Consider the following 138,874-nt stretch of genomic DNA (forward strand, 5'->3'; position numbering starts at 1 on the left):
GAAAAAGTCACACCATTCTACCCCTGTAACAGCCATCTGCATTTGAAGTTGGTAATAATAATTGTCATTCTTTTTTAAATGTAAAGCATCATCTGTTCGCTTAAGACATTTCACATCACTCAGGGCTTCACAGCTTGGGCACTTGATTTCTAGCAGACCATATGGTGGATTCCTTGATGGGCAGTACACCTTTCTATCCGGGGTTGCTGCCATCCAGTGACAATAGGGACTAATGATCACACCAGATGGATACAAATTGACACCATCATCCATAACCTATATTAAAAAAAATTAACAAGATTACAATTCTCTCCTTCCAATGTAACTACATTTCAACTTCCAGCAAATGTTATACATATATGATATAATATGATAAAAGCTTTTTGTAGTTCATTAATAATTATTCTACCACAGTTATTGACGAGATCAAAGAAATGCCGCGGACATTATTCTCCAATAAATACGAACGTCATCAAAAAATTATCAGATCAGAAACACGTCAAACCTGTACAGTTGAAACAAATATTTCAATGTAAAATCTAATACTTATTTAGACCATATCGATGTGTCGTCTTACGCAGTCTAAATAGTGTGTATTGCCTGAAACAGCTGATAAATATCCCTTTTATAGCCAAGTTGGGCTGTTCCATGGACCTCCCCACAACATTTACACTCCGTGATTTTACAGATGAAATAGACAAATGATTTTGTCATTTTACATTCATAAAGATTATTCGATATATGTTACAAACAAATTTATAAATAATTAAAGGATATTTTTAATCCAACGAAAGTTGAAACCGCCTGCATTTTATGCAATCGATACACAAGTAAACAAACATATTGACTCTGGTGTTAAATGGAACAGCAAAATTTCGACATGGTGACCTAATTCGTTTCTCTATAGAGAAAATGATCAGCCGTGTTATAGAGCTGTTAGTAGAATAGAAATAAAGTCCTTGTTGTTGTGAATGATGCAGGATAACCTCCTCGGTCTCGAAATGTTGTCTGAAATATAAAAGCCTCGGCTAACGCCTCAGCTTTTATATTTCAGACATTTCTCGACCTCGGAGGTTATCCTGCAACATTAACAATAACACGGACTTTATTTCTTAATTAAATAACTTTCATATACAGTGTACCTTGCTATATTTTTGTGCAGCAGTGCTTTCAAATTCTAAGCCTCGTTTCATTGCTGCTGTTTGTACATGACGAACTGTCATCAGCCTTTCTGCAAGCTTACTTCCATCTTCAAGAAATAAAAATCAAATAATTTTAAATAGACTGCCGATTTACATACTGTAGTACAAAAATGTTTCAAAAGTAATATGAATTTAAAATTTAAGAAATCATTTGAACTTATTTTTTCTTTATAATGTACACTACTTCTTTAAAAGACATTTTCTCATGTGCACAAATCCATATTATTTAATTAATAGTAACAGTTCAGTAAATCTTATATAGGTGTTCCATATATGAAAGGGATTGATTCAAAGATATTGTAATTAAGATAAGAATTAGAAGTGCCTAATTTCTAAAAATACCTGCTCGTCTCTTTGCGATTTCCCCTGCTGAAGATGCTGTGATCCTTGATTGCCGCAGTTTATGCCACTTTGGATCCCTGGATTGGTCCCTTGTACTCTGTTCAATTTCTAAACTTTCTTTCTCTGTTATTTTAAGCGATTCAAATTTCTTTAACTGTTGGTCATTTAACACAAAAGGAATGTGGTTTTCCATCACATTTTTTAGTGGTAAATTTGGAAAGTCATTACTATCATACAAATTAATGACATAGTCTGTGGACAATTTACGTTGATAACTCAGAACAGATCCTCTTGGAAATTTACCAAAGTCAGTTTGAACAAAATGTTGTGATTCACTTTTCATGCTTATATTCAAAGTGCTAAAAAGGAGTTGAGATCCCTTAGTGGTGTCTGTAAATGACTGTGCATCAAAAGTGTCATCAGCTGATGATAAGGGATTGTACAACGTTGACTTGATTCCTTTTGTTGTACGGTATGGATTAGAGCGGTCATAACCTTGCACCACGATGTTGTCTACTTTATCCCCGCGCAGCTTTTCTCCCCTTGGAACGTGCCAGGTTTGAGGTAGTGAAGTTTTCGCAATATCGACTGGAATGTACTTTATATCTAACTGTTTGTAGTTTGCGATTTGATACAAGAGTGCCGTGACATGCCCACAGTTCCCGCTTTTCCCTATGACACAAGAGCAACTGGCCTCTACTATATCACTGTCCTGGAACATAACTTTTACATCATGTGGACTTTCACTTTTTTTCTGGGACCTGTAACATTTTGCTTGGACAAAGCTACCAACTGTGTCTGCATAAACTGCAAATAAAATAAAAAAAATGATAGAAAATAAAAAATAAAATAAAAATCAATAAAAAAATTTGCTAGTTCATCGAACCAAACTATATGTGCTTAATTCAGGACAGGATCTCCCCTTTCCCCCTTACAGACCTGTGGGCCTTTTTCTACTTTCTCATAATTTATCTTCTGATATCATCAATATGAAAAATTACTTACAACAATCCTTTTTTCTTTTTTTATAAAAATGTTTACTCCCCCCTTCCCCTGTGTCCTCAAACACTAATCCGAGATTCCTCTGACTCTAACCCCTGCTTTTATATTTTGACATGTGCACACTGTGACATGTGTCCCCTGCACATGTCAAAATATAAAAGCAGGGGTTAGAGTCAGAGGAATCTTGGATTACTCAAACACCTGTGTCATGCAAAGCACTACAATATGACATATTTAACTTGTTAATGTGAAAATCTATTAGTGAACACATATATATACATTTGTTTATAAGGGGCACTTATTATCATTAAAATGTTAAAGATAAATGTAATTTCAGGGCAATGATTTTACTGTTCACAAAACTTCGGAGTATATATTGAACTGTTGAACTTACCACGCATAGAATGCACGTATTGTTCCGAGTAGTATTTGAATCCTTTGGACATTTGTTGAGGTCCAGATGAAACTGATGCAGATTTAATATATTTTTCGACGTAAGCAAATGTAATGTGCGGCAATATTGTTAAATCTCGCACGCTGTTTACACTGCTACTGGAGGCCGCCATTGCAGCTTGCCTAGTTTAGCCTTGTTTTCGCATACGTCATGAATATTTATTAGATAATTTTAAGACTCGTCTATAGAACTTTTATTTTGTGAGTTTGGCGTAATTTCGTCACACAAAACTAACTGGTAGCGTCAAAGATCCACTGAAACAAAGTTACCAAGCAATTGTAATGTACTTCATTTATGTCATTATGACCATGAAATATTATAAAAGACTTTGTCACAATGAAGGTTCTCGTTTCTTCATTAATTCAAAGGTTAGGGATGGAAAAGCACCATGATATGAGTTATCGGAACCAAATATGATTTAGCGGTACCCGCTATGTGTAAGGCTTCCAAGACTACCTATGTTCTTGAAATATACCAAACACGAATTTGAATTAAAGCATGACTTAGACCTGTTATTATAATATGAGTATTCCTAGTTATGCCCCCTTTGTAAAGTGTTGCACATGTTAATCAGCCAGAAGACCAAAGTTTTTTGATACACTATATTAAATGCTTGCACGACTCCTATTGATTTTGACAACAAAAAACCGAAGTTCAAGTGCCAGACAACACTGAGATAAGAACTGTTGTCTTTCAATATTTTAGGCCCTAAATAAATGGTCAAAATTTGGATGCTTTTCCCCCTTTTTTGTTGCTGTATGGTGAAAAAAAAGCAAATTCCAGTATTTGAAAAAAAAAAAAATGTGCCAAAAAGTTAGAGAAAAGCCCCGAAACTCCACCCCATCCCCCGAACTAGGATTTTAGAGCTTAGACAGCTTACTAGTTTTATTTTATTTTTTACTTGTCAACCTTTGTTCGGAGGCTGACCTCCAACTTTGAAAAACGTTGTTACGGACCTGATTTTGAGAATCCTTTGTGATTGGTACAAAGTACAAAGTATACACTGGTGCATAATCCTCCATAGATGCCCCCTTATCGTATTGAGGTCATAAGGTCAAGGGTATGTTACTAACATAAAATTAACTTAGTCACATGCATTGAAATAAAAAAAAAGAAATAAGGTAGAAACCCCCACTACCCTAACAAAAAATACTATAGTTTACTATAGTGATAACTTTGACACTTTGATTTACTATAGTGATAACTTTGAAAACTTTGATTATACCCCCACTTTCTAAAGAAAGTTCGGGTATATTGTTGTTACTCATGTCTGTCCGTCCGTCCGTCTGTCACACTCTTCTTTCTCAAACTCCTCTTACATTTTACACAGTAGCCTAATCATCTTTTGGGAGGTGGTTGGTGGTGTCATGTAGATGTGCAGTAAGGTTTCGGAATTTTCATGTTCACCCTGGGGGTCAAATGGGGGTCGAAAAATGACGTTTTTTATGCAAAAAGCCCATGGTTCCCTGGACTCCTCCTACATTTTACACAGTAGCCTAATCATCTTTTGGGAGATGGTTGGTGGTGTCATGTACATGTAGATGTGCAGTAAGGTTTCGGATTTTTCATTTTCACCCTGGGGGTCGAAAAATGACGTTTTTTATGCAAAAAGCCCCTGGTTCCCAGAACTCCTCTTACATTTTACACAGTAGCCTAATCATCTTTTGGGAGATGGTTGGTTGTGTCCTGTAGATGTGCAGTAAGGTTTCGGAATTTTCATTTTCACCCTAGGGGTCAAATGGGGGTCGAAAAAAGATGTTTTTTTTTGTTTGCAAAAAGCCCCTAGTTCCCAGAACTCCTCTTACATTTTATACAGTAGCCTAATCATCTTTTGGGAGATGGTTGGTGGTATCCTGTAGATGTGCAGTAAGGTTTTGGAATTTTCATTTTCACCCTGGGGGTCAAATGGGGGTCGAAAAATTACGTTTTTTATGAAGAAAGCCCCTGGTTCCCAGAACTCCTCTTACATTTTACACAGTAGTCTAATCATCTTTTGGGAGATGGTTGGTGGTGTCCTATAGATGTGCAGTAAGGTTTCGGAATTTTTATTTTTCCCCTGGGGGTCAAATTTAAAAAAAATATTTAACATGTTTAAACACCCTAGTTCCTAGAACTTCCCTTATATTTTATGCACTAGCCGTAAATCATGATCATTTGGAAGATGATTGATTTTGTCCTGTGGATATGTAAAATGGTTTTAAAATTTGCATTTCCATGTGGATAGCAAATAGGGGCAGGAAAAAAAAATGGCCCCTCCCTAACCCATGGGGTCATGATTTGTACAAACTTGAATCTACTTTTCTTGGGAATGTTTCCATATTAATCATGCTTTTGTTGTTCTTAAAAAGAAGAATTTTGAAGATTTTTTTTCCTTTTATTCCTATATAAAACTTTGATCCCTTGTTGTGGCCTGACCTTATCCTCGTAGGTCATGATTTGAAAACTAGAAATATGTCCATAGGACATAAATGCCCCGCCGAATGTATATTACTAATGCAACATGAAAATTTGTATGAGTGTATGAAGTTTGATGAGAATATCTTCAACAGTTTCTTTAAAACTGAAACTAAAATCTAAAAAAAAAATGGATATAGATGATAAATTCTCACAAAATTATGTTTAAGTGCATGCTAACATAAAAATATCTTAGATTGTTTCTTTAAAACTAAGCAAAATACAAATTAAAGAGAGGGGAGGTCAAGGTCACAGGAAAGTGCAAGGTGAAAAGTTTTTGATGCAGTTGAATAGCTCTCACTAATACATATCAGCATATTAGGTTTGATAAAAATATCTTGAATGATTTATTTAAAATTGAGCTTAACACTTATTTGAGAAAGGAGAGGTCAAGGTCAAAGGAAAGGTTGAGGTCAAAATGCTGATGCAGTTGAAAAAGTTATATATCAGTATGTATTTACTATTAGCATATGAAGTTCGATAAAATTATCATAAATGGTTTATTTAGGTACTTGGGTCTTGGTTTATAAATATGTATGTGCCTTATTGATATGTAAAAACTGTACTTTACTTTCTTTACTTTACATATCAATAAGGTACATACACATTTATAAACCAAGACCCAGGTACCTGTGGAAAAAATAGTTTTAACTCCCTATGAATAGGCCGAGCACTTGATAAAAGACTGTATTCAGAAAAAAACCCTGAAATGTATTAATTAAAGCACAAAAATTTACAGCTTCAATTGTATTTGAACAATATCTTATTTATCAATTTTCTCTTTTCATGTAAGCAAGTTTATTACGAAGTACAACTTGTATTTCGGGTTCGTTGCCACGGGTTCGTTGCCACGATGCTCTCAGTAAGAAATATATACAAATTTTACCGATAAATTTATTAGGAAAACCTACTACATATATGTAATAGTCTTTCGATATATAAATATATTCACAACTTATAGTGTTATCAATGATTTACCATTATTTGAATGACCATTCACACAAAAGCTTTTTTTTATGTTCATGCAGCTGTAATCTCCTCGTTTTTCTTTTTAACATCGGGCTCGATGCTATATGATGTTCTAGAAGCTTCCGTCAATATTAAGATCGGCGAATTTCGAAAATAATTTGCACATTTCCCTTTTTAATTGGTTTTCACAACTTATTTCTTTTATATCATTTAAATCAAGTTTTGATTGAATAATTCAGTAATGACGTTTTATGAAATAAATAAATGATTGCTTGTTGTCAGTTTCATTAAAAATTGCCAGTAACTTAGATCCGCCAACCGGAAACGCCACCGTACTCACGTTTTTGCTATTTCATGGCTGTTTATAGAAAATGAAAGTAGACTTTCAATTTAATGTACGATACTTACAATGGGAGTGAAATCTAAATATAGTTTACGGACATCATCTTGTATATATTGTATTGTTAGAGGAGTAATTAAGAACTCTGGTGCACCCCTTTCGGAGTTTATTTGCAAAATTTATTAGTTTATAAGTATAGATTGTTTCAAATATGCACACCCTATCATATGTCATTCAAAAGTAATCACCAAAGTTAAAATTTTTGAAAATTAGGTAAAAAATCAAGGTCAAGAGGTAAAAAAATCATAGCATGCTTGGAAACATCTTGTTACAGGTAATGTACATGTCAAATATGAAAGTCCTATCTCTTCTCAATCAAAAGTTATAAGGAAATATAACATTTTTGAAAAGTAGGTTAAACTTCAAGGTCAATGTCACAGAGTCAAAAGTCATGATATATTTAGAAAGGTCTTGTTACAGGTATTAAATATACATGTATAATATGAATGCCCTATCTTTTCTCTTTCAAAATGATCAATTTAAAATAATGTTGAATTTTTTGAAAAGTAGGTCAAACTTCAAGGTCATGAGTTCAAAATTCATAGTATGTTTAGAAAGTTCTTGTAGGTAATGTACATGTGAAATATGAAAGCCCTATCTCTTATTATTCAGAAGTTATGACCAAGGTTAAATTTATTGTGACAGACGGACAGACTGACAGACAAATGAGATTAAATGTCCCCTAGGTCTCTTTTGCGAAAACGGATGACATTAATACCCTTGCTGTTCATGAGAAGAAGATTTATTATGGAAAAAATCCCATGCATTTTTCTATGTAAATCATTTGATCCCCATATTTGGCCCCACCCTACCCCAGTGGGTCATAATTTTAACAAACTTGAAGCTACACTAAGTCTATGTAAAGAAAGTTTCAACTTTTTGGGCCCAGTCAGTGGTTCTTGATAAGACTTGTTTAAAATGATACCACCAAATTTTCACTAATTCTTGATTATCCCCCCTTGAAAGAGGTCTGACCCTTCACTTGAACAAACTTGAATCCCCTTTACCCGAAGACGCTTTGTGGCAGGGTTGGTTGAAATTGGCCCAGCGGTTCTAGTGAAGAAGACAAAAATGTGAAAAGTTTACAGGCGGAGAAATGGATGACAAACAAAATATGATCAGAAAACCAGAAAAACGCAAGTGAGCTAAAAACTGATGATCACAAGTACTTGGAGAGTTACAGTATTTGAAAAGGAGTTTTTTTCATGCATTGTTTTCAGAAGCTGAAAAGGTATGACTTTTATCCATGTTGAAAAAACTTACATTTCAGAAAACAGTATGATTAAAAATAGTTAATCAAGGTGCTTTGAGTAGCAAAATAAGCTAAACTGTTATAGCTAATTCAACCACAGAGCTTAGTCAATTTTAAAATGCACAACCTTTTCAACTCTTAATCATTCTTGAAATATTTATATCATCATTTCTGATTCAAGGGAGAACTAGAGATATATGACCAGAAGTATATCCGTTGACTAATAAACATGTGCATGTATATTGTGTTTTTTAAGTCATTAATGTTTGTTTGTTGTTAAATGTCCCTCTCAGGAATTTTTCACTCATATGGAGACACCAGCACTTAAAAATAATGAAGACGTACAAGTCGGATTTGAGGTTAACATTCAATTTAGGAGTTTTCAACAATAAAGACGTAAAGAGATAACTCCTTCCCCTTGCCCCTTCCCCTTCCCAGACCCTTGTTTGTTCTTATATGAAAACTAGTCTAATACTTTAGTTTGACATAAAAAAAATGTGAATATATACAAATAGTTTAATGGTCCATCTCTTTGAATGATTTTCATTCCTAATTCTAGGAGGGTACATGGGTTGACCCAAATTCATGAATGAAATGTCAAGTAATCTTATCATTGATGCACTTTTATTTAATTTGATGTAGTCATATTATGAACATTTCCAGTTCATTAAGAGAGTGGGGATGACCTCCAGGGGTTCATAACCTTTAACCATTAGATGTACGTAACATATTAACACAAGAAACAAAATTATATAGTCAAATGTATAGTCAAATGGAAAAGTTTTCTACTATTTAGGAGTCACATGATCATTTGTCATTTCAGGGACAGGGAGCAGCTAGGGAGATTGGAACCCCCCCCCCCCCTGGAATTTGCAGTTATTTAAATAGGACTAAATACTGATTTACAGAAGCAAATAAAAAAATGACTTTGGATGCCCTCCCCCTTTAATAACATGGACCCCACCATCATTGTTTTAATTTTGTTTGTTCGTTTGTTTGATTTTGTTTTTGCTCCTCAGGAAATTCTGGGCTGGAATTTTTTTTGACTGAGGAGTGGAACCCCCAAACCCAACCCCCCCCCCCCCCCCCCGACCCCCCCGGAAAAAAATTCTGGATCTGTGCCTGTAACTGAATGTAATGTCGATAACGGGAGATAACTCTTCAGAATGCGAAATTCGTCTATTGTGGCATCCGATGATCCACTCTCTACCATCGGCTCATACATTCAGTGTCTGAGAGAGAAACGAACGACAACTGCATAGGAGATTGCAAATGATATTTGATCCTTTTTAAACTTTAACCTAACCATTTGCATTTCGGTTTATTTTACCCCAATCTATACTTAAACTTGTACTTACCGACTGTCATAGGTCCTGTCAACTTCATGAATATATTCCAATTAAAACACAAAATGAATTAATTTCCACCGATATACATGTTACACTGCACCATGTGCAATCTAAAAATGATAATGGTAAAACTAGTACTAGTACTGGTAGGGTGACGCAAGCCCAATGTGATGTAGAAATTTTCAAAAAGGTGTTCACATACATGTACAGTACAAGAACAAATTTTAAATTCTCATAACAAACGATGTTTTAACATAACTTTGCCATCTAGGCCTATTTCCAAAAACAGGCAAATTGTGTTTGTGTGTGTGTGTTGGGGGGGGGGGGGGGAGACAAAATTGATTGGGTATGGCTTTTCAAGGAGGTTTTTGCCTAATCAAATACTAAAAAAAGTTTGCACATTTTGATAAATTCATCAAAAACGCTTTGTACTAAAATAATATTATTTGTTGTTGAGAAAATAAATTTAAAAAGTTCCAATTATGGGCCAAAAATTTATATCCCCCCTCCCCTTTTATCAAAACCTAATTTACATCATTAATTAAATTCTGTTATTTCAGACTGGTAATGAATTATAAGTATAAGAAATGCGTAGAAGAGGTTCATGGGTCACATGGTCACCTGAGCATTTTATGCTCGATTTGACGAATACGTGTACTGTGTAAATTATAGAATTATTTGGACTTTTTCCTTGGTAAGCCCAATATGAAGGAGTGTGCATTTAGAGGCAAACACCTTAGTGCGGGTATTACTGTCTCATGACAGCGTCTAGTTTACTATAGTGATCACTATGACACTATAGTGATCACTATGAAAACTTTGATTTACTATAGTGATCACTATGAAAACTTAGACTTATTGTGGTGAAAACTTTGATTTACTATTATAGTTAACTATAGTAAACTATAGTTAACTATAGTATTTTTTCTTGTTAGGGTATCCACATCCAAGGGCCCTTATACAACTGTGCACTTACCCTGCAAGTTCACGCCTTGTTTTAGGTTTCATTACATTTAAAGTTTACTTCAGTTGCTTAATAAATTTAAATGAATTCAAATTCAACACGTTTTGTTAAATATGTTTTTATTTTGTAGAGCTCCATCTATTGGCGAGAAGTAGTTGAGGAAGAATACCGTCCATTGAAAGAATGTAACTCACGCCTAATATATGTACTTCCACTACAAAATTAAAAAAAGAGGAAAAACTGCTCTTATTATCTCCATATATTTCATTGTAATAATGCATGAACCTGTACGCAACAATGAAATAAGAGTTTAGTGAATTTCATTGTAATACTTTATTATACAGGAAAATTGTTTTCTTTGGATCTTCAGAGGAACGATCTCTGGAGATCTTTACAAACTAGTAGGCTGATACTCCTGGAAGGCAGAGAGTAAATGTGCGTGGATGGGATTTCCTTTCCACTTTGCATCATTCTGAAATAATGATGTATAAAAACAGATATTCACTTACAACAGTAAATAAAAAGTGTAAAATTTGGGTATTTGAGACTGAGGTGAATAACATCCGTATTTAACAAAAAATACCAGCATAATAAGCTAGCATCATTGATAGTAGACTGATTTTGAGTGCCTGAAGAGATCCAAAATTCTATGCTATAAGTTAAAAACTATCATATGGAAATCAGGTGCACTTTCTGTGTTCATTTCCAGCAGGTATCATGGAGTGCCAGTCTCTCCCATTTTTTTTTTTCAAACATAACATTTTTCTTTTGAAAATATTTACCGAGAGCCTGGTTGCCCCCTTTTATGTTGATTAAGTGTACTTAAATCACAGTATAAGTAATTTGGCAAGGTATTAAGAAAATGTGGTTTTTGAAAGGAAGTTCGAACCCCCCCCCCCCCCCCAACACACACATAAAAAGATTTTCGAATTTGGGCAATTCTCTTTTTATTATTTGGTCGTCAAAGTTTTTTATGCCCCCGGACCGAAAGATTCAGGGGTATATTGTTTTTGTCCTGTCTGCCTGTTTGTCTGACTGTCTGTTGTCAACTTTAACCTAGCCCATAACTATTGCGCTGTCAAGGGTAAGGCTTTAATATTTGACATGAATGTTCATTATGACAAGACCTTTCCATTGGTACAGAAATTTTTGATCTCAACTGTGACCTTTGACCTACATTTGAAAAACTTTAACATTGGCCGTAACCATTGTACTGTAGTCTACGTCCCATTCCAGAATTGTGTTACCATCGGGGGCATAGTGTTTCACAAACACATCTTGTTCAGAAAAGTTGTCAAGTCAACTTCTCCCCCCCCCCCCCCCCAACCACCACCACTTTCGAAGGCGGTACTACGTGCCTGATCAGCCCTGGTAGCTGAATTAACTAAAACTTGTTCACGATTGAAGTAATAAATTCACTTACTTTGAAAACGTTTGAATCTTAAGACATTGCCGTAGGTCCCCCCCCCCCTTCCAATAAATTTGGATATATAGTATACTACAGAAAACATAGCTACATGAACTTTAAGCGTGGTGTGTCCCCTCAATACTAACTTCTGGGGATATTTTTTTGTTCAAGGGATTTTTTGAGTGGTAGTGCACCCCCTCCCCCCCCCGCTGAAAACCCTGGAAATGTTTGGTGCCCCTTCCCCCCGCCCAAACTGAAATAACCTCCTACGGGTTTGTATTACACCGGTTATCTATCTGTCTTTAAGGACATTCGGGATACACCAAATACAGAACTGTAGTTGCTTTTTTGATGAATTCAACTTGACGAAACAAACTTGGCCTTCTAGGTATGAGCCGATTTGAACATACACTTGTACGTAGTCGTAACATTAAGGTCAATAAAAAATGAAAGAAAAAGTGAGCAAGCTCACATACCCCACGCTCCCCCAAAACTCGACAATGCAACACGTAATGAATGCACAGTGCATTGTAAATACACAGTATAATTCAAAAAGGGACATTACTTGCAAAACATCATTACATCAAAACTTCTTGCATATAAGGACATTCAAATCTTTGTATGTTACAAATTTAATTGGGCTGAAGCTTCTAGATAAATAATGGAATCAAAATTTCTTGGTAATATACAAATCTATATATTATGTCTGAAATACCTACAAAGTTTCAGGAAATTCAGTGCAGGAGTTATGCTGACAAACTGTTATTTAAATTCCCCATTGATTTCGATTTGTTAATGAGTGTAAGTCCATGTCCAACACATGACAATTTATACATTAAAATAATTGATGGAAACAAAATTATGATGTAGTCATATGAATATGTTTATATACTGTACTTATGAAATTATTTACGACAAAGCACCAATTTGGGGAGGGGGGAGGTGAGAACTATCCAAAATTTTGTGTGTGTGTGTTAAATCATTAAATATTTTGATCTCAAAATCAATAGGGGTCTTTTAAGGTTATAAAATATTTCACATAAAATTTCATTACAAAAGCTGATTCCAGTGGATTTCCTTTTTACCTAGCTAGTTTCTTCAATAATAGGCAAAACTCTTAGGGCCAAAATAACGGAATCGGAATTTCCTGGTAATATGCACATCTACACACTGTGTACTAAATATCTGCAAAGTTTGACTAAATTCAGTACAGCGGTTTATGAGGAGTTACGCTGACAAACTGTTCATCTCTATATTCAAGATCTGGCATAAAATCTAAGTTGAAAAGTGTATAAATCCCCAGAAAAAATAAAGGAATCGGAATTTCCTGGTAATATGCATATCTACACATTGTGTCCTAAATATCTGCAAAGTTTGACGAAATTCAGTGCAGCGGTTTATGAGGAGTTACGCTGACAAACTGTTCATCTCTATATTCAAGATATGGCCAAAAATCTAAGTTGAAAGTGCCGAAATTTCCAGAAAAAATAAAGGAATCGGAATTTCCTGGTAATATGCACATCTACACATTGTGTCCTAAATATCTGCATAGTTTGACGAAATTCTGTGCTGCGGTTTATGAGGAGTTGCGCTGACAAAAAAAAAAACAGGACTGACGGACTGACTGACTGACGGACGGGACAAAAACATTATACCCCATGCAACTTGTTGCGTGGGGTATAATAACCCTTTGCGATTTGGTTGTCAAGACCCCTAAATTAAGATATTTTAAGCGGTCAACTTTTGTTCCTGCAATAAATGGCCAGCGTGAATAAAATTGTCACTAAACACGTTTGTAAATTATTATACCATGTATACTGTTTATGAATTAAATCTAAACCTCGCGCTAAATCATATTTGGTTCCGATAACTCATGGGCTTTTCCATCCCTAGCTTTCGATTCAATGAAGAAAGGAGAACCTATATTATGTCTAACTCTTTTTTAATTTTTCATGGTCATGACATAAATACATCACAATCGCTTGGTAACTTTGTTTCAGTGGTTCTTAGACGCGACCGGTTAGTGACGAAACTCACGGAATAAATGTTCTAGCGTCTTTCCAACACCACGTTCATTCCAAACAGTTCAGGATGGGGCAATAACTTAATAAAAGGGGTCGAATCACATTCTATGTTTTGTAAAAAAAAAAATGGTCAAAATACATTACCTCCGAAGCGAATGCAAAAGGTCCCTCCAACGCATATCCGGAAGTCCCGATAACGAAATCCTTTTCATATCATTTGAATACGAGTTAGAGCGATTGGTGGCCATGTATAGATTTTGTAGAAAATGAATGTGGAGTATTTTCGATTGAATTATTTACTATTAACAGGAATAAAATTTATCCAAAATATAAATAAATTCATTAATTATGATTGCAAGTTTTACAAGAAATACTAAAAATATTTCTAAGAAATATTTATTCAAAAACATCTACATGTACATGATAAGAAAAAGTCTCTGTGTCCTTCAATTCGACATTTGGATATACATGTATCGACGACGTTTTTATCAGTTAACAATAATCATTTTCATTCCTACGTAGATTCAATAATCAATTGAACTCGAAATAAAAGACACCACAGAGTCTGACACAACTGCTTCATATTTGGATGTACATTGATGGAAAAATAAAAACTAAACGTTTTGATGAGCATGAGGACTTCAACTTTTTATGGTTAATTTCTTTTATTTATTTAGCAATATAAAATTATTTCGCGCATATGGAATTTAAGTCACCCAGTAGATTCTATTTTCAAGAGGATATTCTAAATGCAAACAATCTCTAAAATGAGACAGGCTATCGACAAATAAGGTGATGATAAAAGGATATCAATAAACTCGTTTAAAGTCAACATTTCGCAATTTTTATGATCGATACAAATACCTTGTTTGAAAATACAACCTATCGTTAGGTCGAATGTTGACTGACGTCTTATATACAAATTGTAAGACCATTATTTTCACAATGAAATGTCTACGATTTTTTCCGTTTACCCGATAATGGCAAGGGACCTTCGGTGGTCGTGACCGGTAGAAAGGGGTTTTGTCACTCCTCCATGGAATCTGATTCGATGCACCTCTGTTCTCAGAGGGTCATGTTTGTTCTGCTTGCAATTTGTATTGTTTAGTTGGACTTCTGATCAGCTTGGTGTAGGATTTACTATACACTACTATAAATCTTTATTTCTTAGGATTTTCATAAAGTTTTGGAATTCATTATACATGTACATGTATGTTATAGGTACATTGTCACAATTTGGCTTTATTTTATTATGCTGGTTATGTTGTGCCATAATTTGTTCTCACCTTGTAGACGATACAGTATCTTGTCACAGCTGTCAGACCAGATTTTTAGCTCTACAAGTAAGACACTAAAAGAGCTTATGCAATAGTAATGTGTCCGTCCATTTAGTTGTCAGTTTGTCTGTAAACAGTTTTTCAAAACGCTACTCTTCCTACATTTTTGGTTCAATTTCAATAAGACTTTATATACAAGTACACCATATTAAGATGCATAACACTGTATGTCGGTTTTTCGATTTCGGCGAACGATGTTGCCATGGATACTAGAAATAGAAATTTCTGCAAAATATATTTAAATCAATACTCTTCCTACAGTTTTGGTCCCATTTCAATAAGACTTGGAACACAAATAGACTACTGGTATACTAACATACATAATAATGTATTATAATATCAATCTCGACTTCGACGAATGGTGTTGCAATGGTTAATAAAAACTGAAATTTCTTTGTTTATTTTGTTAAATGGATTTTTAGCAGTTTTTATATGTGCCATTTCATTAGTTTATTAAGTCTTATTTCTACCAGATAAATTAGCCCATATTTTAAAGTACTCCGCGTGAACGCGTTTATTACCAACCCATACTTTTAAATAATGTGTAATTACAGGTGACCAGTTTTTAAAAAAATAAGTTTTGGTATTAAAGGGCGAACCCGGTTCTTTTTGTTTTTGTTCAAGCCTCGGTCAGAGTTATATGGGTAGATTTTAATGTGAACAGCAGTTAACAACTGATGATACCGTTTTTTAAAACAAGATAAGGTCACGCTGATGAACAATATCCATTTTTGTAAATTTAAAGGTGGTTGTAACTATCCAGGAAATGATAAATCATCTGTAGTTTATAACAAGAGGCCCAAGGACCTTAACACTCACATGAGAATAATGCAACAATTAAGAAGATCCATAGAGTATAAAATAAACTGATAGATAAAGCATTGTTGCCCAAAAGCAAGAGAAAAAGCAACGAAATAATTAGTCTAGTATTCATTAACAACTCATAAAGTAAGTTCTAATTTGTCCCCCATTTATCATTATTACCATGCAGACTATTAACAAAATCTTTGTGCATCAGTACTATTTTACCACTATATCATCACCTATCACATTGGCCTCTCTTGGTCTTTGAAGAACATTTAATAAGATAAATTATAATTATTTGTCTCATTTTTATTTATCTATTATGCATGTTTTGTTGATTTTAACAAAGCCTTCGATACAGTTGATCGAACTTCTATGTTATACAAACTATACCAAAAGGGCATAGGTGGGAAATTTTACAATTTTATAAAAAATATGTGCTCGAACACTAAATATTGCTGTAAAGATGAATCTTGCTATAGTGAACCATTTATAGCTACACGCGGGGTTAAACAAGGAGATAATCTTTCCGCAACACCTTTTAATATACTGTGGTTTCATCAATTTTCGTTGGCATCAATTTTCGTGTATTTTGTAAAACAGACGTTTTCGAGGATACGTAATTTCGTGCACAAAAGCATTGCCTATACAAATGAATAACATATTTCGTAAATCAATGAACATTTAATTTCGTGGACCTACCCAACAGCGAAATCCTCGAAAATTGGTGCTCAACGAATATTGATGAAACCACAGTATTTATTGATGACTTCTACTTGCAGTTAGTTAATTATAACACAAGCCCACAAGAAGGTCTCCAAACCTCTATAGACTGTCTCTCAGAATATTGCATGAAATCAAAATTAACTGTTAACCTTGATAAAAGTAAGGCAATGATTTTCTCAAATAGGTAAATTGACACAGTTCTACATTGTTTTTATTATTAAAAATTATTCAAAAATTCATCTTGAACATGAATATAACTATCTGGGAATTATTTTTACTTGTAATGGTAAACTCAAGTATGCAGCTGAACATCTAGCTGATCGTGCAAGAAAAGCTTTTTATGCAATGAAACACTCTTTACCTTTCAAAATAACTTATCTGTAAAAACTCTTTTAAAGCTATGCTCTTCTCTTATTGGATTTCCGAATTTAATATTAATATAAACAATTGTGATCAACTACCTTTTGAAAAGATACAGCATTTCATATTTAAAGACATTTTGGGTGTACAGAAAATTTAGCCATTAAATATGAGCTAGGAACACTCCCCATTTGTTGCAAAGCTTTTATCTCTACGTTTAAATATTACAAGAGACTAAAAAATCATAATGATAAAAATGGAATCAGAAATCAAATTCTTATTGCTACTTTCTTAGAAGATGACAACCTATATAATAATGGTGTGAAGGAAAATTGGCAGGGCCAGATTGATAAATTAAAAAAGAAACTTAAACTTCCATCATTAGATATTGCTGATAGTACATTTAGCAGCTGTTTGAAAAATTTCTATATAAAAAACGTCAATTTGCAATTTCAGAACATTGAATTCTCCAAATGTGGTAAATTATTATTTTACAGTCAAATTAGAAAGATTTATGAATTACAAGATGACTTGAAATTTCCAATTAATAAAGCTGTACGTTCTAAATTAAAAAAAATGAGAATTTCTGCACACCCTTTAGAAATTGAAACAGGCATTCAAAGCTTGTAGCCCAAAAGAATCTCGACCAGTTTATGTCACTTTTGTAAAACTGTTGTAGAAAATGAAATATATTTCATATATGACTGTCCTATATGTAAAGATTTACGGTACGAAAAAAGTATTATCCTTTGAACATCTGTAATTTAAATGACAACATGTTGAAGGAAAATCATTGTAAAGTATTTTGTAATCCTGACAATGCAGTTCATTCTAGAAGGCTATGTGAATTTTGAATTTCGTTCTAAACTTATTTAATACATTAACATTATATAATCAATTCATCTCTGTTCATATTATACTGGTTGCCAAATGATCACCGGTATGTATAAACTTAAAATTTTACTTTGTAGTTGACTTCACTGATTTGTACACTTATGTATGTAGTTTAGTATGTGTTTTAGTAATCTGATAACACATTGTTCTTATAATTCTGTATGTAACATGGTTGTATGCCTACATGGTTGGTGAATCAATGAAATATATGGCGATAACGAACAGAATTCAAGCTCGAAAGTCCATAAAACAATACAAAATAGTAGCAGAGCAAACACGGACCTCTAAACATTAGAGGTGGGACCAGGTGCCATGGAGGAGTGAGCATCCCCTGCCGACCGGTCACACCCGCCTTGTGCTCCTTGTCATGATCGGGAAATAACGGAAAAATCCGTCGACAATTCAGTGTGTAAATAATGGCCTAACAATTCGTATGAAAAACTTCAGTCAGCATTTGATTCAATGGTAAATTGTATTTGCTGACAAGGTCATTGTATCGACCATAGAACTTGTAGAATTAAATCCAAGTTCATCTAAAATACATTTAATATAATGAGCCTTACAAACAAAAACAATGTTGTTACCTGCTTTGTCAGCAGGGACCAGTACGTACTGATCATGTAATCTATCTAATTCTTTTTTGACTTATGGATTATTGAATACAGAAGGATAGATGGTTTTCATATTGCCTCTCAATCTTTTAATGCGCGATTTTAACATACATCTGATACATTTAATCCATTCTGACAAAGTGCCAAGGTCTTCTTTTTCATAAATTAAACTGAAATTGATTATTATAAATAGACCCCCCCCCCCCCGAGAAACACTAGATCCCCTGACCTGGGACCACAAGTTTCAAAAATTTTGTAAGAAGCACCTTTGCTTATCATAACTATGCACTGTGTTTATCTGCTCAATACTATGGAGCAGACAGGATTATTTAATAAAATTAATGTTTTTTCACTATATTTTCAACAGAGCCCCACCCTTATACCAGAACATCTGTCCCAGGGGTCATTCTGGAAGAGGCACTCTTGCTCATCATAGCTATACACTTTGTTTCTTTGCTTTAATTTATTACCAGGAACATAAAAGAATACTTTCAAAGATATTATTCTTTTTCACTATATAATCATTTAAATCTCCCCCCTTTCACCCGAACCTCTGACCCTGGGGCCATGAATTTCACAATTTTGGAAAAAACATCCTTGCTTATCATAACAATGCACTTATATTGTATAAATAATACCCAGGAGCAGAGAAGAATTTCAAAGAATTAATACATTTTCACAATATAATCAACAGAGCCCTGCCCTAACACCAGGACCCCTGATGCAGGGCCATGAAATTCACAATTTCAGAAGAGGCATCCTTGCTAATCATTACTATACTTAATTTGTTTGTTTAATACACAAAAACAGAAAAGAAGATTTTCAAAGAAATAATGCACTCTCACTATATAATCTTATTAGCCCCACCCTAGCACCAGAGCCCCTGACCCTGGGGCTATGAAATTTTAAATTTTGGTAGAGGTCTCAATGCTTATCACAATCATGCCAACAGTTTGACTTCTTGATTTCCGGGAGTAAAGAAGAAGATTTTAAAAGATTTTATTGATTTTGGTAGTTTTAGCCCCACCCCTCAGGCTCCAGAATTTTTGTTCCCCCTTTCCCATAGATGCTGTTTGGCAAAATTGGTTCAGCGGTTTTGAAGAAGTTGAAAATGTTCAAATGTTAACACATAACGCACGAGAGTGACTCAGGTGACCTAAAAATAGGCATTTCTACTGCACCGATTAATCGACGGAACTCTTTAAACTTGCAATAAACACTTACATTTCATCATCAAAAATGATAAATACATGTGTACGCAAATTCTGTGTCCTTTCCTTCATTAAATCAATGTATCCTCGCTTTGAATTTTAAACCAAAAAGGCGGTTCAACTTTCATTTTAGTATCAAGAATCTTGTCATTATGCCGCCGTAATCAAGGATTCGGGGGCATATAGTATTTGCTTTGTCCCTCTGTCTGTCTTTCTGTTTGTTCGCATAAACGTTAATCTTGCCCATCACATTTGATTGGTTGGATCTATGGCTTTCATATTCCTTGTGACAATTCCTTTCTTTGAGTACCAACACCTTGACCATAACTTTTGAAATATTGGAGCTAGGGCTTTCATACTTCACATATTACGTATTTCTTGTGACACTTGTGGGTACTTAAATTTTGACCCTTTGAGTTTGACCTACTTTAGAAAAACTTTAATCTTCGATTCACCAAAACTTTGGAACGACTATGGCTAGGGCTATTATATTTCACAGGTGTACATAACAAGACTTCCATTGGAAACCATTTATTTTGACCCTTTGACCTTGAAATTTGACCTACTTTTGAAACACTATTACCTTGACCATAACTTTTGAATGGTTGGTGCTAAGGCTTCCATACATGTACCTGTATTTCACATGTGTATTCCTTGTGACAAGACCTTCCCTTGAGTACCATTTATTTTAACCTTAAGCTTGGACTTTGAGCTTGACTTACTTTAGAAAAATTTTAACCTTTAACTTTTGAACAGTTGATGCTAGGGCTTTCATATTCCACAGGTGTAATTGTGACAAGACCTTTCATTGGATCCCAACATTTTTTTTTTATTTCTTGACCTTGGCCTTGGAGTTTAACTTTTGCAATGAGTTGCCATACGGAGGCATCACTGTTTCACAAACACATCTTGTTTCTGCAGAAGATATTTAAAATTCAAACAATTGGCGGAAGAAATTTATCCGAAAACGTTAGGAAATGAAAATTTGCAAATTTTTGTATTTTCTCTCTGTAAACCTTCATGAAATGTGCCGCCATTATATCTGTAATATGGCCGATATGTAAATGACCAAAGACTGTTTATATCTGAACTGTACCCGAAAGACGGTAACTTTTTGGGCCAACACCTTTGGTCTCACCACTAAACAAAAATTTGCTGATGGTGGTTATCTACGTACGGTAAAGTAAAACAAAGTCTAGTTCTAGTCGCGTATATTGATATATTCGTCTGTGTTATTTTACTGTTATCCTTTTTGGTTATCTGTATGCATGAGTGCTGTTGGTGTGTATGTTGTTTGTGCAGGTGTTATTTGCATTTTTGGAGCACGACAATAAAGTTATTTTGGCACATGCTCTTTGTCTTGTTTTGGTTGCATCGGAAATCTATCAATATATCCCAGCAACATCTACAAACAATACAAATCTGTGAACAGAGAACAAAACACTGGAAATTGAAGGAGGAGTAAGCATTCCTTGTCGCTTGGTCACACCCGCCGTAAGCCCCATGTATTAATCAGGTAAACAGAATATTCCCTAGTAAAATTTAGTATAAAACAAAGGCCTAACAATTGGAAAAAATACATCAGTTAAAATTCGACCAATTGGTAGGTTTTATTTGCTATCAAGGTCATTATAACGACCATAGAATTTAAGATGTGCTGACTTTAAACGAGGCTGTTGAAATTGCTGTAATATCAACTTATCTTTATGCAGCCTACTTCGGTTTAAAAAATTATCCTTAGAACATGCTCTTGAGAATCGAATAAGATGTTCGACGTCAAAACCATAAGCAGGTGATAGCGGAATATTACTTTATAAAAGAAGGAAAATTGACGATGGAAAAGCTAGGATCATCTCGTTTTTCATAGAATTTAGTTAGTTGACCCTTATCAACTATAGTCACTAATACATCCAAGTATGAAACAAATGTGGTAGACTCTGTGGTGTCTTTTATTTCGAGTTCACTGGGATACACACTGGTGGAGCGGGGGGGGGGGGTCCCCTTTTCCCTTTTTGTGGCCAAACATAAACATAAGAATTATAAATTAAGTTTTACATCTGGGATGTTGCATTGATTTTACCTAGAATATAGCTACAATTAGTCAAAAACAATTCCAAGAAACTTCTATAGCCTGAGAGCTTTTGGGGGCTTCGCCCCAGTGTGCCCACACCCCGATCCCAAACTGCTCGCCCTCACCGTTTTCAAGAATCCTGGATCCGCCACTGATACACCAAGTCGACATATAAATGGAAGAAACTATTGCTTAATTCAAACTACATGTACATTTATGTTGATGCACCGCTGAAGACAAATTTTCTATTTGATTGACAAAATTCATTTTATTGACTTCATATTTAGATCATACTTTTACCTAAATCAGGTATTGAAAATGAAAACAGTCACAGGCTTAAATTCATATTATATGTCATATATGTACCAGCCCGAGTGGCTACACATATCGGCCCAAGAGCTGATATGCGGTCCAAGGGTTGATTTGACATATGTTATGGATTTTAGGATGTAGTATTCTAGTTATCATATATATCTGTGACTGCATATATTTTGTTTGTTTTTTCTCATTTCAAAGTCATCTAAGAATTTAAAATACAACTTAACTTTATTGAAGGTAAATAAAGCAATTTGCAGGTCATTAAAATAAACAAATATTTATTACATGAATTGTGATGCATATATCTATCAATAAAATGAAGTAATTTAATTTTATACAATTACTGACTTTTGATAAGGCCGAGGTTGACCAATAACTGACCAGGCACATGGGCTGGCTCTCGGTGTATAATAATTATTTATTTAAAAAATTATATACGGTAATACTAAAACAACACAAGGGAAGACGCGATTTTGGACCCCTTTCACCTCTGTTTTCAACCTCTGTTTTCATTATATTTTCCCGTATTTTACTGAGTCACCGCCTCCGGTCTGTCAAGTAATGATTCATCTAAGACATAATGCTTGAATTTTCCCCTTGGAGCCTCTTTAATACACATTTCAGACTAATAATTATAATAATAAACGCGCTCTTTAGGTACATGTATCACACCGGTAATCGACCAATGAAAATAAACTTAAAATGAACTGATCAGAAAAGCTCACTTGAGCTTTCAGCTCAGGTGAGCTAAAAAGGCATATTTCAACAAAATATGTCATTTTATGAACTTTCTGTGTGAAAGCACATATTTTTAAAGTTTGAAGTAGGGTTGACATTAATTTATACAGACTTCTATGTAAAATACTTATTGTCTAATAATATGTCATGTTTTACCCTCAAAACTCCAAATTATGACTTTCAAAGTAGGATTATGCATCTGACATGTAGAAAGAAGTTAGAAAATGTTTTTTTTATTTTTTTATTTTAGATGACTTTAAACTCTGTGCACCACCTGACCGCAGTCAATTATAGTGTCTACAGACTTTGCCGTAAAAGTACTTTAGGCTGATTTTTTCAAGAATAGACTTATTCTGGGTTTGCTAATGAGTTTTCAACAAAAGCGACAACTGCGATAAAATGTGAAGAAGTAAAACATGTTTTCACAAAGTGTTCAATTTTACAGAGACTGGATTTACTTTCATTTTATTCACCTTAAGTGATTCATTTATTACTGGAGTGGAGGAATAGAAATAATGAAATGAGTTAAATATGTCTAATAAAAGTAATGCACAAATAAAATTTATTAAGAATTTTTCAAAAATAAGAAGCTTATGACCAAAAAATGCATAAATACTATCAGGGCATGAGAGTGAATACTTATTCTGAGTGCTAACCATGTAGTACACATATAGTACAGAAAGTCACTTAGCACCATGGTATGCCTGTTATGGTTCTCTAGACTTTTCCATGCTTTCGCAGCTGACATTCATGATTTTTCAATTTGCCGGAGAATGTTTTTTGTCATTTTACCACTTTTATGTAGGTGTTGACCCTCTCTTTTAAATTACATGTAAGTCTCAGTCAGGATGCTTATTTTAGCATGATTTGTTAAGCGCATTAATGTACTGAAATATTAATAAATTACAAATTAAAGTGATGAAGAAATTTGACATATTTACACAATCAAAATATCAGAATAACCATAATTCAGCTAATAAAGAGCCCTTTTGTTCTTTTGTCACTTCCTATAAATTTTATCAGCAGTTTTTGTACACCCTCCCACCCCCAAGAATCATGATGGATGGCCTGATATTAGTCTCTTTGTTGCTTTTTTCACATTTAAAAGTGTTAAAACCCATAAAAATGTTTAAGGTTTATATTTTTAAAATTAAATGTTGAATTTTTATGTAAATTTGGTGAAACAAAAAGCTGTAATCTTGAATTAATCATGCAAATTCATCAAACACTTTTGAAATTCCTGAGTAATTCAATGAAAAGAAGATAATTATGCATGTTCAATTGGAATTTCATGGCTAAATTGTGTCTGCAGAGAAAGCCAGTTACATAAATCACAACAATAAATTACATATGAATTGTTTTCCACATTTTCTTATCATCAAAGCAAGTTTAATGGAGTATCAGAGCTGTCCAGAACCTCCCCAGATGCTGATATCATTTGCACTGCCCTGTGTTACAACACAGCTTTTAGATAAACTTCTGCATAGCAGGTTGTAGACAAGTACCTAGGCTTCATTTGGAACATAAATTGACCTGATGCAGATTTTATTATCAGCCTAATATTTAACAATTTCTGTAAATTCTGTCATTCTTAGGAGGGTAAAATGTAATTTTGTTATGTAATAATTGCATAATGGTCTCAGACTTGTGAATTATTATTTGTTTGTTGTGAAGAACAATGCATATACTCTACACGGATACACAATTGGTTGCCAGGCTTAGTCTATTAAGGATGAAATTTTGCTTCAAAATATGCACAAAAAACTTCTGTCAGAGTGCTCTGTGTGTATTCTTGACTGCTCTGGAGTAAGGGAGATAAATGCATCATATCTCCAGCAATAATGGGAATTAGATCCCCAGACTTTAGGATGTTGATGACAGTTATTTAAGAAATATCAGGTGCAAAGATGAAGAAAATCTGACATCTTCAAAGGTCCTTCAAGGTATCACACCGGTAATTGACCAATGAAAATGAACTTAGTCAATTGTAGTTCCATACACAATAAAGAAATTTTTTTTTTTATTATGAGAAATTTTATTTTTTCCCTTATTCTATTTTTACATTTTTGGTATCTGTGCTTAAGATATTTTATGTACTTTGTAAAATATTAAAGGTTTTTGACAGGAACTATTTCTTTCGGGGCATAGGAGGCCACTTCCTGGGTTGCACACAGGATGTTTATAAACACATTGAATACACGTGGTTTTGAGGGTATTCCTGTTTGCGAAGGAAAAAATCAGAAAATGCCGGGTACGTACCCTATTTTTTGGTGTCAGCTGATGTGACTGGTAACGTTTAACACCTCCTGCTAAATATTTTTTCATGAATTCGAATATCTGATTTTTAATGATTTTTTATTCTTTATAGAATTATATAGTGAAAACAATTACCGGTGTGATACCTTGAGGGCAGTTGATGGAGACAGAAAGCGAAAGTAACCTCGGCGTTTTACATTCGAATACGGAATTAAAACGCGTTTTTTTTTTTCCAAATTTATAATTTGCACCTGTTTTAAGTAGTAGAAAAACCCCGAGATTTTCGAATGTGCGAAGAAGGGGTCGATTTTGGCGTCCTCCCTTGTGTTGTTTTAGTATTATCGTATATGATTTTTTAACAGATAATTATTACACGCCGGGAGTTAATCCCTGTGGACCAGGTCCATATAGTCACGAGCCGACCTCAACATAGGTCAAAATTGTTTTATTAAGCAATTGGAAATTTTTACCAGATTTTTGACACTTACGATCTTGTCTCCAACAAATATAAACACGCAAAATATTTGTAGTGTAGTACGACTGTTACCCCAAGAGGGGAATTCTCATATAATCTGCTTCTGGGACAGTTGGGTCGGGATGACTGCCACTTGTAAGTGTCTGTTTAATTTACCAGCAACACATAGAGACAAAGATAACAAAGATTTGATGGATGTTTATTTACAATGAATAAACATGAGAAACTGGTACATCCAGATACATAAAATACTCAAAATAATGAACAAAAATTGGTTTGATTGATATTGAAATTTTGAGGCAGTTTATTTGAGTAGCTTGGGAAATACAGATTTTTTTTAAAAAACTTTATTTAATCTACATAAGAAATGCAAATGGGACTCGAAAATTCCTAATATTTGGATTCACTATGGTGCCTAATGTATAGAAGATAAATTTTGGAGAAAAAATCAGTTTGTTTTTTGGATAGTACCCTCAAAATTGAAACCAAAATTGGCATGACTGTTTAAAACTGAAGAACAATATTATAAAACAATTAATACTGAATCATTTACTAATGAAGGAGTTTTATCTCTTTGGTACCGGCATGTGCCATGTTTATTCACAACGACATATATGGTTTAAACGCGCAATTTGATTGATCGAAAAAATGTTAGGAAATCAATGGTTAATCATGAGGGAAAACCTGAATAAACCTACCGAAATTTCGTTTGATGTCAACCTCAGGAAAGAGAGTCTAGAACACTGGGAGAGAATCAAAATTTCTGATTATTTACTAATTTGCATTTTTGCCCACCAATCTGATACGTGATATAGGTTTTCGGACCAGACTTGAATAGACGTATTTATTACTAAGTATATGATAAATGAAATTTTAAGATGGGTAGGTAATAACTGTGTACACAAGCATAATAAAGATACTGTTCTGAATTTTCTCCTTCGCTGGTCATTGTAGTATTACACTGGTGCTGCAGAGTTTTCTTTTTTGCAAATTCTTTTGATTCCTTTCATAATTGTCCACATTGATGAAAGAATTGAAACGATCTGAAAATATAAACAATACTAGAATCACTTCTACATTTTCACTGCCTCCATTACATTTAATTTTAAAAGAAGGAGATAAATAAATTATGTGGTTTCTCATATAGACAGAAACACTGTAAACAATATTTCTCAATTGTTGCTTATATATATATATATATATATATATATATATATATATATATATGTGTGTGTGTGTGTGTGTGTGTGTGTGTGTGTGTGTGTGTGTGTGTACAGGCAACTCTCGATACCTCGAAGTCCGCGGGACCGAGGAAAAACTTCGAGAGATCAAGAGTTCGAGTTTTCAAGAGTCCATAATTTTCCGGGTTTACCGACAGGTTTTAAAATTAGTCTTACAGGATGTAATGATTTTCATGCAGTGCTAACCTTTTACACGTGGTTTTTATAAAACAACGATATTTTTTCGAAATTCAGATGAATATTTCATTACACTGAGTAAAGCAAAAAACGTATATCGTCATTTCATGTCTATTTATTTACTCTTTGTAATACGGACATCATACTACGCATTCGTTACAGGAAAACAACATTTTTCAGTGTCGTACATAGTTAGTTTATTTAAAACCCAATAGCAGAGAAGATTTTCAAAGAATTAATTTTACTATATAATCAATACAGCCCCGCCCTAACACCTGAACCCCTGACCCAGAGGCCAAGAAATTCATAATTTCTGAAAAGGCAGCCATGTTCACCATAGCTATGTTCTTAAAAAGTTTATTTAATACCTAGGAGCAGAGAAGATTTTCAATGAATTAATGCATTTTCACTATATAATCAATAGAGCCCCGCCCTAAAATAGCTCATCAAAGCTATGTTCTTAGTTAGTTTATTAAATACCAGGAGCAGAGAAAAAGATTTTCAAATAATTAATGCACTTTCACTATATAATCAATATAACCCCGCCCTAACACCGGAACCCTGACCCTGGGGACATGAAATTCACAATTTTGGAAGAGACACTCTTGCTCATCATAACTATGTACTTAGTTTATTTCATACCCAGGAGCAGAGAAGATTTTCAAAGAAATATTGCACTATCACTATATGATCTATTAAGCCCCACCCTAGCCAAGAATCCCTAACTCTGGGGCCATGAATTTCACAATTTTGGTAGAAGGGTCAATGCTTATTACAATCATGCCAGCAGTTTGACTACTTTATGTCCAGGAGTAAAGAAGATTTTTAAAGATTGCATTTATTTTGGTGGTTTTAGCCCCACCCCTCTGGCCCCAGGGGGGCAGGGACCATGAAATTCACAATTTTTGTTTCCCTTCACCCATAGATATTATATGCCAAATTTGGTTGAAATTGGTTGAGCGGTTTCAGAGAAGAAGCTAAAAATGTTGAAATGTTAACGCACATCGCACGACGACAGACAAAAACGGATAGCAATAGTTCACCTGAGTGACTCAGGTGACCTAATAATTAAAGAACTGCGAACGATAGTATTGTTCTCCCGCCTACCTCCAAGTCAATTTTCAAAAGTTAACACATTTGAATAACTATTCATATTTATACAGATATTAATATAAATTTTCATAAAACATTACTCGGTCCTTCGGATGAGACCGTATAAACCGAGGTCCCGTGTCGCAGTAAGTGCTGGCACGAAAAAGATCCCTCACTGCTCAATGGCCCTGAGTGCCGAGTATAGGTCAAAATTTGCAGCTCTCCACCGGCAAGTGGTGGCGTCTCCATACGAGTGAAAAATTCTCGAGAGAGACGTTAAACAATAAAAACAAACAAACATAAAACATTATTACTTCTTTTGGTGAACGAAGAGAGATAACTCTATAATTTTGGTAAAACTTGTGTTTTTCACTATAGAAATCAACGGAAAACGGAAAATATTTTTAAAACATCTCCCCCCCCCTCCCCCCGTGAAAGAAAAATTCCTTTTTACATGTAATATGGCCTGTCATTTCACAAATTCATACCAAAGCTTTCTGGGTTTCACGGGGGGGGGGGAGGGGGGGGGTTGCATGTTTACAGACAAACAAGAGGCCCATGGGCCACATCGCTCACCTGAGCACATTGGCTAAGCAAAAGCACAAATGGGTTCAGTATTAAAAAGATTACGCGGGGGTGAGGTGGAGGAGGAGGGTGGGTGGGGGGAGTTGTATTTTAAACTACCTGATGATGCTTCCATGTCAACATAACAAATGGCTTTGTTGTACTTGAGAAGATTTTAACAACATTTTCCCATATATTCCTTTGTAAAAATTTGATCCCCCATTGTGGCTTCTCCCTATCCCAGGCGTCATCATTTGAACAAACTTGAATCTACACTACCTGAGGGTGCTTCCATATCAAAATGACTGATCATGGCTTTGCAGTTCAGAAGAGTAAATTTTCCCATATATTTCTATGTAAAACTTTGATCCTCCATTGTGGCGCCACCCTACCCCCGGGGGTCATGATTTGAACAAAATAGAATCTACACTACCTGAGGATGCTTCCATATAAATATGACTAATCAGGTCTTTGCTGTTCCTAAAAAGAAGATTTTTCCTATATATTTCTATGTAAAACTTTGATATTCCACTGTGGCCCCGCCCTACCCCCAGGGGTCATGATTTGAACAAACTTGAATCTACACTACCTGAAGATGCTTCCTTATAAATATGACTCATTATGGCTTTGCTGTTCTTGAAAAGAAGATTTTTAAAGATTTTTCCTTTATATTTCTATGTAAAACTTTGATCCTCCACTGTGGCCCCGCCCTACCCCCGGAGGTCATGATTTGAACAAATTTGAATCTACACTACCTGAGGATGCTTCCATATGAGTTTCATCTTTCCTGGCCCTGTGGTTCTTGAGAAGAAGATTTTTAAAAGATGCTATTAATTTTTCACTAATTCTTTATTATCTCCCCTTGAAAAAGGGCGTGGCCCTTCATTTGAACAAATTTGAATCCCCTTTACCCAAGGAAACATTGTGGCAAGTTAGGTTGAAATTGGCCCAGTGGTTCTTGACAAGAAGTCGAAAATGTTAAAAGTTTACAGACAGACAGACAGACGGACGCCGGACAAAAAGTGATCAGAAAAGCTCACTTGAGCCTTCGGCTCAGGTGAGCTAAAAACTACAAAAATGCTTAATTTTTTCACCAATGTCAAAGGAGTTTACAACTAAAACATTATATTTTTTCAATGATAGATGCTTAATTTTATATGCGTAAAACATAAGAAAAGATTTAAGGAACATTTTTTCTCAAGAATATTTTAAAATGTGGTGATGCTTTCAAGCCCGATTTCAATGGAAAATATCGCCTACCCCCCTTATGGGGTAAATAACTATTTAAAACTGGTATTAAAATTATCAGTCAATTACCATTGAACTGTTCTCTGCATTCAATAAAGACTAAATTCAAAACCCATAGTTGGTCTCTATTGCTCTATTTTGATCTTTGAAAAAATGTTAGTAGGGTTGGATGTTGGGGTGTATAGTGGCATTTGCATGAACGTTGTGTATTTTATCCTCTGTCCCTGTCCAGATCCCGAAAATGTCATCAACGTACTTCAGGTAAAAAAGGTTGTTTTGTACATTTTTCAAAAAAGGAATGTGTTTCCCTTCTCCCATATAAATACAGGCGTAGTTCCGTTCAAGATTTGACCCAATAGCAGTGCCTCCAGTATAAATTAAGTACTTGTTCTAAACATTTAAAAACTAATATTATCCAGGACAGCATCCATCATTTCCAATATACAGTTGGTTTCAACTTCCTTTTATTTGGGTTCATTTAAAATCTTTTTATGACCTCTTTTCCCTTTTTTTTTTGGTATACATAGATGCAGTGCTTTAACATCCATACAGAACAAGATGGAATTGGCAATAGTTGATTTATGTTAAAGAGTTTCTTTAAGAAATCAGTTGTATTCTGCATATCTATTAGCGTCTTCAAGCTGCCATTCGACATGCTCAGCTAACTTTTATCACCGGTGTTGACGACCATTTGCTATAGTTCTTAATGGATGGTTCTCTTTATGTATTTTTGGATTAGTTTGTAATTACTTGAAGATATTTCTACTGGTAGAAGGTAGTATCGTAAATCAGACTAGATGGATCTTCTTCCATGCATATTATTGACTAGCTCTTTGATTTTATCTGTTTTCGTTACAGTTTATCCTTTGTCTGCTTGTCTAATGATGATATTTGATCATCATTCAGCACTCTCAGAGCGTTCTCTTCTAAGTTATATATACTTAACGTTACCAAGCAAAACAAAACGGTTCAAATGTTTGTACACCTGAAGACGGATTATTAAATCCAGAGAGCGCTTGTGTTGAATGAAATTAGGGAAAGTGTGCATTTTCTTTTATTATGATTATTTTTACAGTGACCAACTAGGATAATTTTTAAAAGCGTGGCTTTCGATGGTGATGAAATCCCCGATTGATTGATTATTATTGTTTAACGCCGAGTCGGAAATCCTCGACTGCTCTACACTATACGGTCATTGATAATGGAAGTGATAAACAGCTATTTGATTACACTTTTAATCGGAAGATCGTTACCGATTGTACAGATATTATTTTCTAATTTTACAGCTCCATATCTAAAACAGCTGCCCTAAGTGAAGAAATATAGAAAGCATAGAAATTCACAATACATATATATTTTACTTATATTCCCGTGGATGATAATATGATCGTACATACCACAAGAACAGCTGTTGCACCCCCTTCGTAAATAATGTTGCGAATTAATTCTTTCCTTAATTCTTTCAGTCGTTGAAATTTCTCCTGAACCTTTTGAATGCATCCCTATTGGAAATATTTTTCAAAAGATTATTTCTTGTATACACATCATACATGTACCTATCGCCTGCGTGGCGCAGTGGTTAGGGTGTTTGCTCTAGAGTCGTGGTGTAAGGAGTTGATCCTTACTTTGCGGGCTTGAATTCACTGCGGGTCGTGGAGATCGGTCCTTCGGATGAGACCGTACAAACCGAGGTCCCGTGTTGCAGTAGGTGCTGGCACGAAAAAGATCCCCACTCCTATGATCCTGAATGCCGAGTATAGGTTAACTTTTGCAGTCCTCTACTACATGTGGTTGCGTCTCCATATCAATGAAAAATTCTCGACAGGGACGTTAAACAACAAACATATCCTCCCTTGTCACTTATCAGCATTCCTGTCTTAATATTTTCTCTTTTGGAAAATTATATAAAAGAGTTAGGAAAAGCCATTATCCAATTAATTCTAAAAATGACGGAGACGTTTTAGGCAAAGTATTTGTGTGAAATCAATGGCCTTAATTTAAGACATAATTATGCAGATGTACGGAATACAATTGTGGAAGTATATGAAACAAGCTAACTCAAAGAATTTGTGCACCCCCCCCCCCCCCCGCTTAAAATAAAAAAAGAAGAGGGTGGAAGAGCTAAAAAAAAAAAAATTGCAGATGGAGAAAAAAAGGTCCACCTTGACCTTTCAGCTTTTGGCCTTAAAGTCAGAATGAATCTTTTTAAAGTTAAAGAAATTCATGACCAAAAGTTTCATTGCAAAAGCTTATAGAAAAACTAAAATTATTAATTGAAAACTGTATATGCAATGTGTATTTCTGACCTTGACCTTTGGACCTAAATATCAAAACGAGTTTTTGAGGCCACGGGGGAGTTGTGATATAAAATTTCATTGCAAAATCTCAGTCTTATTAAGATATAGTTTGGAAAAAAGTGCTACACTCATGTATGAATTCATGACTTCTGATCTTTTGACCTCAAAATAGATAGGGTTCTTCTTTCTGCAATAGGGAGTTGTTATATAAAATTTCATCGAAGAGAGCTCAAAGAAAACTAGTTTTCATCTGGAAAATATTATTTGCAATGTATGACTTTCGAATTTTTAACCTCAAAATAAAACGGGCTCTTTTATTGGCAAAAGGGAGTTGTGATATATAATTTGATTGAAAAAGCTCAAAGACTTTTAAGATATCATCCGGAAACTAAATTATTACACACAAACAGAATATATGAATTTTTACCTTGACCCTGACCTTTTAACCTCAACATCAATAGGGGTCTTCTTTATGTCATAGGGAGTTTTATATTGAACTTTACTGAGTAAAGCTCAAAGAAATCTCAAAGAAAACTAAAGTTATCATCTGGAAAAAGTTATTAGTAAGACTTTTTGACTTTGACCTTGTGACCTCAAAATCAAAAGAGATCTTTTAGGTTACATGTATATGAAGTTTTGATAAAAAATATATCAAAAAAATCAAAGACATAGATATTGCCCGGAAACAAAGTGTTACACACGAACAGAATGTATGAATTTATGACCTAGACCACTGACCTTTTGACCTCAAAACCAATAGAAGTCTTCTTTATGTCACAGGGAGCTTTATCGAAGAAAGCGCAAAAAAAACTTAGTTGTCATCTGGGAAATGTTATTTGTAATGTCTGAATTTTTACCTTGACCTTTGACCTCAAAATAAAAAAAAAGTTTTCTTTAGGCCATAAGAAGTTCTGATATGAAATTTCATTGCAAAAGCTCAAAGACTTCTAAAGATATATATTGCCAGGAAACAAAAGTGTTACAAACAAAATATTTATGACCAGACCTTGACTTTGACCTTTAAATCAATAGTTTTTTTGACCAAAGTTAGTTTTAGATAATATTTCATCGCAAAAGCTCAAAGGCTTCTTAAGATATCGTCTTTGTTATACACAGACAGAATGTATGAAATTATGATCGTGATCTTTAATTGACCTCAAAATCAATAGGGGTCTTTAGACCAAAGGGTGTTGTTACATTAAATTTCATTGCAAGGCTTCTTGAGATATCGCCCGGAAACAAGTGTACACACAAATAGAATGCATGGAATTATGACCTTGACCTTTGACCTCACAATCAATGAGGGTCTTCTTTAGGCCATAGGGAGATATGATATAAAATTTCATTTCATAAGCTTCTTGAGATATCGTTTGGAAACGAAAGTGGTACAAACAGACAGAATGTATGAAATATTACCTTGACCTTTGGACCTCAAAATCAATAGGGATCTTCTTCAGGTCATAGGAAGTTGTTATAAAATTTCATTGCAAAGGCTTCTTGATGTATCGTCAGAAAACGAAAGTGTTACACATAGACAGACATGCAGACAGATAAACGGACGGACAGACACACCCATATTAATATCCCCTACTTTCAATGATTGTATGTTGTTTAACGTCCCTTTCGAGAATTTTTCACTCATATGGAGACGCCATCACTTGCCGGTGGAGAGCTGCAAATTCTGTTCTATACTCGGCACTTACGGCCATTGAGCAGTGAAGGATCTTTTTCTTGCCAGCACCTACTGCGACACGGGACCTCGGTTTATACGGTTTCATCCGAAGGGCCGGTCTCCACGTGGGATCAATTTCAATGAAAACAGGTGACAAAAAGCAAACCAGAAAAAAAGCAAAATTTCTCTGTATTCGTGGTCAAATGTAATTGAAATTTCATTAAAATATTTATATACTTGCAATATGTTCTTAGTAATTATAAAAACATGTATTACCTAGTATTGTTTAGGTAGAACAGAAATGATATACAGTAATATTGTAAATACTGAAATAACTAACAACATTTGAGATAAATCTAACCTTAGTTAATTGTTTTCATATTGTACATTGTTCTGATGTCGCGTGGCGCAGGGGTTGAGCGTCTGCTCTAGAGTCGCGGAGTAAGGAGTTGATCCTTACGTCGGGGGTTCGAATCCCACTGTGGAACGTAGCTGCAGAACTGTAGCTCTCTGCTTGAGAAAATTCGGACAGACAAAGCAGAGAGCTACAGATCCAAGCGTCGTAAAAACCTTCGATTTACGCCGCCGATTTTTTGTCGCTCGCTTCGGCTATTATGTCTTGTATTTAATGCTTTCCCATGCTTTAAAAGTGGTATCCAATAATTATCCATATATTTTACTCCTATTCCTGATACTTTATTTACCTTTCAACGGTTTCAAACAGCCCTTTATGGTTTTGAAATGTCGGTTTAAAAAATTCCCATTCCGATGTCCATGTTATTGGGGGTTGTGCGAAAAGAAGTAATTCAAAGAATATATACTTGTCAAGAAAATGTAAATAAAAATTTCAGGAAGTTTAAATATTATGTATATTGTCTATGAAGATTAGAATACAACATGTATTAGAATACAATATGTAAAAAAGAAATAAATAAAACTCGGGCGTGTTGTTTCAGGAGGACACCAACGTCGACGTCGGAATGCATTTTTTAAACTGATATTACGGCCGTCTGGAACTGTTGAAAAGTATTAAGTAAATAAAGTGTCAGGAGTAGGAGTAAAATGTATGGATAATTATTGGATACCACTTTTAAAGCAGGGGAAAGCATTAAATACATATAATAACCCAAAGCGAGCGACAAAAAAGCGGCGGCGTAAATCGAAGGTTATTACGACGCTTGGATCTGCAGCTCTCTGCTTTGTCTGTCCGAATTTTCTCAAGCAGAGAGCTACAGTTTTGCAGCTATGTGGAACGTGGAGACCGGTCCTTCGGATGAGACCGTATAAACCGAAGTCCCGTGTCGCAGAGATGTTGGAACGAAAAAGATCCCTCATTGCTCAATGGCCCCGAGTGCCGAGTATAGGTCAAATTTTGCAGCTTTCCACCGGCAAGATTTGGTGTCTCCATATCAGTGAAAAATTCTCGAGAGGGACAAAAAAAAATCATTGTTCTGATAATCTTACTCATAATATTTCAACAAGAAAATAATGCATATTCGAAATACCTTAAGCTGAATAGCAATTAAGTTACCAGTGTAAATTATTGTCATAAAATATTAAGTAAGTTTCCTTACCATTTCATAATATGAATCACTACTAACAGATGCATGGCAATTACTTCTTGCTGAATCATAGTCTTCTATCGTGGAGTATTTACAGCATGTCTTTGGAATCTGAGAATTGGTCTGTTGACAGGATCCTGATGTAGTACACCACGGAGTAGTATCAAAGTCGTTTGTTGTACCAGACACAATGTCAACTCCACAACATTGATGCTAAATGTAAACAAAAAATGATTTCTTTTTTTTTTAAAGAGAATGCTGGAGTCAAATTAAATATATCTAAATGCATATCAGTGTTTTAGCCACTAAATTTGGACTGAAGCCATATATATATATATATATATATATATATATATATATATATATATATATATATATATATTATATATATATATATATATATATATATATAAGGGATGTCAACGAGTACCCGGTTAACCGGGTACTCGATCGGACGTCCGAGTATCGAATACTAAAATGGTATTCGGTTACTCGGAATTGAATTTTTTTTTTTTTATTTCAATATACATATTTTTCTCAAAAATAATCAAAAAATAACTTAAAACTGCATACGGTCATGTACACCTGTAAATCACCCGTTACCGCCTGTGTTTATATACGGTAATTAGTAATCGCTGTGGTCTGTAATTTTTGGATGGCTTCAATGATTGCTTTCAGTGATCATCGATTAAGTATGGTCTATTATCTTCAAATCATTTTTAAATTTATTTAGTTAATATATGGCAGCTAAATCGGACATGCATAGAAATGCCGCTACCCACTTCAAAAGCGAAGAAATATTTAGAAATAATTAAAGATTCAAAAAAATGTTGAAAGTCAGATTGTTTAGTAAGTTTATACGGGGGAAACAATCAACTTAGACTAGCGATCCCAACAACGTCCGTTCCTTCCCTTTCGCTAGTCTAATCATCACAAACCTGCGTAAAAGATTGTTCTCCTTTTGCGTTCCTAAACAAGAACTATAAACCATTTGTAATTTTTGATGTATTTATTGTGTCTTTTGGGATTAATTGATAAAAAAATTTAGTACCAAAAATCAATCCCATTGGACCCGATGTTTATATGTATACATTTATTAACGTGATAAAAACAGCTTTGGGTTTAACAGAGCTTAACGTGGCTCAAAAAAATTAACACACTTGTATTTACAGTTTTACATGTACCGAGTACCCGGGTACGCGATCGGAAAAACGTCCAAGTAACCGATTATGAAAATTGACCAATTTTACATCCCTAATATATATATATATATATATATATATATATATATATATATATATATAAAGGAACTTGATGAATTTTTTTCAAGGAAAAATGTCAAATATGTCTTTTACTCAAAAAGTTAAGTTTTGCTTTAATGGCCTTTGTCCAGAAATACTGAAAATAACACACTCATTTATTAAAACATGTCTTATACCTAGAAATGATTGCATTACATAATTATTATACAAATGGTGGTATGATTTATAATGTATAGCCTCACATTCTATACTAGAATATTGTTTATTTGTGTATGAACAATTGATGATTCTTAAAATGTGTTGTGCCTTTGCCAATTATTGTAATTGTGTTTATTGTGTTTGCGCCCATAAATATTTGTATATATATATATATATATATATATATATATATATATATATATATATATAGTTCATTCAAGATATCGGTGAATAGATAAAAAACGAAAGGGACAGGACAACATTTTGAAAGGTTAAATTCTCTCCGACATAAAAACTTGGTTAGAATTTGTGAATTACGAAACATACTAACTTTGCCTAGTCTTTTATGTTTTGTTACTAATAATAGTGAACACTAGAATTCACCAAGAATCTTGTGAGGATATATTAATTTTGCTCATACTGATCAACACCTAGCTGGTTGATTTATTGATTGTTGTTTTACATGTACGTCCCATTCGAGAATTTTTCACTCATATAGAGACGTCACCATATACCGGTGAAGGGCTTCAAATTTTGAACTTTTCTCGGCACTCAGAGCCATTGTGCAGTGAGGGATTTTTATCGTGCCAACACCTGCCGTGACACGGGGCCTCGGTTTTTAAGGTCTCATCCGAAGGACCCGCAACTTTCACTTTAAAGTGCCGAGCGCATGGCGAAGGAACAGTTGCTATCCATCTTTTATCGACTTAGGTCAGTCGCGGCCGAGATTCGGACTCACGACCTCTCGATCACGGAGCGAGCGCTCTACCGACTGAGTTACCGTGAACGGTTTGAGCTGGTTGAAATAAATTATAAATTAAATTGCCACGCTTCACTGCATAGTAAAATGCTCTACCTAATATAATCATGTGTATGTAAATCTTGCTATTGCTTGTAAAATATTTCGCATTCACTTCATTAACAGCTTTATAGAGGGTTCGCAAAAAGACCCAAAATAGTGCATTAAGTCCACTCATCCACTTTCAAAGGTTTTTTTTCCCCACAATGGTACTCCTCCCACAGTTTTGGTCCGATTTCTGTATAAGTAAACTACGGCGCACTAAGATACTATAATACTAAATATTGGTTTTGATTAACGGTGTTGCCATGGTTATTAAAAATGGAATTTTCTCTGACATTCTTTCAAGCTACCTTTCCTACCGTGTTGATATGATTCCAATAAAACTTTTGACACATGTAAATTATACTCAAACACAGAGCTCTGTATACACGTATCAGTTTCTGAATTGAATGATTGGCATTGCCATGGTCATTAAAAATAGAAATTTCAAAGATCCCCCCCTTCTACAGTTTTAATCCGATTTCAATAAAACTTGGTCCAAAAGTAAATTACACTAAGATAAATGATATTGTTTATCGGTTTTTAACTCTAACAAATGGTTTTGCCATGGATATATACTAAGAATGATAATTTCTTACTGAAACTCTTACAAAAGACTACTCCTACTACAGTCTTTTTCCAAATGCAAATTTTACACTAAAAGAGACTAAATTAAGGATCGTTATTTTATTTATACTGTTGTCATAGTTTAGTCTAAGTGCCACTTTTCACTACCTTTGTTGGGTAAAAACCAGAAGAGCTACAGACTCGCTAGAGACTTATTTCGCTAGAGACTTCAGACTGAGTAATTACCATCGAAAAATTGATGAAAGGGAGATAACTTCCGACCAAAATTTTCAAAGATGTAAAAATATGACGGATTATATCAGGATACCCCATCCCTGAAAATTACAAATAAATCAATCCAACCATCTTTGAGAAATGGTCTGCAAAAGATTTGTAAAAATTAAAGTGAAAAAGAATAAAATATGGGTCTTCCATTTGAGATGAAGATATTATAATGCCGTACTAATTTAATACACAAGTAGACTTTACCAAGATGCATGTTTTTTTTAACATGGTTGCCATGATTACTAAAAATAAAATGATTATTCTCTATAAGGCCGTTTTGCAGCCTTCAGTGACTTCAAAAAGTATTGTTTCCCTTAAAAACTGCATGAATCGGTATGCTAATGTTCCATTTTGATGAGTAATGTTGATTGGTTAATGATACAATAGTATTTGTTATGATATAGGGTGACAAAGTAAAGTACTATCGGTCCGTATTAGCATAAGAGTAATGGGAAAACTCAAGAGGTTGGGTGTGTTAAGTAACTCCTATATGCCTCCAATATGCCCAGGAGCAGAGAAGATTTTCAAAGAAAAAATGCATTTTTACTATTTAACACAGCCCTACCCTAACGCCAGAACCCATGTCCCAGAGTCATGAAATATACAAATTTGGAAGAGGTACCCTCATCATCATAACTATGCAATTAGTTGAAGATTTTCAAAGAATTCACACATTTTCACTATATTATCAATAGACCCCCCCCCCTCTCAGAGAAACAACAGAACCCCTTGGACCATAAGTTTTAAAAATTTTGTAAAAACATCCTTGCCCATCATAACTAAACACTTGTTTCTTTGCTTTATAACAAGGAGTAGAAAAAAATATTTTGAAAGAAATTATGATTTGATTTTTCACTATATAATCAGTAGAGCCCCCATCTCTTTCACCAGAACCCCTGACCCTGGGGCCATGAATTTCACAATTTTGGAAGAGGCATTCTTGCTTATTATAACCATGCACTTCCTTTGTTTAAATAATACCCAGGAACAGAGAAGATTTTCAAAGAATTGATGCATTTTCACTATAGAATTAATAGAGCCCCGCCCTAACACCAGTACCCCGATCCAGGGGCCATGAAATTCACAATTTCTGCATGAAGAGGCACTTTTGTTCATCATAACTATGTTCTTAGTTATTTTCTTTAATACCCATGAGCAGAAAAGAAGATTTTCAAAGAAATAATGCATTTTTACTAAATTATAAATAGAGAACCTCCCCCCTTTCACCAGAACCCCTGACCCAGGGGCCATGAAATTCATAATTTTGGAAGAGACACTCTTGCTCATCATAACTATATACTTAGTTATTTTATTTAATACTCAGGAGCAGAGAAGAAGATTTTCAAAGAATTAATGCATTTTCACTATATAATCAATAGAGCCCCGCCCTAACACCAGAACCCCTGACCAAGGGGCCATGAAATTCATAATTTTTGGATGAGGCACTCTTGCTCATCATAACTATGTACTTAGTTAGTTTATTTAATACCTAGGAGCAGAGAAGAAGATTTTCAAAGAAGTAATGCACTTTTGCTATATGATCTATATAGCCCCACCCTAGCCCCAGAACCCCTAACCCTGGGGCCATGAATTTTATGGAGGGTAATGGTGTTCAAAAATCCAGACATTAAGTTTGTAAATCCATACTTGTAATCGTATTAGTTTCATAGTCTACACATGTAAGTAGTTAATTCCGACATCCCAGCATGTAGTTCCGAAGACTTTGTTTTTGTTTGTTTTTTGTTTAACTTCCCTCTCGAGAATTTTTCACTCTTATGGAAACGCCACCACTTGCCGGTGGAGAGCTACAAATTTTGACCTATACTTGGCACTTAGGGCCATTGAGCAGTGAGGGATCTTTTTCTTGCCAGCACCTACTGCGACAAGGGACCTCGGTTTATACGGTATCATCCGAAGGACCGGTCTCCACGTCCCACAGTGGGATTCGAACCCGCGACGTAAGGATCAACTCTTTACTTCGCGACCCAAGAGCGAACGCTCTTACCACTGCGCCATGCGGGTGACGTGTTGACTTTGAGTTTTTACTATGAATATGTGTATTTTTGATGTTGTAAATTTTAGTGAAAAGTTAAAGATATCCAAATGTCGCCTCCCACGAAGGAGGAGTTTTGGCAGTTTATTTTTTTTTTTTTTTGCTCGTCAATTTTTTGGGGGCCCCTCCTTTCCATAAATATTGATACGGATCTGCAGGTGCATCTACTGAGTGTTTTTTTTTTTTTGTTTTTTTTTTAAATATGATATTATTGCAGTTACATTAGTTCTTAATAAACTGGGGCACTGATCACAGTAGCCTAATGGTTGGGCGCTAGCTTCGTAGGTCATGGGAAGGTCAGAGTTCGCTTGTCCTAAGTTCTTAGTTCCGGACGGCCAAATGTAAGACCTTTAACATACGTGTTGGTAGTGACTATTCCTTCGGCATTGAAAGTCAAATTGAATGATTTTTTGGTTGAGACGTTAAAAACCGAAGTCCCTCTAGATCCGCGCAAGCCATTTATAAGCGGATATGATTCATGTCACATCGTCAAATAAAATATAATTAAGAGAATAAAATAAAATTGGAACACATAAACAAAAATTTAGAATTAAAATTATATAAGAAATTAAAATAAAAATATTAATATAAAATTGGAAGTTAAAAAAATGAAATAAAATCTAAATAACTTATTTCAGTTGGAAAAAGAAGTTAGAATAAATGAAATTGTGGCCATGATACCCCTCCATAGTTTCTCATTACCAAAATTCGACGATCATGTAGGTTTCATTCAGAGCGCGGAAATATAAATTCCGGAAAACAAAGTTAACAACATCAAAAATACACATATTCATAGTATAAACTCAAAGTCAACACAGTTGTATGTTCGGAACTACATGCTGGGATGTCGTAATTACCTACTTACATATCTAGACTATGAAACTGATACGATTACAAGTTTGGATTTACAAACTTACAAGTCTGGATTTTTGAACACGATTACCCTCCATAGAATTTCATAATTTTAATAGAGGGCTCAATGCTTATTACAATCATGCCAACAGTTTGACTGATTGATGTCCAGGACTAAAGAAGATTTTTAAAGATGCATTAATTTTAGTGGTTTTTGTCCCACCCCTCAGGCCCCAGGGGGGGCAGGGACCATGAAATTCACAAATCCCCCCCCCCTTCACCCAGAGATTCTATATGCCAAATTTGGTTGAAATTGATTGGGTGGTTTCAGAGAAGGAGCTGAAAATGTTCAAATGTTAACGCACGCCGACGGACGAAAACGGATAGCAATACATGTAGGTCACCTGAGTAAACTCAGGTAATCTTAAAAGTGACTACCAAATTATACACTTGGTTAAAGGTGGTTATGACATGTAAATAAAATTTTTCGCTTCATTTTTTCGATATTTGCATGAAAAGCTAACTACTCACAATGAAGGATATCAGCTTATAGATTATTTCTTATTATAAACTTTCACTTAGAGCACGTGTTTCTATTGATTTACTAAGAATTAAGATAAGCCATGCATGTTTACTCAAAAAAGGTTAACTTTTTTACTTAAAAAAATCGAAAATCAAAGGACTGAAATGACTTGATGTTATGAAATTACACTGTCTCATTGAACTATCTGCTAGAAATAAAGAAAAGTTTTTTTTTATAGACTATAAGGCATGAATATAAGTTATTAAGGTCTTCCGTCTTAACGGAAGACCTTATTATTCTGTTGTTTCTTTTCAACTTTTTTTTAATTATTATTATGTCGTCCCGAACGAAGTCGGGCGACATATTGCTATTGTACGCCTAAAAACCTTGTCCGGGGATTTTCTGAAACTTTCCACACAAGACGATCACTAGTTGTACTAGTGCAGTGGAGACTTTTAGTTTCAAAATGGCTACCGCCATGGAAACGTGCAAAAAGTAGCGAAATTTGTCTGGGAGTGTTCTCTCTGGTCCCTTGAACATTCATAAAGAAACTTTATAGAAATGATGATCAGTAATTGTAGTTGTGCGATTCGCAATTTAAAATTTTCAAATTGTCAATTGTTGCCATGGAAACAGAGGAAATGTGAAAATTCTTTAACTTGATTCTCTCAGTAAGTGCTCAAGCAATCATTCTGAAACTTTAATGATTGATTCCTTGCATTGTATCAAAGTAATTTCTATTTTTGAAAAAAAAAAAAAAACCTGGAGTTGGCCGCACACGGTTGCCATAGAAAGAAAACAGAAAAAAGGTAACTATTATGCTCACATAAGTTCTCAGAGGTGGCTTGGACAATCTTAATTAAACTTTATAGAAATTATAATTAGAAACTCTAGGTGTGCTGTCAACATTCCAATTTCTCTAAATTCCTACCGTTGGCGTGGAGAGGAACGAAAAGTAAAAGTTCATTAATTTCTACTTTTCTCAGTAACTACGCAAGCAATCTTTTGGAAACTTTAAAAGTTTATTCCTTCTACTTGATCAAATTGTTTTCCGAAGAAAAATTGGAGCAGGTCCATCGCTTCAGCTACCGGAACGAAGTCGTATTTTGGTTCACCTTAGTTTTGTACTCGAGCGTTCTCGTAGATGGCTTTCAAAATCTTCATGAAACTTTATAGAAATAAAAAATCACCAACCCTAGTTGTGCTTACACTATTTTATTTTTTAAAAGTTTGTCGCTGAAGCCAGGTAAGGAACAAATGAATTAAGAAAAGTCGCGGTCACGTGACCATTGTATGCTATCAGAAGTTTCTTTTAATCAAAGTACTGAAAGGACTGATACGTGTTGATGGTTGTCCAAGCTTAGCTAATGGGTATTGCTTTAGTGATGAAAAAATGAAATGTCTACTTAGAAACAGAAATTTAAATTTCCATTTGATTTCCGATGTCAATTTCATGACATGATGCAATATATTTTAAAATCCAATTAACAGATAATACTTTATGAAATTATAAGAAAACGATATTTCTTTCTTTTTACAGTATAATTAAACAAGTTATACATTTACTGAGCATTGCTACCTTATTTTAAGAAATGAAATGAACTTGCACAACTATCATAAAAAATATTAAAACCACAATTTTTGACATTCCTTATAGTGTTTGCAGCAGGTATATTTCGTTTTCTCTGATAATTTTTTTTTCTTGAGTAATGCTTCACATGCAGTTTTCAAATGAAATTCTGTTAACTACTAAATGTAAAATCAAGAAAGTTAATGTACATTTTTACTACCCCCCCCTCCTTACACACGCACGCACGCGCGCCTCACCCAGAATAACAACAACATTAAATATCTCTCTTAAGGTATTAGAGGTGTAATACGCCATTTCCAGTAAAAATGACGGCATTTACCAAGGTGTCTGACATCGGCAGTTTTCGGAACACTGTACTTCGTAAACAAAAATGGCGTGTCTTCAAGACGGCCTAGGACGCTAACATAAAACATACACCAAAGAAAAGGAATATAACTTAGCGGACGAGAGAATAAATATGATATTACGTAGAAAACACGTTAATATATTTTGTTAGACAAAATATGCAGTCAAAACGATGATACCTTCAAATACACCTTCGTTCTTCGAAAATGGTGCTATTTTTAGAAGTTGGAAAAACTCATGAAGTGAAGTATACCTTTCTTCAAAACTTTACATTCGCATCGCGATTTCTTGTGATTTTCTCAATATCAGCAAACCGTTTGAGGGGAAAACGTACGTAATAGGTAACATTGCGTGCATTGTAGAATATGCAATTTATAAGTGACGTTCAATGTCCATACGTAAAATATCTGAGATGTTCAAAATATATCAGTAAAAATAGAATGTAAATAGAATGTAAATATGTTTACAACATTAAAGAAAAATATTAATATTAGATTTGGGAATAAATGATTTATTCTGGGTTGGGTTAGGGTGATTTTTGTTATTTTATTTACATTAATTAATTTATTTATTTTTACATAAGTTTACTGTTTAGAAGGGGGGGGGGTGAATATTTTTATTGATATTTTTTATTTACATGTGGGGAACAAATTAGTTTTTTTTTTACCTTTTGATTAGTGTTTCTGTCAGTATATATTTAAGTCTACATTGTATTGTAATGTTTTGATCTGTAAAGAACTTCATGCACATGGAAGCTGCAAAAATGTGGGTCATTTTGCAAATCTCTGTCTGGGTCAAGGTCACTGTGACAAGGTCAATCTTCTGAACAAATGAATCTGACTAAAGTGAAGTGTATTCAATATGACAATAATCTATTGTTTATATATGCTCATGATTTCATTAATTATCACATATCCCATGACATTTACAAAAAATAATGGCTTAAATTTTTAGGGGTACATCGCTATGATACAGAATATTGATTAATATTGTGGATGGAATAATTTTTTGTTGTTGTTATATTATCACAAACACACCTTACACAAAATTGATATTGTTCTTTTATTGATCTTTCCTACCATATTTTACTTTGACAGAATATCACAAACGGTTTTATGAAAAAAAATCGCCAAAATTGTCACTCAAAGTAAATGAGTTCTCTCGATTACAAGTATTCATGAATTTGAACTAAAAAGAATGCATATATGCAATCTGTACTGCTTAGTGTTGCAGCTGAATACATGAAACATTCAACTGTTTGCGACTAACTAGAGTAGAGGTAAAAATTACATCTGTACCTTTTGTCTATTAAAGGTGCACCAGTGGTTAGAGGGTACAGGCATGAAAATAAGTATAGGAAAATTATGTTTGGACAGAATTGCATGAAACTTTGGGAAGTATTGCCTGAAGTGTTGTCCATTATAACTAAACTGAATTTAGTCATATTCAAGGTCATGACCATTACACCCCTAACACCTTAAGCCGAAATCAACCTTTGATCGACTTTAAATTTACTAAGGAACCAAAAAAAAATTTCTTGAAAGTGTGTTTGCCTTTGACTCAATTAGTTAATCGGCGAAATTCTGTACAGCTGAACAAAGATATAATTTTTTTTTGTAAATCAAGTTTCCCTAATATATGAGTTTATATTCCGCTGCCGTGATGCTTTTTTTTTGGCCGTGATGCGTGTGTGTAAATCATCTTTTTTACGATTACTTAATCTTAATATAAACCACTTGTATTAGTTAAATTATTTTCGATATCAGTAGTGACTAAAAACTAGCGATATTATTCCTTCAATAGAATCCAATTCTCCGGATATGTTAGTTTTAGTTACATGTATAAACATCTGTATTCTGATGTATTTTATGTTCATTAATCAGAAATAAAACAAAAAAGAGGCTTTTGAGGAAATCAAAATTTTTATTAATCACCAATCCTGCCTGTCAAAACTATTATTTCCGCCCACAACAAATCCTCCACAATCCAAGAGTCGGTAGTCCGATCCCAGCAAATAGACCATGTGTTTTTAAAAGCATCTTAAAAAAAACAACAACAGAAAAATACACTTTTAGACCATTTCTAATAAAGCCAGTTCGGGGCGACATACGCTATTGCTTGCAATAGCAGACTTTCTAGTTATTATTCTTATCGATTTTGTGCACGCGATTATTCGTAAATGCGTTGATGGATTTTCATGAAATTTTCAGGAATGATGGCAAATCATATGACCTAAAGGCATTTTGATGACGTCTCTTCCGGTCACAAGTTATTCCCAATTTTCTTTATTTATTTTGAAATTTGTCCGGGTCTCTCCTCTAAAATGGTTAAAGATAGAGTCATGAAACTTTCTGGGATAATGGATCATGATCTGTAGATTTGTTTCTTTTTTTCCGGCGTACCTTCCGTTGTCCACCGGAAGTAGTTTAAAAATGTGCAATTTTTTATTTTTTTTTTTTCATTTTAAAATGTTTATAGCATTGACATATACAGTGTTTCAAGTCATTTCATTTTCACCGGAAGTTGTACTTCTAAACCGGAAGTTGTCCAGAAATGCGCATTTTTCAATCAAACTTTCTGGAAATATTTGTACACACTCATTATGGAGTTTTAAGTTGTATTAAGTACTTCTGGTCATAGCGAAAGTAAATGAAAAAGAACCGGAAATTGCTTGAAATTAAAAGATGTAACTCTTTTATGTTTTTCTAAACATATTTTGAATAAATTCAAGTGCCTATTTCATTCGTCTATATTTGTTCTTTTTTCTTAAGTCAAACTACCAAAGTCATGATCATATTTCATCGGTAACCTGACGGAAGACCTTCTTGTTGCTTTGCAACAAGCTCGTCTAGTTTATTATAATTATTATTATTTATAATTATAGTTCAGTTTATCTATGCTACTTCTTTGTATTTCCTTAGAAGTATTGCATATCTGTTAGTTCTAGAAATGATAAATGCTATTTTTGTTATAGCGAGAAGATGCATTTGCTATTTGTGTCATAAACTTATTTTTCTATGAATACACATGTAACTTTTATAGATAGAAAATTACTGATTGGATGGTTTCGTAATGGACATTCTCGCCTCGACCTTTAAGAAGGACACTTTTCCGCATGGGTGATATAGGATCCATGTATTTTGTTAACTGGGTGTTGAGAGGACTCAATCTATTCATCACACTTCTTTCGTAGCATCAATAAACATGTAAGTTACAAGAACAGCAGTTCTGTCTTAGAAAATAAAATGCCAAGGAGGAACGGGGTTCCTAAATGTCACATGTGATTGATAATTGAATGTTGTTTTACGTCAATTTAGAATTTTCACCTAGATAAAATAACCATCCACTTAAGGTGAAGTGTCACAATTTCGATTTATGCAGGGTTTCATTATTGACCAAGACCTACCGTGGGACAGGACCTCCTTCTTTAAGATAATATCCAAAAGACCCATGACTTTTACTTTTAATGCTGAGGACCTAGCAAAGGAACTGTCACTACCCATGTTAAAAACCTTAGTTCTTGACGCAGCACGGAAAGATAATTTTACCTGGGATGTTGTAGAACTCTGTTAGTCCATGGATATACTAAAACTTCTGATGCTGTTCTTTACCAGATTTCCTCCTTGTAATACCTACCCCAAGATGCTTCCACATAAGTTTCAGATTTTCTGGCCCAGTGGTTCTTTAGAAGAAGATTTTCAAAGATTTTTACTACATATTTCAATGTAAAACTTGGATTCCCTATTGTGGCCCCGCCCTACCCCCGGGGGTCATGATTTTAACAATTTAGAATCTACACTACCTCAGGATGCTTCCACAAAATATTCAGCTTTTCTGGCCATGTGATTCTTGAGAAGGTTTTTAAGGAGTTTTCCAATATATTTCAATTTAAAACTTGGTTTCCTGATTGTTGCTCCGCCCTACCCCCGGGTGTCATGATTTTAACAATTTAGAAGTTACACTATTCCAGGATGCTTCCACAAAATATTCAACTTTTCTGGTCAAGTGGTTCTTGAGAAGAAGACTTTTGAGGATTTGTGCAATGTATTTCAATGTAAAACTTGGATTCCTGATAGTGGCCCCGCCCTACCACCGGGGGTCTTGATTTTAACAATTTAGAATCTACTCTACCCCAAGATGCTTCCATTTAAGTTTCAGCTTTTCTGGCCCAGTGGTTCTTGAGAAGATTTTTAAGGAGTTTTCCAAAATATTTCAATGTAAAACTTGGATTACCTATTGTTGCCCCGCCCTATCCCCGGGGGGCATGATTTGAACAATTTAGAATCTACACTACCCCAGGATATTTCCACATAAGTTTCAGCTCCTCTGGCCCTGCGGTTCTTGAGAAGAAGATTTTTTAATGACCCAACCCTATTTTTGTCCTTTCTTGTTTATCTCCCCTTGTAAGAGGACTTGGTCCTTCATTTTAACAATTTAAACTTCCCTTTACCTAAGGATGTTTTGTACCAAGTTTGGTTAAAATTTGCGCATGCATGGTTCTTGAGAAGAAGTTGAAAATGCGAAAAGCTTACAGACGGACGGACGGACGGACAACGGGTGATCAGAAAAGCTCACTTGAGCTTTCAGCTCAGGTGAGCTAAAAAAAAAACGTAGAGCTACAGCGTCGTGAGATAAGATACTTTTGGTTGAGTTCTATAAAATGAACATCGATTGATTGTATGTTGTTTAACGTCCCTCTCGAGAATTTTCACTTTTATGGAGACGTCACCACTTGCCGGTGGAGGGCTACAAAGAACTGCGAACGATAGCATTGTTCTCCCGCCTACCTCCAAGTCAATTTTCAAAAGTTAACACATTTGAATGATTTTTCATATTTATATAGATATTTATAAGAATTTTCATAAAACATTACATCTTTGGGAAAACAAAGAGAGGTAACTCTATAATTTGGGTAAAACTTGTGTTTTTCACTATAGAAATAAACGGAAAACGGAAAATATTTTTAAAACATCCCCCCCCCCTGTGAAACAAAAATTCCTTTTTACAGGTAATATGGATTGTCATTTCACAAATTTATACCAAAGCTGAGGGGGAGGGGGGGGGGACATATGTTTACAGACAAAAAACTACAAAAATGCTTCTTTTTTCACCAATTTCAAAGGGTTTTACAACTAAAACATTGTATTTTGTTAATAATTTATGTTTAATTTTATATGCGTAAAACATAAGAAAAGATTTAAGGAACATTTATTCATATCCAAGAATATTTTAAAATGTGTTGATGTTTTAAAGCCCGATTTCAATGGAAAATATCGAGTACCCCCCTTATTTAAAGAGTTGGAATTAGGGGTAATAACTATTTAACACTGGTATCAAAATTATCAGTCAATTACCATTGAACTGTTCTTTGCATTCAACGAAGATTTTACGGCCAAATTGCCATTAGTATTGAATTAAATGGGTGTAAAATGTAGGCGGGAATCGAGAGTTAGCGTGCGTAGTTCTTATGACCTATACTCGGCACTCAGGGCCATTGAGCAGTGAGGGATCTTTTTCGTGCCAGCACCTACTGCGACATGGGACCTCAGTTTATAAGGTCTCATCCGAAGTACCGGTCTCCACGCCCCCCAGTGGGATTCGAACCCGCGACGTAAGGATCAACTCCTTACTCCGCGACTCGAATAAGAAACAGAGTAAAACAATTAATATGTTCCAAAACTTCGTTTGGGGAACATAATGATAACAACACTAAATGATAACAACACAATAGCTAAATTGACTTGTTTCTTAAAACAAAATACTTCAACTTTTACTTGTAACAGTGATGTTAATAATTGGTATTACATGATAAAGCCTTGAATATAGATCAACCCTGGTAAGCATATCTGTTTAATATATAAATTCTTTCAAGAATTGATTTGAATTGAATTTAAAAAATAATTGATTTAAAAAATAGTAAAACAAATGTAACCTTTTGACTTGGAACATTTCCTAAATTCTATTTCCTAACTCTATCAGTATTAGGGGATCAAAATGACATTAAAACAGCATTATGAGCATACTCTAGTACAGTTGTATTTTGATTTCTAGTTTCAAAGCAAAAAACAAAAACCAAAAAAAAAATTCAAACAAACAAACAAAAAACACTAATTACAGTCTCACCTCAAAACAATGTATTTCCGATTTTCCTTTTGTCAGTCTCTTTTAAAAAATAATAGAACAATATAGAATATAGAAATAATTGACGTCCTTTCATTAGGTCATTCCATAGATAGAAATATTTAACGACCTAACACTGTCAAGCAAATGTTCTTGAGCAGCCAATATTTTCCAATATCTGAAGTAGCTTAACCCTTGATTTTTAACTCTGTGACCTTAAAAATCTATTTGATGTCTAACGCAAAGGTTCTCAAAATATTGGGCGGTGATTATCTTCTTATGTCCAGTTGACTTCATCAGCACGGGTCATGTACTCATAAAAGGGGACCAATGTACGAAGTTTGATGTCTGTCAAATTATGTATAGCTTGACCTTTGACCTTGAAATCTCAAAATCATGATCAATTGGTATCATCTCCTCTTCAGGGGATACCCGTTTACGGAGTTTAATGGGATCTCAACATATTGAGACAACATTTGGTCTACCGACCGACCGACCTACAGGTGTAAAGCTATATCCTTTTTTTCAAATGAGCATAAAAGTACAATAGACTGTTTGTACAATGAACAGCGTCTACAATTAGTGATATAACCGGTTACTCAGTCGGAACGATGGTAATCGGTTACAAAACCTGTAACTGGTAAGTCGGAAAAAAATAAAATATTTGCAAATTTAAACTGAATTTCCACCAATTTTCACCTATCTATTTAAGCTGATTCGGAAATAATTAAGGCTCTCCGAACTGACATTTGCCAGTTTTCAAGATATTAGTTGCTGTTTAAAAACACCATGTCGTTACCCAGTCTGTTCCGTGTTTTTTCGATTTTTTTTTAAATGATTATGGAGCAATATGATTTAACTGCTTATGACATGTATCTCATCTCTTCTATCTTTTGCAGTTACGTATCAATTGCAAATTATATTATTAAACATTCAACATTGTAAATAAAGCGATAGTTCAAACTTAGTTCTGATTATGGGGACAATGCAGAATGAGCTTGTGTGACATTTAATCTGATTCTTTTTAACGTATCTTATACTTAAGGCATTTTTCAAGGGTTTCTTAATTTTTTAATAAAAATTTATGCCCTTGTAATCGAAGATCCGGGGGTATATAGTTTTTGCCACGTACGCCTGTCTGTCTTCCGTAAAATCTTTAACCTAGGCCTTAACTATTGATTGGTTGGAGCTATGGCTTTCATATTTTACATGTACATTCCTTGTGACAAGACCTTTCTTTGGGTACCAACATATTTATCTTTGGTCATAACTTTTGAACAGCTTGTGCTAGGGCTTTCATATTCATCGTGACAAGACCTTTCCATGCGTGTAAATATTTTTTTTTACCTTTTGACCTTGACTTTAGAGTTTGACCCACTTTTAAAAAACTTTAACCTTGGCCATAAATTTTAGACAGTTAGCATTAGAACTTTCAAATTTCAACAGTTGGTGCTAGGGCTTTTATATTTTGCATTTGTATTTATTATGACAAGGTCTTTCCCTGCGTACCATTAATTTTGACCCTGACCTAGGAATTTGACCCAGTTTTAGAAAATATTTATCTGGACCGTAACGTTTGGATGGTTGGTGCTTTTGCTTTCATCTTTACCAGGTATATCCTTTGATACAAGTCCTTTCTCTGGGTAAGAACATTTTTTATCTGTTGACCTTGGGGTTTGTTGTTTAATCCCTCTCAAATTTCTTTCACTCATATGGAGACGCCACCACTTGAGCTGCAAATTTTGACCTATGCTCGGCACTCAGGGGCATTGAGCAATGAGGGATTTGAGATGCCAGCACCTACTGCGACATTGGACCTCGGTTTATACGGTCTCATCCGAAGGACAGGCTTCGGGGCCATCAACACATAAAAATCTCAGCTCAAATCTCAACCTCAAATCTTAGATTTCTGCCTCAGCTGAGATTTTCCTAAAACACCTTGCCACCAACGTTTCTGAGATTCGTCTCACGTAAGCTGAGATTTGAGAAAAATCTTAGACTTATTCTCATTGTTATATGCGACCTTTTTTCTTATAATGCACGAATTTTTTTAATCAATGATTGAATTTACCTTTCAGTTAGTTGTTTATGCAATATTTTGGTGTATAATCACGAAAATACACATTCTCCACTCCCTTCGTCTTTTATTTGCTGTTTCGAGTCATTCAAAGGAAAGGATTCCATTACGATCTTTGCAACAATAAATATTCACCGAGTCCCCGTAAAATAATCCCTACAGATGAATAACACAAAAACATATCCAAACTTTATAGTCTTTGCTCGTCTGTCGACAAAAACACACAAAAATATACACCAAGGCGTCACTTCCGCCATTGTGACGTTACGTGTCGGAAGATTACAAAAAGTAGATGGGCGGATCAAGACTATATTTGCTGGTCGATTATACATTTTTTTTCTTTGATTTTGTTTTGTAAGATATATGATTTGTCAGATATATCTTTTACATTTTATTCTCCATAGCAAAAATATTTTCGGTAAAGGGACTTTTTGTCCCTATTTAGAATATAACCCCCCACCCCCAAAAAATAATAATTTAAAGCGATCAAAGGAAATAAATTTTACCGCCGAAAAAATGATTTAAATACTGCCAACTCAGAGAAGAGAAGAGACTACATTAGTACATACTACGATCCACTGTAAGAAAATGTCATAGAAAAATTAACCTTTTTTTCAGATGACAACGAATATAGTGAACAATATGCGTTGTTACACTGGAAACCCAAATCAATCTCACATACCCTCACCAAGTGACGATTAATTAACTGATTATTTCCTATTATCATATCGTAAATAGAAGTTTCACGACTCAATCATGTAATGTTTGAAACTAAGGACCATTCTTGTTTGTTTGGTTTTTTTTTATTTATTTAAAAATGTAAGTGGTCGTATTAAGAAAAAAGATCACTGTAAGTTCTTGTGATTTATACATGTACTTTAGAATGGTTATGAGTCAGGCTTATTCTTATAAATAATATGAACGGTCAAGGATTTTTGTGTGTGATGCACTGTGAGTATAAAGTAGATCCCCAATTCTCAATTAAGAATTTTATCAGTTTATAGAATGATTTAGTTAAGAATCAAATTAGACAGACTGTTATCATCAGTGATTAATAAATGGTGATTTGTAAATTATTTTGAAAGCTTAGCAAAATACGTACACAGAATTTTAGACAACATTCTTTAGCGTATAATTTGCGTATAATTTACACCAGCGAATATTGTACAAGTAAATAATATAACTACCGGAGAAAAAACAAAGAAGAGGCCGTGGAGGTTTGATATTTTATCTAAGTCATATTTCCTTTTTTGATATACATGTACATTGTGAATTAATGATTTGCCTAACCATAAATAGCCCACTAAAATATGAATTTAATCAATTAAACTAATTCCTGTATGAATGAGGCATAGCGTGCCACAAAAATATTGCTTTTTATTCTTTATTTATTCTTCTTTTTTTCATTCTTCTTTTCTTTTGGTAAAGTTTCAAATGCATTGTTTCAATGCGTGAACAATATATATAAGATTTTTTACATGTGAGTAACCCCCCCCCCCCTTCTTAAATACGTATATCACAAGATGATCTTGTTTTGGGAGAAAATAATATGTTTCTGTATTTGTATGTTAATTTCGTGTATTCAAAGAAAAAAATATGCACTGTCATATCACTTGTAACAATTTTACCAATACAATAATTCTGTGAGATTTTATTTGAGATTACTAATAGATGTACCAATCTCAAGATTTTCTGAGAAAACTCAGATTTTTTCCTCAGGTGAGTCAGAAAAAAAGTTGGTGGCATGCACGTTTGAGAAAAATCTCAGATTTGAGAAAAATCTCAGATTTAAGAAAAAACTCAAAAGATAAGTCTGAGTTTGAGAAAATATTTTAAAATTTGGTGGCACAGTTTGGTGAGAAACACTAAAATTTTTTGAGAAATCTCAGATTTGAGAAAATCTCAGCGTTGGTGGCCCCGAAGCCAGGTCTCCACGTGCCACAGTGGAATTCGAACCCGCGACGTAAGGATCAACTCCTTACTCCGCGACTCTACAGCAGACGCTTTTACCATGCGGGCGACTACCTTGGAGTTTGACTTGCATTTGAGAAACTTTACCCTTAGCCATAAGTTGCCATACGGGGGCATCACTGTTTCACAAATACATCTTGTTTGGCCATTAAAATTGGAATAAATAATACATGTATATAGTGCTCTGATCCAAAAGAAACAGAACATCATTAACACCTTTATAGTCGATCAATAGCTTAGAGATAACAATGATGAAATATGTCAAGAGTTTTTGATACGAGATTAACCGAGTAATCGGTCGGAAAATCTTGCGGTTCACCAATTGGCAATTTTGTATTCGTGACCAAATCTATCTACATGTACAATGTATCTACTTTTTCGCTACCTCGAATACCTTCATAAAAAATTTATTCCATTCGTTTGAAGTTTCATATGGACTGGAAACGTTGTCGCTGCGAAAGTTTTTTGTCAATGAAGTCTTCATTGCTTGTTTTATGTTTGGTTTATCCTGTCAATAGAAATATTGTGCATGTAAATATATTTTAATCAAATGCTGAAAAGGAATATTAATGCTGATAAGGAATATAATACATGGGTAACTACATATTTATGGAGCACGAACACAGATTGGACTCTCAAACCTATAGACTGGTCAGTAAATTCAATATATGTACCTTAATGCTGGGAAAAAATATATATATTCCGCATGTTAAATGATATTAATTCATTTGTTTCCATCATTTACCTTCTCGAAATCCAGATTCCTCACTGATGATAACTTGTCCAGGTATAAGATTATTACTGTTAAGACTACCATATACGCGATAAAGCCCAAGGACGTTTTTAACTGAAAAAGATATAACAGCTGTTCTGTTAACTGCAAATCGATGTTTTTTTTTTAAGTATACATACATACTAACTAAATTTTTCTCATCATGATGTGTAAACAATCAAATGCAATAGATTGCATTCCGGTCCAGGACACAATAAAGGATAGAACCAAATGAGGAAGAAATAACTCCTAATTGCTGCCAGGTTTTTTCTAATTCTTAATTAGTCCGTTCACGGTAGCTCAGTCGGTAGAGCGCTCGCTCCATGATCGGGAGGTCGTGAGTTCAAATCCCGGTCGCGACTGACCTATAAGTCAATAAAATATGGGTAGCAACTGTTCCTTCGCCATGCGCTCGGCACTTTGAAGTGAAAGTTGCGGATTCTTGAGATGAGACCTTAAAAACCGAGGCCCCATGTCACGGCAGACGTTGGCAATATAAAGATCCCTCACTGCTCAAAGGCCCTGAGTGCCGAGTAAGGATCAAAATTTGAAGCCATTCACCGGTATATGGTGACGTCTCTATATGAGTGAAAAATTCTCGAATGGGATGTAAAACAAGATACAATCAATCATTCTTATTCTTCAATAATATATTAAACAGAAATTGGCATTGAAAACAATTTTGCCGCTATACAAATAAGTAAAATGTACAACATTTCTTCACATGTACTAACTATATGATTTTTATCCAACGAGTTATGTTTCTTTTACCTAAAGAAGACAAGGAGTTTGATAATCAATGGAAACCTGGCAGCGTGGCAGAACAACAAAATTAAGTAATGCCATATGAAATAACTTCTTTTAGTAGAATCTATTCCATTGATTTATAGGTACATATACATGTACTTATATATAGAGTTATAATAAAATGAGTAACAACTTATCGTAAATGTTACTTTCGATCGAATGTGAATAGTACGCCCAACTACTAAAAATAAAAAATTCTGTAAAATTCCTTTAAAATGCTACTCCTCCTACAGTTTTGGTGTGATTTCAATATAACTTGGCACACAAGTAGACTACACTTGGATACAAAATTTCGTGCATCGCTTTTTGATTTCGATGAACGGTGTTGCCATGGTTTTTAAAAATAGAAATTTCTGTAAAATTCCTTTAAAACGCTATTCCTCCTACAGTTTTGGTCTGATTTCAATATAACTTGTCACACAAGAAGACTACACTCAGATACATAATCTAGTGCATCGATTTTTGATCTCGATCAATGGTGGTGCCATGGTTACTAAAAATAGAAATCTGTGAAATTTCTTTTAAACGCTTCTCCTTTGTCAGGTTCGGACTGATTTCAGTATAACTTGGAACACACGTAGATTACACTAAGATACATAAGTAAGTGCATCGTTTTTTTTTATTTCGATGAACGGTGTTGCCATGGTTACTAAAAATAGATATTTCTGTAAAATACTTTCAAAACGCTACTCCTCCTACAGTTTTGGTCTGATTTCAATATAACTTGTCACACAAGTAGACTACATTAAGATACATAATTTAATGCACCTGCTTTTATTTCGATGAGCACTATTGCCATGGTTTTTAGCTCTACTGGTCAGAGACTAGAAGAGCTTATACGATAGTAAGGTGTCCGTCCGTCTGTCTGTCTGTTCTGTAAACAATTTTTCAAAACCCTACCCCTCCTACAGTTTTGGTCTGATTTCAATATAACATGACACACAAGTAGACTACACTAAGATAAATAATTTATGGCATCAGTTTTTGATTTCGATGAACGGTGTTGCCATGGTTACTAAAGATAGAAATTTCTGTGAAATTCATTTAAAACGCTACTCCTACAGTTTTAGTCTGATTTCAATATTACTTGGCACACAATTAGACTACACTAAGATACATAATTTAGTGCATCGGTTTCTGATTTAGATGAACGGTGTTGCCATGGTTACTAAAAATAGAAATTTCTGTGAAATTCCTTTAAAATGCTACTCCTCCTACAGTTTTGGTCTGATTTCAATCTAATTTGGCACACAATTAGAATACACTACTATAAATAATTTGTATTTCGTTTTTTGATTTCAGTGAATGGTGTTGTCAAAGTTACTAAAAAAAATGAAATTTCTGTGAAATACTGTCAAAACGCTACTCCTAAAGTTTTCGTTTGATTTCTCTCTCTCTTTCTCTCTCTCTCTCTCTATAACACACACACACACACACCCCCTCACATACACACACATATATATATATATATATATATATATATATATATATATATATATATATATATATATATATATATATACATGTATATATATATATATGGCACAGAAGTAGACTACATTAAGATACATAATTCTATTTATTGTTGCATATTGCAAAGTTTCAAATCCAGCTTTTCCTTTGTTATACGTACAGACCAGTAGAGCTATAGTCTCATCAGAGACTTCGGGTTAAAAATCGAAATTACTGTGAAATTCCTCGAAAACGCTACTCATGCTACAGTTTTTGTCTAATTTTTATATAATTTGGCACACAAGTAGACTACACTAAGATACATAATTTAGAGCATTCATATTCGATTTCGATGAATGGTGTTGCCATGGTTATAAAAAATAGAAATTTCTGTGAAATTATTTGTAAACACAATTCCTCCTACTGTTCTAGTCTGATTTCAATATAACTTAGCACACAAGTAGACTACACTAAGATACATAATTTGATGAATTGGTTTTTGATTTTGGTAAATGGTTTTGCCTTGGTAACTAAAAATAAAAATTTCTTTGAAATTCCTTTAAAACATTACTCCTGCTTTAGTTTTAGTCTGACTTCAATATAATATTTTCTCATTTTTATGCAAATTTTCATCAATTTTACAGCACATTTTGTTTCAGAAAACATAGAGCACAAGCTTGCCTATCTACCAAACTTATGTATTTCATACACAAGTATCAGAGGCATCTTATATATAAAAATCTCAGATAGGCAAGCTTGTGCTCTGTGTTTCCCGAAGTGAAAAGTATTTCAAATTTCACGAAATTTCACCAGATTAGAAGAAATTCGGGAAAATGTCCCACTTCTGCACTCTCTTGTGGCCTTAGTGTAAGCTTTGAATCAGAATTAGTGCTGGTTTTAAAACAAGCATCATTTTAAGTTTTTAACTACAAACTATCACAATTTTAACTGTGTTCTGATTTTTACATCAAACAAGGGGCCAGATTCGGCCGTTACCATACCTTGTCCTTTGGGATACAATTAGACTACACTACGATACACGATAGTGTACAGTATATCGGTTTTTGATTTCAGTGAATGGTGTTGCCATAATTACTTAAAATAGAAGTTTCTGTAAAATACTTTCAAAATGCTACTCCCCTACAGTTTTTGTTTGATTTCAATGTAACTTGTCACACAAGTAGACTACATTAAGATACATAATTCTATTTATTGCTGTGTGTTGGAAGTTTCAAATCCGAGTGCTACTTTTCTTTTGTTATACGTACAGACCAGTAGAGCTACAGTCTCATTAGAGACTTCTGTTTTTTTCTGAATGGGAAATACAAACATCGTTTAAAATGATTTTAGATATCGTAAAAGGATAAGATTTGAATATAAACTACTAAAGAATGCTTGCATTTCAATAAACATCTTTGCGCTGCTGTTATTATTAATTATTGAAGATTTTTCCCATATATTCCCCAGTAAAGCTTAAATATCCTTTTGTGATCTTACCCTTCCGTCACGGCTCTAATTTGTACACAAGACTAATCATTCCCCCGCTGTTCTTCGTTTTTTAATTTTATTCTTCCTGTACATTTCCAATAAATTCCTCCTATGATTCTTTACAAAATGGAATACAGTTCATTTTCTCATGAACTACCATGAATAGGCATGAATATCTCCATTGTTACGTCATAATACCTTACTTGACGTCAAAACTATAGTGCAAACTGTTTTGCTTTAAAAATGACAGTTGAATGACACTATATGTGGTAAATCATCAGAAGAATAATGTAAATATAAGAAATGAATTTAATTTTTGAAAATTCATGAGGTACATGAACTACAACGCTTCGAGCCGGCATATTTATCATCAAGAGTAAACACGCTTCAAGAAATATGCCGGTGTGAAGCGTCGTAGTTCATGTCTTCATGAATCTTCAAAAATTTGATTCATTTCTTAAATAAACTCGAATGTCATTTTTTGGCCCCACCCTACCCCAGTCTGAACAAACTTGAATCTGCACCACCTGAGGATGCTTGCATTATAAAGTGTAATATAATTGATTGTGACCCTGAATTTCTTTGAAAAAAAAATATAAATAACAGTGGGACGGACAACTTCGGAATGGACATTTTTCCGAACTTGCGCACCCATTTCCTTTAAAGATATTATCTTAGGGGTTTTTTTAATGGTGGGGTTTTTATTTTTAAATTGAGTTATGAAATAAAAAATCAAACATTTTTAGCTAGTTTTTGAGATATTACGTGGCAAAGATAAAAATCCCATGGGGAAACATGTACTTAAAATTACCCCATGAAAAACCACACAAAAACCCCATGGGGTTTAAAATTTTCCCCATGGGGGAAATAAACCCATATAACCTTTCGTGGGGTTTTTAAACCCATATATGACTAAAAATTAAATGTGGGTTTTTTTCACACGTTTTTGTTGCATAGGGTAAAAAAACCCATGCATGTAATCTTCATAATATATCATTCTTTGATTTCATGATAATTGGAATGAAGAAGACATTAATTATCGTCTAATGTTTTATTTTCAAACTTATTTCCTAAGATACAATAATTTCAGACATGTCTGTTCTCAATTTTTTTCAATATTTTTAAAACCTGGTTAGTATAGCAAAATCATTTATTCTTAGAGATAACAAATACTGTTTATTAATTAATTCATAAATTATGTCCCACTTCCCTTGGATCTCCCACTCATAAGAAGAGACCCTTGGATCCACCAATAACTTCTTTGAATGTATTTATGACTCATGTTGCATATATTGATTTTCTATATGACTTATTCATATAAAGAATAAATTTTCTTATCTCCCATACAGAAGAGTAACACTATATACAGGTGACTCTCGATCTCTCGAAGTTCAAGGGACCGCAAGAAAAGTTCGAGAGATCGAGGGGTTCGAGTTTTCAGTTCCGATCATCATTGTTCTACTATTATAAATACCGGAAGTATATGTCGATAATGTCATTGCATGTTTTCATTCCTATTTTACAGGTAATTCACTTGATTTCAACAACAATGATCGTATTTTGAATAAATAAAACGATCTCTTTAAGTTTCAGTATTTATTTGTTCTGATTTCATAATTACATGAAACCTGAATAGCAATCGTCGGCGTGGCTACCCCCAGGGCTTCATCAGGTCCTTCACCAGATTTCTCGTATTAAATGGGTATTCAATTCTTCAGATAGGATTTCTTGTGCAGTGTTTGTCATACTGGGATTATGTAAACTCTAATAAAACTTCATCTATGAAAAATTATTGACACGTCTCTTAAATTATTTTCTAAAAATTATCGTCTCGCTGTCAAGTCAAAATAAGTTGTGAAGCAATTCGTTTATAGTTTACCAATTGTAACCAATTAATTATATCAACACTCGGATGCTCACAGGTATAGTGTCATCTATGTAAACACCCAATTAACACCTCCATGCCAGATCGAGGCGTTCACTATTATCCAGGTAAGTCTAAGATGCATTGATTTTACGCTTGATCGGCGTGTGCACACGCGCAATCAAAACTTCGAGATAGAGAGTAAAAAACATGAAATGTGTGTAACGGGACCCAGGTCTTGGTTCGAGAGATAGAGAACTTCGAGAGATCGGAAGTTCGAGAGATATGAAGTAAATTTGCTTACTTATATAGAAGAAAAAAACGGGACCGAAGGTTTACTTCGAGAGATCGAGAACTTCGAGAGATCGGAGTTCGAGGCATCGAGAGTCACCTGTACATGTATATTTCAATATTTATTTCATTTTTTTTTCAATTTTCCCTTGGATCCCCAATTAAACTGGATCCTTGGATCCATCACTTAATTCTTTGGAGCTGTTTAACTCATTCATGTTAAGCTTAAATTATGTGGTTAAATATCATTTTGTTGAAATCAAAACTTAATTTATAATATCATATAAAGCTAAGTGCTCCTATCCCTTTTAATCCACAGCCTGAACTTAAGACGTTTATATTCTTGAGACCTGGTTAAAATATTAAAATCATTTACTCTTAAATAAAAATACCTTTAATATCTGAAACTTTTTAATTCATAAAATATTTCACACTCCCCTTGGATCCCCCTCTCAAAACATTAGACCCCTGGATGCACCACAAAATTTTCTGGATCTATATTTGAATATTACATCAATATATATGTGACTAGATAAAGTTCCTCTTCTTTGGATATACAACTTAAAATTTTGATCCCTGTTATCTGTTAGGAAATTGTAAACACATGTAATATCTTTGTTTTTAAATATAAGGAAATGCAAATACTGTTTATCAATCAATTGAACTTCACATAAATCACCTTGTCTTGCCCCATGTATTGGTATAATTTCACCATATTATTAATTATTGACCATTTACATTAATAATCTGCACTATATAACTGTCTTTAAAAATATATTTTTATAGGTAGGTCCCCTTCATCACATGTACTGTAGGAGCAGTCAAATGACCATAATTCTAAAATCATGTCTGATTTGTACACCCTCTCTCTCTCTCTCTCTTAAATGGGCCCTTGCCTTTATTTAAAAGTAGAGGAATCCACGCCTGCGTTCGTTTCAAGTAACCTGTCTAATTGGTGAATACACTAATTTTATAGTATAGATTTTTGGCATTTTATGAATGTTTACATTTATAATAGGTTGTGCGTGACAGTGTACATCATATATATTTGTGATTGAGGACCGCGTATACAGTTCTACATGTATGATAACAGATAAAGTTTGAGTGTAATACATATACTTACATCATCGTGGACAGCTGGTGAATGCGCACGCGAAATGCATCTTAGAATGGAACAGTTGATCACTGATCATGCAGTCGCCTACTGTATGAGGCTACGAAGTTAGGACTTAGTTCCCTATACCAATGAAATATATGGAGATAACGAACAGTATTCAAGCTCAAGAGTCCATTATACAATACAAAATAGGAGCAGAGCAAACACGGACCTTAGTCGCCGATCTTGGTAGTCGATGCACGTGCCTTCAGTTGTCCGATTCCCGGGTGCGTTTGATTTAATGCAATAAATTTATTGTAAGATTACATTTTGAATGAACGATTTATGAATAATGTGTTACTGTAAACTTCATACAGTTTGATGACTGTTCATAAAATACTGACCAGGCCTAAAATATACGGCCAGGAACACGTTAAGTTCCTAGACAGTACCGTTGTCAGAAACCTTTAAAGTTAAGCACTGTACCTGGTTCGTTGTCATGAACATACAGGTGAGGTTATGATAAAATCCGTCCGGTGTCATGCAAAAGATACAAGAATTTATACATAATGCCTAAAATTTAACGTTTTTGATAAATTCTAAAAATAAATTTGAATTTTGGGAAACAGATACAACATTCAGTATTCCATACAAAGATTTATGTATTTGATATCCTCAATACATTTTGAGGAGTTTTGGTTGGCGATCACAGCCCCATGTGTGAAGGCATGATCGTGAGCTGGAAAATTATGTATTAATTTTCTTATATTTAATTCATCGAAATGGTACTTTTATTTTGAAATATGAAGAGAAACTTCATTTTAAATGTATTAGGCAACTGACACTCTTTTGTAGGTAACATGTTTTAAGAAATCTCAATTTGTAAGCAAAAAGTCCGTTGTCAGTACATGTTAAGTTTATCTGGTCCGGTGACATTTTTCTTAACATGCAAGTAAATCAATAAAATGCAACAGAAATGATCAAATATACGCTTAATTTAAAACAATACAAAGCATATTACAGATAATATTGAATCTAGGGATCGTCTTAAAGCAGCTCACACGAACGTGCAACTATTCTGCGATGTTTTTATTTTCAATTCGTTTTCTTTTAGGAACCTGCATCCTACCTAGTATGCGCCGGTGCTAGATCCGCCTTTTGGTTATTGAGCAGATTTTTAATGAGTTTCTGTATACCGTATATTCCAACGTAAAAATTTTATTACAATTGTGGCCCCACCCTACCCATGGGGGTCATGATTTGAACACAATTGAATTTGTTTTTGTTTGTTTGTTTCTTGTTTAAATATCCCTCTAGAAAATTTTTCACTCATAAGGAGACATCACCACTTGCCGGTGGAGGGCCAAAAATTTAGACCTATTCTCGGAACTCAGGGCCATTGAGAAGTGTGGGATTTTTTTCGTGCCAGAATCTACAAAATTAAAAGTACACTATGTACTTTCACATAAGTATCATTTCTTCCAGAAGTTCTTGAGAAGAAAATTTTGAAATAGTTATTCTTAAATATTCTATTTAAACTTTGATCACCTATTGTAGCCCCACCCTTCCCCAGATATGATCTAATAAAAATGAATCTACACTTTATAATAAAGCTTTCACATAAGTTTCAACTTTTCTGACACAATGATACTTGAGAAGATTATTTAAAGATGTCACTAAATTTTCACTAATTCTTAACTATACTTCCTTGAAAGAGGGCATGACCATGAATTTGAACAAACTTGACTCTCTTTATCCACGTTTGCTTTCTGGCAAGTTTGGTTGAAATTGAAATTGGCCAGTAGTTCCTGAGAAGAAGCTGAAAATGTGAAAAGTTTACCGACAGACAGACGGACGACACAAATATGTGATCAGAAAGCTCACTAGAGCTATCAGCTCAGGTGAGCTAAAAATGTCAACCCTTACACCAAATGAATTATATCGGCACTCGTATGAGAATTAAGCAAAAAAAAAAAAAAAAAAAAGAATTCCAGATAACATTACTACTGAACAAATAACTTTTAATCTCATTTCCATATAGATAAGATAAGATAAGATATATTTTATTACTAATTCAGTGCCCAAATGAGCATAAAGAGATATATAATGAGAAAAAAGAATAGACTGATTTTTCAGATATCTCAAGAACAACGGTATTTTAACATATCATAGTCATGTAACCCAATGCTGGACACAATTTTCTGAGCAACACCATTTTATCCCTACAGTATTGCGAGTAATGCTAAATAAATACAACTTGTTTGCTCATTTATCAGCAAAACACCTTGTCTTTCCTTCTGTCTGTCTAGCTGTCTGTCTGTCTCTCTCTCTCTCTCTGTGTATGTGTGCCAATCTCTCTCTCTCTTCACGACCTTAGTAAATATTCAACACAATATATCGGCGACAAAATTTGCAAATGTTCACAGTACATATTGTCGCCGACGACAAAACGTGCCCATGCTTGACTGTACATATTGTTTTTCATTACGCAGGAGGGAAAAAAAGGCTCGTCTCGGTACAAATTGTCGCCGACGACAATATGTACCGATGGACAACGATACGTGCAGTCAGGGTAGGTACATTTTGTCGCCGACGACAATATGTACAAAACGACAAAATGTACCGTCACACCCTTTTTTTTGATGGCATGCTTAATTATACCTAAAACAACGTAAGATCGTCCTTCGTAGTGTATGCTATACAGTAACGACAACGGACCGATGACAACGGACTGAAATTTCGTATCTCGTCATGACAACGGACAAAAAATGAAATAAATCAAAACTTTCAGTTTTAATTTGTTCTCATTTTTCTGTAAAGGCTTACAATCTAATTAAAATTAGATGTTCCGAATCCGCTACCACTTCTCAAACATCTAACAACATCCCATTAGGGGTCACGTCAGAGCGACCTTTCGATTATGAATAAACATAAAAATTTTGGCCAATCAGGTTCAACCTTCTGTATACGATTCTAAAATTAGTTCCACGGCTACATCTTTACATTATTGATGCTCAGTAGACTGTCTTACATTGAATTAAAGTAAGTTTGAGAAGTGGTAGCGGATTCGGAACATCTAATTTTAATTAGATTGTAAAGGCTTACAACATGTCTTGATACTGTCTGCATCAATTGGTGTGTATATTATATATTCTATTTACGAAAAATATAACATCTCAGTAGAAAAATGAATCAAATCCACAAGTGATTTCAACAGGGTTAATGTCGCCAACGCAAAATCTTCTTTTATTACTTCTTTTTAACGGCTGAAATTCATACAACACCAAATAGGGTGTCAGCCCTGTTTCCCATTGCAATTTCAGACATTGTTATAGATAATTTAACTTGAAAAATGAAAAACTTCTCACAGCCTGTCTTGTCAAGTCATGACACCGGACAGATTTTATCATAACCTCACCTGTATGTTTATGACAACGAACCAGTTTCAGTGCTTAACTTTAAAGGTTAATGACAACTGTACTGTCTAGGAACTTAAAGTGTTCCTGGCCGTGAAATACTGACCAGGCCTGTAGGATTTATTGTATACTAGAAAACAAAGCTACGTTTTGGATATTATCATGATTATATGATAATAATATTACATGTATTATTTATTTATTATATATATTCATTTTGCTTCTCAACAAGGTACTTTTGGTCGGTAGTGCCCTGGAAATGTTTGGACCCCCCCCCCCCTCCAAATTAAAATTGCTTCCTACGGGTCTAAACAATATGCTGAATCTGCGCAGATCTAGGAAAATTTCCGCAGGCAGAGATACAACGTCGAACTTAGAAATTATTTTGTTAAGCAAACAATTTTATTTACTATTTCACAATGGGTCTGTGTTTTTTATAAGGAGGGGGTTTCCAAAAGTTTAATAAAACTGGGGTTTCAACATTTCCTTAACCCCCCTTTCCCCCGTCGTTTAGATCTGCGAAGGCATACTTCATAATAAGGAATTTTACATGCTTGACGTTGCTTGCAGGTAATTGAACGTGCTGGAATAGTGTTGTTGTTTTTTTAAGTTGACTCCCATTCTCATGATTTTTGATTTTTTTTTTTGGTCAAATGAAATTTCGTTCTAATTAAAATTAGCCCTTAGGTTTTTTTTTTTAAATTTATTAAACATGTTTAAAATTGTTATGGAACAGTCTAATTAAAATTAGCCCCTATGTTTTGTTATTGTTATGCCATAAATAAATAATAAAACGGAGGGCTAATTTTAATTCGACTGAATGAGAGTTTTGTATGCCTGTCAGGTATATAATTACGGAATAAGCGGTGATTATTACAATACATTGTGCTTATTAATATATACATGTATAATTGCGATGAACTGATTAAGGGCATTTTGGGAGTGCATGTATTTTCAAAAAGATTTTTTTTTCGGATTCACCTCCTTTTAAATGTACTTTCGAATGACGGGGAATATGTACTGGATCTGCCTCTGTTCGCATGGTTCGGGCACCTGCAACCCCTATCCTGTACTCCTGTGTGTGTGTACTATGTATATACACGGTGTACAATTCCAATCGATAACAATAGAGGGTAGGTGGACCAGTCCAGACGAACTCCAAAAACAGCGTGAACTCCGAAAACGAAGTCTTTGGCTCCATCATGCATTGCGGCAAAATGGCGTCCGATGTAAACAAACGATGGATTGTCGTTCGCTGTCTCCAAATATACGGCTGCATAATGGCTGTATTAAGTGCATTATTACTTCATTTTATTTTTTGTTGAATGGATAATTGCATTTATTAAATTCTTTTATGGATATTGACTTATTTATCGCTTCAAACTCTTGCATATTTAATGAATTGGATATACGACATCGAATATTTAATACTGCCGGTAAGAAATATTTTCTTATTTAATTTATTGTCTCTTTGATTTAAATTTTATGTCGTTCCTACAATAAATGTGCTTTTATTTGTTTTTGAAGACACCCAACTTGTATTTATTTTGATAAGAAAATGCGCGTTTTTCACCACGGAGGAGAGATATTAACGGGTTCATTTTTAGAGGACATGTTGTGTCCTTAATATCTAGAAGAGTGGTTTTTAAAGTTTTCATATTGATACTAAGAGAATAGTTTTAAAAATGTTTTCATAATAATATCTGTTCGTATGTGATAAAAAATCGGTAAATAACGCTGGTAAAAACTTACGTGTTCAATTCAGTTGTCGTACACAGATAAAAAGCCGGAATGCTAATTTATGTTTAAAATTCAGTCAAGTTTTTAACAGTTACAATATATAATTGTCACATTTTGCATATATATCCCTTTTATTATGCATATTTATTTCTCAAAATGTATCATTTTCTCTGTAATTGATCTGACTTGAAACGTTAACTTTGAAAGTAAACATCTCCTTTTTTGCAAATAAAATCAAAAATCTGACAAATACGATCTCTTCTGAAGTCTTTTATTTAGCATTTCTGAGCACTGGTATAATTGCCATACTTTCCAAAACTTTGCACGGACAGTTTTTGTAGACCCATCATTTTTGCCGAAAAATCGCCATTTTTTGTGTGTGTGCGCATGCGCGGACTCTATTTTTGGAGTCTTTTTCAGTCTCAATTTCTTACTTCCGGAAACGTTGTTTTTGGAGTTCGTCTAGACTGGTAGGTAGTCTGAAGATATATATACACGGTCCAATTCATTGCGAAACACTGAAAAAGGCAATCATGAACTGAATCTCACATTCTTTCAAACAGACACTTTCACATGTTTTATTTGATGAAAAAGCATACATCTAAATCAAATTTGAGTGAGACTGATAAATAAATTATGACAAGTTTACGGGGGCAAAGGTGCAGTGCTTGTTTTAAAATGCAATTGAAATTAGTTGAATTACTACAACACATTTTTTTTTCCTTTACCATGTTTATGGGTAAATAATCAAAATATCATTGGACTACAAAGCTTATTGAACCATTGGCATAATATTCACCATATTGTTACTCAATAACATTTTTTTGTTAATTTTACCACTTCAATCTTCTTATCACCATTATCACCACAAGCATTGCTGAAAACAATTCTGATGAACATGATGAATGAAGTCTAACAAATTAATAAAATAATATTCGATATGATGATACAGGAATGAATATTATGCTATGCGTATATTATTTACGAATGTGTATAATTAAAACTTACAATTCGAAGGAATTAAGATCAAAGAATTATGATTATATTATTTACTGATTTAAATTTAGTGTATTATATCTCTTAATCGATAATCAATTTGATAATCAAAATCTTAGAGTGAAGTAATTAAAAGTAATTTAAAAGTATTAATTTTGAGTACACATGTACTTTCTTATATTACACAGCCTTCAGCATTTTTGCAATGCTACCGTGCACTTGCATGAACACAGGACTACCAATATCAGGGTGTCCCTAAGAATCAAAATAGCAGGGGACAATGAAGGGGTCTCGGGTTATACCTCTAACAGGGTACCAGGTTAACCGGGACATTATCTCATTAAAGGCGAGGAAATTTCCCGGCCCCCGTGTCTCAGGGACAACCTGTCAATATTATGTAATATAAACAGGAAATGGCAGGTATCGATTGGCGTGAAGCCGAATTCTTGAATATATGACTGTCTTGGTTTCGATGTGCCGCTATTGGACGGTAATTTTATAAGGTGTGAATTCAGCCCCGCGGGTGAATTTTGCAATCGATTTTCAATCAAAGGTGTAAATTGAAAGATCGATAGCATGACTGTGATATTTTTAATCTTTGAATATTTGTACCCCTATTACATGATTTCCGTGCAGTTGCATGGGATGAAATAGTATTTACCGGTTTCAAGAATAAAATAATCTATCGAAATGCCAGTATACCTGACGTACATATAATTTGCATACAGTATCCCATAACGCAAAAGATTTGTTTTGAATACATTAAATGGATTGGAAACAAGTTTATATAACTTCGTAAGTAGCAGATGCCCGTAGACCCCCAACCACCCCCCCCCCCCTCCCCCCAAAAAAGATGAAAATAAATCAATGGCTTTATATGTTAATGAATTAGTTTAGCCATATGTAGTTTAATTTTTTATTCAAAGTTTCTCGATAATGTCATATTTATCAGATGTTTATAAAAGCATTTAAGGTCATGACAGAAAATAAGAATTTTAAACATAGCTGGGTCATTTTTTAAAAAATATGTACAATTTCGTTTAATGTTTGATGTGTTTAGAAATTTGATATTTCTATCAACCAATTAAATGATTAAATTCAAAGTCTTTTGGAATTCCGATTTCCTTGTCTCAAAAATACAAATTAAAGTAATGATCCGGTTGGGAAGGGGTGGTGGATCACAGTCATGCTTTCGTGAACAATGACAATGCTGATTATCGGGTGTAAACAGAAGTGAACACCGATAGCAGATACAGGTTCATCGATGTGAAGTGGATGTGTTCGTATAGGAAAAGACTTGGGGGGGGGGGGATATGCGATCCAATGCGTTTGCCATGCTGAATTAATTTTTTGTTTTGAAAGATATAGATGTCTTGAATTAATGTGTTGTAAAAACAAGGATTAAGAAGAAATTACTGATTAGTTTTTTTGCATGTGTACTTTGGTTTGCTGAAAGCCAAAAAAAAAAAGGAGAATATAATTATATATTTAAAAAAATTAGACCAGAATTATAAAGGTTCAGTCTCTGCTCTGTTCTCTACTGCACATAAAAAATACACAAGGTGTATTTTTATATGTGTAATAGAGAACAGCGCGGATAAGATGCCCCTGTGGTTCAGTGTCACAGTCTACGATAATATGAAAAGTTAGAAAATATCCGACCCCCTTCTATATTGTTATGTTTGCTAATTGCTCTACATGTAATTAGGAGCTCTCGAAGATTCAATCCCGTAAAATAAAAGATTCTGAAAGCAAAAATCTATTTAAGAAAGATAATCAAAGAAAAGAAAATATAGGAGGGGGGAAGACCTCTGTGGGCTAAATATCCATAAAGTGCGGAAAACCAAGTGGGACAGACAGACAGAGGGACAGACAGACGGACGGACAGACAGACAGACAGACGGACAGACTCGGAGGAAACCTATAGTCCCCTCCGGTTTCACCGGTAGGGGACTAATAAATCAAGGTGATTTTAAATTGACAGGAAATGATGTTTGTAGAAAAAATTTAATGTCAACAACATATCTCTTTTATTTTAGGGGGAAAAGGAGAGACGGAAATATTTCGATCTAACTATAAAATATATAATTATTTTCTCGAAACTTTTTACAAATAAAACTATAAGAAGTAAAATCAGACCATGTAAGCAAAGTCGATCAAAACATCATCGAAATAGCCCACATAGCCACTCCGGCCATAATCAGATAATTATAAAGCCATCCAAGATCGCCCAGGTGTGATTCTGGATTTTTCACTTATATAATATTTCAGTCATTCATGTATACATGTAGATTTTATTAGTCCCCTACCGGTAAAACCGGAGTGGACTATAGGTTTCCTCTGAGTCTGTCCGTCCGTCCGTCTGTCTGTCCCTCTGTCTGTCTGTCAGTCTGTCCCACTTGGTTTTCCGCACTTTTTTCCTAAACGCTTGCAGATATTGAGCTGATTTTTGGTATGTGAGTGTATCTTTATGAGTTACAGATCAAGTTTGAATTTCGTTCCGCTTCATTGATTTTTGACGGAATTACGGCCTTTTCATTTTTTACGGGTTTTCCGCAATTCTCTTCTAAACGCTTTCAGATATTGAGCTGATTTTTGGTATGTGACTTTACCTTGATTAGTTATAGATCAAGTTTGCATTTCGTCCCGCTTCATTGATTTTTGACGGAAATATGGCATTTTCAATTCTTAACGGGAACCAGATTACACTTGCCGGTAGGGGACTAGTATTGCTAATGCAATAATCTCAGAATGCTTGTTTCGCTGAACATTATCTTCTGATCAGAAAAAAAAATAAATAAAAAAATATAAAAAAAAATCTGTATTTTTCCGATTTAAGAATCCTCTGTGTTGTTCATGTTTTAGTCTAGTTAGAATAATCTAACTGTGTCTCGGGACAAGCCCTCACCACTTAGAATACGTCCCATATACTTGCAATGAACAAATCGGAGTGGATCCACTCCGAAATGATTTTGAAGAATACAGAAGGAGTTGCACTGAAAATAACTACCAATTTAATCATAACAAACCTTTTTGAGATTGTATACGCCTTTTAACTTAAAAAATAATCCATATAAATACGAATATTCAACTCATTTTTCCTCGCTTCAAATTTAACGCCATGTTGACATTCGGAACTCACTGGATTGTTCATAGAAAATGCACAGAGTTCGAGTTATCGCCCGTGTTTATTTTGCAACATTGCCAATACGCGGAACGGATTCTATCGTTAAACCGGGTCCGTAGGACAATATCATAGAACGTTCTATCTAGTTTTAGTCAACACTTGGTCCAAGTCAGAAGAGCGCTTTAAAAATTGAACAGAAGAGAAACACCTTCGTGTCACCTGTCGATTATCGTATCTTGATGAAAGCACAGGAGTCGGCAATTTTATCCATAAAACAATGTAAACACTAACCAGTGAACTTCGCGAGCGTAGCGAGCGAAGCGACAGGAATGCAACGCGTTTTTGGCGAATTCTGCTCTGGCGCTTTATTTAATAAAACTAACAACAACACGCGGTATAATTCTTGTCAGTCGACGTTTCTAACCAGATATCTGGTCCGATTACCCTCTGAATTGCCGTAATTGAGCCTAAAATCTAACATAAACAACTCTTCCGAAAGAATCAGTCGCCATGAGGGTTTTCGAGTGAGTCACGATTCACTGCTGAACTATATTTGGGTTGAACTGAAAGTAATATATTTAAAAAAAATAAAAAAAACGTTCAATCTATGAATTGTTTGTGTTGTTTATTTTTTAAAGCAATTATGAAGCAATAAATGTTTTTTAAATGAATGTAAATTTTAATTAAGTAAATGAGCACATTTGAAAGTAAAGGGAGATAATTTAAACGAAAACACAAAGTTGAATTGCGGGATTTTCAAATGTGAAGAAAGAAAGATGTCCAACAACTTTTCAGTAGCTCTTTGGTAAGGATTTTTGATATACAATTTCAATAGGGAACCGGAGTCGGTTATCTTATCTTGTATCGGTAGGGGGCGCCACAGGAAAATGCGGTCCATTACAAAATTGATAAAGCCTGAGAAGATGGATAATCAGCATCCATTCTCGAATACGATATCGCAGATCATACACGTTTCATTTACTATCTTTTACTTACTATGGCATCTAATTGTGGTGATATGACCATACCCGAACTTAGGAAAGAGTTAGAAAAGTTTGGAGCAAAGAAATCAGGAAGGAAGTGGGAACTTGTGGAGAGGTAAATAAACATACGATGTTTTCATGCAAATCCAATGTAAACATTATCAATAACACAGTAAATCATTATCAATGGTGTGTAAAAGGTTTAAAATTAGTCAATCTAATAGTGAATAGCAGAATTACCTGCTCTAAGAAAGTAATTCTTAAATAATCTGTAGCTTTAGCGTATAAGATTTTTAACTCGAATTTCCTCGGTAATTCCAACGTCGATGTCATATTGCTTGTTGCTTGCAGTAAAATAGGAATACTTCTCTACATTTTTATTATGATGCAGTATTATCATTTTCTGATAGTTTCAACTCTGTTTTACACAAAAAAATGCATGAAAAAGAATTTTAAAAGCTTATTTCATTACAGACTTGAAGCCTACAGAAGAAATGCACATTGTGCTAGGACCGATGTCTCTGGACCTGAATTTATGATGATGACGCCAGATCCACAACTCTACAAGGACCTTCATGGCGACAAGATTTTTCCAGGATGCACCAAGGCAGAAATTTCCACTTTCTTGTCAAAGTTTAATAAGACAACTGATAAGAAAGGAAGGGATATGTATAACGATGGATTTATCCAGTATGTGAGGGTGACATTTCATGATTCACATTGGTTTGTTAGAAGCAGTGTAAAAGCTTCAATGATGAAGTCTGTGAAGTACGTTGTTGATATTATGATTGGAAAAGACAGAAGTGTTGTGGAGTCTCAATGTGAGTGTGCAGCAGGTATGGGACCCGATGCACATTGCAAACATGTCTGTGCTGTACTTTTTTCATGTGCAGATTTTGTTAAGCATGGGACTTATAAAACGGAACTCACCTGCACACAGAGATTACAAACTTTTCATCGTGCTAAGCCCCATAAAGGAAGCCCTTTGAAAGCAAGACAACTGGACATGCCAGGCTGTGACGAAGTATGTAATAACGACTATGACCCTCGTCCAGTTGAATTTAGAGGCAATCCGGGATACCAGTCTCACTTTAGAAATGTGTGTCTGAATTACCAAGGTATAAGTAGGACCCCAATTTTTCAGCTGTATGAACCAGTAAATATGAAAGCTTACAACCTGGATCATGACTATCTGAAAGATACATTTAGTGAGACTCATTTGAAACTTTTGAATGTATCAGAAATTTCAGAGGAGAGTGCACGTCAAGTTATGGTAAAAACAGCAACACAAGCGGCCAGTGACCTTTGGTTTGAGGAACGTTGCAAACGTCTGCATTCCTCAGTGTTCGGTAGAATATGCAAAGCAACTGATCGAACTGATAAAGTGAAACTTGCTGACTTCCTAACAACAAAGGGACAAAAAATCAATGCCAAACCTATTCTTCATGGAAGAAAATATGAAAAAGAAGCTGTGAAGAAGTATCAGGAAATTTCGGGACGCACAGTTTACGACAGTGGAATTTGTGTCAGTCTGGGGTCTCCTCATTTAGCAGCAACCCCAGATGGCATTATTGATGATGACACCTTGATAGAAGTAAAATGTCCATATGTGGCCAGGAACAATTTTATTTCTTCAAAAACAGTTCCTTATATTAAGCAATGTGGAAATAAATTTCATCTGAATAAATCCCATGACTACTACTATCAGGTCCAAGGACAACTTTTCTGTGCAGAGAAAAAGGAGTGTATATTTATTGTATACACTTTCAATGATTTTCTGTTCTTTGAAATTGAAAGGAATGATAAATTTATTGATGAGATGAAGATAAAATTGAATCAATTCTATGAAGATTTTTTTAAGTCTGCTCTATTGGAAAAAACATTTTTCAAGACATATGATGGTAAATGTACTTGCAATAAAAGATGAAACATGAACTAAGGCTTTATTCTCTTTTTCTTTTTATTCTCATTTTTATTGGTGAATTATGCATAAGATGGCACTATGCAATTCTTAAAATTACATAACATGAAACAAACATAAATGATTTCTGAGGAAAGTTTTGTTTCAGAGCTATTCATAGGCTCTGTCAGAATTTTGAATGTTTTTGCAAGTCCAATGATTCTTTCAATGTGCACACGTTTGCTGGATATTTTTCTGTCCTCTATCACAGTAGCACAGGACATTCTGTTTTTCTTTTTGAAAAATGTCGGTGTATTTATTTGAATGTTCCTGTGTATAAACATATCCTGCACATTAAAACCTTTGTCCGCCATTATTGAGTCCCCGGAGTTACACATTTCCAACAGCCTACTTCGTTCAACTATTTGACGGTCACTTGTTGATCCCCCATATGCTGTTGAAATGTAAGATGTTAATCCACCTGGTGTCGCCCCGACAAGAACTTTTACTGTGTTACGGTTTTTATAAGTAGAATAAGTCGCTTGCTGTGGCTTTGGCAATTTTGGTCTTTTAATGGGACACTCTGTACCATCTATTATCACTCTGGTATTTGGAAACTTTGTTCTAAAATCTGACGGACAGTAATATTTCACAAGATACTTTGTAGGCCAAATGTCAATTTCCTGCCATTGCTTACTCATGAATAAAATCCATGTAAAAAATATATTAGATACCGTTTTTTCAGACACTCCAAATAATCTTGAAAGTTCAAAATTGGTTGTATGGCGCCGTAACTTGCAGAGGACTAAGAAAAACTGGTCAGGAACACTAATGTTTGAAACCTTATGATAAATATAATTCAAACAGTGAGCTGCAGGTCCTAAGGTTCTTAAAACAAAATAAAATTTAGTGAGAGTTTCCAGTCCAGTATAGAAATTTATTCCAGCATCATCATTTGTAAAGTTTTCAATACTCATTGGGGGATACCGAGGAGTTTGTGTCTCTACATTATAAAATTTAATGTAAGATTTCTGAACAGGGACTTGAATTTCTTCAGCAAAAATTTTGGTAGAGCTAGATACAGTTTCCTCAGATACTTGCAGATCATCAGTTGACGTATAGATGACTTCATCTACAGAAGGCAAAGAAGAAAATTCATCTGCTAGTTTTCGTTTGATGCCTCTAGACTTGGCTCTGTCAGCTCGTTCAAGTGAATGTTGACTTGGTTCTATCCAGGAAAAAATGCTTGGCACTGCACTTTTCTTTAATCTTTTACTTAAAGGAGTAGTTCCTAAAAATTAAATGATTTATTCAATAATTTTAAATGGTTTTAATTTATTTAATTATGAATTTAATGAAGCACTAAATTTTGTATATGTTATGCATACTTAAATATTCCTTTGTAATAAGAAGTTAAAAAAGTTTTCATAGAAAAGCAAATAAAGTTACTAAATATATTTATTATTATTTATGAAATTGATATTTACGAAACATGCACATGTGTTTCTCAATTCAACTGAAATCTGTCAAATTTGTTTGTAAGCAGAGTGCTAATTAAACATCAATGTCAAAACACAGTATCTCGTACTAGCAGATATGCATAAATTATCAGACAACAGCATGTGTTCTTTTAGACATACCTTGTGTTTATACTATTAAGAGATAATGGGTTGTAATAAATGACCAGTAATTGAAGTTGTCAGTGGGGAGTCTGCATGTGGCAGTTTCTGTAGCATTATCGGATTACTTCGAATGAGACGTAAACAGATACTAGTAAACAGACGATCCGATATTATTTGTGCATTTTATCTAAGTAAATGAGACATAAATATTGCACAAAATAAAATCTATAAACATAACTTTGCACATGTGTTTATCAAAAAGATTTCAAGATGATATAAAAATGTTACCATGCTGAGTTTCCGTCAAATAGTCGTCTGATTTAAAATGTGCTCTGCAAACAACAGCATGAGTTGACGGAGTCCAGGTTTGGAAACGAGTCTCACCACGTTTTATTGCATGTATCCATGCTTTTCTTCTTAACGGGTCTGTTGGAAATATGTGACCACCCCGATTACTACAATTCGGCACACAACAACAAGTTTCAGGCATGTTTTATAGGCACGTGTTTGACAGCAGATTGTTTACGTTTTTCTTCGATCGGTAACTACAGATAAGGCGCGAGGGTGTTCCGATATAGGACCGTGTTTGCCTGTGGCGCCCTCTTATGAAAAGATAACCGGAGCAGGTACCTTATTGTATTATTAAATTTTAAAGGACTGTAATTTTGGTAAAGGATGAATGGGCACACATCCATTTTAAATTCTTTTTTTATTGAAATATTTTTTAGGCCTGTATCATTTATTTATGAATTCTTAATATAGAATGCATGAAATCACATATAACCCCCAAACATACACAGACAAAAAATTACAAAGGCATAAATATTAAAATGGAGATAAAAGGATGGACTCAAATTTTTAAAGGATAAAGAAAAAATAACCATGACAAGCATACAAAAAATATTTTGATGAAATAACAAGGAATTCATTGAATGGCTGTGTGCCCAACCTCTCTTAATCTTATATATATAATTTTTTCTTTCATAATTTCTGCAGGCTACACTGAATATTGTTTTAATCCCATTATCTTACATCAATATTATAATAATGATATTCAGTTGAATTATTACTAGTACAGCCAATTCACAAAAGTAATGGTAATGAACTATTATAGGTAGTACCTAGCTTCCAGTCTCACTCTATTTAAAAAGAAAATGGGCCAATTAGATCAACTAAAAAATAATGCGTGTAATTGCCCTCTTCCAACTCTGGATGAAAAATTTGGGTCGGTTTGTAGGTATATATATATATATATATATATATATATATATATATATATATATATATATATATATATATATATATATATATTAAAAAAAATTCATATTAATGCTGAATTTTCCAAATCTGTTTTCAGGAATGCATAAAAAAAGTAATTGTTTCCTTGCAGAGGTTAAAAAAAGGCTTTGAGTTGGGCCATTTTAGCCAGTCGGTCAGGAAAGGGCAACCAAACAGTTTTTTTAAACATAGCATTATCATTCATTTTTTTTTTTTTTACATTTTAGAATTCACCCAAGAATCAAACAATAACACCTATCTTTTTATCAAGACAAAAATACATTTTAAAAGAAAAAAAAATTACTTATTAATATGAATTTTTTTTAAAACCCTAAAATCATTCCATGGGATATGAAAACTTGGAATGATCTATATATTACTGGCATCATAACAAGTCATTTCACCCTCAATGCTCTTATAAATTAATCCAAACACATCAATAGGTCAATGGGCCATGTCGCTCAAACAAGCACTTTATCTAGGAAATTCAGAAGTGGTCCCAACATACTGCCTAAAAGGGGGAGGGGGGATTTGAACAAACTTGAATCTACAACCTGAGGATTTGATCGTGCATGTCTTATCCTACACCCAAGGTGTCATTATTTGAACAAACTAGAATCTATACTATACCTTAGGATGTTTCCATATCATTTTATACACATTTATAATGATATCCACATATATATGAGCAATAAACCTGTTTCAATTAACTTATACTTTTGCCATCAGCCATAATCAAAATATAAACATAGTACTTACAGAAATATATCAAGGAACATATAGTTCATATACATGTACATGGAAAATGTACATTTGATCAATTAAATACACGTGTATTCATTATGCATGAAAATACAAATTCAATACTGGAACTTGATCTTTTAGTAAATTAGCAATTGACTTCAGGAAGTGCTCAAACACCTTCATTGATCCCTCTGCTGAAAAAAAATGCAAATTACAATTCTCCACACTGGTTACTCACATGTATTTATTTATTGGAAGAACTTTTCCCTTTCCCTCTGCCCTTTCCCTTCCTACTGCACCCACTGCAATACCATGTTGAATTTTGCTTTTGAAGAAAAGGTTCAGTTCCCTTAAGTTTAACACATTTATAATGATACCATCAGTTACATTTATCACATGCAATGCTTTCACTCTCTTTTTTTGTTGGTTCCCATTCACATTCACTGTTATATACACTACAATTAAATAATTCACTTTCAGTTTCTGGAACATCTACTTTTGATTTCCTGGATGCATCCCTCTCACCCAGTGCCTGTACTTTTGTCCGAAGTGCTTGTTTTTTTGTTTTGTTTTGTTTTGTTTTTTTTTTTACGAGGGACAGTTCTTTTAAAGTTTTTTAGTGCATCCACATAGCATATCTCAATGAAGTGTTCTGTTACATCTCGATACAATTCCATTATTAAAGATAAAAAAATTTCATCTTCAACTTCATCAGCAGATTGCTCAGTAGATGTATTTTCAAAAAGAGAAATCCACTCTTCTATTAATGATGTGTCCAAGTCAACACTTGCCCTAACTCTACTGTGCAAGTCCTCATGATAGAGATGAAAATGCTCACTGGAGATATTTCTCTGTACAGTTTGACTCAGGGAGATGAAGAAAGAGAACACAGGCTCACTAACAATGGTTAGTCCATGTGTAGGACCTTGTCTGGTCTCAATTTCTTTCATACTATCATCCTGTAAATCAGCTTCTTCTTCCCTGATTCTAAAACTCCTCAACAAGGCTTGCTTTTTGTACTTTCTAAGGAATTTATTTCTTTTTGAAGTTTTTCCAATCTTCCTCAAAACGGATTCTCTTACCCTTGTCGCAATTTTTTGTTCACAAGCTCCAGCCAGATAGCTCAACTTTCCTCGTGCTGCAGAAGATAAATCCTTTGGAATTTCAATGTTCTTAGCTTTTTCAGTCTGCTTTTTAACAACATCTTGCGCTTTCTTAGAAAGTTCCTTCTCAAGTAACCAAAATGTCAATTTTGTTGATTTGTTTTCTTTATTGGTCAAATCAGAGGTCTTGAACAACTTCTTAGCAGAGGACAGATGCTTCTCTCCAACAAGGAAATTGTTAAGTTTGCCATAAGCCTGAGTCCATCCTTGGGAAGATTTTGGATTGTCCTTTAAAATCTCACAAACTTCAAAATAACGGAAATGTAAATGATGTGTGAATGATTGCGATTTAACAAAAATCTGGTAGAAAGTCATTCATGAATGTGGACGACTGATTTTCTATGATGAATTCATTTATATCCCAAGGTGACTGTAACTGAGGTTCTTCTAACTGATGGTCATGTTCCATATCACGTAAATCAAAGGATGATGTAGAAGGTTCAGTATCCAAAGTAACATTTGAATCCTGGTAATCTGGCACACTAGGGTAAACTTGTTGTTTTTGACAGCATACTAAATCTGTGGAAAAGTCTGAAAATTCTCTATCGTAAAAGTCATAAACAATGTCAGAGTGTCTTGTAAATGCTGCTTTTCTGTTGAAGTTGATGATTCGTAGACCACTTGTGGTTGTGGCTCTGCCAACAGCTACCCCCATCCGACCAGGCGCAATAAAAGAATAACAGTCCACCTCCACCAAATTCAGTGTTTGCCCCTGGGCCCTATGAACTGTTAATGCAAAAGCTAGAATTACTGGAATTTGTGTCCTACAGGCTAGTGTCTTTTCCTGCTGCATATCATAGACATCAAATTTGACATCACTTAATGGTACAAGGTTACCATCAAAATTTATCACAGGGGGTGTGTCCTTTTCTAGATAATGAACAATGCCTTGCTTCCCATTGCACAAATCCTTGGAAATGTTTTTTATCAATATCACTTTGGCCCCGACTTTCAAAACTAGATGTTTTGGAGCTATACATTTACGAAGCAGTGTAGTATCACCTAAAATAATGAAATGCATAATAAATATGATGTCATATTTTACAAATATGCTTCAAATTTGAAATTTCACTTAAAAATAATATTGCCTTTTAATCATATCAAGCCTTTGAATGCATAAAATGAACTAGGGATGGCAATTTCTTATCCGTTAACTAGTAACTTGGTTGGAAGGATAGTAATCTCAACTTTAATCAGTTAGTCAGAAAAAAATATTTGTGCAAATTAGAACAATTTCCTAAAAATTCAATCAATTAAAAATATCTGAAATTATAGCCTATTCTCATATCTCTTTAAGCTGTTTTAGAGTTAATCATCAGTATGTGCTAAAAGTTCTTTTCATGATTTGATATCTCAATTTCATATCTGACTGGACTTATCAGGAATTTCATTAAATAGACTACCTTCATCTCTTGCTTTAAAATGGAACATTTCCCCAGGAATTTCCTCCAACATATCCTGATTTACAACACTGGCATCAAAGTTGGTCCCAAACAACCGTGTAACCTCTTGGTCTTGAACATGTGCTTCAAAAGGCCTGTCCAGACTTTTCAGAAAATCTCCATTACAGAGTTCATTCACTGCATTTATTAAAATAGGCTCCTTTTGCCTAAAAGCTGAAAGTCCATAGTACATAATTAATCAGATTGTTACAGAAATAACAACTGACAAACAAAAGGTAATGCTAGTAGTGCACCTTGAAGTCAAGCCCCCCCCCCCCCTCCCTTCACCCACTTCATACTTTTCACACGGGGTGGTAAATTTTACTGCTTCTTCCAATAAATAATAGGTTTACCTGTACTCTCAGTGGGTCATTTATTGTCAATTTCATAGCTTTAGGATCTGCATAAGAGCACATACCTCCTTAAGGTTGATATGATGGGGAAAAGTCCGACAAAAGTTTGCACTTTGAAAACAGTAACTCCCATCATCTTGGTATCTGCTATTCGGCACAGGGGGCAACTGCTTAAAATCCCCAGATCCAATAACCTATGAATAGCAAACATACATACTTACATACAATAACATAGAATTATATGTTCATATATATGTATGAAGAATACATTTCCAAAACAAACAGGAATTATTCTTATTTCAACAAAACATAAATTGAATGAATTTACAGAGTTATGCCCCAGTTCCATAGTAATTCCCATAGTTACTTTATTTTGCTAATATATAAATTTACATAAATGGGCAGATAAGAAACATTGACTGTGTGTGTATGTAATTGACTGGACTAACAGTCATAAAACCATTATCCTTTCCTTCTAAATTGCTGCTGGGGGAAGGGGGGGGGGAGATGGGTAATATACCTGGAGTCCTCCAAATATGCTGTTGTTCTTTTTTATGTATCTGCAGACAAACTCCACCACGTCAAATGTTCTAGATGACAACATGCTGATTTCGTCTATGATAAGATAATCGGTTTGCAGAATTCTGGCTTTTGCATCTGCAAACCGATCATCAGTATCAATAAGATCCTGCAGGCATTCATGACTGTAGCGTCCGTCAAAAATGCCTTCCCAATAATGAAGTGTTGTTGCGTTCATCCCTAGCTGCAAGCTTGCCATCCCAGTGGAAGCAGTGATAGCTGTGACTTTGGTCTTGGCCAATTCTCTAATTATTCTCCTGTAACAGAGAGAGAAAAAATCAGTAATTATAATAAAAACAAAATGGCATTCTAATGACAAAATTATCATCTATGTTCAATATACACATACACAAACATTCAAAGCTTCTTACCTACCCATTTAATATATGTAAATTCATAGAACTAAATAAATCGACTTTGCATAGCACTTAATAAAATCATGAAGAGAGACAACAATGTTTTAGAATGAACCATGGTTATGAAAAGTTGAATAGAATCAATCAATAGTACACTCGTTAATCACTGTGACTCTGATCTTGCCTATACAAGTACTACTATTTATAATAATGATATACTAATAATTTCTTCATAAGTTCCTAATTGTTAATTATGCAGGTTGGCACTGAATTTAGAGGTTAAAAATGATGGCTCCCTTATTACTCTTTGGAGATCTCCATGATGCCTGCACTCAGTTCTTTTTAAAGAATTTGGGCACTCCAGCACCAAATAAAGATATGATAAGCAAACTCATTAAACGGATTTTTGATGTACAATCAACAACAACATGGTCCACCAAATTCATTCCTAGCGGGGGAAGGACAATTATATTCAAGAACATTGGTAATCGGAGTATGTGTTCTAATAACACTTTCCAGCTTCCGTTATTTTGTCATGCTATAGAGACAGAGCCATTCTTAAAAATCAGTTGTCCTCTACCAGTTGTTATTGATGGTGTGCAACAAAACTGTACAGTAGGATTTGAACCTGAAAATCTCTGGATAGAAATAAATGGAACCAAACTGTCAGCTGGCTTCCACGTTACAGTCACTAATTCTAATATTGTGGGCATAATACTATTAATATCCTCCATGAAATTATGCACCGGGGCCACAAAAGATAAGGGATATATGCCCAAGACATTTAAGGAAGAAAGAATTTCATCAACTTTTGACACCTGTGATAGACATGTGATGATGTCCAAACACCGTCGTGTTATCTTGGAATGGTTGACTTCTCAAGATGTATGTCTGTCATGCAACATTTCTAGGAGTAGGAAACACTATGACAAGAAAAGAAACCATTTGGAGGAATTCCAGAACAGTACTGACCTTAACAAAAATACGGATAAGTCTAAAGTGAACACTGAACCAGTAAAAGTTTCAAGAACAGTTATGGAAGACAAGGAGAATAACAATCCATTACCGTGTTTTTCGTCAAAGCCCGGGGTCTTAGGAGAAATAAGTAGAGACTTTTTCAGCAAGAGACAAACTCTTTACACAGTCAGATAAGATTTTGCAAAGTGAAAAGGATCAGAAAGATATGGAAGACATCATCCAGTATGTCCTTAAGAGTGACTTACCAGAGGACTTTGTGATTCTTCTAAAATCCCAGTTACAGAACTGTGATAAGAATATTGACATACACCAGCGAAGATGGGACCCGAAAATAATTAGTCTGTGCCTCACGCTGTATATAAGGTCCCCTCAGGCCGATGAAGATTTAAAGAAGTCAAATTTCTTACAACTTCCATCAAAACGCCTCCTCCAATACTATAAGAACTCCGTCAAACAGATTCCAGGTTTTAACCAAGCAAATTTAATATGGATGTCCAAAGAAATGCAGAAACAGAATGTGTCAGAGTTTGGCAGGCATGGTGGAATCATAATAGACGAGATGACCATACAGGACGATCTCATCATAACGAAATCAGGAGATACATGGAATCTAGTGGGTTTCGTAGATATGGATGAAACTAATAACAACATTGAAATAACAGGTTTTAGGTATGTGTAAAGGAAAATTTTACATATTATTTTACTACATGGCAACTTCCCCTTTGAAAATTTCTTGTTTCCAGGTTAATTTTGTTAATTTGTTAATTTTGGTGTAATCTTTCCATTTATAGATGGCCTGTTGTCTACTTTGGGTCCAACCCTGCAACTGCCTATCAGCTTTACACCACTTTCTGGAAGTGTGTGGATTTGCTTGGGGAACTGAATGTCTGTTGATTATGTGATGATGGATGGGGCATCAACAAACAGAACTTTTGCAGAAATGCTTTTCCCAGAGCCTCCGTCCACCTCTAACTTTATGTTCAGTGATGTATTCTTTCAGCAGCATAAAATATGCTACATTCAAGACATGCATGTTTTCAAAAAATTTAGATACAATATTGAATCCAGTAAGATAGAAAACAGAACTGGGACTTGGCGATATTTGATTCTGGATGACACATGTATTGTATGGGACCACTGGGAGGCATGTTTTCATTTCAATTTTCAAAATGGATTTTCCATCCACAGAAAGCTCACTGAAGAGCAGATTAACTTAACACCTGCATCCAAAATGAGGAATAAACTGGCTATACAGGTTTTAAATAAAGACATGCTATATCTCATGAAACAATATCAGATGACTCTCAACAACCCAGAAAACATTAGTGGAAGCATCCAACTTCTAGAGCATACTTCAGACATCATTGAAATCTTCTGTACCACTAGACAACCCATATTATCCCTAAATGACAAAAGGTTTGAAGTCATGACAAAAGTTTTGAAAATTTTCAATTCATGGGAAGAAACAGTGGAAAAGTCAGTCATGCTTGTTGGTTCAAAGAACTTGTTCACAAAAGAGACTAGGAGTGTCATTAATTCATCATTAATGGGTTTTTGTTCATTATGCAAAAACTTGTTGAATGGGAAAAATAGCATCAACCCTGGTTATATAAACTCTGATATTGTCGAAAATTTATTTGGACAACAACGTGGCCTCCGTAATGGATTAAATACAAATCCAACACTAGCACAATATGGTCCCTCCAATACAGCTATCATTCTGGGACAGTGCACAATCTCCAACAAGTCCAACTCCAGCAACAAGGCATCATTTTTTGCTGCAACAACCCCATGTGCCCTCAATACTGTCAGGAATAAAGCTAACAAATTGAAGAGGAGGGGTATTCGTTTGTAAAGGTACTATTTCTTTAAAAGTTATATTAAATGCATATGCCAATATAATTACTATACATTGACACACTGACTTTGTAGCCACCCACCCTTGCCTGAAGGCTTCCCACACCAGTCAAGTCCTACCACTCAACCCTTTCACCATATTACATGTACCTGTTGTTTATACCTGTGTTTGCACCTGTGAGTAACTATTTTGAATAGTGATATTCGTCTGCACTTTATACTCAGAAAGGCGACACTTAGGTAATATCCCCTATATTATTACATTGATGTCAGTGACAGGTTCCCCTCCCTGAACAATATACATACAATTTACACTTTACCATTACTTATAAAATTCACTGAACAAGAGTGATTAGAAATGTAAATAAACAGTTGAACAACTTTTCAGAATGAGTGAAAGTCCATATAGCATAAAGTTTTGTTTTTATATCTTTAAACTATTATATATTTTCAATACATAACTTCTTTATTTCTCAGCCATTCATTTAATTAAATTCTTGAATAATATATCAGAGTTTGACATTATGGCGGGAAGCATTCAGTGGTGAAAATATACAAAAAACTATATATACGATTCATAAGTATTTCAATCAGCCTTTATCTAGGAATATTATGCATAAATTCATTTTACCTTAAGAGATGCGTTTTTCCCGTTCCGCACTGCCCCGTTAACAGGAAACTATGCCCCTTTAACGCTCTGGAATATCCCTCCTCTCGATCCATGATTTTCCGGAAATTCTCAGTGTAGGTTTTGATTTTAGATGTTTTCTGTGACAATTCAGCAGTGAATCGTGACGTCACTCGAAAACCCTCATGGCGACTGATTCTTTCGGAAGAGTTGTTTATGTTAGATTTTAGGCTCAATTACGGCAATTCAGAGGGTAATCGGACCAGATATCAGGTTAGAAACGTCGACTGACAAGAATTATAACGCGTGTTGTTGTTAGTTTTATTAAAGCGCCAGAGCAGAATTCGCCAAAAACGCGTTGCATTCCTGTCGCTTCGCTCGCGAAGCTCACTGGTTACTGTTTACATTGTTTTATGGATAAAATTGCCGACTCCTGTGATGAAAGTAAGAAGTTTATTCTAACAAGGATTAATTCGTGCAAGTTTTAAATCATTCTGTTTGATTTAGCGTGTGTGAATTACTCCACTAACACCAACAACCTGTCATTACAGACAAGCAACTTTTGTTGTACTGTTGTAAGTATATTGGCATGCTATAAATCCTGTCAAGTTGAATGGGGGACCCATATAACGTTATTAGGCCTGTATATACCTGAATGGAACATGATGAAAAATATTTGATTTTATTTGACTATTATACATGTATACAATCTGTTGGCATTAATATAGGACATAAGGTTGTGAACATTTAAATAAAAAAGATTAAACTGTGAAACACTTTAATGAACAGTTGCATGATTGATTCGGATCAGTATTACATGAGGTGAATATTAAGGAGGGGGTGTAATTTATATTAGGTTTCTGTCTTACCCGAGGCAGGTTTAATAGGTGATCAAGATCCAGACATTGATGGTGGATTGAAAGGGAATGGCAATCAAGATTTTGAAGATATTTGTTGATTATTTATTTTCAATGTAATTAATCTCAAATATCAAGACTTTAATATTTTCAATGAGTGATTGGGATCCACAATATTTGTAGGTGGATCTTGGGATAATTTCTTATTCTTTAATAATTATGTCTAATTGACTTCAAAGTCATGTGTGAACAAGATCCAAACTTATGAATGGTGGATCCAAGGGGAGTGGATATTAACATTTTTTAAATATTTGTGGTGGATCAAAGGATTTATAAATTTTATTTCAGGGTATATATAACTATATGTGCTTAGATATAAAACATTTATCTTACTAGAAATGGATGACCATGATCCAAACTTATGAGTGGTGGATGTAAGGGGAGTGGGAATGAAAATTTGCCAACAGCTAGAAATGATTAAAAAAGAGTATGATTATTTTCTCAGCTGTTTCATATGAAACTTTTAAAAACATGTTTCCATAAAATGAAGGAGTACATACGCAAATAAATGAAAATATATATTTGTAATAACTACAAACTATTATAGAAAAACAGAGAAGAAAATCATGCATTTAAAAAGACAGTCTTCTCAAAAACTAGCTAAAAATGTTGCATTTTTTATTTCATAGATGAATTTAGAAACAAAAACCCCACCATTAAAAAAAAAATTTGAGGATGATAGCTTAAACTGAAAAGGGTGTGCAAGTTCGGAAAAATGTCCATTCTGAAGTTGTCCGTCCCACTGTTAAATTTCCTTCACAATATTTGATGTCTTATTGCGCCCCACCTACTCCCCGTGGCCCGCCATTTGAACAAACTTGAACTTTAATTATTTCATGATGCTTACATGTCAATACGAATAATCACAGCTCTGCTGTACTTCAAAGATTTTACAAGGTCTTTTCCTATTCTAATGTAAAATCTGAACAAACAAAAATATACATTTTCACAAGAAGCTTCCATTTATTTGTTAGTAAACTTATTATGGCTCTGCTATTCTTCAGATTTTTGAAGATTATGTATCATGATACTGTTTAAAATGTTGACACCATATTGTGCCCCTACCCCTGGGAAGACCATTTTTATGCCCCTCTTAGTTGAAGATTCGGGGGCATATAGCTTTTGGTATGATTAACTATCTATTTGTCCGCAAATAATTTTACCTTGGCAAAAACTTTTGAAACGGGATTTCATATAAGTATTTTTCATATGTTTTCCTCATAACAAGACCTTTCTTTGGATACCAGCATTTCTGACCTCATATCCTTGAACTCGTAATTTGACCCATTTTTGTAAAATTATACTTGGCCCTAACTTTTGAACGGTTGCTGCTATGGACTTTCATATTACAATTGTTTATTCCTTGTGACAAGACCTTTCTTTGGTAACCCAATGACCTTGACACTGTAGATTGACCTACTTTTGAAAAAGCTGTCATACGGGGGCATCAGTGTTTCATAATATTTTTTTTTCAATTTTAACATCGGGCGTGATGCCATCACACTCTATAAATTTCCATTTAGACTAAACTCTGAGACTGACGAAAAAAAATGCAAATTTTGCTTTTAAATCACTAATCACAACTAGTTAAGGTCTTCCGCTTCCGCAGTCTTCTACTGATTCTGATGGTTTAGATTATTAGGGTCTTTCGAGCTTCCTTCGGAAGACCCTTCTGTTATTCTACTGTTTCTTATTATTATTTTATATTTTTTACCTGCTGATTTTCAGCAGGTGATTTATCAGAGACCTTTTGTCCGATTGCTATGAAACTTTCAGGGTAAACACAATGTATTATTGCCTAAAAACAGTTTTTTCAAATTTTTGATGTATACATCCGTTAATGAGTTATCGCCCTTTAATTGATATTTGGAGGGCCTCTTGTCCAGCGAAAATCTCAGGAATGATATATGATATTTCCGTGAAAATTGGAGAACTTGTAACTAATACATTGCAGATGGCAGAACATTAAAACTGTAGGCTAATATTTTTAAGTTCAGAAGCTATGTGACGGCAAATTTTAAGAATTTTTTCCCATGAAATTTCGATGCTCTTTGTTTAATAACTTTTAAACTGATAAAAATTTGGTAAGACATATAGAACGAAAGTTGTGGGTAATTACGAGAGCTTTCAGTTCAAATCAAGAAAAAGGGGCTGGCCTCTGTATTCAGGGGACAGCAGGTCATAAATGAGTTTTTTTTGATAGCTAAAAATATTGAAATATTATGAAAAAGTTTGAATGACATAATTTCTAACATATTGAATCTTGTCATCTGGTATAAAGAGAAACAAGCTCCGTGTTAAATTTTATTCTATTTTATAAAATAATTATCTGAGAATCATACAGGAACAAGTTGTCTACAAACAAGCCTCGCTTTTTGGGGCATCGTAGCACATGCTCGTACGGTTTTAGATAGTTGTTGTGTCTTAAATATAATGTTTTGATTCGATTTCTCTGTTTTCTTTTTATTTAAAACGTTTATAAATGCGATTTATTTACACAATTAAAGGTAAATCAACATGTACTATGTATCCGTATAGAAAAGTCTTAATTGGGGCCTCTTGTTTGTAACCTGAATGTAAACAATCTGGATGCAAAATCTGTGTCACCGGATTCGTATAGTCATTCAAACCTGCGTTTGAACCTGGTTGATCTATAAAAAAGTCTAAAACTTTTTCTTCGAACAAATTAGATTAAATGTTCCAGGGTTAAATAGTTATCTGGAGGAATGGTTTTAGACTTTTTTAGAGATCAACCCGGGTTCAAACACAGTTTCGAATGAATAAACGAATCTGGCGACCCAGATATCGCAAGTAAATGTTCTACCGTGATAAATGTTTTCATGTCAGCAGAATGGGTATTTTTAATCGCATTTCCATTGCAAAACAACATCTGTGAGTCCAAAATACAGATGCATCAATCCTAAAACATCGATCGAAGTGGGACCCTGTTTGATTCTTCATATAATCCATTTCTGAACTGCTTTATTAGGCCTTTCGTAGAGAAATTGATGGGGAGTATTAAAACGAGCCATCAACTTCTCATAGAAATTAATGTAAATCTATACCAGCTGTATACTTAAAATATCTAACATTTCCAATATTTTACTGAGCGGTCATAAAAAATCGATGTTGGATGTTGTTCAGTATTTTTCTATGATATTAGTAGGGTTAATAGAAACTCTTTTCAAAATGATAAATATATAATTTGTTGTGAAATTGATAAATCCAAACTATAGATATTCGTCATATTGTACTTTGAGAGGTGGGTCCCAATAGCGTAATGGTTAGCAGTTAATTGTTAAAGGATGGAGAATCGGACGGAAGACCTCTCGTTGTTCGCAACGAGATCAAATCTTGTTATTCTTTTTTCATAGTTAGGGCGATATCTCAGCTGTGAGTGAACAGATTTAAAAGATTTTTTTCATGGAAGATGCATCATGAGAATATCTACAGACGTGTTTTTCATTTTTTGAAAATTCACTTCCGTTCGCGATTTTTGGGGACATTTGTATTTTAAAATGGAATTTTGTCCGTTAATTTTCTCGAGAATGGCTAAAGATATGAATATGAAACTTGCTGAGGTGATAGAGCATCAGATGTAGATATGGTGATCGACCTTTATTTTTCGTCGTTCGTACTTCCGGTCACAAGCGGAAGTGAATTCAAAAATGTGAAATTTACAACTTTTTTGTTTTTCAATATTTTTCTCTGGGATTTAAGGGTTAAGGAAGCACTAAACACTAACAAAAAGTGCTTTTAAGACTGGGGGAAAATATATCAGATAAAGGTGTGCATATTGAGTCTATTTAGTTCATTTTCAACATAGTGTACCTGCCTTATTTCTGCAGTAAAAATGTTCAAAGACAATGGACTATTTGTGAGCAGAAATCACTGTTGTTTACTTGCTTTGGGAAAATTAATGGAAATAATGAATTCAGTTACTTATTCTTGGTCTTATATAACGCTAAGAATATTTTAATCTATTACAAATTGTGTTATTAACTGTAAATAATTATTTTTTCTATCTCAGATCACTCTAACTGCATAAAACTACCCTATAAGCAGAACTCTTTAGTGTGCAGTGTTTATAATTAGAGCTTCCTTAAAGGAGAGTCTTCTAAGAATTTTATGTATGTTTTTATCATTTTGATTGATGCATTTATTGCAAAGATATGACCAATCCAAACTTTCTAGTATTGTTGCTGTTTCGAATCCTGCTGGGGCGGGAGATTGTTTATCTCTTTTTTCAGTTGTAAATGAAATTTCTCTACGTGAAGACATGTATGGTGGTTTTTGCTGATTTTTTAAAGCTTTGTTATCAGCGATTCTACAGAAAACCTTTAATAATCATGATCTATGTTGATAGACTGTGTTACATGAACGCAAACGAAAAATACATTGAATAAAGTATTAAATGAGGTGAGGTAGCATAGCCTTCTGGAGAAAGAAATCGGTCGGAAGACCACTTGTTGCCCTAGCAACAAGAAACGCATCTAGTTTATTGTTATTTCTTCTCCGGTACTTTTTTGTCCGCGAGTGTTCTCGGAAACTGCTCAGCCAATTGAATTAAAACCTTTTTAGGGTTAATAGGCATGTTGTGTAGATGTGCTCGTCAAAGGTCATTTTGCGCGCACATTCATGCACGTGCGGGCGCGTGCAATGAGTGAACTGACTGATGTACTTAATATAGCTGTAACTTTTATATTTTTTGATGAAATACTTTGAAACTCATAATAAAGAGACATATTAGTAATGTAAACAAGATGACATGGTCAGATTAGCATGAACTCACACGCATGCACGTGCGCTTTGCTCTGATCGGCTGAAACAAAAATCTCAATATCTTCTTTGTTTTTTGACAAAATACTTTGAAATTTAAGATATAGGTATATATTATAAGGTTCTACAATATGTTATAGATAGAAATTCTTGAGAACACGCGCAAGCATGTGTGCTGCAATTTGATTGGCTATATCTTCCTCAGTTTTCAACAAAAGAGGATAGAGTTTAGAATATAAATAGGTATTATAAGTTCGTATATAATGACACTATCCAAATTGAATGTAAGGACATGCATGCACGTGTGCTGAAATCTGATTGGCTAATAGTTTATAGGCTGTATCTCTCTTACTTTTCAATATAATTCTTTGAAACTTTAAACTTAGTTATACATTAGGACGTTTTACAATATGATATATATAAAATTTTGTGAAAACACGCGCATGCAGGTGTGCTGCAATCTGATTGGCTGAAGCTTTAAATATGGCCGTAACTTGCTTAGTTTTCAACAATACAGGATGAAATTTAGAATATTGATAGGCATAATGGGTTCCAACATTATGCTACGATCAAAATTGAATGCAAAAACATGCATGCACATGTGCTGGATTCTGATTGGCTAATACTTATATTACTATATCTTTCACAGTTTCCAATTAAAATCTTTGAGATTTCACACATAGATATTTAATGTGAATCTCTTTACGAGAAAGACATGAGAAATATCTAGAAAACATGAACAAGTACGTGCGCTCAAATCTGATTTGCTAATACTATAGGGACTATACTGGCGTTGTTTTTCGGTGAAATACTTTTGAAAATAAAGTGTAGATTTATTAAACAAAACAATTGCCTAATTTAATAAAGATTGTAGGGAATGAGGCCCAAAGTGGAATAGGGGGAGCGTTTGGGGAATATCTGTAAAGGTTCCTGTTACAATTAGTACTAGTTTTATTTATCTTCTGAAAATGATTTGTACTTACAGTTTTAAGTTCATTTGTCCATTTCCAACACATACATTTCTCATCATATTTACAATGTTGTACATAAACAATCCAAAACACGATGTTAAAGAGGTTTACAGTCATGTCAATCGAAGCAAATACAAGAAGAACAAGAGCATAGTCATTCTGGTTTCTCAGTCCTTCACTGTAGGATCCTAATGAAGATACATTGACATTGGACAAGGATTGGTCCATATTTTCAATGGAAGAATAACCATTTTGCCTTAAAATGACACAGCCAATCACAAGTGCTGCTCCTGTCACCTAAAAATACCTGGTTTAATTATAGTATGCAGAGTATTCTTGGCAATGGAGGTGACAATTACTACGCCCATATATAAAATAGATGTTAGATTTAGGGGGGGGGGGCAAACTTTGACTAGATATCAAACATCTAATACAGTAATCATTATAATTTTACAAAATATCTTTGTTATATTACCAACTGTCCTGTTACAGCAATGCAGTTGAGTTTTTGAAGAAGTGCCCCGAAACCCTGAAAATACATCAACAATATTATTTATTTTTTTATTAGATGATATATGATAAAATTTAATAAAACCATTAATTCAAAGATTAAAGAAGTCTAGCAGATAATTGATCTGATGAAAAAATGTTGTCGACCAGTTAGTCTTTAAGTCAGCAGTGCCAATTGGTTTTTGATAATTACTACACTGAAAAATATATGTACAAGAAAAAAAGAAGGAAATATAGAATATAGGAATACTTTCATTATTAAAAGAAAGTCTTGATAAAACTTATGCTTTAATACTAATTTTAACAACAAGTATTATGAGTTTCTGTTGTCACTTAATCATTTTGAAACCCCCCCCCCCCAATTCTTGAAATCACCCATCGTGTTACTTTCATACATGTACAGTATTTCTATTATTGCAAAACAAGTACATGACTGTATATTTTATCCTGATAGCGGGACTTATATTCTTATGGGTGGATTCAGACAGATATACTATAATGAAATAAGACAGTTCAATTTAATTTTAAATAAAATATATCAGTGGTTTGGAATTTTTAATATTTTGCAAGGGTAATTGTTTCTTAATATATTTTTGGAATGGTGAAATCACCGTATTACATATACAAAGCTGAAACTAACTTCATCAGCTCAATTTTTGTCGATTTTATAAAAGAGTTCCAGAATATAGCATGCATGGCATTGTACATGTATGTGACTAAAAAATCAGCTTCAGTCCAGTTAACTAATGCAAAGGCATCTAGATTGGGAGTCGTAAATATTATAATTTTCGTTATGGGTATTTCCTGTGTGGACAGAGTGGTGGATCTGTATGTTTTTTTTATGTCACGTGACATGGTCATAAAAATAGCAAGTGGATGCTTAAAAAGTCCCTCTACCGCTCGTATAGAACGTAGTATTAGGAATGGAAACCAGTAAATTAGATCCACACAGAAATATATACGTATTATTATATGGTAAATAAATTTTTAAAAAAATGTATTCGGATGTGTTGTAATAAACGTTCTAACGAGCAGCATTCCATATACATGAGTTAGTTATATTTTCAAAATTTATTTATGAATAAAGAGTAAAATGTATATTCGAACAAACGTAGTGAGGGAGAATATAAGACAATGTTTTATGTATATATCATTACAATAAAGTTCCTGAGCCCTGCCTCGGGCTATACACACAAAGAGCTAAACTATAACTTTCTTATGGCCGGTTACGTATCTCGGATTTAAACCCTCGATCAGTGAGTCCTGGTTTAAATCCAAGTTTATGCGTTTAACACAGGCGAGGCTTTGCTGGGTACAGCTCAGAATTACGATAAATTCTGAACCTGGTGTAGGGATGGTGTAAACCTGGCCTGATGGTGTTTCCATTGAGTTTTGGTAAAATGTATTATATTACTAGTGGAGCTAGTCGTAGATCTTAGTGATAAGTTAATGATTATTCTAAAGCAAAAACAAATAGTGCCAAATGACAACTGTACAAAAAGAAGAAACAAATCTACAGGCATTGTATTAACAGTTTGTTATTAAAACTATAATTTAACCAGTAAGTACTTGTACGTGCTTTACAAATTCAAATTATTGCGCCAAGTGAACTATTTGATGATGATGTCTTAAAAGGCGATCTACATGCACGTACTATTTATATTAGATGTCATAATATTATTCTGCGAATTATCTTATTACATCACTGAAACTCTTGTAAGTATATTCTTATATTAAATGGTAATAGATTCTTCAACAATAGCATAAACAATTCAAGATCATATTAACCTTGTCAGGTAAATGGTACTTCAAGTAAGGAAATGAGCATATATGAGAAAAATATGTGGGACCAACACAACAGTATAATCAATAAAGAATTACAAACAATGGCATGGTTTATGGCATATTCGTTTATAATTTACTGATACCCCCTCCCTCATCTTTTTCAAAAAGACAATGACAATATTAATTTTTTATTATAATTACCTAACTTTAAATTTTCATCGTAAATCCATGTTTATGTCATTTTAAGCAATAATGATTGCTTACCTTGCGTTTTTCTTGGTTTTCCATTTTGACTCTCTTAAAATTGCATAATATTGCTTTTGTTTAAAGGAATTTTTGTATGTCACCCTATGGTTTGTTTATCCCAGAATGATTTTTCCTTTAGTGGCTCCTGAAATGAAAAGGAAATGCACAACATGCAAGAATCTGCTAGCAGAATAGTATGATTTAATGCCTAACGCACAAAATTCTGGAGAAAATCTAGAACAACAATTGATATTTGTTAATGTAAAGAAGTTGCGGTTGTTACAATGATTCGTCCAAGAGGGTGTCTTGACTCTAGTTGGAAGCATAAAAACGAAAGTCTAGCAAAATTACGGAAAAAAGGAAATGAACCGTGTACGTCTTTTTCTTTGTAGTTTGGCTTACATTTTACTGCAGTGATTATGGCTTCAGTCGCAAAAAATATTAGTTATATCTGCCAAATAAATATAAAAAATGTTTACGTCAGACTTAGTTAAAAAAAGATAAGTATTTTCAGTGATAAAGAATTTAACGTTTTGCTCAGCCAAGAGCTCCCAGCACCCAAAAATGTCTAAACGTCGAGACCCAGAATTTTAATTGAATGTGTGCATGTGATACTATAATATCAAAGATTTTTTCACTATAGTAAATCAAAGTATTTTTACTATGGATTTCAGAGCGTTATATTTTTTGTTCTTCAATTTATACCTGTACATATTTCATATTAAATTGAAATATTATTTGTATATTCACACATTATTTCGAAATTTTACATTACTGTTATCGAATTTTAGAGATTTTAAACTTTGAAATTTCAAAACACGTTCCAGAGTAAAGTTTCATTGTAAATCAAAGTGTCAGAGTTTTCACTATAGTTAACTATAGTAAACTATAGTTAACTATATTAAATTTTTGTTAGGGAGTGTTCAGAGCTGACTTTATTATTCGTTTCTCGCTTTAAAGACGTTCTCTTTATTTTCTAAATCCGTGTAAATGCTTATATATGAGTCATTTGTATACATATTACTGATAATTATGTCGGATACTATTTTTTCCAGAATTTTCACTTCTTACAGCCGATGGTATATTTATTCCAAATGCTCATTAAAAGTTTTTGCCAATGATACAGAATTTATAAGTAGCTATAGAAGCACTTTCAAATTATTTTTATTCATCTCTTGCAAAATTTCCTGGCTTGATGAAGAATGTAGATAATAAAAAAAAAATAGTAGTCTATCACAGCTTCCTCGTGTTTATTTTTCTGACAATTCAATGTGTTATGATTCTCGCAGTTACGAATAGAAAATAGTTTACGATACAATACATGTACGAGGGGTGATCAAAAAGTTCGCGAACTATCTTTATATTTACAAAACCACTATTGTCGCCCGCGTGACGCAGTGGTTAGAGAGTCTGCTCTAGAGTCGCGGAGTAAGGAGTTGATCCTTACGTCGCGGGTTCGAATCCAACTGTGGGACGTGGAGACCGGTCCTTCGGATGAGACCGTATAAACCGAGGTCCCATGTCGCAGTAGGTTCTGGCACGAAAAAGATCTCTCACTGCGCAATGACCGTAAGTGCCGAGCATAGGACAAAATTTGCAGCTCTTCACCGGCAAGTGGTGGCGTCTCCATATGAGTGAAAAATTCTCGCGAGGGACGTTAAACAACAAACAAAAAACAAAACCACTATTCGGATCGTAATGAAATTTGGCTCACATATACTCTAAATAGAAGATTTTACTTTATGTCTTGCTCTATGTTTATGACGTCACAGTGTGAAAATGACGTCAATATGTAGATGACGTGTGACAAAAAATGGCTGACTCAGTCGTACTCGAGTAACGAAAGGCTCTAAAGCTTAACGTATGTCTTGGAAATTTCTTTGCAGTAGCATATACACTGTAATAATTTGTACAAGGTTTATGAAGACAAAAGACTTGCCAGAAGTCGAATCATTAATTGGATCGATTGTTTTAGTGAAGAAAGGGAAATGGTTAATAATAATATTTGATCTGGTGCCCAGTAAAAGTAAGCTGGGGAAGAGATGTATCCTTAATCAAGCAATTTGTTATAAAAGGTCGCCAAGTTACAGTTAGAAATATATATGAATATCTTAAGAATATTATAATTATTAAATCCCTAAAATACGGTTTAAATTAGACATAAAACATATCGGATATGATAAAAAGAAGGCGCCCATACGTTATCCACAGTGGAAAAAAGACGGAAAAAAGTGATGGTCACCATGCTTATTCTGGGAAAAGATATCCTTATCCACCAATCCTATTGCCGAGATTTGGCCATTTGTGACAAAAGAACTATTCTTGTTTTAAAAATTAACTTCCATGGTAAGAAATATAAGACTCGGAAAAACCTTTTAGCTTATGTGAACAGAACGCTACGGAGCATGTCACGTGACCGCCTGATCACGTGATTCGCGCATGGGCAGAACGGTAGCAGATGTGCATTAAAATCTGAGTGGGCTACTTTAAAAAATAATAAACACCGAAATCTAATTCTGTTTCTTTTATGGAAGTTATTCGATTAGTTCGCGAACTTTTTGATCACCCCTCGTATGTATATTTTAAATTATATATACTTATCATGTAATATGCATCGGTCTATGAGAGGTAATTTCAGGAGGATAACTGGACAAAATTGCTTGACTAGCAAATTTAGTAGTAGAACCTCTTCTTCGTAATTTTAAGAAATGGATGTAATATATAGTGTGCAAATATGAACTTGCAATCCCTACCCTTATAACACACGTCTTTCGTAAGTTAGTCCATGACACGCCCCCCCCCCCTCCCCCACCAATCCCTATTGAACAGATTTTTTCCCCTTTTAAGAATGTTGAGTCTTTTCTGGTAAAAAAATTTCTGAGTCGCTTTTTCTTTTTCCAGCAGTGTACTGAATTCCTTTCTATCTCCCCCTATCTTCCCGTCGTAGGCAAAATTTCTGGATCAATCCTTGGCATTTTTAAGTTGAATTTTAACATATCACAACATATCACAACATCCAAGAAAAAAAGTAAAACTAGATGAGCTCATAAATTCATATTTTTCATTGTTACATGTCATATACACAACTTTGAAATATATGGAATTTATATTACGAACTCATAAGTTGCAGAATGGGGGGGGGGGGACTTTTCACATTCACATTTCGCGGCCCTCTATCAACACGCAAATTATAGATAAAATTAAAAAAAATACCACAGGAACAAAAAAATCAAATTTTCATAATCTCAATGTACAGTTTAGAACTTAATTATGTGCTGATTATTTCTGTTCTAGTTTTCCATTTGAGATCGAGACTCCCTGATTCAGAATTTTTCTTATGTAGGGAAAAAAATTCGTAATGTTATGAAGCGGTGGGATTTTTAATACATATATATATTTAATACGTATACATTTATTAATATTTGGTAACGATAATGAAACTCAAAAACGTAGATGAGAGTTTTTCTACCTACACTTTATAATCACAAATTAAGGAATACATGATTGTGTTTCCAGTGTATCCTGTTGGATATTTTGCATTTCAGGACAATACACGTATAAAGCGCACATTTATAAGCACATTATCTGGATTTAGGTGTGAAATGTTTGCGTATATCAATTAATTGAAAAGATATACCGTTTAAAGATCTGACTAATTTTACAGCTTAACGGCACATTCAGATCGTTATTCACAAGGAAAAACAAAATAAAACAAAACAGCAAAGGTGTCTAAACACTTATTTCTTTGGGAATACCTTTCAATGACTACCTTCTTTCCTTCTTACCAACAGATCACGAGGGGTCTGTACATGTTTCCTCGGGAATATTTTCTCATCTTTTGGGGATCTTTACTGGAAATCTTTAACAAGTCTAAAAATCCAATGATGAAGAGGAGGGGCGCACTGACTTGATCAACTTAGTCAAAGCCCTGGGGGAGGCTCAGTTTTCTGCTGGATGTCGCGGACCAATGTCAGTTAAATTTCAGAATTCCAGTAAAGTTTGCATAATTTTTTTTCTTTATGGACTGGGTTGCTCAAAACCTTGGATAGCGCTAACCGCTGGTTAAATCTCTTATCCAGCGGTTAACTTTTCACCATTGGCTAAATTTTGTTGCTCAAAATTTATCCACTGGTTAACTTTGCTAACCAGTGGATAAAATATTGGCCAAAGCTAGCCATTCCACAGAGGTGGGTTAAGTCTCTTATCCAGTGGATAATCATGGCTACCTTGTTATTGTTTTTTGTAAATTTTGAAGGATAACAAAGGAAACAAATTAAGGCTTATATGTATTGTAATCATGAATTTAATGTTGATGAGTACTAACAAAGATAGTCATTTATAAGTCAAGTAGAAATGGCTTTGTAGCAGTTATATGGAAGAGGGGATAACAACACTATCAGAGATATGATTTCATGTCTTCAGCATCAGCAAGAATGGTTCGAATGGGTTCTTTCAAGGCTAAAATTGTTGGTGTTGCAAAGGATTTCATCAAGTGGCAATCCTCTGCTGATAAAAAAAATGATGATAAATATATGTACATGTAAGTATAAATATTTACATTTTAAAGTTTCTTTGTCTGAGATAAAACTACAAATAATAAAAATACTTCATTTCTACATAAAGCTACTTGTTCAACGATAGGCGTGGTAAAAAAAAAAAAACACTTGCGGGGCGGGACAGAGAGGGAGACAGCGGGGCTTGTACAGTAGCACGTGAATTTCACGAATCATAAGGAATGTCGACAGATTTTGTTTAGTTAATTAGACTACACTACAATACATAATTGTGCATATGGGTTTTTGATTTCAGTGAATGGTGTTGCCATGGTAACTAAATATGGACATTTCTGTGAAATACTTTCAAAGCGCTACTCCACCGACAGTTTTCGTTTGATTTCAATATAACTTGGCACACAAGTAGATAGCTGCAGCACTGTAGCTCTCTGGTTGAGAAAATTCGGACTGATAAACCAGAGAGCTACGTGCACGGATCCAAGCATTGTAAAAACCTTCGATTTACGCCGCCGCTTTTTTGTCGCTCGCTTCGGGTATTACATGTATTTCTTGTATTTTATGCGTTCCACCGCTTCAAATATGGTCTCCGATAATAAAATATTAAGTTATTTTCTTCCATTCCTAACACATTATTCACCTTTCAACGGTTCCAAACGGTCGTATGTGGTCTTGAAGTATCAGTTTAAAAAAAACGCATCCCTAGCTTCATATTTGTGTAATGCTAAAATAACACACCCGATCGGTTTTATTTATCTCATTTTTTTAACATGCATATTGTTTTCTTTATAAGTGAATATACATGATATTTCAACCTCCAAATATTTTATTCACATTTTCTCGGCATATGGATATTCTTTTAGAAAAAAATCTCCGAAGCGAGCGACAAAAAAGCGGATCTGTAGCTCTCTGGTTTATCAGTCTCAACCAGAGAGCTGTAGTTCTGCAGCTAACAAGTAAACTACATTAAGATAAATAATTCTGTTTATTGCTGCATGTTGCAAAGTTTCGAATGCAAGTGCTACTTTTCCTTTGTTTTACGTACAGACCAGTATAGCTACAGTCTCATCAGAGACTTCTGGTTTTTCTTTGTAAGTGTTTGACTTAAAACATTGAAATGAGTTCCTTCTGGGAAGGCATTTAAAGCGAGAATGCAACCATTGCGAATTTCCTCGGATGCATTGCAGACGACGTTTACATAATGATAACAGGTAAAAGTGTTCAATCATTTATTATTTTTAAAAGTATCAGACGATGCAAATTGATGTACTTACATGTACCTTGTAAGTATGGCCAAGAATTAAATAGGAATAATTTCGAAGAGATATCATAATGGCGAGTCACTATGCATTTCTTTGACACTAGATTTACGATGAGGGCTATGGCGCCCATCATCAGTCTTTACACAGCCTACTATCCACCTTGGCTGTGTTGCTAATTTTCCTATTAATACCACTCTATGTTCTCCTTGATCCTCCACTTGAATTTACAGCATACTTTAATGTTAACCAAACCTGTCTTTTCATGACTTTTGTGACTTGAACTGTTTGTTTAGTGTTGATAACTGTTAGATCTATGGGTGTTTCTCAACTTCTTCAATACAGTTGTAACATTATACCATGGTAGCCATTATTTTGGTGGTTGACGAGTGGACAAATGTAATGCATTGTGGGATACTAACCACTGGTTAAATCATTTAACCTGTGGTAAACTAACCACCGGCTAATTTTATTTTGAGCTAAAGATATTTGACCAGTGGTTACATGTACTTTGCCAAGGGATATAGAATTTAATTACCGGCTAACTTAACCAGTGGTCAAAATTAACCAGTGTTTTGAGCAACCCAGTCCTGTATTCTAATTTTTATAAACAAATATCAACAGGGTTGCGACCCCATAAGACACCCACCCCACCCCCTGAGCTACATGTACATGTACCAATGACTAATAAATAAATATTTGTGCAAATGAAATAGGTAATTTATGACTGTGCAAATATATGCAATGGTGATTAACAAAGATCAATAATAATTAGAAATGTAACATGCACTATAAACTATCCAGTAATTTGGATTTTTTTTTTAAACCTTAAAACGATTTTTTTTTATTTGGATTGTTCTGTTATACTACTCTCAACTAAAGCAGATTTACATATTGTATTTATTCTTCACAACTAAAGGCTATTAAACAATAAATTATTTTACGTGTTTTTTTTTTTTATACTTTAAAGGTCACATTAAAAGTTTATCGTAAAACATTGCATACATACACATTTGATTGTATATTTTAGGTATGGATATCATATATTTAAAATGCTTTATTCGAAGGTCACATTTGTAAGAATACATATATTGAGAAAAATAAGTTTCAAGACGTAGAATAAAGCATTATATGTATACTGAGGTATGAAAGATTTTTTAATTATTTCCGTAAATTAAAAAAAAAAATCATTGTGCTATTGATATTATATATAGTGCATTGAAACCTGGGGTATTTTAGTGCTGTTGCTCAAAACTAATGCCGACTGGTACTTTGTACGTTCATGTGCAAACAGCGTAAATACATGTACAAGCGGCGTCTCTATCTACGAACAACTCATTTTTTGCTTTCAAAATAATTTCATCTATGTTTATTATTACATGACTAGTGATGGAACTTATAGTAAAAATAATAACCTCATTCTGCATAAATAATGCGTCATTAACATCGATATCAATTAAATTACGTCGGCAAAATATCATTTTCCGCATTCATTTTTTTCCAAAAATCGTATTGATCACATGTGACAACCAACACCATCATTTTGTGTACTGAAGTATGTACCAATGAACTTACATGCGGAAAATAAAAGTGGTTGTTGCATGTGAAAAGGTCTAATTTCAGCAAAGACTACTCATTTTACACAATTATTTAGCGACTTTAAAAGATCATTCCATGTTTGGCGCAAATTTGTGACGTCATAGTAAAAATTTACGTCATTTGTGTGCCTGTAGTATTTAGTTCGCATCTTACTTACCTCAATAAACGATACAAAGAAAATTAGAATACCGGATAATTAGTGCTACATACCGTATCTTGTTCTTATAATATTATCACTACGTCGCGGGTTCAAATCCCACTGTGGGACGTGGAGACCGGTCCTTCGGATGAGACCGTAGGTCCCGTGTCGCAGTAGGTGCTTGCACGAAAAAGATCCCTCACTGCTCAAAGGCCCTAAGCGCCGAGTACGGGTCAAAATTTGCAGCCTCCACCGGCAGGTGGTGACGTCTCCATAGGAGTGAAAAATTCTCTCGAGGGATGTGAAACAACAATAAACAAACACACAAAACTTATCATCACTAAAAGATGTGCCGGTTGCGTTTGAATTTTACAACAAATGTGTGAAATATCCTTCAAAAGTAAGGCTAAAAATTCCTTATAACAACAGTTTTCCAGGTAAACATTTGAAGATAAGCGTGTCCCCATTCTTTTCCGAAAAGAAGATTTCAGCAGGCCTGAACCACAATGTACAATGTACTTAATAAAGCTATAATGAATTTTAACAATCTACCTCATACATAATGTTCACTTGATCTAATGAACTCAGTAAATTATTGTGTAAAGGTAATGAACGTAGTAGATGTAACTTATTAGGTAAGGGTTATTTTGTAAGGGAAGAAAATTAGTCCAATATATAACTTTTGTACCCCTAATTATATCCTATGTATCAATTTATCATTAAAATAATACATTATTACAGACAATATGCAAATGTTCATCAGGATGACCTGTAATTAATTTTAAACGCTCAAACTCTTACTCACATATGAATAATTTGAATTTCTTCTTTACTGAAATTCTTACACTTCAAAAAAAGGATATAATTAAGGGTACAAAAGTTATATATTGGACTAATTTTCTTCCCTTACAAAATAACCCTTACCTAATAAGTTACATCTACTACGTTCATTACACGTGTTGTCCATGCACCATGCTCCCAAAACCCATTATATAGTGTTAGAAATCAGGATAACCTTACACACATTGAACATCAAATGTTTGCGTCCATGGTGTCGGAGTTGGCTGGAATAATGATCCAAAAGATTGACTGGGGATCCAGGGACAGCAGCAATTTACTTGTTGCATGGCGCAAATTCCGGTTACATGCAGAATTGGTTCTTAAAGGGCCATTGAAAGATAAAGACGAAGATACTCTTTGCAAATACTTGCTACTAATGGAGTTGGAGACAAAAGACGTGAAATATTCAACACCTGGAGCCCCTCGGGTGGTGTCGCCCCCAAAAAAAATGTCGACATATTATGCACTGCCACAATACAGTTTTTGTGCGCTACAAGTTCAACCACCAGATCCAAGGAAGTGACAAAGCTGAACAATTTGCGATCAGACTGAAAGCCATGCGAACGATTTTACATTTAAAAATGCGAATAAAATGATAGGAAATCGTATTGTATTCGATGTCGCCTCAGCAAAGACTTGCGAGAAACTTAACAAGCTACATGTATCTCAAAGAATTTATGTGCCCGCTTAAGGAAAAAAAAAGAGGGTGGGAGATCTGGACAGATTCTGCAGATGGAGAAAGCAAAAAAGGTTTAAAGTCAAGAGTCTTTTTAAAGTTAAAAAAAATTTATGACCAAAAGTTTCAATACAAAACTTACAGAAAAACAAAACTTTTTATCTGAAAACTATATATACGAAATATATCTCTGACCTTGACGTTTGTTTTTTTCAGGCAATGGTAAGTTGTGATATAAAATTTCGTAACAAAACTTCAGTCTATTTAAGATATAGTTTCGAAAAGAAGTGTTACACAAACAGAATGAATTAAATTTATGACCTTGACCTCTCACTTCTTGACCTCAAAATCGATAGGGTTCTTCTTTAGGTTATAGAGTGATGTGATATTAAATTTTATCGAAGACAGCTCAAAGAAAACTATAATTACATGTACAGTGTATCTGGAAAATGTTATTCGCAATGTATGAATTTATGACCTTTAATTGATCTTTTTACCTCAAATGAAAAGGGGTCTTCCATAGGCCTTAAGTAGTTGTGATATATAATTTCACTGCAAATGTTCAAAGACTTAAAAATATTACCCGGAAAGAAAATGTAGCACACAAACAGAATGTATGAATTTTTTACCTTGATCTATGACCTTTTGATCTCAAACTCAGGTGTCTTATTTATGTCATTGGGAGTTGTGATATTAAATTTTATTAAAGAAATCTTAAAGAAAACTAAAGTTATCATCTGGAAAATGTTATTTGTGTGTATGATTTTTGACCTTTGACCTTAAAATCAAAAGGGATCTTCTTTAGGCCATAAGGAGTTGTGATATCTAAGTTCAGTGCAAAAAGCTCAAAGAATTTTAAAGATATTACCCGGAAACGAAAGAGTTACACACAAACAGAATGAATTAATTATGAACTTGACCTTTTGACCTTAAAATCAATCTATAGGCATAGGCGTAGTCACGGGGGGGGGGGAGCAGCGGGGGCATTAGTCCCCCCCACTTTCAGATATGGGGGGGGGCAAGAGTATGTCTGTGCCCCCCACTTAATGTAGAACAAAATCACAGCTACATGTATGTTGAAATTATAGTAAACCTCATAGCTACTCTATCATTGTGCACCCTCAAAAATAATGTCTGATGACCTTTTTTTTTTGCTTGTCAAGGAATTTTTGGTAATTGATAGTGCCCCCCAACTGAAAATATATGGTTGTGCCCCCACTCAAAGTGAAATTGCTTCCTACAGGCCTGTTAATTTCTTTATATTACACGTTTTAGATCTTTCTTGGATTTGAGCCCCCCCTTTTAAGTTTGTGACTACGCCTCTGATAGGTGTCTTTCCAAGGCCATAGGAAATAGTGATATAAAATTTCATTACAAAAGCTCAAAGGTTTTTCGAGATATTATCTGGAAATTAAAGAGATACACACCAGAATGTATGATCATGACCTTTTGACCTCAAATTCCTTTGGGGTCTTTTTTTAGGCCGTAGGGAGTTGTGATAAAAAATTTTATTGAAAAAGCTCTAGGGCCTCTTGAGATATGATCCGGAAAAGAAAGTGTTACTCACAGACAGAATGTATGGATTTATGACCTTTTATACCTTTTGATCTCAAAATCGATAAAGGTCTTTAGGCCATAGGGAGTTGTGATATACAATTTCATTACAAAAGCTCACAGGCTTTTTGAAATATAGTCAGGAAAAGAAAGTGTCTTTTTTAGGCCGTAGGGAGTTGTGATATAAAATTTTATTGCAAAAGCTTTAAGGCTTCTTGTGATATCATCCGGAAAAGAAAGTGTTACTCACAGACAGAATGTACAGTGTATGGATTTATGACCTTTTCCCTTTTGATCTCAAAATCGATAAGGGTCTTTAGGCCATAGGGAGTTGTGATATCAAATTTCATTACAAAAGCTCACAGGCTCTTTGAGATATAGTCAGTAAACGAAAGTGTTACAAACAGAAATACTGACAGAAAGACGGACGAACAGAGAGATCCAAATTAATATCCCCCATTTTCAGTGAAAGCGGAGGAGTTCTGAAAGTCGGGGACAATAAACGAGGCTGAAAACACTAGAAAAGCCAATGCAGATTTGTCAGAGCGATTCTTCAGATGTAGCTGAAAAACCCTTTGTTGGTAAAAAACATTATCTCGACAACGATCTAAGGAGATGAAACCACTATGATCCTTCCAATTAAAGGGCTGGGACACAGATTTGAAGCTCATATTTTCTATAATTTTCTAAAGAGAATCATGACTTATATGTCGCTAGAGCAATTCACACCGAAATATATTAAAGGATGTTAAGAAAATACTTTTATCTGGAAATTTTTGAGCTACGATTTTCGGGACGCGTTTGATCGACATGTTTCTTTTCCCTTCACAAAATAAACCTTATCCAAAGTACTAAAGAAAAGTAAAAATTTTGTTGTAATTGAAAAATATGAAAACTGTAATCCAAAAACTTTATAGTAGAAATATGAGAAAGCAAAAACAACTTACCTGAGTATTGTCAGTTCGTGCTCAGTGGTGTGTGCAGACTAAAACTGAACACACCCGGTTAAACGGAAACAACACAGAGCTCGCGTCCTGTTTACAAACACAGGTGTTTGACGTGAAGTTGTGTAGAATGTCGTTGTCATTGAATTCTTAGAATATTCAAGTAGGTTCAAATCATTAAACTAAAGTTATTTTTTGAAAATAGACATTTAAATTGTAAACAATGCATCTGTGTCCTGGCCCCTTTATGGCAAGGGGGTGTAACAGCATCGTTTCTATTTTTATCCAACCCAAAATGTAATGAAACAGCATGCGCCCGTCTTACTTTACTTTCATGTGCACGTGACTATGGAACTGAATACACGTGTTGCCAATGCACCACGCTCCTAAATCCAGGCCCGTAGGAAGCAATTTCAGCTGGGGGGGGGGGGCACAGCCATACATTTTCAGTTGAGGGGGCACTATCAACTACCAAAAATTCCTTGACAAGCAAAAAAAGGTCATCAGACGTTTTTATTGAGGGGGTACAAGCATAAGTAGTATATATGTTTTCTATAGAACTCTCTCTCTCTCTCTCTATATATATATTTATATTGGCAAATTTATTGGGGCACGCCCGTGCCCCCCGGTTCCTACGGCCATGAAATCCCATTACAAGTACAGACTTTGAATTTAGACCATCTGCCATTAAAAACATTTATAGATTACTTAGAGGAGAAAATATATGTCAAGGTTAATATGACTACGAAATTTTAGTTTGTACCCAGATGACAAATTAAAGATGAGAAGTCTGGGTTTATGCCAGAAAACACGATCCCTTTAACAGGAAAAGCCTCTTCTCGGAAATTCATTCGAGCAGACATTGGACCGATATAGGTGTTTCGTTTCTGTGACCGAGTTATGTTATTGGAAATTCTGATAGTGTCCGTCGGTTGTGTGTATTGTTATTGTGAAAATCTATGAAGTAATAAACAAATTCTGAAAGGAGTTAACTGTACAAGAAATTTAATGTTTTATAAAGAGAATACAAAGGAAATTATACATTTACAGCAAATTTACTACGATAAAGTAGATCAGTAAAATCAATGCTTTGAATCAGACCCACAATGACACAGCTTTTAATTAAAATTGAATTTTTGAACACCTGTTTGCATAACAAACTTTGTGTTTTGAAGTACAGTGCATATGGCATTATAAATCATACGTGTACAACAATTTGGTTGATAACATCAGTTTCATTAAACTTCTCTATCAAATCATGCAATAAAAATACATAGTTACGAGGTTGATTTTCGTATGCATATATTCTGACCTTCTACTACAAAATCATTTTTTCTAACAAAATGTTGGAATTGTAATGTATTGTAAAAGGTTATGATCAATTATTATAGCCCATTAACTTTATCTTAATTTATAACACATGGAATTTTGTACCTTTAAATATGCCATATATACTTAAAAGTATCTTAGGTTTTTTAATGCTAAATGATAACTTCATATATATATTTTTTAAAACACGTTGCATGCCTGTAATTTCAAACTGTATGATAAAATGTTTCTGGTATGATATCTTAAAATTCACGAGTCAATAGCAAATGATGTAAACGCAAAGTTGAAGTCCTCACTTGTGGAGCTTTACAAGAAAAATGGCATTTGTCCTTGGTGAACAATTCAGAAATTCTATAGAAAAGGTTAAGTAGTTTGCATTGGAAAGACAACAGGGACAAACAGGCAAGTTAAAGTATGATTACAAAATTGATGTTTCCACGGTCAGGAACGAAAATCTAGTAAGAACATTATGTAGTAGAAATCTAAATATAGACACGCGTGCTATATATAAGAAAAGTTTGTCCTTGGTGAACAATTTCTTGTTTATAGTGAAGGTAAGTAGGTTGCATTGGAAACAAAACAGGGACATAAAGGCAAATTATTACATGTACAAATGTTACCACTATCAGGATGGAAAATCTAGTAAGGACATTATTTAGTAGAAATCTCAATATAGACGTGCATGCTTTGACTGTAAGGCTAATGAACACAGGCATAACTAATTATATAACCGTGTTTTTACACAGTGCTGTTGCTTTTAACAATTTTCCTTATACGTCTTTGCAAGATCTTAAAAATCACGCGATTTCAGGACATTTTGCTGTTTGTTTAATTTTAGCAGAAAATGGTATTCTTAATTTTAATTTTAGTAGAAACTTAACACTGCACACTATAGTGTTCCAATTAAAGGGTAATTTTATGCATTTAGAGTGATCTGTCCTTACATGTAAAATAAAATATACTTAAATATACAAGTAAGGGATACTAACCACTGGTTAAATCATTTAACCTGTGGTTAACTAACCACCGGCTAATTTTATTTTGAGCTAAGATATTTGACCAGTGGTTACATGTACTTTGCCAAGGGATATAGAATTTAATTACCGGCTAACTTAACCAGTGGTCAAAATTAACCAGTGTTTTGAGCAACCCAGTCCTGTATTCTAATTTTTATAAACAAATATCAACAGGGTTGCGACCCCATAAGACACCCATCCCACCCCCTGAGCTACATGTACATGTACCAATGACTAATAAATAAATATTTGTGCAAATGAAGTAGGGAATTTATGACTGTGCAAATATATGCAATGGTGATCCAGTAATTGGGATTTTTTTTTTAAATCTTAAAACGATTTTTTTTATTTGGATTGTTCTGTTATACTACTCTCAACTAAAGCAGATTTACATATTGTATTTATTTTTCACAACTAAAGGCTATAAAACAATAAATTATTTTACGTGTTTTTTTTTTTATACTTTAAAGGTCACATTAAAAGTTTATCGTAAAACATTGCATACATACACATTTGATTGTATATTTTAGGTATGGATATCATGTATTTAAAATGCTTTATTCGAAGGTCACATTTGTAAGACTACATATATTGAGAAAAATAAGTTTCAAGACGTAGAATAAAGCATTATATGTATACTGAGGTATGAAAGATTTTTTAATTATTTCCGTAAATTAAAAAAAAAATCATTGTGCTATTGATATTATATATAGTGCATTGAAACCTGGGGTACTTTAGTGCTGTTGTTCAAAACTAATGCCGACTGGTACTTTGTACGTTCATGTGCAAACAGCGTAAATACATGTACAAGCGGCGTCTCTATCTATGAACAACTCATTTTTTGTTTTCAAAATATTTTCATCCATGTTTATTATTACATGACTAGTGATGGAACTTACAGTAAAAATAATAACCTCATTCTGCGTAAATAATGGTCATTAACATCGATATCAATTAAATTACGTCGGCAAAATATCATTTTCCGCATTCATTTTTTTCCCCAAAAATCATATTGATCACATGTGACAACCAACACCATCATTTTAATTGTGTAACTGAAGTATGTACCAATGAACTTACATGCGGAATATATGGTTGTTGCATGTGAAAAGGTCTAATTTCAGCAAAGACTACTCATTTTACACAATTATTTATTGGCTTTAAAAGATCATTCCATGTTTGGCGCAAATTCGTGACGTCATAGTAAAAATTTACGTCATTTGTGTGCCTGTAGTATTTAGTTCGCATCTTACTTACCTCAATAAACGATACAAAGAAAATTAGAATACCGGATAATTAGTGCTACATACCGTATCTTGTTCTTATAATAATATCACTACGTCGCGGGTTCAAATCCCACTGTGGGACGTGGAGACCGGTCCTTCGAATGAGACCGTGTAAACCGAAGTCCCGTGTCGCAGTAGGTGCTTGCACGAAAAAGATCCCTCGCTGCTCAATGGCCCTGAGTGCCGAGTATAAGTATAAATTTGCAACCTTCCACCTGCAAGTGGTGTCGTCTCCGTATGAGTGAAAAATTTTCAAAAGGAACGTTTAACAACAAACAAAAATTAAGTGTTAACTACATTTAAGACAAGATTAAAGGGAATGTTAAAATGTTAACCTAGGTTTAAGAGGTAACAGCCTATCTTTGTTGCTTGATTACAATTAAATTAAAGCATTTACGCAAAATATGAAGATGGTGGAAGATTTCTTTTTTGAAGAACCACACCAATTTCACAGTTTAACATGGTTAATTAAATTTTTATTGTAATAAGTAAATTAATCGTCCCTTTCTGTGTATTTAGTTTTTAATTATGCACTTTATATTATACATTTATTTATGTGTTCTGTATGTGGGTTTACATATAACCAAAAGTTCTAGTAGAGATTATTGAAAAAACCTTTTTCTAGAGGTAGAGACCTACTATGTGACATTTTTACATAAGCAGAAAGGATTAAGTGTGTTTGGTGTATTTTAGCTATATATGAACTAAAATTAAAAAGAAAATGATATTAACATTTTATAAAAATGACCACAATTATACATTTTTTGTATAATGTTTTTTTTTTCTATTTAATGCATAGGATAAAACTCCGTCATTCAGTTATTAACTGAATGTTTACTGAAGGGTGACTGAATGGAACTCTGTCATCCAGCCACCTTTTCAGTGACAATTCAGTGGACTGAGAAGGCAGTGTTTCATCCAGTACATGTGGTGCTCCTCGAATACAAAATCATATGACATTTAGATATATCGACGACGTATTGTCAATTAACAATGGTTATTTCCATTCTTGTGTCGATACGATATATCCCGGTGAGCTTGAGATAAAAGATACTACAGAGTCTGAGACAGCTTTTCATATTTGGATATTTTACTTGAAAAAGACGTTAATGGTAATCTAACAACCAAGCTTTATGATAAACGTGATGACTTTAACTTTTCAATCGTCAACTTCCCTTACTTATGCAACATAACCTTCATCACCTGCATCCGGGGTTTTTATCTCTCAGTTGATTCGATACGCAAGAGCATGCTCTACGTATGCACAATTTCTAAAACGAGGTAAATTATTGACAAACAAGTTGATGAAACAAGAATATCAGCAGTCACGTTTAAAGTCATCATTTCGTAAGTTCTATGGTCGATACAATGACCTTGTCAGCAAGTACAATTTATCATTGAGTCAAATGCTGACTGACGTTTTTCATACTAATTATTAGTTAGGCCATTATTTACACACTGAATTGTCTACGGATTTTTCCGTTATTTCCCGATCATGACAAGGAGCACACGTCGGGTGTGACCAGTCGGCTGGGGATGCTCACTCCTCCATGGCACCTGATCCCACCTCTGATGTTTTGGAGGTCCGTGTTTGCTCTGCACCTATTTTGTAATGTTTAATGGACTTTTGAGCTTGAATACTGTTCGTTATCTCCATATATTTTATGAAGAAAAATGAAAGCAAAAATGATTTTATCCAATGAGTTATGTGTTTTCATGTTAACAATGAAATATAGATTAATGCGGCAGTTCAAATATACCACCTTCATTTTAAAAATTTTATATCCAGCAATAGAAATAAAAAAAAATAACATAACAGGTTATTTTTATGGTGCATACCCACGGACAAATCATGATAATTTTCAGTTATAAGGGCCTTGGTTTGCTTTAGTAAGACAGCTGATAAATTTCTTGAAGACACCTGTAGTTGATAATGCAGAAAGGTTTCTTATACAGATAATTTTTGTTGTCTTAAATCAACTGTAATTCATCTACAAGGCAAGAAAAAGGGCAGTGTTTCAATGGAAATTGTACAGAATTACAAAAAGCCTACCTTTTATGTGAAAATCTGGATTGTCAATGTCAATTTAATCGATTGCGCGTTAAATAAAGATGGCGGAAGAATTTATGCAAATGACCATACCCACATGACAAATCATTTAACTGCCTGATTACATATTAATCAAGGTGTAGAACGAATGATTTATATTCTGGAAATTCAAACAACTATTTCCAAATTCATTTGAACATTTTGTTTTAAGAAAGCCCAAATCCACTAGTTTATTCATAATTTTACATGTATATAAATTCTACGACTCATCGTCTTTATATCACATAATTTCGTTATCAATTACAGTTACACAAAATAACGCCTCATCTTTAAATTAAATGAATGTTAAATAAAAGGGGGACCGAATTGCAAATAAGATGGGTAAAACGGAAGGGAAGAATGCAAATGCATAAATGCTTGAAAGCGAAATTAATCGGGTATTTAATTTCTACATCGATTTACCTGTGTCCTGTTTTTTTTTTTAAAGTTTAAAAAACTGTTATATTTCGTGCATGAATATACATGTACATGTTTAAAATCAACTGAACTACAAAGTGTAATTGGTTTACTTTAGGAAAAAAACTATTCCAATTAATCAGATCAATAATAAGAATTGGTTTGGCATTCACTTGCACCTTGAATGTCGCTATGTGGATGTTCTACCCGCCTCTTAACTCTTCTTCTTGTCCTGTCGTGAGAGATTCTAAATTATTCCGAATACTTGGCTTATTTAATTTCTTAAAATATAATTTCCAAGCTTTTTTTCGAAAACGTGTAGAAAAATTAACAAATAACAGGTAATAAAATATCTTACATTGTGAATTTCCCGGTATTAGAGATGACACACCTTTACGTCGAATTTATGAAAACCCGTGCATTTTTCAGTCTTCACATTACGAGGGTTGTCCCCCCAAATAAATCGTAGACAGGAAAAACACTTTAGTTTCTCTTTGCTTAATAAAATTTCTTTTCTTGTCATAGTAAAAAGCAACATATTATGATCATGAATTTCAAGTTTCATGATAATAATACATTTAAGAGGCAGTCCACCGAAAAACCAGGCAATGGGTGGCACATCGTATGTCATGGATTTTAATTATTTTTTGCATGTAGACTTATTAAAGCAAGTGTTTACACATGACCACATTAAAAAAAATTTTTAGTGCTCCTCTAGTCCTATTTTTGGTAAATACTTAATTGTAAGTGCAAAAAGGTCAACATATGGGTAAAAAAAAAATGCAGCGTTTTTATTGTTTTATATGTAACAGATACTCAAAAGCTGGATGTGTCGATGAATATTATTTATAGCAGAGACTCTTATCTTTTATTTTATTAATGAATAAGACTTCAATTTATACTTCTTTAGAAAAAATTATATGGTCCAAATTTGAGTTAAGCAAGTACATTTTTGAATTCAGTATCCAATTTTCATTACGTTATAAAACCCAATACATTACAAGGACAGATTTTTTTTCTTATGTTATTATGAATACAAAGTACAAACTTTTGAATCACTCAATAAAATCAGTGGGAACAGGTATATTGAAAGAAATAAAAGGAGTCAAATTTACCTTTTTTTTTTTTTTTTTTATAATTTTCCCAAATGAAACCGATCCCGACCGGAATTATATAAAGAAAAAAAATACTATAATTGTAATGTAAAGTTTGGCTCTTTTGTTGTAATATGAGTAAAAACTTACTTGATTTATTTTTTTAACATGTTATATAGGTGGCAGGTGCCTTTAGTTTGATAAATTTGTTAATTTTGCATTATTTTCGATCGGATCGGGATCGGTTTTTACTGTAAATGTAGAAACATTTCCTAAATTTGGCTCTTCATTTTAATTTATCAGAAAAATATGCTTGTCTTTTATTTCTTTTCAGTCAGTTAACTGTTTTTAAATGAGTGTAACCATAGATTCAAATTTCTATATTATTTAAATTACTAATGTCTTTTACGTGCATGAAGATTACATGTAAAACATCTGATTGAATTCTTAATAGATATTCGGTATTTAAAAAAAAGTATTTGTACATGCATTATGCAACAAATGAGAGCAGACAGCTTTCTAGCTTTAATATTTATCATATTTCCAAGTAAAATTTCTTTTTTATTTCCTCAGGAATTAAAGAGCTAGTAAATTCTATCAAAGGCGAAATTAAACTTGCCTAAATGCAGGAAATATTTTTATGTGTACAGTCTCGACTTTATCCAAGTTTTTTCTTACCTGTCATCTGTAAAGCCTTTTCCTCTTTTACAAAATTTGATTTCATATGAATAAGAAAATAAGTTCTTTCATATAGTATCATTATTCAAGAGCCGATAAATCGCAAGCAAAAAGCGCGGGGGGGGGGGGGGGTCATGACATCATTATTTTTAATAATTGGTTTCATGAACGTGAAAACATTTTAGAATTGGCCAACATAGTCACATGTTTAAACTCCATATTAAATGTGAGTGTGTGATTGTTTCAATAGCCAAATTAAAAAAATAAATAAGTAAAATAAAAAAAAAAAACAAAACAAAATGTTTCACTAAACCATCTTCCGTTTTAGTGCTAAATTATAGTGGGGAGTAGTAGTTTAACTCAATAAATATAATTTTATAACTTATTTTTCAGGGTTTTTTTCATCTTTAATCGTACTTCGGATTGTTTATTTTGATTTGACTGCATAGATAAATATATTTAAGTTTTTACAAATATCATGAAGTAAACATCTCAACTTCGTTGAATTAAGTGTTGCGTAAATCTAAAACATTCATCATTGCTTCCCAATTTTATAAGAAATGTTCATGATAAACATTTCATTTATTATTTTTACGCATATCCTAGTAAATCAGTTAAAAAAATTAGTTCTCAGACATGTATAAAATTACTTAACAAAACGTCATCTAGCTGAGACGCCGCCCGTGTTTAAAATACATTTTGATATTAAAATATTATTTAACATTTAGAATAATGCACTCTGAAGAGTAATTAAACAGAAAAAGAGAAATCATTTTTTTAAAAATCTTTTTCTTTACACTTTTACGCAAAGAATTTACAAACTTCTCTGGAAACTTGTAACTATTTCATTGTGACGCAATATTAGTCAGGTATATGACGTCACTGATACATCAATGGAAACGTGGATTCAACCTGAATAATAGAGCCAATTTTAATCTAAATATTACGTCTGGGGGCGAAAATGAATTATATTTTGAAAATAAATTATTTAGTTTTTTGTTTAATTATTTTCTTTAGGGTATCGATTCTAAATATTTCACTAGGATTCCGATAAAAAGGTGTTGAGCAGATTTACCGATGCCACGGGAGATAACTCTTGCATCGCAAAATTTCATAAAAACGTCCTTATATTTTGCCAGGAAACTACTATCAAAAGTGTTTTTCCCACCGATTTTATTTTTTAAACAAAAAGTTGAAATATTTCTAGATTTAGTTAAGTGTGAATTATAGTCCTGTTAAAAATGTATTAGAAATTACAGTTCTTTGTTTCTAACCTACATTCAATGGTTTATATAGGGGCATTCAAAAACACAAAACACAAGGATATTTTACTAAATAAGCAATTATCAAACAAATCTTCAATTACATTATTCCTTTTGGGCTACATTGATATTGTTTTTAATAAAATATCAAATATTCCTCACATTCGATGTGCCGCCTATTAATACAATACTGCCTGGTTTTTCGATGGACTGCCTCTTAATAAAAGAAAATAATGTAAATATGAAGAAAGTATATTAGTGTACCTCGGCGCACGAATGCAAGCGTAATTCATGTCTATTTTAACGTCATTATAATTTTTTAAGTACTGTTCCGTGTGCTTAACACGCGTCTTTTAAGCATCTGATTGATTTTCTAAACTGGCAGACCAATGTTGAATGAGGAACTCATAAAAATTCAACACTGTTTATATATTTTTTATAATCAGATTCAAATTTCAGTCCTCAAAATGTCGCCTTACATTGTAGGAAGCAGAGAATAGACAAAGTTTGACGTCGGTCGTGACCCATAAGCGTTCCACACTGTCTGAATTTTACATACAGTTCTCTACTTCTTCTCTAGTGATGATCGAGTGTGAAATGTCATTCTCTATCTTTTTCCGTCTTTGAAATGGACAAACCACATTTGAAACAGTTTTACTAAATCCCCTTGCGCCGCTCACAAGTTGGACGACGTCATTTGCAGCGAACACTTTCAAAATTACGACACCAATCCTCTGTCTCTGATACCCTCTGTGTGAAAATTTGACATATTTCTAAGATTTTGTTTCTGGTTTTATTGATATAAATTTGAGTTTTACATTCTACATATATAAGAAACAAATGCAATTGTCATAATTACATACGTAATTATAAATTATTCCGGATTTTGTTCGTGCGCCGACAAACCATACATCGGCCTTTCTATAAATCGTCATATTATTACCATGTAAGATATTTATTCAAAAACTCCCTATTTTAAGGAACATTGAGTAAGTTATGGCTATGCAAAGAAAGAGGGCGCTTTTGATTGGCATTCGGTAGGAATCTGGGCGCACTTGAAAAGTGAAAATTTTATTGTTCTGACACATGAAGTTTAAGTATTCTTTTGATGTATCGGATTCCTAAGAAATAGGAAAGGAAAATATTTTTCCGATATTGTGTCTTGATAAAAAATAAATTGAAAATAGGCTAGATGATTCATTTTGTAAAAAAATGTCACATTTTTAAAACACGTTTTCCTAAAAATATGCTTTCTCTGGGTTATCTCTCCATGATTTTCAAAAGTTTTTTGTATGTATTCTAATTCAAAGAAACAATCATTTTTAAAAAATGTAGAGAATTACATGTAAGACCCAGAGACCATGTTAAATGAACGTCCCCCCCCCAAAAAAAAAATTAAAATTTAAAAAAAAAAAAAAATCCAATGTGTAATTGCGGTGCTTCATTGTTTTAAAATCCAAGTTACATGTGTAGCGAAGATAGCTCAAAAGTATGCTTTATCCGCCCAGTGAAATGGAGTCGAAAATTTTATGGTTCGATCCTCGCATTGAGCGTTTATATTTATTTTTAATGCAAACAATCAATTCTTTTGTCAGTTTAATTATTTGTACTGATTTGTTTTAAAATGGATAAATTCTGGTTCTGTTGCATCGAGAGCAAAAGCAATTTCTAACCTACTGATACTTTAATATGCACATGTACTTGTAATTGCATTTAATTATACCCTTATTTTGTAGGTGTTTCTCATTTATGTGAAGCATTACTATGTTATAGTTTGATTATTTAAGATAAGCAGACGTAAATATTACAGTTTGACGTTATTTCAGGCTAAATGTGATCGGAATGTCGTGTGTTCGAATCACGGCCGTGACTGACCTAGGTCGATAAAAAATAGGTAGCATGTGTTCCTTCCCCAAGCGCTCGGCACTTTCAAATGAAAGTTTCGGATCTTTCGGACGATACCTTAAAAACACAACCCCCTTGTCACGGTAGGCATTGGCACGATAAAGTTCCCTCACTGCTCAATGGCCCAAGTGCCGAGTAAAGGTGAAATTATGGTGACAAGTTGCAGTTGTTTAAAAAAGGACTGCAATACGTGGACCATATGCATGTGTTTCTAAACGAATTTCTCAGAAAATTTCTACATGTAGATTTAGTGATTATACAAAGGTGTAATTAATTTTTTTTACATGTATTTTGTAATTTTCATCGTTATTTAAGTCTGCTTAATTAGGTTGTAGTGATAAAACAAATCATGATCTTGAAATGATATGATATGGATATGAAATGTTGATCTAGGTATCTTGAGGCTCTATCACTATTGTAATATAGCCTTTAAAATAAACAACAGAATTAAAAGAGGCTTAAGCGTGCATGTATCGTAATGGTTGAATTTTAACTCCATTGGCGGATCCAGGGAGGGGATGGGGCATGGCGATGTAACCCCCAGCCCCTTTATTTTTGCGGAAAGAGGAAGAGAGAGAATGTTTTTTTCTGTTATTTAGATATTTTTACGTCTAGTATTTTTAATAAAATAAGTACTTCAATATCTGCCCTTTCTGATCTCTAGATAGAGTTTTGCTTATTGCTTTCCTCTGTGTACCTTCACAACCCCGAGGCCCTGACCACCCACACAACCACTCCCTCTCCCCAACATGGAAAAACGTTGTTACTGACCTGTATCAAGCTATATTTGGAATGCTGTCTATCAAATTAATTTGCGAATCTTGATGCACAAAACTAATGCCGGTAAACATGGTAAAGACTATCTTTTAAACGCTAGTAGTTGAATTAAGTTTTTAATTCAACATGTTCAAGCTGTTAAGCTATCTCTATAAGTTCTTCTTACTTATTTAAAATGCTTGTACCATAGAATTTAGTTTGTATACGTAAGGATATAAGTATAAAAGAGAAATTCGAATCTTGGTCACGCCAAAGAATACATAAATACAACGTGCAGATTTTAGAGCGAGGTTTGTCAATGATTGGCATATTCTAATTCGAAAAGGGTGAATTGCTCTAAGAGCAAGTTGTCTTCAAGGCGAACTCTAGCATTCTCGCGCATGCGTAGCCTGACGTTAGCCCATGGCATCCGGTTTCACTCCACTTATATATTTTCTGCGCGGACCCTGTAAAAAAATTCTCGAACGGGACGTAAAACAACATACAATCAATCAATCAAACTAAATAAAACTTAATGTGATATGTCCCTATGTGCGTAACTTTGTAAAGCCTGACCAGCTATAGTCAGTTGACCAAATTGTGGACATTCAAACTATTAATATTTCGTACACAGGATTCCTGCAGATCACACGCCAAATACGCCCATCTTTTTTGGTCAGTATTGGTGGAATTCTATAAAGTTATAAATATTGTCTACGACTTTTTGGGACAACCCTCGTATATTGCTGAAAACTATTATAACTTTGTTTATACAAATTATCATTCTTATTATGGAAGCTCTAAACACTGCAGTCTAAAGGGTTCAATTAACTTGTAGTGTGTTATTGTGCAGTTAGAGTGATATGCTATTAGAAGTAAGATGGAAAAAAATGGTCATTCTCAGTAAATTACACAATTTGTATCACAAGTGATGGTTGCGTCGAGATTCGCTGAAACATGAGAGAAAAACGTTCTAATTAAAGAGTCTAAACAAAGTATTTATAGTAAATAAAAGTGCTTTTGAGAGAGTAGTTGACGTCTTAAGGTAAAATTGATAATTTTGAGGGGTTTGTGTGAAATTGGACGAAACACGATACTGACGAAAGTCGAAAAGATGGGACACTTAAATTTTAAGTTAAAATATATTGTTTTCAATGATCTTCACTTCTTGAAGGCTCATTGTAGTAGGGGACCCTCAGTTTTAAAAAAAGTGTTTTGTTTACATTTATTCAAAGCCGTGCCCCCCCCCCCCCTCCCCTAACACTTTGTTGCAGTAAGTGGAAACTGTGCTTTGTTATTGCATTAAAAATTCCCAACAATTTAGAGGAAGATTCAAACATCTCCCGAGTCTGAGCAGATCAGCCATACTACAAAAACATGACCAATTAAGATTTTTAATGTTGCTTACAAATTAACCATTGTAGTATCTAAACTAACAATTTAAAGATCGGTTTCAACTGTAAGACTTCACATACACACATGGTTTTGTGAATATTTATCATATATATGCAGTTACAGACTTACAGTTTTGATGTGAACATAATGTAATGTTGAAAAATGTATTCCACTGCAAATCTTAATGTTGCTTCATTTATTTACAAATTTCAAGATGAAATTTTCAGCCGTAAAAGCGTTCCGAATAGATTGTAATTAATATTAATGAAAGTTTTTTATCCTATATAAAAAGAAATCAAACCACTTCTCGCAAAGAAATGCATGGATCCTTACAGCATGTCGCTAAAAATCGATTTACTTCCTGAATAATTTTGTTTTAAATTTTACGCACAGAATGCAGCTTTCAAAAAGAACTGAAAGTTATCTGAAAGTGAACACGGAACCTCATATCATCGATTCTAGTTGCGAGTTAGCTATTTTAGTCGATTACATTTTTGACAAAACAAAATGAATTAGACAAAAATAGTTGTCTCTCTTAAAAATTTAACTTCCATAACGGTAATTCAGAAAGTTGTTGCATTAAAGGTACATGTATAATGATTTTTTATTATTTTGGGAGCGAAATGCTTCACACTTTTGCTTAATATCCTAAAACAAACTTTAAATTTAACTATTGCCGAGAATTTTAACTTTTATTGCAGGGAATTAACTTCCGTAACGATATTTACCCAAAATTTTAACTTAATTTCGGATTCATGCGAGACTTCATGAATCCTATACTGAACGTCAGAAACGAAAAATTGGTCAAATTCAGCTTTATTTAAAAATAATAAGACTTCTTCAAGCATTAACTGCCGTAACATACCCTAAAATCAATTGTATATTGAAATTATTGTAAAAGTTAACGATACCAGATTTGTGGACAATTCTTTTTTTTTTTTTTCAAGTTTACCGATATGCCCGTAAGAGAATTATGATGTTCATTTTGCTATTTAAAACACTTTTTTTTTCATGTTTTATACGCTGAATTGGTCCATTTATCGTAGAGTGACTTGAGTTTATTTTTTTTTCTTGCCTTTCTTCATTTTTGGTGGCTGTCACTCCTCTTTTTTTGATAAACGTTGCTACGAGCCGGACTTGTGTTTATGTCTCTCACACCATGATTCCCGGGGAAAAAAATTACTTAGTAGAATTGTTACTGTCTACAGAAATATATCGGGTTGATCAATAACTTAGACGGTTCGGCTCAGCGCCCCTAGCAACATTCATCAAATGGGAAACAAATATCGCCAGGGGTCATGATCTTCCTCTCAATTTTTGTCACAAAGCATGATACATTTCAAGCCTACCGCGACAAATGGTAGAGGGTATATATATATATATATATATATATATATATATATATATATATATATATATATATATATATATATATATATATATATCCTTCCTCCGATCCCTAGTGATATGGGCCTTTAAGAAATGAAGATTCAACGTATTTTACAATATTTTGTTAATGCAAGTATCTAAACATCTCGACTATCGCGTGTCGTCCAGTCAAACTATTCAAAATTTTCAGACTCACCTTTTACCAACAAGTTATCTTTAAAAAAATTTTGAGGCCCTTTGTTTATTTGATAATTTGTTTCTGTTAATTTTAAAAGTTTCTCTTTTGAGCAAATGTCGACCGTACCATACTTGTGACGCAGACACATCAAATCTGACGTCATTTCTTAAAAGCATAGCTACTCTTATTTCATGAAGGTAACATATATACATGTATAGAAAAAAGGAAAAATATCGTACGAGTACGGGAGAGCTATCGAAGATTTTGTTAAAGAGATCATTAATAAGTGTTCGCAAATAGTATCGGTGTCTATTTATAACATTTCTAAAACCTTTTTCCCTCCTATTTATAAATGTTCGAATGATGGAAGGAATACGAACAGCACAATATTTGGAAATCTTACAATAAATTAATCATTTAATATCAATGACGTCCAGATGAGAAAAGTAAATCGAGAAAAGTGTGAAAAATGTGGGTTTTTTTTTTCTTAAAATCATTTTATGTTTACTTAATAACTTTTTTTCTTCTACGTATTACATACAGATCGATATTGTAAACATTTGCTGTAATGTTGTACAATATTTACATTTGCTGTGTATTTCTACTAAGCCAACTGTGAAATTGATTTGAAAGTCATTTTTGTGTATACTCACGCGTAGGCGTAGAAATATACACGGTGAAACTCGCGCTAAAGTGACGTCACAATGAGGCTACAGAGACGTAAATAAAAATGTAACGATATAGGGCAGCAAGAAATTCAAATATTGAGTATATAATTGGTGCTTTTAAACTTGTAAAATGCAAATATAAGGAATGTTTTTAAGTTTAGTGTGAATTATTGGTGTGTAAATCACACAGACTTGCACGCATTGCACGCAGCGCTAGCGCGCTTCATGAAATATGCCTACGTGAAAGTCTGTGTGATTTACACACCAATAACTCACACAAAACTTAAAAACATTCCTTAAATGTATCTCAGGAATAGAACTAGGCAGTTGTGCGAAGAGTACCGGAATTTGTAATATATCCTCAAAGATAGCTAGTATGCACTGATCGAATATATATTATTAAAAAAATATCCCATACTTCAATAAAAACAAGGTTCGTCATGATCACTAGTTTGGATTCTTCCTGCAGTAACATCAACTTATCAGTGAGTAGCCTTCCCTCGTTCTAAATATTGATCGTACTCATGTAGAGCAAGCTCTCGAGTATCGAATAAAGTGAGACACTTAAACACCATATGCCGATGATAGTGGATTATTACTACATAAATAAGGAAAGTTGACGACGGAAAAGCTAAAGTCATCTCGTTTGTTATACAGTTTAGTTGTGAATTAGTTCTAGCTCACCTGATATTAGGACGTCATATATACGTACATATTCAGCATTAAAACACCTAAAAAAAGAAATAAAAAACCTAAACAATATACTAAAAAAATGAAATAAAGCAAATTAATAAACAAAGCCATGGGTTGCATTTATTTTACCTTTACCTTGACTGACCTTCAGTTCACATAAGTACCGCACCGATCAAGTTAATTTTTCTTTTTTTTTTAAATGAGATTTGTTTCAAAAATTTAAACATGTGACGGAAAGGAAAAAGAATCAGACTGTTATTCATTGCCTGTTTACAAACGAAATTGTGAGCATGAACAGCATCCCCCTCATTTTTTTTCAAATTTTTGCCATTGATTCGCATGAAAATTTTCATTCTAAGGCTGGTTATCCCTTTTCTTCTTGCTAGTACGGTCGCCCGCGTGGCGCAGTGGTTAGAGCGTCTGCTCTAGAGTCGCGAAGTAAGGAGTTGATCCTTATGTCGCGGGTTCGAATCCCACTGTGGCACGTGGAGACTGGTCCTTCGGATGAGACCGTATAAACCGAGGTCCCGTGTCGCAGTAGGTGCTGGCACGAAAAAGATCCCTCACTGCTCAATGGCCGTAAGTGCCGAGCATAGGTCAGAATTTGTAGCCCTCCACCGGCAAGTGGTGGCGTCTCCATATGAGTGAAAAATTCTCGAGAGGGACGTTAAACACCAATCAATCAATCAAACTTGCTAGTACGGGTGAACTCTCTCACGTTATTTTACCAAAATTTCTTTTTCGCTTTTAACCCCCCCCCCCAAAAAAAAACCCACACATGACTTTAAAATCTGAGTTTCGTAAGACTATTTCTTCCATCTATTTTTTGTAATTATCTTTAACCCCCCCCCACCCCCCACCCCCGGTGTCAAATTTACAAAACAAAATGGATTTGGCTGCCTGTCCTTGAGTTGTAATTTACAGGAAATGTGCAAGTATCTGCCTTTACGAATTCCTGTCCAAAAAATAAGAGTAGTAAGAATGGTAATTACTCGTCAAAAGTGCTACAAATCAAGTCTACAACAGGTTCCTTCATAAAGAATTAGACGTACCATTACACACTTACCTAAGTATAATACAACTGTGTCCACCTTCTGTTAAATAAAGTAATATCAGCTAAGTCAACATTCAACAATAATGTCACAAGCACTTTGTACTGAATTTGATTTTGGAATGTTCCGTCTACCAATACATAGTGCTCACGGCTGTTGTGACCGGTCAACAGGGGATGTTTACTCCTCCTAGGTAACTGATCCCACCTCTGGAATTTCCAGGTGTCCATGTTTTATGCCCTCTTCATAGAATTTTATTGTTTATATTTTTTTCGAGATCGATCAATGTTCACCCTTTTTAATCTTTGAAAATTTTCTTATCAGTCCGATGTATTAAACAAACAAATTATGTGCATAGTTATGTTGACAAAATGCTATTTCATAACCTCTGGGTCAGATAGTCTGGTGTTTAGACAGGGTATTCATTGCCTATGGGGCAGGGGTTATAGATTTGATGTTATGGCGGGACTCTATTGATTATATAGGGAAAATGCTTTATTTGTTCCTTTAAAAATCTTCTCTTGGTATTTAGCAGATAAATGCATGGTAATGACGAGAAAAAGGACCTTTTAGCTCACTGGTCAGGGACCAGAAGAGCTTATGCGATGGTAAGGTGTCCGGCGTCCGTCCGTCTGTCAGTCTGTCTGTAAACAATTTTTCAAAACACTACTCCTCCTACAGTTTTGGTCTGATTTCAATATAACTTGGCATACAAATAGACAACACCAATGCATAAGTTAGTGCATCGGTTTTTGATTTTGATGAACGGTGTTGCCATGGTTACTAAAAATAGATATTTCTGTGATATTCCTTTAAAACGCAACTCCTCTTACTGTTTTGGACTGATTTCAATAACTTGGCACACAAGTAGACAATACCAAGGTACATAAGTTAGTGCATCGGTTTTTGATTTTGATGAACGGTGTTGTCATGGTTACTAAAAATAGAAATTTTTGTGAAAAATCCTTTAAAACCATACTTCTCCTACAGTTTTGGTTTGATTTCAATATATCTTGGCACACAAGTAGACAACACCAAAGTACATAAATTAGTGCATCAGTTTTTGACAGTGTTGCCATGGTTACTCAAATAGAAATTTCTGTGAAATACTTGCAAAATGCTATTCCTCCTACAGTTTTGATCTGATATCAGTATAACTTTGCCCACAAGTAGACTACACTGAGATACATAATTTCGATCTGTTTTTGATTCTGATGAACAGTATTGCTATGGTTAATAAAAATAGAAATTTTGGTAAAATTCTTTCAAAAGGCTACTCCTCAACCAGTTTTAATATGATTGCAATAAATCTTGCCACAAAGAGACTAAACCGAAGACCATTATTCTATTTATTGCTGTTACATAATTTCAAGTGCAAGTGCTACTTTTTTTCTTCCTTTGTTTTAAATACAAACCAGTAGAGCTACAGTCTCATCAGAGACTTCTGGTTCAAAATTGTGAAATTCATGGCCCCAGAGATTCTGGTGTTAGGGCGAAAATGCTTTAATTACATAGCATAAGTGCTTCTTTAAGAAAAAACTCCTTCCCTTCTCTTCAGCATCTAGGAGGCAATTTACTACTAAAGTTGAAATCAGCAAGCCTTTAGGATGTTTTTACCAGATTTGTAAAAAAAAAAAAAAAAAAAAAAAAAAAAAAAAAAAAAATGGACCACTGGGTTAAGTGTTTTGGTGTTGGACAGGTTCTACTGATCTTGTAAGGAAACTTGTACGCTACATGTGATTATCTGAATTGTTTAGAAAAATACAAAGTGTCGAATGTATTTTATTTGCGTTCTAAAATTATTCAGTCCTTTTTGTCGTGATTTAAATAGGCAGGAAGAAGACACCCAAGTGTAGCATGGTTTATCATAAATCGTTATCACAATGTCAGTTAATTGTGGTGCTCGGTATAGTTGACGTTTCATAGGTAGAAGAAAAGTTTATAGAAAAACACACAGGAAATTATATATTTTATTAAAATATATAGAATAATGATACAGCACGTTCATTTAAATGCAAAAATATGCATTAACAAAGTATTAAAATGCTTCGAATATCAAGGACGTATCAGGTATACAACAACGATATAATTTAAAACGCTTATAGACAATTATATTACATAATCTCAGAAAAAAAACAGCCTTGTATTTAAACAGTGAATTATAAACAGGTACACCATTGTGACAATCAAATGAAACTCCATGGTTTCAATTTGTTGTTTACAAAACATTTAACACAATTATTTGTCATGCATTAAAATATTCAAGCCTTTTTTATTTCAGAAACAAAACATCTCCAATTTTGGCCTGTGTTTTGTCTTCGACTCCAGGAGCTGAGATTTCCATGGAGATGAATAAACACTGAATGAGGCTACTTGGAAATGCAAATGTGATATTTAACTCTTTTTTTATTATTATTTTAGACGAATCTGTACATGTACATGTAACTATCATTACCCAATGTTCTAATTGTTAGAGAAAAACAGATAGTATTCATATGTAGTGTTAACTCTACCGTTAATTCGCATTACTAATTCTGGAACAACCCACACACAAGTTTATTGCATATATTTTTGTTTATTATTTCTTTTATCCGATTAAAAGTTCTAAAAACATTTCCAAATGTGTAATACATCCAAATTCATATTGTAAAATGTCCTTTCCATATTATTTTTCTTTGGTTTCTTTTTACCATGTTCATTGTACAGTTACGCTATTTTGAGAGAATAAGACAGTGTACGATTTACTACTTGGTAGTAATTAACTAGCGATAATTATTCGTTCAATTATGTAAATCGCACTTCACCAGAGTATACCCGAGAGACCGACGTATTTCATAGTGGTCCGGATTTTTTCTTTACAACTAGTTATAAACTTCAAATTAAAACATGTAACATTGTAAATACATAGTGCCGTTGGTCATTTTAGTACTTTATATATATATATATATATATATATATATATATATATATATATATATATATATATATATATATATATATATATATATATTTGGGATGGCAATCGAATACAGAATTGCTAATCGGTTAACCGCAAAACGTTCCGATCGATTAACCGGTTAATCGTATCAAACTACACATTTTCTTGACTTTTTTCAGGAAGTTCTATTCCCATGCACAAGAAGTATTTAAAAAAAGATGTTAGAGGTCAAAAACGTTCTTGATCAGAAAACTACATGTACATGCAAATATTTTTTATTTCAATAGACAAGAAAAAAATCAGAAAACTATGAAACATGCCTGAGATATCGTGGATAATTTTCCAGAGTGGATGTCACACAAGTTCATTCTTCATTGTCACCATAATCAAAACTAAGATTAAACTGTATCACTTAATTTACAATGTTTGTTTAGTAATTTAATTGGATAGATAACTGCAAAAGATACACACACCAATTCACGGTGCTCAACGGCAATTAGTATCATTAAAAAATTAGAGGACAGTCGGGGTAACGACATGATGTTTTAACAGTAATTAACACATCTCGGACTGACCAATTACCCCATAATTTTAATCTGGAGAGCCATAATTACCTCCCAATCGGCCTAAATAAATATATGAAAACGCGAAATTATCAACGTTTAAGAAAAAATTTCTTTTTTAAAAATGGATTTTAAGAAGATTGCCTTCATTTTTACATATAGTAAAATGTTTTTCGACTAACCGATTACAGTTTTTCTAACCGATTGCCATCGTTCCGACCGAGTAATCGGTTAACCGGTTAGAAATTGCCATCCCTAATATATATATATATATATAGAAAACAGTTATTTAGAACGCCTTTTATTGGAAATGTGCAGCCCAGGTAATTTCCAGGTGTTAGTCCATACAAGGAAAAGCAGGGTAGCCTTTGTCGCCTACGTCTGTGAAAACGTTGGATTGATGAAATTCTAGTTGGAATTTGATGTTGAATTTCAAAGCTATTTTTATACGCACATTGTGAATGATCATTATTCTAGAAGACAATTGATATTACCTGCATTTCCGAATAGTATGAAATTAATTCCGAATTTTCAATCTAATATCGCAGTACAGTTAAGACAACATTTTTTTAAAAAATGCACGAAAAACGAGACACTTAAAAGTTCAACCGTCTTATTTTTTTTAGCATGAAACTTCATTTAAAATATCTTAATGGCATTTTGAAGAGTATATTCATCGCTTTTCACAAAAGTGTTTTTTGTCATCATGTGACTCTTTACAGTCACGTGGGATCCGATTTTGGGTCAAAATATGAAATGTCAAATTTAACCAAAAAGTGCAAGGGTAAGGCAAACAAAATTAAACTGCACAATGTTTCAGTGTGTCCCTTGATATCTATTCTATCTCAAAACTGATGCTCATTCAGTTAGATTTCTGAGATATTTACATGTACATGTAAGCTGTTCATTGAAAACAAACACCAGTATTTAAAAAATAGGGTATTTTCATAATTTCAACGGAAATTATAAATTACCTAATGAATTACAAAATGAGCATCACTTTTTAAAAACTATATACTAAAATAAAGAATTTAAAATAAAAACCGACCTCTTGGGTTGTCGCCTTGCCTTTGCACTTTTTGATTGAATATTGAAATCTTAACATATTCACTCTAAATAGTTTTCAAACGCATCATTGACCCAGCATGGGAGATAACTCTCTAATAATAAATAGAGTTTGTGTACCTCGCAAAATTTAAAGAAATAATAACTATGGACTGTGTTGGGCTTTATTTCACTAAATCAAACGGTAAGCTTAAAAAAATCCTTGACTTTACATTGTTTTGTATGTCTTCGATCTTTTATACGCTACACAAGACGTCTTGACACCTTCCGCATTGTCTCCATGAGAACGGCCTAAAATTTGACGCAACATCCACTATGTAAATCAATTTGAAAATGCCCATGGTTAAAAATATTGAAAAATTCAATCATTTCTAATAAACAATAGAGAGCCCCTAATCAATTAATTAAATATTTATATCCTCTCCCCCAGTACACACACAAATAACCCCCCCCCCCCAGTTTGCCTCTGGCTCCTTTGATACCATATACCGTACTTGCATGTTAAAAATAAATTATTATACCGTGTTTACATCAGGTTTTACTTATTTGGGTACTTTAGAACAAATTACATGGGGGGGGGGGGTCTCCTTTTTGAGTTACTATCAATCCATGCACAAACAAGATAATCCCAATTAAAACTCTTTGTAATCAAGAAACAGATACTACGTGAAAAAAAAAGTGGACATGCAAGTTAAGATTTTCAAATATTAACAGCTTTCAAACTTTCACATCACTGTACTGTTAAAAAAGTTAAAGTATTATATTGTTTAGAAAATTTATTTAATAAACACAGCTCTTTTAATTCAAAGGCAGGCTGTGAAGGGAACTCTGAGCAGGTGCAAAATATTTCCAACAGTTGATGTTCCTTTAGATGAAATCAATTCTGAAAACAAAATGAAATACCACAAAAGATTATGGAAAGTTCATTGGCATTGAGTAACATAGATATAGAAAGCATACACATGTATACATTTTAATTCTACTGTTTTTATTGTCAAAACATTTCAATAATCTTGTCAGGAATAGGCATATTTTTTTTTCTAGCTAATATGGAGAATACCTTTTTACTTGATTGGTGAATACATGTGCTGCCTGAATGAATGAATTGTTCAAATTGTTTGGGAATATCTACAACACAACATTGAAACCTATGACATTGGCAAGAGCAATGATTGGTAGCTATAGTTAAAGTAAAATTTAAAATAAAAAAAAACAACAGGTAACATTTAATTCTTTCACCTATACATGTACAAAATTGGAGAAAAAAATATTACACTTGCATACTATAAAATTGATGTGAAATGTTTTAGTAGTGATCATACCCTGTGGAGAAATTGATGCATCTATTTTGATAATTCTGGGTGACGTAAATGCCAGTTTAACGAGTTCTATTTATTCTTTAAGCCTACACACCTGACAGCTACAACGATAAAAAAACTGTACATATATTAAACAGTTTATAATTACATGTATATATACATATAAGACTGACTTAATTTACATGTAGGCAGACAAATGAAAAATCAAATATTTAATCTTCATTAATATAGAAATTCTACAAATTCAAGCCTAGTGATAAAGATGGATAAACGTTGTAAGAATAAAGAAGATGGGTGAACAAGGCGGGCGAAGTGCCTATAGTGCGACAAACATGAAGTGAAAAATAAAATCTCAATTATTTAAAAATTTTCTTTGATATTTCATCTAACATTAAAGTATATTTTATGCTAAATCTCCGCAATTTACAAAAATCTCACAAAGACTGAAATTATTTGCCTACGAAATAGCATACACAGACTGAAGAGGACAAAAAGGATCATTTTCTCATACTTTAACAAAATTTTTCGATATGAGTGGGTCTTCGCTCCATTTTTTTGAAAGTTGATCCTAAAAGTTTGCATAAAAATATACATTTTTTGGTTTACAAAAACATGGAGCAAAGACCCACTATACCTTAAAAGTACACTTTTATGACAAAGCATTCGCATCTTTCCGAGAAATACTTGGAGTCCATTAAGTCAAGGGTCATATCACAAACATGATTTAAATGCCACTATTCGTCAGGAGCTGCGTGGCGTAGTGGTTAGCGTGTTAGTCTCAAAACAATATGATACTGCGGATTTTTATTGATAGGGGTTCGAATCCCACAAATACCATTTTATTTTTTTAATAAAAGAACAATTTTTTTCCGAGATCTTTTTTTTCAGAAAAGTTTTGTTGATCATAATTTCATGAATTTCAATAATGAGAACTTTACTTTAAATACTTAATTTACAAATTGAATATGATTTTATTAATATCTGAAGCTATAGGCATTCTACACGCCTTGTTCACCCATCTTCTTTAAAATAGCACCGGTAAAAAACTGAAATCTTCAATTTCATATATTTTTGAGCGTTTTTTTTATTGCCCTTGTATTTACAGTGCACATACATTGTACACTGTGCAGTTTGACTTCATATATACACCACGAGTGTTACTGCATCTAAATTATTATTTGATATCATATCATCCTGTGCATTTTATATTATGCCGAAAGACAACATCATTGAATGTTAAATGAATCAATGATTGAAACTGTACATGTAAGAAATGAATTATAATAGTAATCTAATATAAAAAAAATTAAATTGTTAATGATTTAAATTAGCTTTCGAATTATTGCAGATTTCCATTGCTACACATACATATTTTTTTAAAAATAAGCTGAATGACACGAATTCTGTATATTCAATTTAATTCCAGATACACAGCTATTAACTACAAATCAATGAAACTCAATTTATTAATAATACAGGCAGCATTAACATTTCATGATACGCGTTTGTCACAATCTACGAGTATTTATACATTATACCAATGATAGTAAACCGGCGGAAAACAGGGAATCGCTACCTGCCTACCGGGATGACCTCCCTACTAACCTGGCGCCATAGCGGGGCGCTATTGAGAAACACCTTGCAGACTATTGAGAAACACAGGGAAAATAACTGTGATGGGAACAGACCTCTTGGTACCAAGAAGAGTGACTGCCACATACGAACAGGGAATTCAAGTTCTGACTCGGGCCCTAACTCTGTACTGTCTCCCCTGGTATAAAACAACTACCTGGGGATAATACCCCCAGGGGTAGACCCCCCAAAGCCTGCCCTTGGTACATGTACCACAAGGATCAAGCTGGTCCCTCAGGTACCGCTGAGGTAACCCCGGAATCTTCCCCAGTACTGATGATAGATTACCCAGAGTTTTGAGCCAGACATGGTAGAAATCCTCATTCGTGGTAATCCCCGAACTCCGCCAAATGAATTTGTCTATGCACGTTCACCCGCCACTTACGTGTTGTATGGTATATTAGCCTACAGCCTATTATGATTTCACCCACCAATCCTTCCATTAAACATATTAAAGTCCATAAATGCAAATATATACATATCTATATACATATACACATAATATATACTTCTTTGAAATTCATGCTATCAAGCTATGTCATCTGGGAATACCTTTACGTCCATCTGATTGCCCAAGAAGGATTCGAGACCACCTTGCAGACTATTGAGAAACACTGAATTTCCTAAATCATTTAAATGTGTGCCATCATATCTAAACAGCTGTTTTTGGGCAAAAGTAATTGTTGGATGTCTGATGACCCGGCCCGGGCCCTTCTGCTTTAAGAAATTGCTTAACTTTATAATTACGGTTTACATCTTTTCGCATAGCATCAACTTTGGATGCAGATTTGGCATTGTGCTAGTATAAGCGAGGTAACATATCAGACCAAATTACAGACATGTTTAGAGCCAATAACTTGCAACGAAGGAAGGAGCATTTGATATTTTGAATTAGTTCCCCTCCAGGCAATATGCCTAGGTCATTGGAACCCCGGTGTACCACCAAATAATTTGGTGGAGGGGTAGACTTCAGTTTATTCTCAAAAAAAGAGTCAAATTTTTTCCATCTCATTCCACTGACACCAAACCACATTATGGAGATGTTCTTATCTTGAAGTGTGAGGTTTTTTCCCTCCAGGTCTACTGGTGGCACTTCGGGTTGCCCAGTATACTATGGATGATCCCACTACCCATACTAATCTCATATAACCTACAAAACTTCAAGTTTGTTAGCAAAAAAATTAATAAAATATATTATAAATTATGTGAATCTAACGTATGAAGAGTACGCCCCCTATGACTTCCATCTGCCCCATTCTTAGATTATTTGGTCAGGTTTGCCCCTCATTGCTGCCTCTGTTGCTGCCCCGTATGCGAAATGAGTGTGACCTATAATGCCCATTCTTGATGTCGCAGAATTGTAAAGTTTTAGCTAACAGGGCAAAAAACTGGTAACGTGTTAAAGTCTTACCATCGAAATGCACCAGGAATTGATTAGCACTTGGTGTGCCTCGAGTTCGAACCCCTAAAAAATTACTTATGGTAGAAACAGGACAAGCTGGCCCTCTTGTACTAAACAAAAACAAGGTGGCCTTGTTACTTAATTGGTCTGTTTTTGATTGTCTTATAGTCAGCTTAACCTGCTTGTGTCCATTAACTTGAATGATGTCAATGTCGTTTTGTTGCAAAGGTCTTGAGTCCTGCCCTCTCAGCGATTTACAGGCCAATTCGCCTACTCTTAAAAAGCCAAAAAATGCTAAACAAAAAGCAGCCTTAAAAAGGTGAACTTCATAACTAGAAGAACATAACCTTCTCTAAAGCCTGGAGAAGTGATACAAGCATTTCTAAAGTTATAGGGGCTCGTGTATCTTGTTTTGGTGTCAGCCTTGCAGCCCCTTCTAACAACTTTGAAACAATGAAAGCTTTGGTAACGTCTGCAAGACCATGAATTTTGTTTATATATGACAAGCCCGATATAGATGTTTTAATAGCTTTACCCTCCACTGACATATAAGTTATATATAATGAACTACATGATCTAAAGGAGCTGGCCAAGTAGTCGGAAAACCAAACAAATACCTGAAATAATTGAAACTTTGGAAAGCTGCTTTATATGTGTGCCAAGTATTCTCAGCCATAGAGGCCTTTATCAGTTTATTGGTTTCCAGTGTCAATTCTCCCAGATTTCTAGAGGCAATTGGATTGGTACTGGGTCTGCTTGTGGAGCCAAAGTCCGAAAACGACGCTACTGGCAACGAGAAATAGAATCCGCAATTGCATTTGATTTGGTATCCATGTACTCTGCCTTAAACCTTATGTTAAAATGAAGGGTATTAAGCACAAGTTTCCTAACCAGTTTCATAACGTCTTCAGATTTAGAAGTTTGTTTGTTGACTATGTGAACAACTGCCTGATTGCCAATATGGAATAATATCTTTTTATCAGCCAACTGAGAAACCCACACTAATATGGCCGCTACTACGGGAAACAACTCGAAAAATGTCATGCCACGCAGCCTACCTGTTTCTGACCAATGCTGAGGCCATCTACCAAAAGCCCACTTATTATGAAAAAATATTCCAAATCCCCCCGACATACCCCCAGCACTATCTGTGAATAACTGGAGTGTATCATTGAGACCCAGAGTCTCTCAGGAAAGAGGGTCACTCTTCATAATGATTAAGGAAATCAAGCCACATAACTAAGTCTAATTTCATAGAAGATGTTACTCTTATTTTGTGTTTTGCCTTCCTTACACCTATTGTGGCATCGATGAGTCTCCTAATAAAAGCTCCACCTGCTGCAACTACCTGACAGGCGAAATTCAATAACCCTTTTATAGACTGCAAGTCTCGTAAAGTAATCTTTTTGGCCCTTAAGCTGTCTTGAATTCTAGTACGTAGCTCAGTCAATTTATCTTGTGGTAAACGCATACGCATAGACACAGTATCAAATTCTATTCCTAAGAATGTCAAGCATGTTGTGGGCTCTACCGTCTTGTCGTTGGCTATAGGGACCCCAAGTTCAGCACAGACCTGATGAAAGATATCAAGCGTATGTTTACAAAAACAGTCACCTGCTTTTCCTGCAAATAAAAAAATCATCTAGGTAATGCATGAGGTTTTGATTATTTGATTTTTTACATATGAGCCAATGCAAGAATTTACTAAACTGATTAAATAAGGCACAAGAAAGCTTTGAATAAAACGGCAAACATTTGTCAAAATAGTATTTTTCATTGCACTTGACACCTAAAAGGTCAAAGTTCCCTGGGTAAATAGGCAACAAGCGGAATGCACTCTTAAGGTCAGTTTTGGCCAGGAGAGCACCCTGTCCCAATTTCTGTATCATCAATACTGCTTCATCTATATTGCTATACTTCACTGTGCAAATGTCCGGGTCAATAAAATAATTAACTGAATCAAAGTCTGGGTAGGACAAGTGATGAATTAAACGGACATCACCATCTTTCTTGGGCACGAGGCCTACTGGTGATACGCGAAGCGTGGGGAAAGGAATATCGTGAAAAGGACCAGCCATTCTACCCAAGGTGACTTCTTTAGCAAGCTTTTGCTCGACAAATTGAGGGGCGTCTCTGGCAGATTTAAGAATTTTTATTTTTCTGCAAGTTCTTGGGCCAGCATAGTGTAGCGGAAAACCAAATTTAAAACCATTTAAGAGTTGTAGTTTTTCTGAATTGAAAGGATATAATTCTAATTCGTTACAAAGTTGGTTGTATTTAATGGGTGTGGCAGCAAGGTCATATAGAGTCATATCAGCATTATTTCTGACCGGATGGGCAGTTGATCTGGGGATGAGGTCCCCCACAGTTTGCACATCTGTCTCTTAACTTGCAGGGATTAAAGGAGCATGAGCCCCTATTAAAGGCAAAGCAGTTGCCGACAGACCTTGATGACTGTGGTTTATTAATGTTATAGCCTTGTTTGAATCCGGACCCACCACCCTCAGTAGTTGTTCCGATATAAGTTGTTTGTGTCCGTGTACGAAAGGAACTACCCCCAACATTTCCTGAAAGTATGTCCCTATGAGAAGTTTGTGAAGCCGATTGTTCTTACTGCCCCGGGGGATATCAACATTACCCACAATTCGAAATCAACTTCCCCCCATGATGAAGTAGGATGTTTTTTTTTAAAGCGGAATTGCTCATCATACTTAGACCAACCCAAATGGCCCTGTCTACTGGCAGCCAATCGAATACTGTGCATGTACTTGATCATTTCTTGGGCTGGAAACCTCTCGAGGTATATTGACATGTAAATAAAAAATGCCGTTGTCCAAATGTGTATATTATTTATCAACTTCAAGTGTTGTTTTTCAACAACTAGTTGGGCATTTTTAATCACAAGCTCCTCTGTGATGTTAGGGTCAGTCCTAAGGTCGTGGGCCTGTTTTAACAATAATGCCAAATCTATATAAGAACCTGCCCATATTTTTTCTCGGATGGCTACGGGCACATGACTGCCTATAGGGTCACAAATACTAATTTCAGCGGATGGGCGACTACTAGTAACTTGCACCTGTTCCCCAATCGAAAGACCCCCAATACACTGAGTTACCGAATTTAAACCCGAGCCCGACTGATTTGTATCCAAGCTTCTCACTCCGTGAGAATTTTGACTGAAATCAATGTTTATACCTGCACCCGTGTCTTGCTGTGACGGACCCTGTCCAATCTTGTCACTGGCGCTTTCACTTGCCAATAAAGGTGCTGCCTCATGTGCCACTGCTTGCTGCGTCTCTGGCTTGTCTGACATATTGGGTTTATCTGAGTGTTGTGCCTCGGTTAAAAGTTGGCTAGGTCTTCTTTTTCTTTTGGCCGAGTTTGCTTGACTGTCCATATGCCCTCTCTTCCTAGCTGTGGGAGGCATTATGACTTGTAATTTAACTGATGGCAGCGGATAGGACTCGATGAAATTTTTTTAAAGATGTCAGGCTCTTTCTCTGCTCTCCTTCTAGAATTTACAAAATCAGTATCGCTGGGGGGCTTGATTTTATTTACTCAATATATAAAATCCATGGTCTCACGAATGTTTTGCCGGGAATAAGGATACAAGAGTTATCGCGCCTGCACTGGAATTCAAGGCATTTTTCACAATATGGTGATAAATGCAATTAATTTAAATTGTTAGGCTAAAAGTGAATACCTTTTTATAAGGGGGAGATTTTTTTGAGCTCTATTTCCTTATATATATCTATCAGGGCGGAGCAACTGTAATGACGTCAAACCTCATTACCATATTATCTTCATGTGTAACCTTAACTGTACTACGATTTTAAAGAGAGGTCAGAAATCGTGCCAAACTTGTTCAAGACTTTCTATTTAATTCTGGGATGCCAATTTTTTTTGTTAAAAAGATTCTGATTGTACACACAAGTACTATGAAGTTGATATCAAAAAGATGCGTGAGTTTCTGATTGACAGTACCTATGTGGTCTTTGGAAACCAGGTCTTTCAACAATCTATTGGAATTCCCATCGGCACCATTTGCGCCCCGTTATTAGCAGACCTATTTTTGTATTCATATGAAGCAAAATTTGTTCAAAATCTTGTACGTGAAAAGAAGAAAATACTTGCTGTGGCCCTCAACTCGACATTTAGATAGATCGACGACGTATTGTCAATTAAAAATGGTTATTTCCATTCGTATGTCGATACGATATATCCCAGTGAGCTTAAAATAAAAGATACCACAGAGTCTGACACATCTGTTTCATATTTGGTATTCTACTAGAAAAAGACTTTAATGGTAATCTAACACCGAGCTTTATGATTAACGTGATGACTTTAACTTTTCAATCGTCAACTTCTCTTACTTATGCAGCAATATACCTTCATCACCTGCATACGGGGTTTATATCTCTCAGTTGATTCAATACGCAAGAACATGCTCTACATATGAACAATTTCTGAAGCGAGGTAGGTTATTGACAAACAAGTTGGTAAAATAAGAATAGCAGCATTCTCGTTTAAAATCGACATATCGACAAGTTCTATGGTTGATACAATGACCTTGTCAGCAAATACAATTTATCATCGAGTCATATGCTGACTGACGTTTTTCATACTAATTGTTAGACCATTATTTACAGACTGGAATGTCGACGGATTTTTCCGTTATTACCCGACCATGACAAGGAGCACACAGCGGGTGCGACCATTTGGCAGGGGATGCTCCCTCCTCCATGGCTCCTGATTCCACCTGTGGTGTTTTAGAGATCCGTGTTTCTTCTGCTCCAAAATTTGTAGAGTTTAATGGACTTTTGAGCTTGAATACTGTTCGTTACCTTCATTCATTTCACTCTACATTTTACATATTATTACATGTAGTTAGAAATCGCCAGTTCCGTCTCCTTCAGTTTCAGTGCTAGGTATCGAGGACGTTTTGGTTTACTGCACGTTTTATATGGCAAGTTCAAATCGTCAATTGATTGAAAGGCTTTATTCAATCAATTTTGAAGCTAGATCTCACATGACACCGGTAGAAAAAGTGTAGGTATAGATTAAAGTCAAGCGTGAAACGAGGCGTCCCCTGAAATCAAAGATGGCAACTGTCACATCTTTATTCTTTTTTCTTTAAAGTCGTATGATATTTTTAAAACGTGCAAATTTCAGCGATTTTTTACTTTTATTTTAATGAGTGTATTCGGACACCTAGAAAAACGTTGAATACGTACATGTTAGACAAGAAAAATAACGATATTATACTGCAGAATTTACCATCATAACAGCCTTAAAATAACAATCCAGACACATCATCATAATAACAGAAATACTACATATACATGAAATGATGAATATACTGTATATAATGTGAGAAGTACATAATATATTGTTGTGTTCACTGCATATAATGTTAGATCTACCGCATATAATGATAAAAACACCTCATATAATGATAGATGTACATAATATAATGACATACATGTATCTACATCATATAATGAAAAAAGTACTGTATATAATGGAAGTTGCACACGATATAATGTAAAAACTACTTCATATAATTAGAATAGTACCACATATAATGAAGAGAACACTGCATATAATGTTTAATCCTCATACAAGACAGTCCCGGCGTTCCATATGGTACACTGTGGCATTCTTCGGACAGCCTTATCCTTGCCGCGAAAATAGAAATGTTTCTGTGAAATACTGTCAAAATGCTACTCCTCATACGGTTTTGGTCTAATTTCAATATAACTTCAAAATAGCTTGGGATACAAGTAGAATACAATAAGATACATAATCATGATAATGCTGTATATCGGTTTCTGGTTTCGATAAAAAGATGTTGCCTTTGTAACTAAAAATATTATTTTTGTGAAATACATTCAAAAGGCTATTCCTACAGTTTTAATCTGATCTCAGTATTACTTTGCACACACGTAGACTACACTTAGATAGAAATGCCAAGCATGGGGAAAATAACTTTCCAGCTTTCCTTAGCGTTTTGATTCTGTATCAGGAAAGAGCTTGAAAAATACAGCTTCATATATTACTTCCCCTCGCTTTGTCAAATGTTTTGATGATGTTAACATGAAGTTTGAGATGTCTCCTAGAATTACCAACTCTCGAGTTTTTTAAGTATGGCGCGATTAGAGAATTTAAAAACAGATTGAAAATACGGACGAATAATATTTCAAACTTTGCATGGTTAGCTTCCTCGGGTATTCCACTACAAATTAATGAATATCACATGCAGGCAAGTACTCAACATTTCTTATTCGCCGAACGAATTTTCCAACCATACTGTGGCCAAAATCGGCTCGTTAAAATCAAATATGGCAGGCAACACCTGTGTAGAAAACGAGAGGCCCAAGGAACCAACGGTCACCTGAGTATAATTCAACAATTAGAGGATCCATAGAAGACTTAGTACAGACTGGTGCATAATTATATTTTACAAATAATTGGGTCGTGCATATCTGTATTATCTGCGCTTTTTATTGCCAGTATGTACACTTTCTCACCTTTTTCCTCGGAAAGATGTGAACTCTACATTTTTTAAATATTCATACAAATCAATATTAGCCTGATTTGAAAAAAAATGATTGTTATGGGATCAGAGGGTCATACTTTAAGGAAGAAACATAAAAACTGACAATTATTTGACTCCTGAAAAACTACTGGGTATTGCTAATCAGATGCTTAGTTCTGTGAATTGGTTTTTGATGAACAGTGTTGTTATGGCTACTAAAAATAGAATTTCTGTTAAAAGGTTCAAAAGGCTACTCCTCGTACAGTTTTAGTCTGATTTCATTATAATTTGGCACAAAAGTAGATTACACGAAGATATGATTTTTATTATCCGTACTTGAATGATAAATGTTGTTGCTATGGTTACTAAAAATAAAAAAAATTCTGTCA

The 138,874-nt window shown here is 34.2% G+C and overlaps 4 protein-coding genes and 1 pseudogene across 6 annotated transcripts; 1 reads left to right on the forward strand and 4 right to left on the reverse strand.

Annotated features, from left to right (window-relative positions):
• Positions 1-25,847: 25,847 nt before the first annotated feature.
• Positions 25,848-94,440, reverse strand: LOC133179091 (uncharacterized). Of its 3 annotated transcripts, none has more exons than XM_061313822.1 (8): positions 94,318-94,440; positions 92,234-92,287; positions 91,771-92,055; positions 54,905-55,006; positions 54,554-54,667; positions 35,487-35,687; positions 31,341-31,445; positions 25,848-26,664 (listed from the first exon to the last, which is right to left on the reverse strand). In XM_061313822.1, the coding sequence occupies exons 1-8, from the start codon at positions 94,339-94,341 to the stop codon at positions 26,578-26,580; spliced, it is 972 nt and encodes a 323-aa protein (XP_061169806.1). In that variant the 5' UTR covers positions 94,342-94,440; the 3' UTR covers positions 25,848-26,577. The 3 variants fall into 3 exon arrangements, with proteins under 3 accessions (XP_061169806.1, XP_061169805.1, XP_061169807.1); XM_061313821.1 differs by having other exon boundaries at positions 54,545-54,667; XM_061313823.1 differs by lacking the exons at positions 54,554-54,667; positions 54,905-55,006.
• On the forward strand, positions 72,041-74,184 carry LOC133179088 (uncharacterized). The gene is made up of 2 exons (XM_061313819.1): positions 72,041-72,306; positions 72,666-74,184. Exons 1-2 carry the CDS (start codon positions 72,206-72,208, stop codon positions 74,116-74,118), a joined length of 1,554 nt encoding a protein of 517 aa, XP_061169803.1. The 5' UTR covers positions 72,041-72,205; the 3' UTR covers positions 74,119-74,184.
• LOC133179090 (uncharacterized) lies at positions 74,162-76,344 on the reverse strand. Its single transcript, XM_061313820.1, has 2 exons — positions 76,002-76,344; positions 74,162-75,382 (listed from the first exon to the last, which is right to left on the reverse strand). The coding sequence occupies exons 1-2, from the start codon at positions 76,201-76,203 to the stop codon at positions 74,175-74,177; spliced, it is 1,410 nt and encodes a 469-aa protein (XP_061169804.1). The 5' UTR covers positions 76,204-76,344; the 3' UTR covers positions 74,162-74,174.
• Positions 78,115-81,651, reverse strand: LOC133179210 (uncharacterized; annotated as a pseudogene).
• Positions 79,188-80,533, reverse strand: LOC133179211 (uncharacterized). Its single transcript, XM_061314003.1, has 2 exons — positions 80,302-80,533; positions 79,188-79,900 (listed from the first exon to the last, which is right to left on the reverse strand). The coding sequence occupies exons 1-2, from the start codon at positions 80,531-80,533 to the stop codon at positions 79,188-79,190; spliced, it is 945 nt and encodes a 314-aa protein (XP_061169987.1).
• Positions 94,441-138,874: the final 44,434 nt, after the last annotated feature.

This window comes from Saccostrea echinata, unplaced genomic scaffold (assembly GCF_033153115.1).
Source record: "Saccostrea echinata isolate AGI-Se365-2 ecotype Australia unplaced genomic scaffold, CSIRO_AGI_Sech_v1 ptg000004l, whole genome shotgun sequence".
NCBI classification, from domain to species: Eukaryota; Metazoa; Mollusca; class Bivalvia; order Ostreida; family Ostreidae; genus Saccostrea; species Saccostrea echinata.

Bases quoted from the DNA above. Each gene is read 5' to 3' on its own strand.
- LOC133179088 (XM_061313819.1), top strand. From the start codon at position 72,206: ATGGCATCTAATTGTGGTGATATGACCATACCCGAACTTAGGAAAGAG. The intron at 72,307-72,665 runs GTAAATAAACAT...ATTTCATTACAG, and splicing joins AAGTGGGAACTTGTGGAGAG to ACTTGAAGCCTACAGAAGAA.
- LOC133179090 (XM_061313820.1), bottom strand. From the start codon at position 76,203: ATGCCTGAAACTTGTTGTTGTGTGCCGAATTGTAGTAATCGGGGTGGT. The intron at 75,383-76,001 runs GTAACATTTTTA...TTTAATTTTTAG, and splicing joins TTTGACGGAAACTCAGCATG to GAACTACTCCTTTAAGTAAA.
- LOC133179211 (XM_061314003.1), bottom strand. From the start codon at position 80,533: ATGTACTATGGACTTTCAGCTTTTAGGCAAAAGGAGCCTATTTTAATA. The intron at 79,901-80,301 runs GTAGTCTATTTA...TCATTATTTTAG, and splicing joins TTTTAAAGCAAGAGATGAAG to GTGATACTACACTGCTTCGT.
- LOC133179091 (XM_061313821.1), bottom strand. From the start codon at position 94,341: ATGGAAAACCAAGAAAAACGCAAG. The intron at 54,668-54,904 runs GTAAATGATGGA...TTCTATTGACAG, and splicing joins GGAATCTGGATTTCGAGAAG to GATAAACCAAACATAAAACA. The intron at 35,688-54,544 runs GTAGCGAAAAAG...GTTTACATTTAG, and splicing joins TTTTTATGAAGGTATTCGAG to CATCAATGTTGTGGAGTTGA.